General features: G+C 37.3%; 1 protein-coding gene and 1 pseudogene across 1 annotated transcript; one reads left to right on the top strand and one right to left on the bottom strand.

Moving 5' to 3' along the window:
* Window positions 1–3491: 3491 nt before the first annotated feature.
* Window positions 3492–4515, bottom strand: LOC109702894 (large ribosomal subunit protein uL1m-like; annotated as a pseudogene).
* A 47470-nt stretch (window positions 4516–51985) lies between these two features.
* On the top strand, window positions 51986–132482 carry Sdhaf3 (succinate dehydrogenase complex assembly factor 3). The gene is made up of 2 exons (XM_020169823.2): window positions 51986–52229; window positions 132250–132482. Exons 1-2 carry the CDS (start codon window positions 52056–52058, stop codon window positions 132451–132453), a joined length of 378 nt encoding a protein of 125 aa, XP_020025412.2. The 5' UTR covers window positions 51986–52055; the 3' UTR covers window positions 132454–132482.
* The last annotated feature ends 11697 nt before the right edge of the window (window positions 132483–144179 follow it).

The following is a 144179-nucleotide window of genomic DNA, read 5'->3' as shown; positions in this document are numbered from 1 at the left end:
TACCTTTTAATTATATTATTTCATAACTTTTCTTGCTGTAAAATCAGGTACTATTAGGTGTTATAGGTAATATTTAAACTAAAAGGACTTGAAAGCTATACTAAGAGTTCTTTGCTTACAAGCAACAAATAAAAATCAACTCAGGCTAATTTAAACAGAAAAGGCAATCCTCCAAGGATGTTTGCCAGAACCCAAAATTCCTGGTCCTGAAAATGATGAAAATTAGGATACTTTCAGGAGAGTTTCCAGATTAGTGAAAAGAGCCTTATGTAGGGGAAGGGTGGCACACCCCATCTCCACAGGGTCAGAGGCTCTTGTGTTTGAGATCCTTCCAAATTAACATTCTACACCTCTTCCTCTGGTTGTTCATCAGTATACTTTATAATAGCCTTTGTAATAAGCAAGTAAATGTGAGTAGAATGTCTCCCTAAATTCTGTGAGCTATTCTAGTAGATTATTGAACCCCAGGAGAGGGCTTCATGGGAACTATGATTGTGGCTGGTTGGTGAAAAGCACAGGTCACAGGCTGGGACTAGAAATTGGTCTCTGAAGTGGGGACAGTCTTATAGGACTAAGCCTTAACATGTAGGATCTGATATTATCTCCATGGTGTCAGAACTGAATGGAATTAGCGGACACCTAGTTGGTGTCTCCAGAAGAGTTGCTTGGTGTGTGTGAGTAAGCCTCCACCTGTCTGGTGACAGAAGTGTTTGTGCTATGAGAATGTTGAGATAGAGTGTGAGGGTATTCACCAGCCTCTGTTGCAGAGATTAGTGTTTTTCTTTTCTTTTCTCCTTCCTTCCTTCCTCTCTCCCTTCTTCCCTCCCTCTTGTCCCCCATGCCTCTCTCTCTCTCTCTCTCTTTCTCTCTCTCTCTCTCCCTCACCCCTTTGCTGTCCTTCCTTTCTTTTTCATGGAAAGTTCTTAGGACAGGTCTCACTATCTAGCCAGAACTGGCCTTGAATGTATGCTCCTCCTGTCTTTGCCTCCTGAAGGCTGGAATTACAGGCGTGCACCACCATGCCTGGCATGAGGGTAGCTTTTTTTTAGGAATAAAGAAGTGCTCATCCACTCATTGTTTGAACTTATTTGAAACCCCTCTAGAGCGTTGGTCTGACAGGTGAGCTTTAAAAGAATGGAAATCCCAGAGGCAGGATTTGGGGCTATTTCATTAGACCCAGAATCTGGAGCTGTGTCTGGCACAGAGTTGGTGCTCAGTAAATATTTATTGGATGAATGAAAGTTTCTCACGCCCTGTGTGTTCATCAAAGATGCCACAGTATTCAGGATCACTGCTTTGTTTTGGGGGCCGGGCATCTGATAATTCGCCTAGAAACAGAATCTTCAGGAAAGAGCTTGATCCCCATGCAGCACCAAACTGAAGAATCAGAACCCTGATTCTTCACTGAATCAGGCACTGTTGTGGATAATCTAATTGGATTTTAAGCATATAAGTAGAAAGAATGTTATTCTTACACTGCCAGAATACTGGAATATGATTCTAATATTATCACCTGAAACTATTGCATAACCCACAGGCATTGAGTTGTCCCCACTTCTGATGCTAACCATAAGTGGAGTGCCCAGGCCACCTCCACTTCTGACTGATTGGCTTCAGTGTCCTCAGATAAGTTGTTCAAAAGACTCACAGGGCATAGGAAAGTGCTATAGTATTTATGATTGCAGTTTTATCATAAAGGACACAAATCAGGACCAGTCAGGGGAAGGTAGCACAACAGAGCAAGGTTTGAGAGTTCTGAAGTCAGCTTATATGCCCCTCCCAGCACAAAGCCCCAGCTTTCTAATCAAATTGTTGGTCATTCTGGTGACTAATCCTCATCCCCAGTCAGCTCAGTGCTCTTTCTTCCTCTCTCACATCTCTCTCTCTTCATTTTTGTTAATATATATTAATTGTACAGGGGAGTTTCATTGTGGTATTTACATAAGTGTTTATAGTGTATCTTAATTAGATTCACTCTGTCATCCTTCCTCATCCCTCCCCCTCCTTCTTTGAATGATTTCAAAAGGTCACATTGTCTATTTTCATACAAATACAAAAGACAGCCATTATATTCACTCTCCTTCACCCTCTCCATTTACCCACCCCCACCACACACACATGGCACCTCTGGACAGGACCTGTTTTATCTTCTTATAGTAGTTTCACAACGTCATATCTTACCTTATTCTTTGATCTACTTATAATTGAGAGACTGAGATCTAGTTTGAGTCTTCTACAGGTAGATATCCACTTTTCCCAGCACCATTTGTTGAAGAGGTTATCTTTTCTCCAATGCATGCTTTGGGCTCCTTTGTCAAAAATCAAATGGCTGTATTTGCATGGGTTTGTATCTGGATCTTCTATTCCGCTCCATTGGTCTTCATGTCTGTTTTTTTGCTCCAGTATCATGTTGTTGTTTTTTTCTTTTTTTTTTTTATCACAAATAGCTCTGCATCATAGTTTGAAGTCAGGTATTGTGATACCTCCAGCATTGCTCTTTTTGCTCATGATTGCTTTGGCTATTCAAGGTCTTTTTTGCTTCTATTTGAACCTTAAGATTGATTTTTCTAACTCTTTGAAGAATGTCATTGGAATTTTGGCGGGGATTGCATTAAACATATAGACTGCCTTAAGTGGTATAGCCATTCTCACAATATCCCTGAGCATGGGTTGCCTGTCCATCTTCTAATGTCTTCTTCAATTTCTTTCTTTAGTGGTTTATAGTTTTCATTCTATAGGTCCTTCACTTCCTTCATTAAATTTCTTTCTAGGTATTTTAATTTTTTTGATGCTCTTGTGAATGGTGTTGTTTTCCTGATTTCTTTCTCAGAAAGAAATGGTATATAGAAATGCTAACTTTGTATTCTGTTACTTCGCTGACACTGTTTATAAGAGTTTCTTGGTGGAGTTCTTAGGGTCTTTTAGGTATAAGATCATCTTATCTTCTGCAAATAGGAACAATTTGACTTCTTCCTTCTCTGTTTGACTTCTTTTTATTTCTTTCCCCTGTCATATTGTTCTGGCTGGGAAATCCAGTACTATATTGAATAACCCAGTACTATACTGAACACCCTGGTCTCATTCCTGATTTTAGAGGAAATAGTTTCAGTTTTTCCTAATTTAATATGACGTTGGCTGTCAATTTGTCATATATAACCCGTATAATGTTGAGGTATGTTCCTTCTATTTCTAGTTTCTTTAGAGCTTTTATCATGAAAGGATGTTGAGATTTACCCAAGCCATTTTCTGCATCTATTGATATGATGATGTGGTTTTTGTCCTTGATTTTGTTATGTATTGTTTTATGTTCATTGATTTCCGTATGTTTTATCATCCTTGCATCATTGGAATGAAATCCCCTTGATGATGGTATATGATCTTATTAATGTGCTGGATTCTGTGAGCAAGTTTTTTCTTTTTTGGAATTATAGTTCTATATTTTTATCTGTTGCTTCTTAATCCACTGAAAATAATTTCAAAATTCAACACATTCAGGCAGCTTCTTTGTTATTTTGTTCAGTTTTAACTTCTTTAGGCAACAGTGCATCAGTCTTTAGAAGCAAAACTTCAAGTGTTGAACTATGAAGAAAAGCATATACCACAAAGGAACCCAAATTTAATGGTCTATGCCTACAGACTTCATTAATAACTGCTTGCAGAATGGAAGCTATCTGGTTACTTAGCATGTCAAATATTGCCATTTTGGTACTGAGAGAGCTCTTTCTTCATCTACCATAATTTCTTGTCCAGTTTTAAATTATTGAAGCATTTTGGGGATGTCACAGCCAGTGGAATTTCTATTTTCTTTTGGAAATCTCTTCCCCCCCCTGCCCGTTTTTTCTTTAATGTTAAGTTCAGGCCTTATTTCTAGAACAGCTACATAAAAGTCTACATAAAATCATCTAAAATCTTTTCAATCGGATTAGTTCCTCCTGAAAACAAGCTCCATTTTTTCTTCTATTATTTTAATCTTTGAAGCATTTCCTATAAACACAGCAACCTTATTGATCTCTAAAGCAAAAGGGTATGGAAAACAACACTGGCAAGTCGCTCCACCTTTTTCTTTTTTCCCAGTGCCATATCCAAGGTCAATTCAAGAGAAACACCTTGCTTTGGATTAGTAAAGTCTAGAATTTTAAATTTCTTAAGTAAGTGAACAGCTTTCTCCACTTCATATACCTGCCTTGGGTGTAAGAGTTTTAAATAGACATCATCCTCAGGCTTACCTACCATGGTGCAATATGACTATTTTTTTCTGTCTCATCTGTTTTTTCATCTGATGCTTTTTCTTTGACACCCTTTTTTGTTTTTTTTTTTTACCAGCCCAGGAAGTTAGGGAAGAATTCTGGAAGACATGACCCCATAGTCAATTTTGAAGGAAAAGGAAGTTAGCCTTGATATATGTTTGTAGCAGCAGCAGCAAAATGTCTGTTAGGCACCAGAATGCTTATTAGAAAAAGGATAAGTAGACATCTGATAAACCATCTTGGAATGACTATGACTTTGATGATACATCAAGACTAGAGCCCAGAAGGAGTTCGAGACATTTCTAACACCTAGAGCCAACTCCTGTTTAGGAGAGATTGGTATGTTCTCTGCCACAATAGTGCCAGAGCTATTCTTCCTGTGAGACAAAACTGGGTTAGCAAATATTTCATTGAGGATATTTGTGCTTATGTTTATTAGGGATATTGGCCTACAACTTTCTTTCTTTAATTTTTGATGTGTCATTACCTGGTTTTGGTATTATGGTACTACTGGGCTCACAGAATGAGTTTGGTGGTATCCCTTCCCTTTGTACTTTTTGGAAAACTTTGAGGAGTATTGGTTCCAGTTCTTTAAAGATCTGGTAGAATTCAGCAGTGAATCTATCAAATCTAGGCTTTTGTTGGGAGGGCTTTGTAACTGTCTCAGTGTCACTACTTGTTATAGATCTGTTTAAGTTGTTTATGTCCTCTGGTTCAATTTTGGTGGATTGTATGTGTCAAGAAATTTATCCTTTTTTTTCTTGATTTTTCCAGTTTGCTGGAGTATATACGTTTTCAAAATATTCATGTATGATCTGAATTTCATTGGTGTCTGTTGTATTATCACCTTTCTCATCTCTGATTTTATTAATCTGAATCTTCTTTTTTCTTTTGATTAATTTGGCTAAAGGTTTGTCAATCTTGTTTATGTTTTCAAAGAACCAACTTTTAGTTTCATTGGTTCATTTTACCTTTTTTTTGGTCTCCGTATCATTAATTTCTTCCCTAATTTCTATACTCTTTTTCCATCTACTACTTTTGAGATTGGTTTGTTCTTATTTTTCCAAGAGTTTGAGGCACATCACCAGATTGTTTATTTGAGATCTAATTTTCTGATCTAGTTAATCATGGCTACAAACTTGACTCTTTTTTGAAAACAATTTTTATTAGGATATATTCATTAAGGGGGGGAGATTCATAGTGAAAATTCTGATTGGACTTATATTGTACATTACTGACATTGCCGCCATTGTTTCTCCCCTTTAACCCCTTCCCACCCCACTTAAAGCAATTGGAAGAGGTTTCTTAGCTCTGTTTCATATAGGTATGTGAATCCATCTGCCATATACCATCACCTTAATCTACTTCCTTCACCTCTACCCTTCCCAATAGTACTGCCCACCCCACCCCCTGCAAGGTGAATGGATGTAATTGGAGGACATAATGTTAAATGAAGTTAGCCAGGATCAGAAACACAAAAGCCACATCTTTTCTCTCATATGTGCCAGAAAGATCCAAACTTTACTCTTAAGACTTCCTTTGCTGTGCTCCATAGCTTCTGGTAAGTTCTGTTCTCATTTTCATTTGAATTTAGGAGTTTCTTAATTTCTTCAGTAATCCATTGATCATTCAAAAGTGTGTTGTTCAATTTTCATGAGTTTGAATGGTTTTACAGTTATCCTTGTCATTGATTTATAACTTTATTCCATTATGTTCTGTTGGGATACAGGGGATTATTTTGATTATTTTTGTATTTGTTGAGATTTGCTTTATGACCTTGACCTAGAATGTGATCTATTTTGAAGAAAGTTCCATGGACTGCTGAGAGTAATGTATAATCTGCTGTAGGATGGAATATTTTATAAATGTCTATTAAGTCCATTTTGTCCATGGAATTTTTTAGTTCTAAGATATTTTTATTAATTTTCTGCCTGGATGTTCTGCTTACTGATGAGAGTGAGGTGTTGAGACATCTCACTATTATTGTATCTAGATTATCACTTCCCTTATGCTCAGAGTGCTTGTTTTATGAACTTGGGGTACCAATGTTTGGTGCATATACATTTGGAATTGTTCCATCGTCTTCATCTTCTGTTTCTTTTATTAGTATGTAGTGACTTTTTTTTATCTCTTCTGATTGATTTTTCTTAAAATCTGCTTTGTCTGACATGAGACTAGCTACTCCTACTTACTTTTGATTTCTAAATGCTTGGTCTGTCTTTTTCCAACTTTTTACTTTTAGTTTGTCTGTGTCTTCAAATGTGAGATGTGTTTCTTGTAGACAACAGATTGTTGGATCTTGCTTTTTGATCCAATCAGTCTGTGTCTTTGATTAGACTGTTAAGTACAATTACATTTAGGGTTATGCTTGAGAGGTATTTTCCAATTCCTGTTTTTTTAATTGCTTTTTATTCCATGTTGAGTCTCATGTTGATTGTTCTTTACTTTTGCCATTGTTAATCTTCAGGTTTTGCTGGTTTACTGAGTTGATCATGCTTGATACTTTTCTACCTCCTCTGGATTTATCAATTCCCCTTTTGAGTTTTAGTCTTTCCTGATTTCTCGTGTTTGTTATGGTTTCTCTTTCTCTTCTATATGAAATACCCCTTGAGCATCTTCTATAATGCAGGCTTGCTGGACATGAACCACTTTGACTTTCCTTGTCCTGGAATGTCCTTATTTATCCATGGAGATTGAAGGAAACTTTTTCTGGAAATATTTTTCTTGATTGGTAAGTTATTTTCGCTTAAAGCTTGAATTACATTGCTCCATGCTTTCCTGGCTTTTAGGTTTTAGGCTGAGTGGTCTGAGGTAATTCTTATGTGTTTACCTTTGTATCTAAGTTGCCATTTTTCTCTTGCAGCTTTTAGTATCCTTTCTTTGTTCTCTAGTTTTGGCATCTTAATTATGATATAATATGAGATTTTTTTTTCTGCTCATGTCTATTTGGACTTTGAAATGTCTCCTGTACATGGGCATCTATATCATTACATAGACTTAGGAAATTTTTTGATTTGACTTCATTGAATAGATTTCCTATGATTTTAGTTTATATCACTATGTGAATTTTAGGTTTGGTCTTTGGTCATGTCCCAGAGTTCTTGTATGTTATGATCATGAGTATTCATTATTTTTTTTTCTTTATGATTGTCTACAAGCAATATCTCATTGATCTTGTCCTCCATCTCTGATATTTTTTCTTCTGCTTGATCTTGTCTGCTGATGATACTATCCACTGTGGTTTTAATTTGATTTATTGAGGTTTTCATTTCTAACATTTCTACCTGTTTTTTTACCTTCAGAGTTTCCATTTACTTGCTGAATTTCTCTTCCATGTTGCTGACTTTCTTGTCTTGGTCTTCATTTATCTGTTTACTTGAATATTCTTTGAAATTATTGACCATTTTTAACAGTAGGCATCTGAATTCTCTATCAGACATTCCAGACAATTAATTATCTTTGGATTCAGTTGAGTTGTGGGGATTTGGAGGGGTGATATTGCCTTGGTTTTTAATATTTAAATTTCTACATTGTAATTTGTATATCTGTTGGACTAAGTTTTTCTTTTCTCTTCTTTGTATAAATGAGGAACCTACTTCCTTTATACAACTGTAGCAAGGTCAACAGTTCAGTGGAGGTGATATAAGCAATGTACGGTATAAGCCTATTTGGAATTGTCAATATGAATCTCCTCTGTATAACAAATATGTCCTAATAAAAAAATGTATAATAAAAAAATAAAGACTCACAGAATAATTCAATCTAAGGAAATGGCTTAGTTCCTATCCACCCCCATGTACTTAAGTCATGTGACAAGGAGACTTTGCAAAACTAAACTAACTAAAAATTCTACCAATTCTTTTTTTTTGTTGTTTTTCTGTTGGCAGGGCCTTTTATTTATTTATTTTTTATTCATATATGCATACTATGTTTGGGTCACTTCTCACCCCTCCCCCCACCCCTTCCCTTACCCCCCTCCCCCACCCCCTCGTTACCCAGCAGAGACTATTTTGCCCTTATCTCTAATTTTGTTGTAGAGAGAGTATAAGCAATAATAGGAAGGACCAAGGGTTTTTGCTAGTTAAGATAAAGATAGCTATACAGGGAGTTGACTCACATTGATTTCCTATGCATGTGTGTTACCTTCCAGGTTAATTCTTCTTGATCTAAGCTTTTCTCTAGTTCCTGGTCCCCTTCTCCTATTGGCCTCAGTTGCTTTAAAGTATCTGCTTTAGTTTCTCTGTGTTGAGAGCAACAAATGCTATCTAGTTTTTTAGGTGTTTTACCTATCCTAATACCTCCCTTGTGTGCTCTCGCTTTTCTCATGTGATCGAAGTCCAATCCCCTTGTTGTGTTTGCCCTTGATCTAATGTCTGCATATGAGGGAGAATATATGATTTTTGGTCTTTTGGGCCAGGCTAACCTCACTCAGAATGATGTTCTCCAATTCCATCCATTTACCAGCAAATGATAACATTTTGTTCTTCTTCATGGCTGCATAAAATTCCTTGTGTATAAATACCACATTTTCTTGATCCATTCATCAATAGTGGGGCATCTTGGCTGTTTCCATAACTTGGCTATTGTGAATAGTGCTGCAATAAACATGGGTGTGCAGGTGCCTCTGGAATAACCTGTGTCACATTCTTTTGGGTATATCCCAAAAGTGGTATTGGTGGATCATATGGTAGATCAATGTTTAGGTTTTTAAGTAGCCTCCAAATTTTTTTCCAGAGTGGTTGTACTAGTTTACATTCCCATCAGCAGTGTAAGAGGGTTCCTTTTTCCCCGCATCCTTGCCAACACCTGTTGTTAGTGATGTTGCTAATGATGGCTATTCTAACAGGGGTGAGGTGGAAAATCTTAATTTGCATTTCCTTTACTGCTACAGATGGTGAGCATTTTTTCATTGTTTTTTGGCCATTTGAATTTCTTCTTTTGAGAAAGTTCTGTTTAGTTCACTTGCCCATTTCCTTTTGGTTCATTAATTTTGGGAGAATTTAGTTTTTTAAGTTCCCTATATATTCTGGTTATCAGTCCTTTGTCTGATGTGTAGCTGGAAAATATTTTCTCCCACTCTGTGGGTGGTCTCTTCAGTTTAGAGACCATTTCTTTTGTTGAGCAGAAGCTTTTTAGTTTTATGAAGTCCCATATATCTATGCTATCTCTTAGTTGCTGAGCTGCTGGGGTTCCATTGAGAAAGTTCTTACCTATACTTACTAATTCCAGAGTATTTCCTACTCTTTCCTGTATCAACTTTAGAGTTTGTGGTTTGATATTAAGATCCTTGATCCATTTTGAGTTAATATTTGTATAGGGTGATATACATGGATCTAGTTTCAGTTTTTTGCAGACTGCTAACCAGTTTTCCCAGCAGTTTTTGTTGAAGAGGCTGTCTTTTCTCCACCATATATTTTTAGCGCCTTTGTCAAAGACAAGTTGGTTATAGTTGTGTGGCTTCATGTCTGGGTCCTCTATTCTGTTTCACTGGTCTTCATGTTTGTTTTTGAGCCAGTACCATGCTGTTTTTATTGTTATTTCTTTGTAATATAGATTGAAGTTGGGTATCGTGATACCTCCAGCATTGTTCTTTTGACAGAGCATTCTCTTGGCTATTTGTGGCCTCTTGTGTTTCCATATAAATTTAATGGTAGATTTTTTCAATCTCTTTAATGAATATCATTGGAATTTTGATGGGAATTGCATTAAACATGTAGATTACTTTTGGGAGTATTGACTTTTTTACTATGTTGATTGTACCAATCCATGAGCATGGGAGATCTCTCCACTTTCTATAGTCTTCCTCAATCTCTTTCTTCAGAAGTTTATAGTTTTCCTCATAGAGGTTGTTTTCATCCTTTGTTAGGTTAACACCAAGGTATTTGATTTTTTTTGAGGCTATTGTAAATGGAATTGTTTTCATATATTCTTTCTCAGTTTGTTCATTATTAGTGTCTAGAAATGCTAATGATTTTTCTATGTTGATTTTATATCCTGCTACCTTGCTATAGCTATTGATGGTGTCCAGGAGCTTTTCAGTAGAGTTTATTGGGTCTTTAAAGTATAGGGTCATGTCATCTGCAAATAGGGATATTTTGACAGTTTCTTTACCTATTTGTATTCCTTTTATTCCTTCTTCTTGCCAAATTTCTCTGGCTTGGAATTCCAGTTCTATGTTGAATAGGAGTGGAGATAGTGGGCATCCTTGTCTGGTTCCTGATTTTAGAGGGAATGGTTTCAGTTTTTCTCCATTAAGTATAATGCTGGCTGTAGGTTTGTCATATATAACTTTTATGATGTTGAGGTACTTTCCTTCTACTCCTAGTTTTCTTAGAGCTTTTGTCATGAAATGGTGTTGTATCTTATCAAGGGCTTTTTGTGCATCTATTGAGATGATCAAGTGGTTTTTGTCTTTGCTTCTGTTAATGTGGTTTATTATGTTTTTTGATTTTCGTATGTTGAAGCACCTCTGCATTCCTGGGATGAAGCCTACTTGGTTGTGGTGAATAATCTTTTTGATGTGTTATTGAATGTGGTTTGCCATTATTTTATTGAGGATTTTCACGTCAATGTTCATTAAGGAGATTGGCCTAGAGTTCTCCATTTTGGAGGTGTCTTTGCCTGGTTTTGGGATAAGTGTAATACTGGCTTAATAAAGTGTTAGACAGTTTTCCTTCCCTTTCTATTTTGTGGAACAGTTTAAGGAGGGTTGGTATCAGTTCTTCTTTAAAGGTCTGATGGAATTTAGCAGAGAATCCATCAGGTCCTGGACTTTTCTTTTTGGGGAGACTCTTGATTGCTGCTTCAATTTCATTTTGTGTCATAGATCTATTCAGGTGATTAATTTCCTCTTGGTTCAGTTTTGGATGCTCATATGTATCTAGAAATCTGTCCATCTCTTTAAGATTTTCAAATTTATTTGAATATAGGTTCTCAAAGTAGTCTCTGATGATTTCCTGGACTTCCATGGTGTTTGTTGTTATCTCCCCTTTTGCATTCCTAATTCTACTAATTTGGGTTTTTTCTCTCCTCATTTTAGTCAGGTTTGCCAGGGGTCTGTCCATCTTGTTTATTTTTTCTTAGAACCAACTTTTTGTTTCATTGATTCTTTGTATGGTTTTTTTGGTTTCTATTTCATTGATTTCAGCTCTTATTTTTTATTATTTCTCTCCTTCTATTTGTTTTGGGATTTACTTGTTCTTATTTTTCTAGGAGTTTGAGATGTATCATTAGGTCATTGATTTGGGATCTTTCAGTCTTTTTAATATATGCACTCATGGCTATAAACTTTCCTCTCAGGACTGTCTTTGCTGTGTTCCATAGGTTCCAGTAGGTTGTGTTTTCATTTTCATTGACTTCCAGGAACTTTTTAATTTCCTCTTTTATTTCATCAATGACCCATTGTTCATTAAGCAATGAGTTATTCAGTTTCCAGCTGTTTGCATGTTTTTTGTCTTTACTTTAGTTGTTGAGTTCTAGTTTTATTGCATTATGATCAGATAGCATGCATGGTATAATTTCTATTTTCTTATAATTGCTGAGGCTTGCTTTGTGCCCTAGGATATGATCTATTTTGGAGAAGGTTCCATGGGCTGCTGAGAAGAATGTATATTGTGTAGAAGTCGGATGGAATGTTCTGTAGACATCAACTAGGTCCATTTGATGTATGGCATATTTTAGATCTAGGATTTCTTTATTGATTTTTTGTTTGGATGACCTATCTATTGATGATAATGGGGTGTTAACGTCTCCCACAACCACTGTGTTGGAGTTAATATATGCTTTTAGGTCTTTCAGGGTGTGTTTGATGAAATTGAGTGCATTGACATTGGGTGCATATAGGTTGATAATTATTATTTCCTTTTGGTCTATTTCCCCTTCTATTAGTATGGAATGTCCTTCTTCATCTCATTTGATCAATGTGGGTTTGAAGTCTACTTTGTCAGAGATAAGTATTGCTACTCTTGCCTATTTGGGTGGGGGGGGCATTGGTTTGGTAAATCTTCTTCCAGCCTTTCATCCTAAGCCTATGCTTATTTCTGTCCACGAGATGGGTCTCCTGTAAGCAACAAATTGTTGGATCTTCCTTTTTAATCCATTTCATCAAATGGTGCCTTTTGATGGGGGAATTAAGTCCATTAACATTAAGTGTTAGTACTGATAGGTATGTGGTGATTCCTGTCATTTAGTTGTCTTAGTTGTTTGAAGGTTTGATTGTGTGTACCTAAGTTGAGGTTACTCTCTACTTTCTTGCTTTTTGTTTTCCTGTAGTTTGGTGGTGCCTGTCCTTTCATGGTTATGTTGGGTTTCACTTTCTGTCTGCAGAATCCCTTGAAGAATCTTTGTAGTAGTGGCTTTGTGGTCACATATTGTTTTAGTTATTATCATGGAAGACTTTTATTGCTCCATCTATTTTGAATGATAGTTTTGCTGGGTAGAGTATCCTGGGGTTGAAGTTATTTTCATTCAGTGCCCGGAAGATCTCACCCCACGCTCTTCTTGCTTTTAATGTTTCTGTTGAGAAGTCTGCTGTGATTTTGATGGGTTTACCTTTGTATGTTATTTGTTTTTTCTCTCTTACAGCCTTCAATATTCTTTCCCTAGTTTCTGAGCTTGTTGTTTTAATGATGATATGTCGAGGGGTAGTTCTATTTTGATCTGGTCTGTTTGGTGTTCTGGAGGCCTCTTGCATCTATATGGGACTATCTTTCTCTAGATTTGGGAAATTTTGTGAATTATTTTGTTGAATATATTATGCATTCCCTTTGCTTGCACCTCTTCTCTTTCTTTGATGCCCGTGATTCTCAGGTTTGGTCTTTTGATGGAGTCAGTGAGTTCTTGCATTTTCTTTTCATAGCTCTTGAGTTGTTTAACTAATAGTTCTTCAGTTTTTCCTTTAATTACCATTTCATCTTTGAGTTCTGAGATTCTGTCTTCTGTTTGTTCTATTCTGCTGGATTGGCCTTTCATTTTGTTTATTCAATTCTGTTTCATTCTTTTTCTGAGTTTTCCATATCCTGAATCCCTTCCTCTTTAATGTTGTCTATTTTTGTCCTGAGTTCATTTATCTCTTAATCGTGTTCTTTGTTTCACTTTGGTGTTTATACAGTGCTTCTTTGATTTCTTTTATTTCTTCTTGTGCTTTTTCAAATTCTCTATTTTTATTGTCTTGGAATTTCTTGAGTGTCTCCTGTACATTTTGTTTGAACCTATCCAGTATCATCTCTATAAAATTCTCATTGAGTACCTGTAGTATGTCTTCTTTTAAATTATTCTTGTGGGGTTCATTGGGTCCTTTGGCATAGTTTATCTTCATTTTGTTGGAGTCTGGATCTGAGTATCTGTTTTCTTCATTCCCCTCTGGTTCCTGTACTAATTTTTTGCTGTGGGGAAACTGGTTTTCCTGTTTATTCTGTCTTCCTGTCATTGCCCTTGGTGTTGCTATTGTCCCTCTACTGTGTGCAATTAAGTATTTTCTAGCTTGTAATAATAACAATGGTGATATTTAGAATGGAAGGGTGAGAGGAGATGGAAAGCAAAGAAGTTAAAAAAAAAAGGGAAAAACCAATAAACAAGTAGAAAAAACAAAACAAACAAACAAGAAAAAAGTTTCAAAGATATAAACAAGAAGAGATAGTGTACTAATCTCAGTAAGCTGAACAGGCATTAGAGAGGCAGAGAGAGGATTGAAAATAAAAACATAAAAAAAGATAAAAATAAAAAATAAATAAATGAAAAAAAATTTAAAAAAACATAAAAAATTCTCCAAGTTCAAATGCAATAAAGTTTCAGTCTTAATAATTTTGGTGTTCATCCCTCAGCCTCCAATCCTGGGGATTGTGTCTCAGAAGTAGTTCTATCACTGTCTCATCAAAGGGGAACAAAAGCTAAAAAAAAAAAATCAGCACAAAAGAAAAAAACCCCACAAAGTGTCCCAAGTTCAAATGCAATACAGTTTCAGTAAGTTTTTCAACATGCAGGTGTAGTTCGGTTGTTGTCTCATCAAAGGAAGAGAAGAAAAAAAAAGAGTCTGGAGACAATTCTGTGAATGTCTGTCTGAGGCTGTGGCTCACCTGCCTGCTGCTGTCAGCCTGCTGTTGCTGGAGGCGTCATTTATGCAGATCTCAGGAGTGAGCTTAGCACTCACCTGGCCCTGAAGGCTTTGTTTACTCAGAGTTCTGTGCACGACAGCCACTGCTACAAGCTTTCCCCTTTCCAAGCACACTGGGGGAGGTGACACTGCACCAGCTTTCTGAGGCCTACATGTTTATTTACAGCTCACGTGGGAAGTGGGTCTTCCCCTCTCTCCTGTGGAGTTTTCCTCCCACCACCACTTTTACAAGCTTTCCTGCTCCTAATTGCTGGGTATGTGCTGCCGCTCCTGCCTTCTCTGGCCAGCTTGTTTATTTACAGCTCACATGGGAGGTGAGTCTTCCCCCCTTCTCTTTGGAGTTTTCCTCCCACCACCACTTTTACAAGCTTTCCTGCTCCTGATTGCTGGCGGCATGTGCGACACTCCTGCCTTCTCCAGCTGGCTTGTGAGGGATTTCCCTCCCACCCCCCCCATTTGGCACTCAGGGAGCCCTGCCCTCTGTGCTACATGTCTTTTTTGTTATTATTGCTTATTATTCAGTTTCTCTTTTTTCCCTAGGTGGGGGTCAGTCTGTCCAGGGGTCTATGCTGATCTGGTCCAGGGTTGTCTGTGTGAGTACCGTGTAGTGCTTAGCTCACCTTGTGGTCCACATCTTCCCAAGCCGTCTGGGTGCTGCCATCTGGCGGTGACCTGGAGGCCTTCCTGGTTTCTCCGTTCAACATGAAGTGGAGATGCTGTGCACAGGCTGGAGGTGTGGAGGGGTCAAAGTTTTGCCTCTTTTGGGTGTTTTTTCCTGTAAGATGTATCTCCGGCATCTCTCCAAGATTTTACTTTAGGAGGCATGCTTTCTGCTTCCTCCCCCTAGCCGTCATCTTGGAATTCCTGGCCTCTACCAATTCTTTATTGAAATTATCTTCTTATTAAAATACTTGGGAAAAAGAAAGAAAAACAATTCAGCAATAAACCAAACATTTGAATATTTGACAAAAAAAAATTGGAACCTTTTTCTGTTTCCCCGCTAAGGTTGTGTAGGAGGAAAACTCTGACTTCTAGACAGATGATATGGGAGATTAACACTGGTTAGAAAGTATAAAGATTAGAAAGAATCTTTTTTTTTGGTGGTATTAGGGTTTGAACTCAAGGCCTCATGCTTACTAGGCAGGTGCTCTTATCACTTGAGCCACTCTGTCAGCCCTAGATATAAGGATTAGAAATTGAGTAATATAAGGAATAGATGTGGGGGAGGGATGGGAGAGGGAGATGGAAAGAATGTGTGGTAGCTATAGAAAGTAATAGTATGAGAGAGCACTTGGGGTGAGGGCTTCAGCTTCCCGCCCCTTACTCTGTTGCTTTTCTGTTTCACAGTGCGTTCAGCTTTCCTGTCCTTGTTTTATGGTTCTCAGTGCTCTTCCTCTCTTTTGCTCTTCTGTATGTATCTATTCTTTGTTATCCAAACTCTTATTCACATAATCTCATGGAGAAAACTTTCATTCCTCTGCCATCTTGCCCTCTCTCACCAAGTTAGCTCATCTCCTAACATACAGGTGTGAGCTCAGAAGCTCATTAATAGCAAAGATGCCTTTATTCCTTGGAAAATTTGAAGGATTTAGTCTCTGTTAAGAAAACCAAGGACAAAAGCCAGTTAGATTCTTTATTATGCAATGAGTCTGGTTTTAGAATAGTCTTAGTTAGAAGTCAAGCTGGGCATTCATGGCTCATGCCTGCAATCCTAGCTACTCAGGAAGATTGCAGTTCAAAGCCAGTCCAGGCAAATAGTTTGTGAACTTCTATCTAAAAAAAAACCATCACAAAAAAAGACTAGTGGAGTGGCTCAAGGTGTAGGCCCTGTGTTCAAATCCCAGTACTACAAAAAAAAGTGCTAGAGGTGGCAAAGATTCTTTGCTTGACCAAATTTTAGTCAGTTTTCGAACCCTCTGCTAGGTTCATCTGTGTCATTTCCTCATAAAATCCAGTTTTAGGAACAACCTGCTAAGTCAGGTTAGCAAGAACCCTCTACTCACTGAATCCAATCATCCTCTGCTTTTTGATTGGGTTTCTCATCTTCCACCATCTCACTGGTCAGCTCTGTTTACCTTGGCCTGTCTTCAGCACAAATCCTATTAGGACAGGTTAACCAGAATCCCCCTTATTCCTGATGCCTCCTCTTAGTGATTTTCTTTACTTTGCTCCTTGACTAAATTCACATTTGGGCTTACTATATTTAAAGTTAAACCCAATCTCTTTCTCTCACTGCAAAACCCTACTGCAGTGGGCCCTATTCCTATTGCAATTGTCCTGAATAAAGTCTGTCTTTATTGTGCCTTAACAAGTACCACTAAGTTTTCATGTTCTATTGTTCAGTAGAGTGACTAGAGTCAAAAACATTGAATATTATTGTATATTTCCAAATAGCTAGAGGAGACATTTGAATATTTTTACTATAAGAAATTATAAACATTTGAGGTCATGGATATGCCAGTTTTCATGATTGATCTTTACCTAATATATGCATATATTCATACATTATATTGTATGTCATATATATGTACAATTTTTATGTGTCAGTTAACAAAAATAAAATAAAACTTTAGAAAGTAAAATTTAAAAAGTTTTTCTTTAGCAGAAATACCTAGATAATTAAGTCTTTAGTTGACAAAAACTTAAATGCTTATTGACAAAGCCCAAAGTCATAGCTCTATGACATGGCAAGCCCGGTTTGTCAGTTTTTAACTCAATGATGAACTGATTTCAAATTTAATATAAAATACTGAAAATGAAAGTTTATTTGATTATAGTTTTAAAAAAGAGCAGTGTCAGGAATACAGGTAATATGAACCAATGGATAGTCTCTAAGTTCATTACAATTAGAATCAATAAACTTGATTTTTTTTAGTTCTTATTACTGGCTCCAGATTCAGATTCCAAAGAGAGTCTCTGATTGGTCTTTGCTGCTCACATTTCTTTGATTTAAGTCTTCTCACAGGTACATTCAATGGATGAAGCATGGCTCTCTGAAGAACAGTTACTGTATGCAAAAACAACAGATGTGTACTTCAAGAAATTTTCTTTTACAAAGAATTGAGTGCTACATAAACAGCATTCTTTTGTACTCTGTACAGTGACTCCTGAGCCTGGCATTTTGGTTAAGGTTCATGAACATGATGCTGTGACCTTCACAATTATTTTTTTCTATCAGAACTTAATTTTAAAATTAATTTTAAAATCATTAATGTGATCTAGAAATGCAGAGTGCCCAAAGAGGCACTTATGTATCAGATAATAGCATTTGTTATGATTTGAATATGCAGTGCTCCTCAGAGGCTCATATTATGACTGCTTGGTCCCCAAATGGTGGCAGTACTTTGGGAGGTTGTGAGACCTTAAGTAGGTAGGGCTTATCTGGAGGAAATAGGTCCCTAAGGGTCATGCCTTTGAAGGTTACACCTAGTCCGTGGTCTCTTCTCTCTTTGTGTTCTATCCTCCATAAGGTGAAGAAACTCTTCTGTCATATACTCCTGTTGCCATGATGTTCTGCCCAAATACATAAGGACAAGTGACTGTGGACTGACCCTCTGAAATGGTGAACCAAAGTAATTCCTTCCTCCATTAAATTGTTTCTATCAGGTATCTGATAACAATGATGATAATACTAATACAGTTTTGCATACATGGAACAAGTCACATTCTTATCTTAAAGTCAGCAAGAAGCCAACTGTCTTACAGAGGCACATGCTAAATCTTTTTAAAACAAGAAGCAGTTTTATTTGAATTATGTGTGAGGATGGGCATGAGAAGAATAATCTTTTCATGACTTTAGCATTAGCCCTGAACAAAAAGGGAGGCAGAGACCTGAGATGGTAGACTATTGCAGTAGTCTTGTTACCAGATCCTGTCATTTGAAATAAGGATAGTGACAATAGAAAGAAGATAAATTTGTAGGTTCAAGAGATATTTTGGAAATTGGGGTTATATAATTCTACATTGAGAGTAAATTTAGAGGTAAGAATTTGAAATGTCTATAACAACAGTATTGTTTTCTTTTAAAATTTTCTTACATGGTAACCATAAAAATCTGAGTATAAATAACATTATTATTATTACTTTAACTCTGCAAACACAAAAAGAACATGTGCATATATTTGTGATTTAGCCAGGATGAAAAACAAATTCTATTTCTATGCTGATTCTAAACTGCAGCACCTCATCTTTCTGCATTTTCTTAACTGTAAGTTCTTAAAGCATTTCCAGGTACCCTGCTATCTTAAAAATCAGGGAACATGTGTTTATCCATCTGCCTACACCCTTATCATGTTCATTTTGGAATGGGTGACAACTATAATGTGTTTTGAATGAGGATGTGGACAGCACATCACTGAAATCAGGACCTTTTCAAAAACCTACTTGGAAATTCTACTCCTTTTATATCTATTTTGTCATATTTTGTTTATTCTGACAGTAGTTGAGATGATGACAATTTTCATGAAGAATGTTTGTTAAGGAATAAACCAATCACAATTTCTTTCACCACACCTACTATGTAGAGGCTCTATAGTTGCAAAAAAGACAGATAAAAGAAACCATGCCTGCTCCACTGAAAACATGAGGTTTCCTAGCATTTATTTAATTAAATACGGCTGCTTCCACAGCTTCTGAACCAATGTTTTGAAGAAATAAACTCTTTTAAAAGAAAAACTTATTCATTTCACTTTATTTGCTCAGTCGATGCCAGGTTTTCCAACCAAACTCTCTTTCCAGAGCTAAAATAATATCCAAGAGAACTCAGGAAAATACGTGAAAAATGGATTGACTACAGAGTGTTTAGAGTTGGGATTTGGGTTCAGCTTTGGGTGCTCACTAGCTCATATTTAGCACTTATTGGTGGCATTTGCAGTTTGCCTGATTTCTTGCCATTGGAATGCACACCCAGAAAAATCCAACTGCTGAGGTTTATGATGCTTGTTGGAGAGATTTAGTGGATTAGACTAGAGGAAAAAGGATTTTGGTTTCTGGCTCTGTTGGTGACAGTCTGTGTGACTTCAGACAAGTTACTTGGCTTCTTTGTACAACATGCTCCCCCACCCCCAACATGTTTTTTCTCCCAGCAGTGAAAGGGGTAGTGAAAAATTGAGAGGAAGAATGTAATATTAATATAAATTTCAGGGCCAACAAATGCAACTAAATTTGTGGTTCATGATAGTTGATCTCTCTGTGATCAAAATATAAGTAGAAGAGAGGATAATTAAGAAGAACAAATAACTAAGTGGTAATTTTATATAACATGCTCCTTTTGTTTACACTTTCAGAGATATTTTTATTATATATTTCCATACATTGTTGAACCTCAAGGTTTCAAAATTCAGTCTGATCCATTTTTCATGGTTTACATTTCTCTGAATACTATCTGCTGAAATTATATCTCTTAAAGGAGATAATTTTCCATTATTATTTTTTACACAGATTTATACTGTTCTATTTCATTCCAGATAAATTTTACTCAGAGGAAAAGGTAATAATGGCTGACGTGTCAACATAAGGCTTGTTGGAATATGCACTAAGAATGCAACTTGATGTTTTCTTTTTTTTCATTTTTCTTTTATTATTCATATATGCATACAAGGCTTGGTTCATTTCTCCCCCCTGCCCCCACCCCCTCCCTTACCACCCACTCCACCCCCTCCCTCTCCCCCCCCTCAATACCCAGCAGAAACTATTTTGCCCTTATTTCTAATTTTGTTGTAGAGAGAGTATAGGCAATAATAGGAAGGAACAAGGGTTTTTGCTGGTTGAGATAAGGATAGCTATACAGGGCATTGACTCACATTGATTTCCTGTGCGTGGGTGTTACCTTCTAGGTTAATTCTTTTTGATCTAACCTTTTCTCTAGTACTTGTTCCCCTTTTCCTATTGGCCTCAGTTGCTTTAAGGTATCTGCTTTTAGTTTCTCTGCATTAAGGGCAACAAATGCTAGCTAGTTTTTTAGGTGTCTTACCTATCCTCACCCCTCCCTTGTGTGCTAAAGCTTTTATCATGTGCTCATAGTCCAATCCCCTTGTTATGTTTGCCCTTGACCTAATGACCACATATGAGGGAGAACATATGATTTTTGGTTTTTTGAGCCAGGCTAACCTCACTCAGAATGATGTTCTCCAATTCCATCCATTTACCAGCGAATGATAACATTTCGTTCTTCTTCATGGCTGCATAAAATTCCATTGTGTATAGATACCACATTTTCTTAATCCATTTGTCAGTGCTGGGGCATCTTGGCTGTTTCCATAACTTGGCTATTGTGAATAGTGCCGCAATAAACATGGATGTGCAGGTGCTTCTGGAGTAACAGTCTTTTGGGTATATCCCCAAGAGTGGTATTGCTGGATCAAATGGTAGATCAATGTCCAGCTTTTTAAGTAGCCTCCAAATTTTTTTCCAGAGTGGTTGTACTAGTCTACATTCCCACCAACAGTGTAAGAGGGTTCCTTTTTCCCCGCATCCTCGCCAACACCTGTTGTTGGTGGTGTTGCTGATGATGGCTATTCTAACAGGGGTGAGGTGGAATCTTAGCGTGGTTTTAATTTGCATTTCCTTTATTGCTAGAGATGGTGAGCATTTTTTCATGTGGTTTCTGGCCATTTGAATTTCTTCTTTTGAGAAAGTTCTGTTTAGTTCACGTGCCCATTTCTTTATTGGTTCATTAGTTTTGGGAGAATTTAGTTTTTTAAGTTCCCTGTATATTCTGGTTATCAGTCCTTTGTCTGATGTATAGTTGGCAAATATTTTCTCCCACTCTGTGGGTGTTCTCTTCAGTTTAGAGACCATTTCTTTTGATGAACAGAAGCTTTTTATTTTTATGAGGTCCCATTTATCTATGCTATCTCTTAGATGCTGTGCTGCTGGGGTTTCATTGAGAAAGTTCTTACCTATACCTACTAACTCCAGAGTATTTCCTACTCTTTCTTGTATCAACTTAAGAGTTTGGGGTCTGATATTAAGATCCTTGATCCATTTTGAGTTAATCTTGGTATAGGGTGATATACATGGATCTAGTTTCAGTTTTTTGCAGACTGCTAACCAGTTTTCCCAGCAGTTTTTGTTGAAGAGGCTGCTATTTCTCCATCGTATATTTTTAGCTCCTTTGCCAAAGAGAAGTTGCTTATAGTTGTGTGGCTTCATATCTGGATCCTCTATTCTGTTCCACTGGTCTTCATGTCTGTTTTTGTGCCAGTACCATGATGTTTTTATTATTATTGCTTTGTAATATACTTTGAAGTCAGGTATTGTGATACCTCCTGCATTGTTCTTTTGACTGAGTATTGCCTTGATGCAACTTGATGTTTTCATAAAACATAATGCACAACAGATCTCATATTTTGAGCAGATGCCTAGTTTTAAAGGGGAGCACTAGCCTTTGTATTAGAAAGTTCAATAGTTGGCAATCAATACTGTGTAAGTAAACTGTCTTGTGCAAATGGTCAATTTATGATTATTTAGTCAATTCCCTTTAGTCCAGGAGCATTTATACTCAACTGAAGGTGTGGAAATACACAGAACACTGTATGCTGTGATATCTAAACTTCCTTGCATCTGGTTTTCTCAGCTCAGCTGAGTTGATTTCATTCTCTGGTATCATGGATTGGCATCATGTGACTCAGGCTTTGAAAATTAAGATCCTATTTATTTCATCATCCAGTAATAGTTTAAGAAAAATAAATTCTTTTTGCTGGTATTGCTATGCTGTTAGAAATATGCCCAGGGTTAATATTATCCATGTTTGCTGTCATAGCTTATTCATTCTTATAAAGGGACATACATAAAAAAGACAGTCTTCTAAAGAGATATTAAAATGACTAATATATATCCATGCAGTTTTTTTGTGTTTGTGTTTTGAACCCAGAGTGTTGCACATGCTAGGCAAGTGCTCTACTATTGAGCTATATCCTCAGACCCTTTTTATTTTTATTTTCAGGCAGAGTCTCACTATATAGTTCAAATAGGCCTTGAACTTGACATCCTCCTGCTTCAGCCTCCTGAGTGCTGGGATTACAGATGTGTGCCACCATACCTTTCTTATATTTTGTTTTATTATTATTAACAAATGCATTTTAACATAATGAAGAAGTATGATTTACTTTTTGAATTGTAAAACAATCAATTATTTCATTAACTGATTGAATGGGCTGACAAATTTAAGTGTCAGAAAGGATGCTGTGATATGCTCAAGTTTGTAGGGGTAGGAATTTCTTTAACATTTTTGAAAATACATATATATTAATGTGTATAAGTATGTTATTGCAGTTTTAGGGAATGAACCCAGAGCCTCATACATGCTAGACAAGCACTCTACCACTGAATTACATCCCTAGTCCCTTGGTATTCTTTATCAATGTCATATTTTTTGTCCCAACAATTGGAAACATATTCTAAGGAAGAAACCCTAAATATAGAAGAGTTTGGGGCAAAGCTAGAAAGAAATAATATACAAGGTAAGAAAATATTAAGTGAATTATACTAGGTACATTTGAAGTGGGATTTTAAAATCAAGTACTAAGATCTGTAGTTGAAGAATGCAAAGTACAAAATTATAATCACATTGTCCCTTCATGCCAACTAGCATATAATTAATTTGTTATAATGTTTGTCTATATGGTATTTTCCTTTAAAGCATATTGAACCAAATCACTATTGCACACTTTCAATACATTCTCTCCATGCTCCAAGTTCTATTGGGCTTTCTCAGCCCACACGACCTACTGGGCTGTGTGAGGTCAAGGAGTGCTGGGCTCTGCTGTCTCAAATTGAGAGTAGTGTACTGCCGGTGCTGTTTATTCTTCTAGGGTCTCTCTTCCCACCATTTAGTTTGTATTCAGTGAGTAACTTTGATTCAAAATGGTTGACAAGATAGTGCAAGTGTTACTGGAACAAGTGTTTCCAAGAATCACATACTAAAACTCAGATTTTCTGGAAGCTTGAGGAGTCTTCAGGGAAATGGTGAGGGAATGAACTAAAGAGGAACAGATTAGGAACTGGTAGGAGTCCTACAACTTTTTGAAATCATATGAACATATCTGTAAGACAGGAAATCCCTTCCTTCCTTTCTTTCTTCCTTCCTTCCTTCCTTCATTCCTTCCTTCCTTCATTCCTTCTTCCTTCCTTCCTTCCTTCCTTCCTTCCTTCCTTCCTTCCTTCCTTCCTTCCTTCCTTCCTTCCCTCCTTCCTTCCTTCCCCCCTTCCTTCCCAAGGCCCTGCACATGCTAGGCAAACATTCTACCACTGAGCTACATCCCCAGGCCCAGGAAAAGATTTTAGGATAAAATTCTTCTTCTGTTTGTGGGGCTGACTACAGGATTTTTAAGGCCCAGAGCAAAATATAAATATGTTGTCCTTGTCTAAAATTAGGCAAAAACCTGCTATAAAAGGTACATATGAAATATTTTTGCTTTCTTTCATGGTGTGTGTGTGTGTCTCTCTCTCTCTCTTGACCTTGTCATGGTGTTTTTTTCTTATTCTTATTTGGTATTCAGTGTCATTCTAAGTAAGGAAAAATTTAGATATTAAATGTTTGGTGTGAATTTTCCTGTTTGTTTTTATATGTAGAGTGTCAGTTTTAAGTGCAAACATCAGAGTACAATATAAAAAGGAATGAGAACTGTCTTGCCTCCCATAGGCCAGAAGAGACAAATACAAATCTTACTAAGGAAGAGTGGAAAGAGAAAGAAAGAATCCTCTAGGCGTGGAGTAGGATGTATTCATGGGGTAAGTGCAGAGCCCTACAAGTGCGTAAGGGCCTGTGTGCTTGGGTTGGTCAGTTACCAGGTCTGCTCCTGCCAGTGACTAGAACTCAAGCAATTCAGTTGTGGGTGAGGTTAGGGAGATTGAGGGTGTCACCTCAAGCCATAGGAAAGAAGTGATCCCCTAGGATCTTTAAACGTCACAGCTGGAATGTGCTCTGGGTGAGGTTAGGGGAAAAGCATGTTCCAACCCAAATGCAGCCTCTGGCATTCTGCCCATGGCTGGAGCGTGCCGCATGCCCCATCCTGAGGTGTCACAGAGTACACATGGTTACCTCTCCATGTTGTACACAAGCTCTTGCTGGGAGTAGAGGTCAGCTGTGAAGCATGGGATGGCTACAGTGTGGATGGCAGGCAGTGGGGGCCACTGAGAACCAGGCTGATAGAGATGAAGAGAAGAAGAATGGTATGGGAGCTGAGGCACCAACATCCTGGCACATGTTCCTTTGTCCTACTGGACTTCATTTACAACACCAAAATTCAAAGAAACATTGTAAAGAATTTCAAGAGTGAAATCACAGAGCATCTACCCCCAATTGTAGGGCCCTATGTGACTGCACTGGTTCACCACCTGTCTATGTGAAGGAGGCACCTGGCCTAGTTCATCTTGTTTCAGTCTTCCAGTTTCAGGATATAAATGTGGGTCTCTCTCTTTGAAAGCATATGAAGTTTAAAGATTATATAACCTAATTTAGTATTCATTAAAACACATTATCCAAACATAAGCAACTGGACACCAATGAGACCTTTGGTATTGTTAATAATAATGGGAACATTACTTACCCTCTTATATGGGGATTCTGTCTGCCCAGATGGTTTGTTGAAGTCATAAATATGTACAATGATTACATGTCAGCTAAGAACAACAACAAAAAGATGGAAGGAAGGGAGAAAACAATAACCTTTTATCAGCAGAGACTTTGATTTCTCCTTCTTTTTATACCCCTTCGCTTCTTGATGCCGAAGACTTCTACTTAGGATGGCAGTAACGTGGTGTTATGGTTTGAATATCCCTTCCAAAACTCATGTTGAAATTTAATTGCCTTTGCAGTAGTAGAAGGAAATGGGGCCCGTAAATAGTTATCAGGTCCGCAAAGCTCCACCCTTATAAATGGATTAATACTATTATTGTGATTTGGGTTGGTTGTGGCAGGAATGGCTTTTGACAAAAGCAAACTCTCTCTCATCTTAGACAAGCTCACTTGTCCTTCTACTATGTTTTGATGTAGTACCTTACCAGGTACCACTGCCATGTGATTGTACTTCTCAGCCTTTAGAACTCAGAAATATTTCTTTTCTTCATAGTTTATCCCCTTTGTGGTATTTTGTTTTAGTCATGTGAAAATAGATTAAGATACAAGGCTCTCTCCCAATCAGATGGCTACCTTCTTTAGAAATAATAGACACCTAGGTAGTGTTCAATACGTATTTGTAACTTTAAGAAAGGACATTGATGCCAGGTGTGTTGATGGATGCCTGTAATCCCAGCTCTCGGCAGGGAGTCAGACAGATCTTAAGTTTGATGCCAGCCTGGGCTACATAGAAAGAATGAGTCTCAAAAAACAAAGCAAACAAAACCAGAAGGACATTGAGTCACATGATTTCAAAGCTGAAATGGAGGTGGGAAATCACTGGTGGCTTTGCACAATTGCTCCAAAACCAAACAGCTTATTATTGATGGTCCAGGACTAGACACCATGGTTTCTAATTGTCAGTTTGAATACCATTTGTAAAACACCATACTGCTCCTACTCAAATTTTAACTAGCAACCTGATTGAAATTTCATAAGCTCAGGGCTAGTTGTGCCATACATAATGGGGAAGTGGTTTAAATTATATCTGAGAGATATAAAGACCAGTGGAACAGAATAGAAGACCCAGATATGAATTCATGCAGCCACACCCACCTAATTTTTGACAAAGGGGACAAAAACATATGATGGAGAAAGACAGCATCTTCAACAAATGTTTCTGGTAAAACTGGGTATCTGCATGCAGAAAACTGAAACTAGATCTATGTCTTTCATCCTGTACAAATATGAACTTAAAGTGCATTAAGGACCATAATATAAGACCTGAAACTTTGAAGCTAGTGCAGGAAAGAGTAGGGAATACACTGGAATCATTAGGTATAAGCAATGAGTTCCTCAATAGAACTCAAATGACTCAAGGATTAAGAAAAAGGATTGCCAAATGGGACTACGTGAAATTAAAAAGCTTCTGCACAACAAAAGAAATGGTCTCTAAATTGAAGACACTGCCCATAGAATGGGAGAAAATCTTTGCCAGCTATGCATCTGACAAGGAATTTATAACCAGAACATACAGGGAGATCAAAAAACTCCCCCAAAATCAATGACCCACTGAAGAAATGGGCAAATAGACTGAGCAGAGCTTTTTCAAAGGGAGAAGTCCAAATCCCTAAAAAACACATGAAAAAATGCTCACTATCCCTGGCCATAAAGGAAATGCAAATGAAAACCACATTAAGATTCCACCTCAATTCTGTTAGAATAGCTACCATCAAGAACACAAACAACAACAAATGTGGAGAGGATGTGGAACCCTCCTACACTGCTGGTGGGAATATAAATTAGTTCACCCACTATGGAAAAAGTATGGAGGCTTCTCAAAAAACTAAAAATAGAACTAAAAATAGTGGTATTGCCATATGATCTAGCAATACCACTCCTAGGGACATATCCACAGGAATGTGAGTCAGTTTACAACAAAGGTACCTGCACATCCATGTTTACTGCAGATTATTCACAATAGCTAAGCTATAGAAATAGTCAAGGTGTACCACTATTAATGAATGGATTAAGAAAACATGGCATTTATATACAGTGGAATTTTATGCAGCCACAAAGAAGAATGAAATTTTGCATTTGCAGGTAAATGAATGGGCCTGGAGAACATCATCGTAAGTGAAGTTATCTAGGTTCAGAAGGCCAAAAGCTGCTTATTTTCTTTCATATGTGGAATATAGACTTAATACAAATGCAGCAATATTATGAAAACAGGTCACACTAAGGGAAGGTCACAAATGAGAGGGTAGGATAAAAGAAGGAAACTAAGAAGATGAATATAGTTTATGTACTTTCTATTTAAGAATGAATATAGACTTTTTAAGCCAGTTGAAGACACCATAAGAAAGGGACTAAGGGAGAAAGAAGAAAAATAGAAGAGATGAACCAATTGGGGTTATAATACAGACAGACAGACAGACACACACACACACACACACACACACACATGTATATATGTGGAGATGTCACAAGGAAACTCCCTATACAGTTACACTTACCTTAAACAAACAGAAATGTCATTTTTTTCTTTTTTCTTCTATAAGGAGGGTGGAACAGGTCCTGCTCGGGAGCAGGGGGAGCTGGTACCAGTGTGAGGGGGTTGGTGGTGGGGAAAGAGTGTAGTAGGGTGAATACAGTGCAAACACTGTGTACACATGTTTGTAAATGCAAAAATGATACCTGTTGAAACTATTCTAGGAATGAGGGGAGGGGAGTTAAAGAAGAATGGTGGAGGGGGTGGATTCAAATATGATATCTTTGATACATTTTAAGACCTTTTGTAAATGCTACAATGTACCCCCACCCAGCAGAATAAAAAAATCCAAAAGAACACCTGAAAAATTGTATCTGATAAAGAGCTAATGATAAGAAAGAGTTATACATGTTAGAATATGATTCATTAGAAACTTTAGAAGAAGAAGAAGAAGAAGCAATGGCTTATTCATATGATGTGAATAATACTGCTGTGTAACTTTTCTTGTTAAGTCTCTGTTGCCTCCATGTGGTTATTCTTTGTGGTATGAAGTAGAAAGTGTAAATTTCAAATCAACCTCCATTATCATTTTCTACCTGGTTGGCAGTCACCATCCATAATGCTAGTACCAACATAGGTCTGCTGTTTCTCAAGGATAAATAAGTTAATTTCCCTAATTATTTATTGCAATATACTCAACATATTTTTACCGAAAACCTCACTCTGTTTGTTAGGTGCTGCAGAGAGTATAAAAATAATTAAACAGCCAAAACAGAGCAACCCCATTTTCAAGGAACCAAGAATCAAAAAGGGGGGCAGAAGGTCTATTTGATTTTGGTTAGTCCAGACCGCTGCTACCTCTTATTATGACTAATTGGAAGCTGACATGTAATAGGAAAAAACTAAATACGCTGATGCGGAAGCAGGAGGCATGGAATCTAGTTCTTGTGAGCTTTTAATTAGCTGTATGACCTTGGGCAGGTCACTTAATCACACTGAATCCCCATTTTTTCATCTATAAAATAAGAGGTTTGGATGGGAAGTAATTTTAAAGCTCCCTTCGAAGTCTCAAATCCCAATTTATGATTACAATATATTTATGTGAACTAAGCAATCATCTAATTTATTCCAGATTATGGTAAAATTAACTTGTAATTAACTGATGTTCTCTCTTACATTAAATCAGAACACTGAATATAATTGAAATTACAAATTGGAACAAAGTTTTTAGTGTTGGTGATGTTGTCAATAAAGTTAGTAGTTAAGGTTCAAATGACTATTATATATTCTTTTTGTTTAACTTTTGCCTTATCCATCATTGTTGGATGGGGAAAACTCCACTGTCTCAGATCTTTTCTTTTCTTTTGGTGGGACTGGTGTTTGAAGTCAGGACTTCATGCTTGCAAAGCAGATGCTCTACTGTTTGAACCACAGTTCTAGTCCATTTTGTTCTGGTTATTTTGGAGATGATGTCTTGTAAGCTATTTTCCCAGACTGGCCTTGAACCATGATCCTCCTGATCTCAGCTTCCCAAGTAGCTAGAATTACAGGCATGGGTCAATTGGCGCCTGGCTGTCTCACATCTTTTCATTCTGATTTAAGGTACAAAGCTATGCACCACACACAAATCTTATTTAAGGATGGAAAAGAAGGTACAAGAAGGGTTTTTTTTTTTTTTAACCCAGAGCTCACAATTCATCTACTCTGCACCAAAAATGTTTCCTCCTCCAGGCTGTGGCTAGTCCTGATTTTTTTTTTTTGGTAGAACACTGGACAGCTGGTATATATGCACATACAACTTAGCTACAGACCATGTCCAGAACCAGAACTTGCAGCTAAAAACTGTGCATAGGTGGTCTTGACCCTTAGGATTCATTTTTGACAGGGTAAAGTTTAGAAGAACTCACATTCTTAGAAGTATCCTCAAGATTTTTTAAAAAAATATATTTCAGCATATCTTTGCTTTCCTTTGAGGTTTAAGGGTGGTCACTGGCAGAATTACACAAACAGAGCGTTCACAGCTCAGCACTCCTTGGATCCACATTTGGAGTTCTACGTGGGTGGCACAGGAACACATGCCAATAAGAAGCCAGGACAGATCTGTTAACAGAAATTAAATGAGTCAGGATAGAGCTCTGAAAGTTTCCATTAAAAGGTATGAAAGACTTAAAAAGTTGTAATAGTAGAAAAAAAAAGTTCATTTAAAAATTACTAATAGTTTATATTAATCTCTTCAAAAAACAGATCTTTTTATATGTTCCAAAATTAGTATTTTTTAATGCTTTAAAGTTAAGAGTCAAGGCAGCTTTTATTATGGAGTTTTCCCTCAGATTAGATTTCTAAAAATTGAAGGGAGACTACACAAACCAGAAACAAAATGTTTTTGTGTTCTTATTCTAATAAACACGGGATTGTGGTGACAAATTGGAAGATGAGGAAAATATTATCTAAAACACAGCCTATGAAATACAACTTTCTCTTCTAAAATTAACATCTTTTATGAGCTATCATCAATTATCTTGATGCAATCAAATTCAATTTCACTGAATTCAACATAGCTACGAAGTCAAATATCCAGAATCCTAATTAGTGAACTGTATGATCTGTGCCCATCCTTTTGTTTTCAAAAATATTGAGCTTTGTTAGCTTTACTGTTAATAAATATCCTGATCAAGATTTTCACTCAAAATTCACAATAATTAACAATTCATATTGCATGTATGTAAAAGTATATTCCTTTTTGAAAGAAAATAGTCTCCACGTTAGTCTTTAGGGTAGCAGATATTTTGGATTCTGCTTCTGCCTGGTTGGAGGCAGGATAAAAATGTGAATGGTCAATAAAATAAATAATTTTCAATATTTTCCTTTTCCTGTTGCACAGTAGGAGTAACCTAGGTTAAGAACTGTCCCCGTAGCTGCTTTCCACCTGGCCATCAGGCCACCCATGCTGAGCAGCCACAGAACCTGGTTTCTATACCAAGGCAATATTTTCCTTCAGGAGTCGCCATACTGTGCTAGAATTGGCATTAAATGGGACCTCAGACATGGCTTTCCTGGGACACAGTTATGTATTCTTCCCTGCCTTATTGCCAGGGTGATTATTTTCAGGAAAAAGCTATTTCCAAAGGGATTATAAGAGACTCACTGACTGCCAAAGGAGGGATTTTTGAAAAGGGCTGTGGTGCTGGAAGAAATGATCCTGACCACATATGTTCCCTGAGATCTCACAGAGAGCAAAGCTCATAAAAAGAGGCCTTTTGCAGAGAAGAATTTTTCTACTGTTTCTCCTATTGAAAAGCAATGGGGACTGGCCCTGTGGAGATGCAGAATAAAGGTTTAGGATGGGAATCAGTATTCTTTTCTACAAAGCTTGGCGAGGCCAGTACTTTTTAAAATAAGTCAGAAGGTAACGGAGACTTCTTAGAGTCTGTCTTGAGTGTGTTGGGGTTGTGCTAGAGGTAAACCAGTTAGTAAATTATTTCCTATTTCATGCAGCTTCAGTGCCTTACAAGCCTTTCATGAAGATGGGCAGGAATGAGGAAGTCAAGTCACAGGCTCCATTTACTGCACATCTTCCTTGGAAGGACTGTTCCCACTGTATCCTTTTGACCCTCAGAGCCTTCCTACAAACCATACGGGAAACAAGGACCATCTTGTTATCTTGTTAAACAAGGACTTATTTTTTCTTTGAGGATGCGGGATCTGAAAAAACTCAACTGAAGTGCTTAAAGTTTTTTAGAGGTCTGTAGGCTAAAATTCTCAGGCAATAGGCCTCTGAACAGAAATACTCCTTTTCACTTATGGCCCCAGGAAAAATTGGGTAGTGGGCTCTGTGCTTTTGGTGACCATTCCGTTTATCTATGCTGTGTAACAAAACCAAAACTTGATGGCTTAAAACAATAACAGATATTTTTTAAGGTTTTATGGACCATGAAATTTAAGAATAGGCAGTTCAGGCTCTGGCATTTCTCATCTGATTATAGTCACACAGTAGCTGGTGCTAGAATAGGAGGACAGGACAGTTGGGAGCCTGACCAGGAATTTCTCTCTTTATATAGGCATATGCCTTTCTCTGTGGACTCTCTGTGGGGCTTCATCTTGATTTTGACATAGCAAGTCAGCCTCAGGGTAGGAGGACTTCTTTACTTGCCATGCTAGGGTTCTGCAGAAATGTTTCAGCAAACCAGGTGGGAGTTGTATCTGGGCCTGGGACCTCAGAGATGTAGTTTTGGCTTCCCTGATTGGAATCATCTTAGTACCCAGTCAGTCTTCCCTCCCTCCAACTCTTTTCAACAGACTATTTTTTTAGAGCAGTTTTATGTTCACAGCAAAATGAAGCAGTAAGTTCAGAGACTTCCCATATATTCTCTACTCAAATACAGGCTCAGACTCCTCTACTATCAAAATACTACAGCAGACTGGCACACTTCTTGGAATCAGTGAACCTATACTGATACATCATTATCACTCAAAGTCCATAGTTTATGTTAGGGTTCACTCTTTGTATTGTACATTCTATGGGTTTTGGCAAATGTACAGTAACATGTACCCATCATGTATATAGTATCATACAGAGTAATTTCAATGTCCTAAAAACCCTCTGTGCTTTGTTTATGCCTCCTTTCTTCCCTTCTAACCCCTGGCAACCTTTGATTTTTTTCACCATACCCATAGTTTTGTCTTCTCCAGAATATCACATAGTTGGAATCATATGGTTCTAGGCATTTCCGATTTGTTTCTTTCACTTAGTAATACGCATTTAAATTTCTTCTACTTATTTTTATGGGTTGATCTCTCTCTCTCTTTTTTTGGAGGTAGTGGGGGTTGAACTCAGGGCCTTGCACTTGCTAGGCAGGTGATCTACCTCTTGAGTCACTTCGCTATCCCTTTCTTTTTTGGTTATTTTTGAGATAGGATCTTGCTTTATGCCTGGGCAGACCTGGACTGTGATCCTTCACTATGTGGGACTTCCCACCATGTCCAGCCATTGGTTAAAATGGGGTCTTGAGAACATTTTCCTTGGGCTGGTCTCAGACCACAGTCCCCCCAGTCTCTGCCTTCTGAGTAGTTAGATTACAGGATTATGCTACTGTACCCTGTTCATTTCTTTTTAGTGATAAATAATATTCCATTGTTTATATATACCATAGTTTATCCATCACCTACTTAAGGACATCTTTGCTGTTTCTAAGTTTTGGCAATTATGAATAAAGCTTCTAGAAACAAACGTGTGGATTTATATGTAGAAATAAGTGTTGAATTAATTTGGGTAACTACAAGGAGTACAATGATAAGATCATGTGATAAGAGTGTATTTAATTTTTAAGCCAGTGGTAGTGGCTCTCACCTGTAATCCTAGCTACTTGGAGATTGAAGACTTTGCCTTACACCTCTACCCACCAAGTTGTTGGGGTTTTTTTTGGCAGTACTGGGGTTTGAACTCAGGACTTCACCCTTGCTAGGCAAGCACTTTACCATTTGGGCTGTACCAGCCCAATTCTAGCTATTTGGAAGACTGAGATTTGGATGATCGTAGTTCGAGGTGAGCTTGGGCAAAAAGTTAGTTAGATTCCCATCTCAACTAATAGCTGGGCATGGTGGTACACACCTGCAATTTTAGGCTCTGCAGGAGACTGAGATCAGGAGAATAGTAGTTTCAGACCAGTCCAGGCAAAAATGTTTGTGAGAACCCCCATCTTAACAGTGGGAGTCGTGGTACATGCCTGTCATCCCAGTAACAGTGGGAAGTATAAAATAGGAGGACTATGGTCCAGACTGGCTTGGGCAAAAAGTGAGACCTTATCTCAAAAATAACTAGAGTATAAAGGGCTGGATGCTTGGCTCAAGCAGTAGAGCACATACCTAGTAAGTGCAAGGCCCTGATTTTAATCTCCAGTATTGCCCCTGCCAAATGAATATATTTAATTTTTAAGGAAACAGCCAAAATGTCTTCCAAAGTGGCTAGTGAGAGAGTTCCTATTGGTTCACATCTTTGTCAGCAGATGTTGTTGCCAATGTTCTGAATCTTTGGCCAATCTAAATGTGTGGCTAGTCACGTATCACCTATTGCTGTTTTATTTTGCATGTCCGTAATGACATGATGCAGAACATCTTTTTATATACTTATTTAATATCTTGATATCTTTGGCAATCTCTCTAGATCTTCTGACAATTTTTACATTTGTTTTCACTTTGTTGAGTTTTAAGAGTTCTCTGTATATTTTAGACAGCAGTCCTTTATCACATGTCTTATACTGATATTTTTTCCCATTCAGTGGCTTAGGGTGTTGTCATCTTTGAAATTGGCTCACTAGTTTTTGTCTTCTCATTGTCTTGACAGTGTCTTTTGGAGAGCAGAAGTTTTAAATTTAATGACGTCCATCCAGCTTATAATCTCTTTGAAGGATAATGCCTTTGGTGTTGTAGAACTCAGGTTTCAGACACAATATATTCCTGGAGAACCTGTCATATGGTAGACCTGTGTCAAAAATTGATGGTTTCAACTATTGGGACATTGGTGAAAAACATCATGAATGTATATTCATGTGGAAAAAAGTGACATTTAAGTCTCTGTTTGGCAAAAAAAAGACAAAATGAAAAAAGGCAAATTTTTGCAACATTTATCTCGAAGTGATTACACCTTATAACTCAAATAAGGTAATATCTGATAAAGGTGGTACACCATGTCCATGTTGCTAATATACCCATAAGTAGCTTATTTATTGAAAGAAATCCAAACAGAAGCCATATCCATTGTATAAGCTTGCTGAAACGTGAAGAATGTGGTATAATTAAGCATTGACTTGTGAATACCAAAAGATGAAAGAAGTATGAGATGCTCCTTGCCTCCAAAAAGCACAAAGCGAATTTGGGTAGACTCCATCATGAAAAGTTAAAGAGCAATTAAATTATAAAGTACTGATTTAGCATCTATCACCCATTCACTGTGTCTTGCAACACAAGAGGGCTTTATGCCCACTGAAGACCTAAGCAAGCTCTCTGTTTCTTGGACTGTCTCATGCAAAAGTCAGCAGAGTGAAAGCAACAGGACTGAGTGATAAGGAGTTATAAGCATATGTAAACTAGGGACTGATATTCCCACTTGACCCAAGCCATCTACCTCCTACACCTCTTCATGGCTCAGTGAATTCTGCAGAGAGAACAATGGAGTCCAAGGATGAAAGGCATGCAGGAGTTGGAGTCCTCTTAGGAAGCTTCTTGATGAAGTGGATGTCACCTATCACTGGAGGATGGATAAAGTAGATTAAAGAAAGGAGAGCTAAAGAGCAAACATAGGAAAATGAGAGGCTCTTTCTAGAACTAGCTAGTTATGTCCATTGTGGAAAGCAACAGAGTAGGCTTAGCTGCAGATGTTCTTAAATAACACACTACACCTAGACAGTGAAGGAACACTACTTAGCATTTGAATTTGAGTTGCTAATCATAGTGGTTTCTTCTGGAATGTGGCACTCACAAAGTTCCATTATTGAGATCTATATTTAACTAGCTGCACATCTTTTTCAGACTTTGGTCTTTGAGTGTTTGATTAGTCTTTGTTTATTCTGTCTGATGAGCCTAGTTTCTGAGAGCATTCTTTGGGACTTTCTGGCTACAAGTGCCTTCAGCAAAGAAGGAGCTGTGGCTCACCACCACCTCCCCAGGCCTGTCCCAGCCTTAGCAGAGTATGGGGGTTGCTCTATTACACCAGTTCTGGGCACAAAGCCCTAAAAAGTTGGACACAGGCTCATATATTTGTGTTTTCATAGCTGAAGGTAGTAACCCCTGCGTCATTAGGAAACATTTCCTTCATTGAAGATAGAAACAAACTCATTAAAAGGCTTGCTTAGCTAGAGTAATTCTTTCAGCTACATTAATAATAATAAGGAGTAATTTATTAGAGGAGCATGGGTATCTTTGAGTCTGCATTTCTAGCACATTTCCATAGGCCAATGGGGAGTATTTAATGAGATATTTCTTTGATAAAACATGTCATGTAAAGGCTGGGGATGTAACTCAGTTGTAAAGTGCTTGCCTAGCATGTGAAATGCTCTGGGTTCCATCCCCAGCTCTGTAAACAAATAAACAAACAAACAAACAACAAGCAACCATGTACTGTATGTACATTCCCAATGCCCAGCACAGTACCCAGTACATAGCAGATTAAATTGTGCTGAATGATTGAATTAAGTAATCTATGTAAAGTGGTTGTGAAACAAATGTCAAGGAGAAAAACCATTAATACATTTCTTTTTATAACATAGTCTTTTTAAATTAGTTTTAAAAGACTCAGAGATTTGTCTGGACATGGTGTTACACACCTGTAATTCCAGCTACTCAGGAGGAAGAGGTCTGAAACTCACAGCCTGAGGCTAGCCCGGGAGACCCCATCTGAAAAACAAACTAACAAGGAGGACTGGTGTTATGACTCAAGGGGTCATGACTCAAGTGGAAGAGTGCTTGCCTAGCAAGCATGAGGCCCTGAGTTCAATCTCCAGTACTGCAAAAGAAAAGAAACAAAACAAAACCTCAGAAAATTTAGAGGTCAGAAGGGAGGAGAGTGGAAAATCATGAGGAAAAAAATAAAGCTGGGTGCAGTGGCTCACACTTATAATCCCAACTGCTTCAGAAGTGGAGACAAGACCATAGTCCAAGGCCTGGCCAGGGTGAAAAAGCACAAAATCCTGTCTGAAAAACAACTAAAGCAGAAAGAGCTGGGAGTATGGCTTTAGTGCTTGCCAGGCAAGCACAAAGTTCTGAGTTCAAACCTCAGTACCAGGAAAACAGAAAAAGTCATCTTTAATTTTATTTTTCAGAGATAATTACTGTTAACGTTTATTCCAATATTTCCTCCAGTCTTTTTTCTATGTGTATATCATAGTTCATAATGAATTTTCATGTATTTAAACCAAGTTCATAACTTGGAGAACAGAAACATAAAGAATGTTACCTGGGCTTACTAAGTTTTCTTCCCTGTTATAGTCTTAAAAGAAAAAAAAAAAAGAAAAATCCAAATCTATCACTGTTAGCCTAATTATCCATGTTGGAAGTGGCTATACAAACATACACACTTCATATTGTGCATGTGCTCTTTGTTGCTTTCAATTTAGCAGCATACAATTAAGACCTAATTAATATTAAACTAAAACAAAACAAAATCCCAAAAGATAAATAAAAACTTCACGAAGTTTAAAAACCATTCTGCTTTCTAATTTACACAACCAGTCATCAGTCTGTGCTATTTGCCAACTCTTTTTTTTTTCCCCCTAGGCATTAACAAGAAAGAAGAGAGAAGTCAGAGGCTGGTATGTTGCTCCTTGTTGGTTATTTTGCTAGCACAGGACTGCAGCCACTGAAATTGACTCCCTCTAGAGGAGTCTCCAGTCCAGAGATCTATGGTGAAGATAGCACTTGAGCCAGCAAAATATTTTAATATGTTGGCACTGTATAATTGGACACTGACCTTGTTTTCTAAAACTCTTGGAAAGCTTTCCACATACTTGGAGTTGCTTTGAGGACCACCCCCCTCCACCCCTGCTATCAATATCTAAGATAAGTAAACGAATGAGATTTTCTTGAGCATGACTTGTATGAAGGGCATCAGTTGTGCAGATGGGATATTTTCCCCTTCTATTTAGGCTGCTCTCCTACCTAGCTGCACAGGAGGTACCATTAGGAGGGGAGAAGGAAGGTTAGTATGCTCTCTTTCAACCCTTCACCACAAACCCAACTGCCAAAGCTGAAGCAGCCACACAGAGAGCTAAGGAAACTTTAAAAACTTAATTAAGGGAAAGAAAGCAAACAAAATAATACTATAGTGGATTTACTTAGTGCTGTAACCTAGCCAGGGAAACCTCAGAGTATGCATTTATATGTTTCTTATATAAGACATATCTAATTAAAACAGGAGATGGGACAACAATCTTTCTTCTCAGTTCATTTAAATACATGTTTATGTCATGTTTAAATTCCCTGTGGGGCACTGTGATGATGATCCAAGGCATAAAAGCAATTTGATTAGGCAACTGTAGGTCTTTGTGAATACTTTTAGCTTTAAGTACTTAAGATTCAATCATCTTGCCATACCACACAAAAAAGCTATCCCCCTGGACCGGGCTATCCCCCAAACCTAACACCAACCTTCCAAGCTGGACAGATTGGCCTTCACCTTTATAGTGGCTTTCTCTTGCCTTAGTGCCTTAATTCAAAGAATGGTACAGAGAATGGTACTAAGTGCTGTTCACGTAGTTTGTCAGTGATACTCTTTCTCGGCTACAGAAGGAATAGTAATTTACATGTTTTCACAGAACAAATCCTAGACCAAAAAGTTCTACTTCCATCATTGAGGCTAAGAGTCTGTCAGATACCACAGGATTCATCTTGAATCAGTAAGCTCAGCTCAGGTTTATAAGAGATTATCATTTCAGAGCAACTCTTCTTATTCGAAGGAAAACCATCGTACTTTTATGTAATAGGGCACTTGGGTGTAATCTTTGGCTTAAGAAAGTAGGTATTCAAGTGACATCTGTATGATGGCAGAATAGGAGCCTTTTACACTTGTCTCCCTAGAGAAATATTGACATTTAACAGCTATGCATGAACCGGAATACCTTTGTGGAAGTCTGCAAGTTCTCTCTAATGGACTATTGGAGCAAAAAAAAAAAAAAAAAAAACAAGAGGAGAAATCAAGGGTAAGCAGAATAGTTTCACTTTACCTAGTTAACTCTTCCACCAAGGTGGCATGGCTTAGTGCCAAGAGACACTTGGCTCATCATGCCTCTCGCAAGAGAAAGGACGAGTGTAGTGGGTGAGCACCCAGCTACCCCATCCATGCGGGATGCTGCCCAAGGGCCCACTTCTTTCATACTGTACCCAAAATACTGAGATGATAAGCACAGGTAAGTGGCTACATGAAGCTAGGAAGGGAGACTATGGAGTCTATTAACCATGTTGTGGCCTCCTGTATGCTAGGTAAGTGCTCTACCCTGAATTACACTCTTGGCCCAGAAATTGTTTGTTTTAAAAATAAAATTTATGAACATTTAATTAGATTAACTAAGGAAAAAAGAGAGAAGACTGAAATTTAAAAAATGCAAATGAAAGAGGAGATATTATAACTTATACCACAAAAGTACAAAAGATTCTGAGACTACTATGAATAATGATATGCTCAAACTGGATAAACTAGAAGGGATAAGTTCCTAGAAACAGACAACCTACAAAGACTGAATTATGAAAAACTGGAAAATCTGATTAGACCAATAATGTAAGATTGATTCAGTAATCAAAAACTTCCCAACAACACCCCTCATCCCAGATCTGAGGATTTCTCTAGTGAATTATACCATTTAATGGACAAATAAAACAAATCCTTCTCAAGTACTTCCATAAAGTTAAAGAAGAAAGAACATTTTCAAGCTGGTTGCTGGTGGCTCATGCTTGTAATCCCAACTACTTGGGAGACTCAGACTGGGAGGATCACAGTTTAAGGCCAGTCCAGACAAAGACAAGACACCATCTCCAAAATAACCAGAGAGCAATAGACTGGAGGCATGGTTCAAGTGGTAGAACACCTACTTTGCAAGCATAAACCCTTAAGTTCAAACCCCAGTTCTATAAAAATAAAAGAGAATACCTTCAAATTCATTTTGATACTAAATTCATACAAGGATACCACTTGAAGAGAAAACAAACACTAATATCATTAATAATCATATATAGAAATAGCATCAACAAGATTCCAGCAAACTGAACTCAACAGCATGTTAAAAGAATCATATGCAATGGTCAAGTGAGTTCATCCCTTGGATGCAAGGATGACTCAACATTTGAATCTACAAATATGATTAACTACATTAATAGAATGAAGGATACAGACCATAAGATCATCTCAATAGATGCAAAAAGAATTTGACACAATTCAACATTCTTTTATGATAAAAGTTCTAAACAAACTGCATGTAGAAGGAATGCACCTCAACACAACAATGACTATAAATGTCAGGTCCATGTTGGTATCACACTGATTGGTGAAAAGTTGGACAATTTTCCTCTAAGATCAGAATCAAGACAAGGATGCCTACTCTTGCTACTGCTATTCAAAATAATACTAGAACTTCTAGCCAGAGCAATAAAATAAGAAAAAGAAACAAAAGGCATCCACATTGGAAAGGTAGAAGTAAAATTGTCTTTGTTTGAAGGTATTATAATCTAATATGTAGTAAACCCTAAAGACTTCAAAAAACAATTGTTAAAATTAATAAACAAATTTTAAAAAGTCAAAGGATACAAAAACCAGTTGTGTTTCTATATACAAACAACAAACTGTCCAAAAAAGGAAATTAAGAAAAACAATTCCACTTAGAATAGCATCAAAAAGTACTTAGGAATAAACTAAGTCAAGAGGAAACAGACTTATAAAAGATCTGTACACTGAAAACTATAAAACATTGATGAAAAGCACTGAAGAAGACAGATAAATGAAAATATATCCAGTATTCATGAATCAGACTGATCCATATCATCAAAATGTCCATACTACCCAAAGTAATCTATAGGATCAATGCAATTCCTATCAAAATTCCAATGACATTTTCCACAGATATAGAAAGAAATCCTAAAAATTTGTATGAAATCACAACAGACCTTAATAGACAAACCAATCTTGAGCAAAAACAGCCAAACTGGAGGTATCACAATTCTTAATTTAAACTATAGCTGGATGTGGTGGTGCATGCCTGTAATCCCAGCTACTTTGGGAGCCTGAGGCAGGAGAATGTCAATTTTTAGGCCAGTCTTGAGGACATAAGTGAGATGGTGTCTCAAAAAATATTACAGTACAATTTTATAATAATAAAAACACAGTACTGGTATAAAACAGATACACAGAATAAAGGAAAAGAATAGCAGTCCAGAAATAAAATCAAGCATACATGATCAACCGATTCTGGATACAGTGCCAAGAATATGCAATAGGGAAGGATAGTCTCTTCAGTAAATGAAGAGTGCTTGCTTGCTAACTTGATTAGATTGAGAAACACCTAGGAGGTTAGCAAAGCACACCTCTAGGTGTGTCTGTAAGGGTATCTACAGAATGATTAGATGCTTAGCTCTAGAGGGCTCTGACCTAATGAATGGTTTAATCCATCGACAGCCTCAAAATTTTCATTGACTATTAGGACATTAAGAGTGGTGGGCCTGTGGAAGGTGGGGCCTAGTTGGAGAAAGTAGGCCAATGGGGGCTTGTCCTTGAAGGCTACATCTTGTCCTGGCCCCTTCGTGCTACTGCTCCACTCTGCTTCCTGTCTGCCATGAGGTGAGTAGCCTCACCCTCTACATGCTCCAATTGCCATGATCTGACTTCCCACAGGCCCAGAACATGGAGCCGACTGATGATGGACTGAACGCTTTGAAACTGAACCAAAATAAATTCTTTCTTCTTTAAGTTGTTTTGCTGCTATTTGGTCACAGTGATGAGAAAAGTAACAAATACGAAGGCCAATAACATGCAGTGAGAAAAATCAGGTCAAATAGTGACTTAATAAGACTCAACACTGTAAAATTCTAGAAGTAAACAGAGGAAAAGCTTCATGGTTTTGGTCTGGTCAATGACTTTTTTAAATTAACATCAAAAGCAAAGATAACAAAACAAAAAATGAACAAGTGGGATTACATCAAACTAAAATAGTTCTGCTCCACAAAGGCAATAGTCAGCATGAAATGAAAAGGCAACCTACAGAATGGGAGGAAGTATTTGCAAACCTTGTAGCATATAAGGGATTAATTATGTTCAAAATACATAAAGAACTCATAATTCAATTGCAACAAAAATAATTAAAATAAGTAAATGATCTGAAAATATATTTTTCCAAAGAAGACACATAAATGGCTACAGATTTATAAAAAGCTGCTTACTATCAAAACCACAAGGAGATGTTACCTCACACCTGTTAGGATGGCTGTTATTAAAAGGATGAAAGATAACAAGTGTTGGCAAGGATATGGAGAAGAGGGAAGCCTTGTACACTGTGGTGGGAATGTCAATTCATATAGGTGTTATGGAAAACATTATGAAGTGTCCTCAAAAATTAAAAAAATGTAACTATCATATGAACCAGAAATTTTACTTATGGGTATGTATCCAAAGGATATAAAACCACTAACTTAAAGATACAGCTGCATTCCACATTCATTGCAGCATTGTTTACAATAGTAAAGACATAAAAATAACCTTTGACCTTCAACAAGTGAATAGGTAAGGAAAATGTTGTACATAATTGTATGCATCTATCTGGGACCAGAGGCATGACTCAAGTGGTAGAGCACCTGCTTTGCAAGCTCAAAGCCCTGAGTTCAAAACTCAGTCATATCAAAAAAAGTCTTAACACATCTATTTATCTATCTATCTATCTATCTATCTATCTATCTATCTATCTACCTACCTATCTACCTAATGGAATATTATTCAGCCTTAAAAAATTCTGGGCTGGGAGTGCTTGCCTAGCATGCACAAGGCCCTGGGTTTGATACCTAGCACCACAAAAAATAAGTCACAGAAAATCCTGCCCTTTGTGATAACATGAATGAATCTGGAAGAGCCTAAGTTAAGTAAAATAAACTAGACACAGAGGAAAAATCTCATATGTGGAATCAAAAGGGCAAACTCACAGAAATAGACAATAGAAGGATGGTTGCTAAAGGTCAAGGTGTAAGGGAAATGAAATGGGGAGATACTGGCCCAAGAGGACAAAATTTCAGTTATAATATGTCAGTTTTGGAGACCTAATGTACACTTGATAACTGCAGTTAATAATAATGCATTGTATACTTTTGAAATTTACTAAGAGAGTAGATACTAAGTATTCTAACCACATGCACACACACAATACAAACACACAAATAACTATGTAAAGTGATAGATAAATTAATTAGTTTGATTGTGGTAATAATTTTACAAAGTATACATATATCAAAACCTCATATTTTACAGCTCAAATATATATATAATTATAATGACTATTAAAAAAATTATACCTCAATAAAACTGGAAAAATAATCTTTAAAATAAAGTAAGAATTTAGGTAGTCACATTCTGATTCTACTACATATTATTTCAGTAATTTAAGTTCCATATGTCTAACTGTAACATGAGAATTAAGTTTTAACTTAAGTTTTCAAAAAAAAATTTTTTTTGTGGTACTGGGGCTTGAACTCAGGGCCTACACGGTGAACCACTCCACCAGCCCTTTTTTGTGATGGTCTCAAGATAGGGTCTCACAAACTATTTGCCTGGGCTGGCTTGGAACCTTGATCCTCCTGATTTCTGCCTCTTGTGTAGCTAGGATTACAGGCATGAGCCACCAGAACCCAGCTCTTATTTTTTTTAAAACAGATTGCAACTTTTATGATCAAGTTTCATTCTTCTGTCATCACTGTCATCATTATCAGTACAAACTGTAATCATCACTTCCTGCACTAAGCACTCACTAATCTAAAGGCTTTTTTCATATTAAATCATTAAATTGCACAAGAGGGTACATAATAACATTTTAAGAGGAGGAAACTGAGTTCCATAGAAGTTAAACAACTTGCCCAATGTTGCAGACTTAATAAGGGGCAGAGTTGGAATCTACTAAATATGACTTAGTTACTTTAAATTTGTGAGGCTGTAGAATATACACTGTGAATTTATTCTATTTTGGGAGAAGGGAGAGACAGGGGATAACTTCTGCTGTCAGACAACTTTTTTGTATTTGTTTATATATTTATTTACATTCTCTTTCTGCAAGGTAAAAGTATAATGGTACTATGAAGTTAAAATCTTTGTCTGAATTTAGAACTTTTCCTTTAAGTTTAAAAGTGCTGTGTTCGAGCTGGCAGAGTGACTCAAGTAGTAAGAGCACTTGCCCAGCAAGTGTGAAGACTGGAGTTCAAACTCCAGTGCTGCCAAAAAAAAAAAAAAAAAAGAAGTTCTGTGTTCAATGCAATGAAAAAGTGAGTTGAAAATAATGGTTCAGTTGCAAACCTTGCATTTGTTTACAATGTGACTTTCTACCCACTTTTATATATTAAGGGACACAGATTTTACCTTGAGGACAATGGGAAAGCTTTGGAAGTCTTTGAATTGTAGGGGATGCCTGAATGAGGCCATGTTTTAAAAGATGAATGTGACTATTTTAGGTTATTAATTAGAGGCTACAAAAAGATTCAGTTATAATAATATTGAAATCTTTGTGTGTTTGTGTGTAAGTCCTTGGGGTTGAATTTAGGGCCTTGAACTTGCTAGGCCTGCCTCTACTCTACCACTTGAGCCACACCTCCAGCCCTAAAATCTTTTAAGGAAGGGATGCAGAGTCTAGAAAGGTGGGGCAAAGACAAGGGAATCAAGTAACTGATTTACAAATGAAGAATTATTTACTTATTTATTTAATTGTGCTAGGTGGGGGTACATTGTAGCATTAACAAAAGTTCTTATAATGTATCAGCTATATGGTAGCTGAATTCACCCCTCCACCGCTCTTTTATCCTTCCCCTCCCCCATTCCTGGAACAGTTTCCACAGGCCTCATTTTTCCATTTTCATACATGCGTGCACAGTAGGACCCCTCAGTAACAAGATGTGTGAAGAAAAGGAGAGAGGCCACAGATGCCACCCAAGTTTTGAATCTCTGTAAGTTGAAGAACAGTGAAGAGAGAGAATGGACTTTGGTGAAGAATGATAAGCTTACTTTGGGACAGGAATTCTGAAGGGGTGACATGACGTCCAATTTAGAGTAATCTAGCGTTAGAGAGGAAGACTAAAACTGTAAAGACGTCAGAGGTGCCCGTGAACGGATTGAGAAAGGTTTTACTGGCAATTTTCCAAGTAAGGGTCCAGTGAGGGCGCCTGAAGTGATTAGAGTGGGTTTGGCCAGGTGAGGGCAGCAGAGCGTCACCGATTGCTGGAGACTGCTGGTCATGGAAGAGCACTGATGGGGAGCTGGTTGGCTTGAGCCTTCAGACTTTTACATTTGAGAGCTGGAAGAATTACAGCCAGCTAGGGAGACAGAGGTAGTGGAACTTAAAGGTGGGAATCACCTGACTTGAAGAAATGTATGAAAGTGAAGATTACAAAGGTTTCTAGAAAGTCAGGAGAGGGTAGATATGTGAACAAGTGACTAGTGACTTTGATGAAAGTGATTTTAGAATAGTGGGATCAACACCATACTAAAAAGGTTTAAATGGAAATGGATATAGAAATGGAAAGGGGAGAGAAATGGCCCCAACAATGTATGCAATATGAATAAATGTTTTAAAAAAAGAAATAGAAAAAGTGAGTCTGCCACTGCAAAGAAGCAGAATTAGGAAGATGGTAGTTTAAGGGGAAGGCAAAGTAGAAAGAAAATTTTTAACTGAAGTATTCTCATGAATCTTTATGAGATCAACAGAGTAATATAATGCAGATAATATGCAAAGATGACAGAGAGGGAAAGCTGTTTCTCAGAAGAGTTAGGATAATCAAGCTACTGATAGAAGGTCTGGGTTAGAGAAGAGAGTAGGAAGGAAGATGACACAGATGATAAGAGTCTTTAAAAAGTTTTTCTGAGTGCCTTGTGTAATTAAACTGTATTCTAAAGTTTATTAGTTATTTACAAAGATTAAATAATTTCTCTAGAGAAACATGTGCTATTGTACATGAGGCATATGGGAAGATTCTAGGGTGAGCTCTTCAGAGAGACCTTAAGTTTCAATCACCCCTGTGTTATAAATGTGGATATAATTCAAAGTCATAATTTTGCTGTTTTCACATTACATATTCTTCCTTAGATCCAAGTTTCACTTTTATGGTTTAAAATATTGTTAACTATGCAAAAATATTTGTTTCCTTTATTTCAAGGACTCTTTGAAAAGGCTAAACATTTAGTAACTAGTTTTTAGCAGTGTCAAAATATCTTGGATCTCATTTCCAGAGCCCAGTTGATTCCAAGATGGGAATTCAGAACATTGTTTTTCAATCCTGGCTGTACATGAGAATCACTTTGTGTGTGTGTTGGGGGGGGGGGGGCTTTCAAGCAATACCAGTGCCAGTTTCCCAAGTAATAATAATATATGCAAAAGTTGAGAACCACTGACTTAGACCATTAGTGAATAGTGCTGACACCATTAGGCCAGTTTTCAATGTATCACATAGGGTATTCTGCCTCTCAAACTCTTCATGACTAAAATGGAATGCATTTCCTCATGCAGGGTTTCTTCTTAACTGTTCTTTGTCAGTTTTATCTCCAAAAGGAAAATATGGAGACCTCTTTCATTGAGCCTCCTCCCCTTTCCCCCCATTTCCCCATATCTGGTTAGTCCTTAAATCCAATGTCCTTCATAGTCTCAAACCTATATTCCCAGAGCTCTGCCTGCCTCCAGGTCATCAGCCCTTGGCAATCCTTTTTAACTCACTTGCAGATAATTGAGTTAGTCCTATTCTTCAGTGCATGGAGTGTTGTCATCTAGGTTCATGGAAAGCCTTCTCTTTGTTTGAAGGTGCGTATTTATTCATTGCTTCAACAGTCTATTTTGCATACAACTACCAGATTATCCTTTTTAGAAGATTGCTCTCACCACCTCTTGACTTGAATTTGCTTGTATGTCCTTTAAGTTTCCCTATGAACTAAATTCTTCAGTTTTGAAGATTTTTAAAACTTTTCAGAACTAGTTTCATCATGCATGAAATATACACATATATATGTGTGTGTATGTATATATCTATTTGGATTATTATGGACCTAAATGGATTATTTTAGATCCATATTTAAAGCAATCCATGATTGCTTTAGATACAAACAATTGACTTTCTTTTTTTTTTTTACACAAGGTCTCCCTCTGTAGCCAAGGCTGGTATGGACTGGCAATCCTTCTGCTCCAAAACATTTCTATTTTTTAAAGGACTATTTTCTCCTACTGCCTGGAGTAGATTAATCCCTATTCTAATTGCTTCTTTTTTTTTTTTTCCTTCAGTGTTTGAAACACTGACACAAGTTCAATGTTGCTCCTCCTGTTGTTTTTCTTTTTGCTCTCAAGGCTTTCCATCTACTCATCTATAACATTTTCTTAGGTGAGCACCTACATATACATATTACACAATTTAAAATGAAACCCATGCTGCTTCCAGTCATTTAGCATTCTTTTTAATATTTTCTAAATACTCTGTTTTTATGTTCCTTTTTAAAAAAATTTACGATGTTTTAAAACTTCTGAATGGTCATACTTTCTAATGTAAATCTTTATTATGATTTTCTAATTTTGTTCTTTTTAGTAAAATACAGTTTTTGATAAGTAAAGATTATTATGGAAAGTTGAAAATAATATGAATTGTTTTCACCAGTTTTTCTTTTCTTTCTTTCTTTCTTTTTTTTTGAAACAGAGTTTCCCCTTTTATCCTAGGCTGGCCTCAAACTTCCTCCTGCCTCCACTCTCTAGTATTGGAATTATAGGTATGCACCAACATGCCCAGTTCAGTTTTCAACAGTTTTTAAACTACTGTGTTATTTACCTTTTTATTGCTGTGACAAAAAAAAAAATCCTACCTGAGGGAGGATTTAATTTAGTCTAGTTTCAGAGGCTTCAGTCCATGGATATTTGGCTTTGTTGCTTCTGAGCCCATGTGTGGTTTAGCTCATGGTGAATAAGGGTAGAGGGAGGAAGGGAGAGAGAGGGAGAGGGAGAGAAGGAGAGAGAGAGAGAGAGAGAGAGAGAGAGAGAGAGAGAGAGAGGGAGAAGGGAGAGGAAGCCTTCCAGGGCATGCCCCCAGTAATGTACCTCCTCAGACTTGGCTGAAGCTTCTTGTTTCTGCCACTTCCCAACAGAATTATGATTCCATAATGGATGAATCCACTGATGATACATCAGCTAGCAACTAAGCCTTTAATACATGAGCCTTCAGGAGACATTTCTGATTCAAACCTTAACAAACAGCAATGTGAAATGTCTTTTTATATATAAAGAAGATGTAACCACATTCAAAATTGGAAAGTATATTCATAATTCTGCCAGAAACAACAGTGCTGCAAATATTTTAGTGTATTTGCTTCTAGGCATTTAAAAAAAATCACACACATACACACACAAACATATACGTGTGCATGTGTGTATGTATCCTGCTTTTGGTGCCTAAGAATAACTAAGATACACTTTCTGTCATGAAAATATCATAACGAACACCATTCAAAATATATTAGAAACTCCATTGTATGGATATAACATAGCCTACATAAGTCCTTGGTTCTGGACATTTAGATTTGAGCCTGCTTTTTTCAATTGTAAATGTTAAGATAATAGACCAGAATCATATTTTAACCTTCAATTCCTGTAAATTCTTATAAATAAGATAAAGATATGTTTTTTAAAGTTGTATGTAGAATGGAAAATAAGAATAATTCATGGTGGTCCAGAAACTGTGAGTAATCCCCGAGAAGATGTGAGTAGATAGCATCTTCTTAAAAGGAAAATGTCAGCCCAAAAGGTTAGTTAAAAAAAAGGACCTCTAGTGACAGGTGAGGGTGATTCCCAGAATGTTCCTATGCCTGGAAAAGATAAATTCTATGAGTTGAGAGGATCTTGGAAACTAAAGGGTGATTAATTGGAGTGCTACCACAGGGGCAGCTAGGTGACTGTCTTCAGATGAGGGTAGTAGTAGATGTAGAAGCTTGGGTCAAAGAGATGGGGGAGTACCTGTAAGGGGCTGAAAAAGGCATAGGACATAGGGTATTTCACCAAGTGAAAGAATGCGCACTAAGATTCCTAGATAGGCATATATCCTCAGTATACATCTGTACTGTGCCTCTCCTCTTACTGAATGAATGGGCATATGATATTTAGTAGCCTGTCTTATAAGTACGTAATCAGAATTGTCTACATTTGAGGAAAACAACTATTAAGAAAGTTAACAAACTCACAAGCCTAGTATCTATACCTCAGGAAACAGTTAACAAAACAAACAGAAGGACTTTAAGATAAATATATGAATATTTATGAAGAGAGGATAATGAATGACTAAAAAAATTAATGTAATAGGCTGAATCACAGATTGAACACACCTGCAACATTAAAAAATTCTTTTGGAATGAGGTTCTGAGGGATATATTTATAGAAAGTAGGGAACTCAGTGGTTTATCTAAAGTCCCAGCATCCATCCAATATGAAGTCCAGAAGACAGAGGAGAACCTGTTTCACAAAGAAAACAAAAACAGCCAATCAACCAACCACCAGGGAAGGTGAAAGGAAAGAAAAAAGGGTAGAATGTCCCAGACCTGTGTATCCTGGCAGTTCCAGAAAACTGCCAATTCTTAACAGCAAAAGTGTCAAGTATCAGACATCATAGGCCTGAGAACTTTAACACTAGCTTCTCTCAAGGACTGAGAGCTGTAAATACTATTTGTTTTTACCCAAGGCCTGATTGACACCTACAACACCAGCAGGCATTGGCTGCTGCTGATTAAAACCCAGGGCAATAAATTTCCAACCTAAGCATTTAGAGCTTGCAGTAATAGGCCCCTAGCTCTCAGGAATTGGACCTATAAGCCTTTGGATCTGCTGACCCAGCCCCTAAGTCTTGGACACTCAAGAGCCCAGGACTGACAACACTGAAAAAGCTTCTCCTCAACTACTCACGATTTCTATCCAGGAAGAGCGTAGCACTCCATGCAGTTGATTGGTTGCAGGTCTTTCCTTTTCCTCCTTTCAGCTCATTTTTCCTTATTCATCATTTCTATCTCTTTTGATCTGAAAACCTTCTCTGTTTGTCAAACAACTTTCCTAGCCACTTCTTCCATCTCTTGGAGGCAGTCCACACAAGCACTTTCTGTTTAGTTTTGGTTTAGTTTTTCTCTTATGTTCAAAATAGCAATGAACTGAAAATAAGATCTGAATTAAATTCAGATCTTTAGTGGCTAAATTCCTAGCCACTAATCTAGAATAGTATACTTCATGCTGACTTTTCCTTCATTCTTCCTCTGTGTGCTTCTTTTTCTTGTGTGTTATCCAGTAGGTCATTGTGCAAATGGTGCAATTGCTGTGTTGGTATTTCCTGTGGGTATATGTGGCTATTATATTTTGTGTACCCCGAAGAGCTCAGGTGATATATTCCAATACAGTTTTAAGGTGTTTCCTCCTTTCTTCTTAAACAAAACCCTTTTCAAAGCAATTATTTTTGAGTGGAGGGAATATGGAAGAAGTCATTATTACAGGTTAATAAAGTTGGAAAAGAAAGGGAATTACCAAATACAGCTCATTATTAAATGTGAGAAAATCCAGGCACAGAGTGGTTAAGTGACAAAAAACATAGAGGAAGAATGCAGGAAAGGCTTGCATGAAGTGTACTAATCTGTATTAGTGGTGAGGTATTCAACTCAGATCTTTTCAGTTCATGATAATTTTGACCACAAGAGGAAAACTAAATTGGAGGGTCAGGAAAACAAAGTTTTGTCCTCAAAATATAATTCACTATCCAGCCCATCCTAAAAATAATCCTGTTCATGTGCCATTGACTTCACTGTTACTGCTTGATTTCTTTCTCAAGGTCTAACCACACCATCATGTCTGAGTTCTTCCTGGTCTATTAACTCCATTTCTGAGCATGGATTTCCCACTGCTTTGTGGACCTTTTCTGTTCGCTTTAGGCTGAATTAGTGATTTTGTTATTAGTTTTTTATTAATTCATTGGCAGATGTTTTTTCCACATTTTATAAGCACGTTAGTTATGAAAGTAGTATTTATTATACCTGTACTTTAACCCCAAAGGAAATCAGAAAAAAAGTAAATTGGGACAAGAAATTATTTTTCAATTTACAGGGATATTAACAGATGCAATATGGTTAGGAAAAATTTCCTGAAATAAAATAACCACATGGCCCTTCAATCTTTGCCATTAATGTGGTTTGTCACAATACCAAATTAAATCCGTTAAAAAAAGGTTCTCTGTTCTTTTAAACAAATATTTTCCTTGAATTTAGGTAAAAGAAAAAACTCCATTCACAGCAATAAATATTAGAGAGAGATCACTATTTGTAGGAGGACAATATGGTGGGTCCTGAAAAGGATACTAAATTGCCTGTTTTTATGGGTATGTATCAGTTTTGCATTTCAAAAGGTCTGTGAGTAACACAGAGGGAAAAAGAAGCATAGGAAGTTCTTGGCCTTGTCATGCTGCAGTTTCAAATAGGTTGATAGGGAGGGTAGTGAGCGGAGTAAAATGAAGATGTGAGGGGAGAAGATACACATGGCAGATGCTACACCCTCAGCTGGGAGTGTGCCTGGCCTTTTCAAAGATGAACTCAGAGCTGGAAGGTTAGTGTGACTGGAACTGGCTAACTAGGGAAAGAGTGAAGAGAAAATTTAAAACTTTAAGAGGTAAGGAGACTTTGGGTTTTACTCTGATGAAATAGCACTGGAGGATTTTGTTAAGCAGAAAGATGACGGTGATCTGATTTAGTTTTGGTGAGTCATGATGGAAGTTGGTCATAGTCAGAAGCAGGAACACAGATAAGGAAGCCATCATAATATCCAATAGAAATGACAATGGTAGAGTATGTGGTGAAAAAATGGTTCATTTTTGCACACATTTTGTTGATGGAACCGTCAGGATTTGCTGAAGTACTAAAACTGCAATGGGAGAGAAAGAATGAGTTCAAGGAGCTTTGGAAACCACTTAGACTTTCAGTACCTTTTGAAAAGGTGGAATTTTAGCCAGGGCTGGTGGAATGCCTGTAATCCCTCTACTCAGGATCTGCAGGCAGGAGAACTGCAAGTTTGAGGCCAGCCTCCAGGCAAAGGTAGGGACACACCCTGTTTCAAAAACGAAAGTGAAAGAGGGCTGGAGGTGAAGCTCCAGTGGTAGAGTCCTTGTCTAACATGCTCAAGGCCCTGGGTTCAATTCCCAGAGCTGCAAAAGGTGGAACTTTGTGAACGTCTAGATTCTTATTTTCATCCCACACTATCTAATCAGAATTTTCAGGGCTGTGGTCCTGGAAACAGTGTATTTTAAACTTCTCCCGGTGATTCTTCCATAGCTAACTTGCCTGCTGGTTCGGGGCTCACTAGTGCTGGCTACATGGAAGAGCCATGCCTTCAGGTTACACGCTAGAGGCAGAGCACTGAGAAGGGCATAGCTGCTGGGCTACCGAAGGGAGACATTAATACTACTCTGATAATTGGCACAAGAATGCAGGAATGCTCGAAAATGCCTTAAGTGGGTTGGGTTTGCCTTACTAGGCTTTTTGTAGGAGGTTGATTTTGACCAAGTCTCTCTCAAGCTTTTAATAAGAAGAACTGGGCAAGGACGAGTGGAAAAGATGATGGGATGGTAATGAGAGGTGACAATTGGCACCTTCAAGACCTCTGGTTCGTGCTCTCTTGATTAAACACAGCAGTAGATGAATCCCCCTGCGTCTTGCAGACTGGACTCCGCACAGGCCACGCCTCTACCAGAGAAGGACCGGCCTTTTTCTGTCCGCAGCAAAACTCGGATTTCCGGAAGGACGGGATTCTAGAAAGGACCAAACCGGATGAAGGTCTCAAGCCCTTTTCCGCCCGTTTTCCGGTTCACCCGGAAATAGCGGGGTCCTCTCAGTGGCGGGGACGCGCCTACCTTTTGCGCAGGCGCGGTTTACTGTCCGTGCTCGGCGCAATGCCTGGGCTGCACATTTCTCGTGTCCGGGCCTTATATAGGCGCATCTTGCAGCTACATCGGGTTCTGCCCCCGGACCTGAAAGCCTTGGGCGACCAGTACGTGAAGGACGAATTTAGGAGACACAAGACCGTTAGTTCTGACGAGGCCCAGCGTTTCTTGCAGGAATGGGAGGCAAGTGACGCCCCCTTTTCGTCGCTCCAGACCTTGGGCTCCTCAGTAGTATCCTTGTTTGTCCCTTTCAGAAACCGCCTATCGCACCTCGTTCCCATTACTCCGTGAGAGTCAGAGAGGCAGTTTGTGCCGTTGAATTAAATAGCGTAATTCAGGCTGTTCAGCTAATATTTCGCAAAGTGACATCTTGAGCTCTCCAGTTTCTCCCAGGGGTTCCTCGCTGGAGCATCAGTGTCTCCAGATCAGTTCAGCCCTGGAAGCTTCTGCGGACACCAGGCACTGGAGAGGGGAGGGCGGGAGGTCCCCGAATTAACTTAAGTCATGGCCAAGTAACCAAAGAGCTCGCCGGCTTCTGTGTGCTTATGCCTATGAATAAGTTAATGGTTCATTCAGAATTTAAGTTTCCAGACTTAGAAGCTTGTTTCCATGATTTATTATGTTTAAAACCCAGGGCCTTCGAAATTTTCTAATGACAGAAATCAGACAACATAAAATGACTGTGTTGGGGAGTACACGCGGTCAAGGAGAAAAATGCTGGTTAAATCAGGTGAAAGTTGTTTTCTTCTGAGGTCTAAGTCACGGTTACTTTATTACATCACCTGCACATTTGCACTAAGATTTAAACAGGTGTATTACGGATTAGCTAGCCACTTGACTCTTTTTGTTTTTACTTTTTTGAGTGCAGAATAAAACATATTCAGAGTATTTCGTGGGGTTGGAGCCCTGCATGATTTCCTTTCCTGATTTGTAAATGCCAAGAGATGAATGGAATTAGAGCATTTCTCAGGTATTTGAAAGCACGAAGCTGCGTTGGTAGACCAATAGAGGTGAGTGATTCCTCACCCTTTCAAAAGGTTGATGATGGCTGAATAAATGACTTCAGTCTTTTTTTTTTTAAAGATCATAAAGGTAATTTTAAGGCAAACACAAAACCTTTACGTTAAATTCCAGAATTCCTGATTGCAGAATCATTGGAGTTTTAAAGAAGGACAATTGAGACAATGATGAAATTTAGAACTTTCCTAAAAATCATGGTGTATGAGATGGCATTTGCTTGCATGGAGCCAGGGGAGTTTAAACTTTTAAGTGCAGACCACTTTCTTTTAATAAGGTAATTGGTCTTGGAGTCAGAACTGGATTCAAATTCAGGCTTTGACACTTTTCAGTTAATTTTATAATCTTATTTTCGTATCTGTAAAATAACAATATTTATATTATGCATCTCAAAATTAGTGTGTGTAAATGTATTTAAAAGCACTTTGTATATACTCTGGTTTCTCTTCCAGTCATATAAATCTTTTTTTGCCATATTGTTCATTGCAATGAATGGTGTTTGTTAAGTGATATCTTTTAAGTTTGGTCAGTTTGTGACCAGTCAGGATGGATACTCTGCCTCTTTATTGGGGAGGAACAATGCTACTTTGAGAAGTCCTAAAATATAAGAACTTGACAGCATTTTAGGAAAAATGTAGGAAAGAGTAGGAACTTAGGAGAGGGAACATATAAAGAACTGAGTAAATGTGTTGATCAATCTAGGAGGCTTGGTAACAGAAATTTATCTTAAGTCTTTTCAAATAAATTTAGACCTAAAGAATTACAAAGACAATATAGAGTTTCTATATACCTTCCACCCTACTTCTCTTGTAAACATATAATCAGAGCACATTTATCAAAACTACAAATTTAACATTGCTGTAATACTATTAACTATAGGATTTATTCACATTTTGCCAGTGCTTCTTTGAATGTCCTTACTCTATTTGCATCCTGGCTGACATATTCTTCCAGATTGTACATTGCATTTAGTCATCTTTTTTTCCCCTTAATCTCCTCCTGTCTGTGACAGTTCCTTATCTTTCTTGACCTTGACACTTTTTTGAAAAGTACTAGTCTGTTACTTTGTGCACTGTCTCTCATTTTGGGTTTATATGATGTTTACTCATGATTGGACTGATGCTACACATTATTGAAAAGAACACTATAGAAATAAAATGGCACCTGCCCCGCTGCTCAAGGCTGTGGGGGTTTTATGCCTCAGAATGTAGAAGCAAGCAAGCGGGAAGAACAAAAGCAGACGTGGCAGTTAGCCTCTTGCCTGGAGGTTACAACATATCATACTATCACAAGGATACAATTTATCACACTAGCACAAGGTTACAGCATACCACACTAACACATCTGTGAAACTGGTGCCCAGCCTGGGGAGGGAGCTTGCCTTCCTTCAGATCTTTCCCCTGGGTTTCTTTATCATTCCCTCCTCTTACTCTTCATAATCCCTTATGACCATTTCGTGGGAGTCATCTAGAGGCAGTCTTTGATATTGTCTCACTAATTGTAATCTAATGGTGTTCATCTGGTTGCAAATGAACCTGCTGAGGAGTTTATCACACAAGGCCCTAAGAGTAATAGCATAAGGAGCAAGTAAGTGGGCCCGCCATGGGGGCTACCCATGGGGCCCAGCTCTTCCATCCTGTATTCCAAAATGTTTCCTTGTTTCTTCCCCTTGCCTTGATCCACTCTAGTAATTACCGTGCATTTTCTCTCACTATCCCTGACTGGTTTGCATAGAAGCAACATTCTTCCCCTAAAAACACGGAAATTCCTCCTTTTTCTTCAGTAATGAGGTCTAAGTCTCTGCGGTTCTGTAAGACTACGGCTGCCAGTGAATCCAACTGATTCTGTAGGGTGATGATGCTCTGTTGTACTAATCCTAAATCCTTACGGATTTGTTCAGACAGCTGGCTGTGTTGGACTTGTTGGAGGCCAATAGCGGTAGCTCCCGTGGCCTTTGTTTCTGCCAGGGCACCTCCCAGAAGTATCGGGAGGAGGATGGGGTCCTGTCAGAAACGGGCCTGGCCAGCGGCTTGTTGGTTTAGGTATCGAGCAACTTCAGTCCTGGGAAGTATGTCCAGGTCTGGGACTAAGAAAACCAGGGCACATTCCCGCCCCCTGACAAAGTACGTCCCATTAGGTGCTTTGGCTTCTTTTACTAGATTGGCACAATTCTTTTTGTTACCAAAGCATTTAGTTTCTCCAGTTATTTGGATAGGTGGGCCTGTGAGACAGGTATTGTAGTTTTGGGTTGAATTGTCCAGGCCCAGCTCATGTATCTCGGATATGTTAGACCCACCCCGGCATATGACACTTGGCCGGCCCTCAGGCAAATTCCAATGGCCTCTGCCTAGTTCAGGGTCTGCTCGTTGTACTAGCTGGTGGCTGCTGTTTGCCAAAGCTATCATTTTAATGAGATGAGTGTCAGGGTGTAATAGGGGCCGATCAGTCCCATCCAAGAGGGGAGAGAGGATTTGCCCCTGTGCCCAGGGGTCCAAGGAGTTAAATTTACTAACCAGGAGAGAGACATTTGCTGCTTTAATCTTAAGCCTAAGGCTCTTTAAGACTGCAGGGTCTCCCCAATGATTTTAGAGGAATCCTGCCAGCCCAAAGACCCTAGTTCCCCATCGTTGTGATTCGTCAGGTGTTAATTGAAAGAGGTCTCCCTTTCCTGCTCCCTGTGCCTTAGACCACTCATTCATGTTGAAGAGATTTGAAGGTAGCCACTGAATACTGACACCCTGGCTTTTGGGGGGGACCCCTTTCCAAGCCCCCAGAGAGGCAAAATTGACACATTACCAGTATCGTAGAGAGGACCAGGAAGGCCCCCCTCACAGTCACCCCAGTTTTGCGGTACTTGGCCATGCACATTGGATAGGTGATCTCTGGATGGGCCAGAGCAAGTCAGGGTAGAGGGCACTAGTTGGGCCCATCTGCTTGCCTCCAGCATGGGCAATACCTAAAGGAGATAAGACAAGGGCCTAACAAAGCACAGATGGTGCAGTTAATTAATATAGTTCCCTTTTGTCCTTCCAAGAGTTTGACCCCCCCTCCCATATCAGTTTATGAGAGACCCCACCTGGGTCTGGAGGGTTTGTTTATGAGTCATTTATTATTATTACAGCTGTTAGTAGAATCAGTAGACCCATCTGGGGCCTCATCAGCACTCCCTCGGGGCAAAGTCAGTTTCAGTGGTTGGTGGGGTTGGCTTGGGATTTCCACACCTGGCCTGGATCCTCTGCTGGCTTGGTGTGCATGTGGTGAATCCGTGGTTTCAGTCCTGCAACCTTAAGGGCTGAAGGAGTGGTTAGAATAACTTGGTAAGGTCCCTCCCATTGGGGATCTAGACTCTCTCTAATTGGGGTTTTAACTTAAACCCAGTCCCCTGGGCTCCATGGGTGCAAAAGCTGGAGGGTCACAGGGGCCGGCTCCAGGTGTCCTAGGTGCTGGGCAATCTCCCTGGAAGCATGCACAAAGCCATTTAAGAACTTGTGGAGGCCAGTCTGTCCATACTCCCAAAGGTCTCCAGCCTGTCTAGGTATTAGTGGTGGCAGCTGTCCATACAGGACTTCAAAGGGAGAGAGACCACATTTTTTAGGTGTACACCTAATTTTGAACAGGGCCAAGGGTAATACATCTGGCCAGGGTAGCCCTGTCTCTTGACATTGTTTTACTAGTGCTGTCTTGATAGTCCTGTTCATCTTTTCCACTTGGCCTGATGATTGGGGGTGATACCGGGTCTGCAAATCCCAGGTCAGCCCAATTGCATGAGATATGCTTTTGACCACCTGGCTGATAAAGGCATGCCCTTTGTCTGACCCGATGCCGCTAGGTACCCCAAACCAAGGAATAATTTCCTTGGCTAGCACTCTTGACACCTCTGTGGCCTTTTCAGTGTAGGTGGGATATGCCTCTACCCAGCCTAGGAAAGTTCAGACCACCACCAGGAGGTACCAATAAGTTTTACTCAGTTGGGATCTCAGTGAAGTCTATCTCTAAGTGTTGGAATGGGTAGACCCCCTTCTTCTGAGAGAGCAGTGGGGGCTTGGGTCCCTGTCCTGGGTTATGTTGGGTGCAGCGCAGGCAAGCCTTGCTGGCTGACTGAGTTAAAGTTGCCAATTGGGGAATGACCAGGTATTTGTGTAATAGTCTTTGTAGGGAGGTTTTGCCCAAATGGGTGTTGTTGTGTGCCAGCCTTACCAGGCCTGGGGCTGTCTTTTCTAGTATTGGGATCCTTCCCTCTGGGGTTGTGAACCAGCCTTGTGAGTTCTCTTTAGCCCCTGTTTCATGGGCCTATTCTCTCTCTTGTGGGCTGTACTCCAGTCAGTCCAGGAGGACAGGGCGAGTGAAGCATACTTTGGCTGGAGTGGCGTCTTCCTTTTGTACTTTTGAGAGAACTGCTTTTTTTGCTATCCTGTCTGTCAGTCTGTTTCCTTGGCTGATCTTGTCTTGTTGGTTGGTATGAGCCAGACAGTGGTTTGGGGCTTCCAGACTGCCTCTAACAAATGTAAGATTTGTTGACTGTTTTTGATCTCTTTACCTCTCTCTTTGTAAATGGCTCCATGGATATGGAAGGTTGCAAAGGCATAACGTGAGTCAGTGTAAATGTTGGCTCTCTTTCCATCTGCTAGGATGAGGGCCCTGGTGAGGGTGTATAACTGCCCATTGGGCTGACCAATGGTCTGGCAGCTGTCCATGTTCCACTACTTGTGTGATGGTAGTCACTGCATACCCAGTCTGGTATCCTCCCTCTTGTAGGCTCCAGCTTCCATCAGTGAAGAGCTCCAGGTTGGCATTGGGAATGGCAGTGTCTGTGAGGTCGGGCTGGGAAGAAAAGACTTTGTCTAGAATCTCCTTGCAGGAGTTGAGAGGTTCTTCCTCCTCTTCTGGCAAATATGTGGCGAGATTGAGAGTCCTCACTGTTTAGATTTACAGCTGAGGGTTTTCACCCAATAAAGCCTGATATCTGGTCACTCATTCCCCGGTCATCCATAGACTGGCAGTGCTCTTGAGCAGAGAAGTTACTTGGTGGGGGTCCCAGAGAGTGATGCGTTGTCCCAGAGTCAGTTTATCTGCTTCTTGTATTAAGAGGACCACTGCTGCCAATGCCCAGAGGCATGAGGGCCAACCTGAGGCCATGGGGTCTAATTTCTTGGACAGGTAGGCTACTGGCCAGCTCCATGGCCCCAGTGGCTGAGTCAGGATGCCTAATCCTATACCTCCCTTCTCATGGGTGTAGAGGTGGAAAGGGTGAGTGATGTCTGGGAGAGCCAGGGCTGGCGCCTCACCCAGGTGTCATTTAAGTTTTTGGAATGCATCCTCTTGGTCAGGGCCCCAGTGCAAAGATCCTATGGGGTTCCCCTTTAGAGCCGCATAGAGTAGTCCAGCCTGGGATCCATAGGCGGCAGAAGCCCGCAGTGCCCAGGAACTCCTGGAGCTGTCTTTTGGACTCTGGGCATGGGTACCAGAGGATCACTTCTTTTCTCCCAGTTCTCAGCCTTCTCTTCCCTTGGCTCAGGTGACATCCCAAATATATGACCTCCTTTAGACAGATTTGTGCCTTCTTTTGTGAGACTTTGTATCCTGCTTCCTGTAGGAATTGGAGTAGTTCTTCTGTTCCAATTTTGCAGGCCTCCAGGGTCGGGACTGCTAAGAGTGTGTCATCTACATACTGGAGGATAGTGCAGTCTTTTGGTCGGCAGTCTTCAAGGTCTCTGGCTAAGGCCTCCCCAAAGATAGTGGGTTGATTTTTGAAGCCCTATGGAAGCCTACTCCAGGTTAATTGTCCTTTTGCTCCAGAGTCAGGGTCCTCCCATTCAAATGTGAACAGGGGCTGGCTATCTTCTGCGAGCCTCAGGCAGAAGAAGGTGTCCTTAAGGTCCAGACATGTGAACACCCTAGTGGTGGGAGGAATCAAATTCAGCAGAGTGCATGGGTTGGGGATGACAGGATGAATAGTTTCTGTTGCCTCGTTCACCCAGTGCACGTCTTGAACTGGTTGATAATCATTGGACCCCGGCTTTTTGACAGGGAATAAAGGGGCGTTCCAGGCTGATTGTACTCCCCTTAGGATTCCCTAGTCCCATAGGCGTTGAATGTGTGGTGTGATTCCCTTCCGGGCCTCTAGAGGTATTGGATATTGTCTTTGACGCACCGGGTTAGCTCCTGGTTTGACGGTGACCACTACTGGGGGATTGTCCTGTTGCCAGCTCGATTTGCCTGTCCTCGTCCCAAGTGCCTGGGAACTGCTTCATGAGGTAATCTAGGAATGGTTGAGGACCGATGGGTTTATTGTCCCTGGAGGTATGCACCACTCTTCTTCAAGACTGACCTCCAAGGCAAGGCACTCACGTCATGTGGTCCCAGATCCATAGATACTGTGGTGCCTAGTTTAGAAAGTAAGTCTCCTCCCAGAAGGGGGCCTGGAGCTTCTGGCACATACAGAAACCAGTGCCTGACCTGGTGTCTGCCAACTATGCATTCTTGGGGTTTGCAGAACCAGTACTTCTTGGTGTTTCTGGTGGCCCCTATAATGGTGATTGAGTCCTTGGGGAGCCAACCAGTTGGTGTGGTCACAGTAGATATGGCTGCCCCAGTGTCCAGAATGAAGTCTGTTTGGCAGCCCTCAATGTCAGTCTTGACCATGGGCTCCTGAGGGCCGATCAAAAGGGAGCCCGGTCGCCCTCAGTCAGACTCATCTCACCAGGCTGTGTTTGTCTCTAGGTTGCAGGCTTCCTTGGATTTGGCAGCAGCCACTGTCACTCTTTTTCCTTTTTTTTTTTCTTGTTAGGGCACTCATGTCTCTCCTCCTTACAGTAGGCACACTGGTTTTTTCCCAGAGAGTTTCTCTGTTCTCTCCTGTTGGATCCTCCCTTCTGGCCTCTGGTCTTCCCATCATCTCCCTCCTTGAGGGCGATAGTCAGGATCTTTGCCTTTTTTTCCAGATATTTTTCTTTCTCTCTTTTGGCCCTTTCCTGTTGGTTCACTACTACCTTGGCCGCTATACTAATGAGTTGGTCAATATTGGCACCTGGGAAGCCCTCCATCTTTTGTAGCTTTTGGCGAATATCAGAGGCAAACTGTTGGATAAAGGCGGTTGATCATAGACCTGTTCTCGGGGCTTCAGGTTCAAATGGAGTATACCAATGATAAGCATCACATAACCGGTCATAGAATTGGCTAGGCAGCTCATCAGCCTTCTGTGTGACTTCACTGACCCTGGTGAGGTTGGTTGCTCCTCATGCCCCTGATGGGCTCCCTCCAGGATGGCTTGTCTCATATGCTGGATGGATTGGAGCCCAGAGGGAGTATTTGGATCCCAGTCCAGTCTGGTGTCCAGGATCCTCTCATCTGCTCATCACCCTGGATTTGCAGTCTGTGGTGGAGCTTGGGTAACTAGCCATGCTCTGGCTGCTTGGTATACTCTCCGGTGCTAATCAGAAGTGAAGAGAGTAGACATGAGCTGACGGCGATCATCCCAGTTGCGTTGGTGGCTGTGCATGATGTTGGTCAAGAGCTCCATTACAGCCTGTGGTTCCTCTGAGTATGCGGGGGTGTGCTGCCACCAGTTCAGGAGGTGGGTGGTAGTGAGGGGCTGGTACACGTATTGCGTGGGTCCGGCCACGTATGACCCGTCTGCCTGGGGTAATGGCAGCCCCTGAGCCTGGTGCAGAGGGGATAGTGCTGCAGCTCGGGTTCTTGCCTCCTTGCTTGTTAGCCTCTCAGAGTTTGGTGACCTTCCTCAATGGCGTGTATATTTCTCCAGGGCCATCGAAGGCAAAGGGGGGTTTAACGAGGGAGCCATTCGATGACATGGGTGGCGGTTTGGCTCTGATGCCTCCTCCTTTCCGTTGGGGTCCTCTGAGTCAGACTCAGGTCTTGGAGAGGCTGCGGTGGCGAGGCACACCAGAGGAACATAGGGTGGTGGGTCTGGCGGCTCAGGTTCTGAGGCATGGTGGACCTCAAATTTCTTTTCTTTTACTTTTTTGTTAACCAGAATGGCTGTGTGTCTCCGGGGTGCATGAGAACATATCCAGTCAGGTGGGTGGGCGGCCAGGATGTACCAGGAATCAATGTAAGGAAACTGGTCTGGATGACCTGGATCCCCAATGACTATGTCTCTCACGTGAGCGATAGTAGCTAGGTCCACTGTGCCCTCTCCAGGCCATCCTACGTTGAAGATGGGCCATTCTACCTCACAAAATGTGTGGAGCTTTGCCAGCTTCATCCGGACTTCATAGTCACCCAAGAAGCTGTCCCTAAAGTCAGCAAGCATGGTCTGGAGCACCGTCAGGTGCTTTGACCCAGAAGAACCCATTTTATATGTGCCTGGTGATTATTGATATTGCAGGACAGACAAAGGGAAGGGGGTGCTTCTCAGTGAGAGGCCACACAGCTGCTCATCTGGCTGCAACCCCAGGCAATGGGGTTCGATGTGGCTTGGCCATAGTGGGTTCAGCCCAACAGGGTGACTTAGGATTAGACCCTAGTCTGATTCTACCATAGACCATATGCCAATCACTGTGAAGTCGCAGATTGAGCCCACTCAGACTCCGTAGTCTTTAGGGGACCTTAGAGGTACCCAGCTGTGGAGCCACAAATTCAAGCTTGAAACGCAAGTGAGTCAAGCTCACTCATAAATCATTCACTCAAGAGTTTAAAACAATCGGTTCCTATTCATTTTCCCCTAAAATCCTGGCCTGCTCTAGTCCCAGTTCACCAGAATCATATTGATCACAGAGGAAAGGAATGCATCACCCTGGATACTCTTTAGGGTTCGGCTGATCCCCTGTGGAGGATCAGTCCATGCCAGTTCCTTACACCAACTACCCTGGGGCTTCCTACCTGGTCCGGAAGTCCGGCATAGATCTCTGTTTCACTCCACCAGTCCGAGGGCCCTGTTGCTGGGTCCGCAGCCTCCTTCAGTCATCTGGAAGGAGACTCCAGAATCACATTGAGGGTGCATACTTCCTAGTTCCAGGGACCCCCGCAGGCTGCAGAGCCAGGGAGCAGGGACCCGTTACCCAAGAGGGCTTGGCCGTCTGATCTCACTGGATCCTCCACAAATGTTGCAGGAAGAATGTTGAACCAGCGAGAATAAGACTCAAACCCAGGTGGTTGGAGGAAAGGAAGATTTATTATGCTATCAGGCCAGCACCCTAGATCTCTCCAAAAATGGCACCTGTCCCGCTGCTCAAGGCTGTGGGGATTTTATGCCTCAGAATGCAGAAGCAAGCGAGTGGGAAAGACAAAAGCAGATGTGGCCTCTGGCTGGGATGTTACAACATATCATACTAGCACAAAGTTACAGTTTATCACACTAGCACAAGGTTACAGTATATCACATTAACACATCTGTGAAACTGGTGCCTGGCCTGGGGAGGAAGCTTCCCTTCAGATCTTTCCACTGGGTTTCTTTATCATTTGCAGTTACCCTTGGTACTTCCTGTGAGAGCAGGTTATTATAAAAAAGAAAGATCCTGGCTGGACGCTAGTGGCTCATTCCTGTTATCTATCTACTTGGCAGAGATCAAGAGGACCATGCTTTTTTTCCCCTGGGTAATAAGTTCACAAGAACCTATCTTAAAAATGCCCAACTCAAAACAGGGCTGGTGGAATGGTAGAGCGCTTGTCTAGCAAGTCTGAGGCCCTGAGTTCAAACCCTAGTGCTACAAAAAAATAAGTGAGTGTGGTCCCTGAATCACTCTTGCTACCTATTTTACCATGAGATCTCTCCGACTCACATGTGCTCACACTTTGATGGCCATGATAACCATCTGCCTTTGTGTGATGTAGTTAAAGACCCTCATAGTACCAAGCAGATGTCAACACCATGCTTGTAGACTTTCAAAACTGAGACAAATTCAATCTCTTTTATTTATATATTATACCCAAATCAGGTACTTTGTTACAGCAACCCAAAATGGACTAAGACAGTATTTTTCCCTTTGAATTAATATACATTTTGGGGCAGGTGCTCTGAGGCTATGTTTCTATTTAAAATTTGCCACTTAATTTTAGCATTCATTGATGGACTTTGCCATTATGTTCCAGTGGGATCTATTTCCCTCATTCCTTCTGAGTTTACTTGTTGGAATGCTTTTGTAGGGAAGAGTTACCCCATCTTCCCCACTATTTTTCTTTAGGATGGTTCTGGGGTTTGAACTTAGGGCCTCACACTTGCTTAGGCAGGTGCTCTACCACTTGAGCCATTCTGCCAGCCTTCTCTTCCCCACTATTGATAAAGTATTTTTAACTTTTTTTTTTTTTTTTTTTTTTGCAATGAAGAAAGAGTATCCATGGGATTGGAAGCCTGTAGTTGACGAATTGGTAGTGGGTAAAGAACTTTGAACCTATTGTTCATAGTATTTGGATAAAATAACACTCAAAGTTAAAAAGCAGCTCAACTAAACCAGGGAATTAGAAGGAGTGAAGGGGTACTACTAAGAAAGGTTGGTGATCTTTTCCAAGGAGCAGGGCTAGAGACAATGCCAATGACTCAGTGGGGAGAAAATCCTGGGTAGGATATTTTTGTCACTGGTGATACCCTGCAGCCTTCCAAGCTTTTTTCTACCCACATTTTCTTCAGAACATGTAATGTATGATTGTACTATATGGTTATACTATATGCTGCCAGAATATAGCTTTTGGTTAGTGGTGATTATTTTTTTGGTTAGTGGTGATTACAAAGGTAGCATATGTGAGCTTAATATTACTAGCTTAATGCTTATATTTATATGAAGAGTAACATTGTTATGAAGTTTTAGCTGTGCTATGTGATGTTTGGTCTCTGAGAAACTTTCACATCTAGAATTAATTATGTGCTTGAATGGACTTTGAATTTATTTTATATCAATGAGCAAAGTTGAGTATGGGTACCACTGATTAAAAGAAAAAGGGAAAGATCAAATGTGCTGGAGGCCTAGTATTAGGAAGAATTCTCTTCATTTGTGATTACAGAAAACACATATGTCTAGGAGGTAATTCAGCTGGAGAAGTTTCTGTTCAAGTACTAATTGGGGGAAGGTGGAAGTAATCTATTTCATTGCATCTTAAAGGTAAGATATAAATGTATAGTTACAGAGTAAATTCTGAATTCATACAATTTCTTCCTGTAAGAGAAAAAAAAAACATTCAGGAAGAGATGCTGTAATCTGTTAGAATGTTTGATAACTGATTTATAATATGTCCTTTATAATCTCACTCCCAGGTCTTTCAGGAGGGAGACAGCTATTGGAAGTCAAAGTAGGTTGGATAGATCAAGGTCTATGGCATTTTTCAAGTTCTAATTAAACTCATTTTTGAAAAATGGCTGATTTAGGCAATACTTTGCATTTTTCTCTCTGTACCTACCACTTATTTTCTAGGAAATAAGAATAAGTGTTAAAATTAAATAGCAAGTAAAACATGTTGGTGAGAAAATGTGACACAGAGCAAACAAACCTCTGCTTTCAGGAGCTATTTTGAGAAAGCCTCATGTTAATTTTCCTTTTCTGCCCCATTTATTTATGTTAGTTGCCTTCTTGCGTAGTTTTGATTGCTTCTCTTATATATTTGCCTTGCACTTTGTCTGTTAGGGGATGTTTATAAGTGAAAATTCTGCTTGAAAAAAAAACATAAAAGGGCTTAAACATTGTACAAATAGTATTGGTCATTTACTATTGCCAGGCGATGTGGTGTGCATTGTGGAACACAAAAATGAAAAATAAATATTTTAGTTTCATAGCATTCAAAGTATGGTAGAGTAGAATAGACAAAATATGAGTGATAAATGCTATAGAAGCAAGGAGGGATGGAGAAGTTGAAGACCACATCAAATGACTGAGCTGAGGTTGATCTGTTACCATATCAAGAAAATGACCTTCCAGAGAGAGGAGTAACTTAGACACAGGAATTGAGGTAAGAAACAGTATGGCATTATAAGAGCTACATTGATGTGTTGGAGTTTTGTGTCTTACATGGAATACGAAGAAGAGATAAAACTAAAGAGGTAGCAAGAGTAGGTTTTTATTTTGAATCATAGAATGATTTAAAGCCATAGTGGAAATGATTAAAGTCATATTCTAGAAATACCACGTTAGCAGCAGTATAGAGAAATGATTGAAGAACGAACCAGATTGAATATAGTGAAAACTATTAGGAAATTGCAGTAGTAGTCTCAAATATGTCTACACTTAAGTCAAGACAAAGACATTGAGAATGAAGAGTGCAGATTTATGAGTTATCCTTTGTAAGGTAGAATGGGGCTTGACTTTGTGACTGATGTAGTATTAGTAAGAGGGAAAAAATAGAATAGATAACTCTTAGGTTTTAGAATATGGTAACAATAACCAGAATAGGAGCATAGATGGAGAGGTGGAGGAATAAGGTCAGTTTGGCACATTTTGCGCTAAAAATTCCATTGGGACAGTTAAGTAGAGTTGTTACAAGACATGTAGTGGTCAGATACTCAGGAGACAGATTGTGGCTGGAGATAGAGATTTGCAATTCATTATCTGTAGCTGATGGTCCAAAGGTATGGATGCAGGTGCCTGGGTTGGGTGGTTAAAAGTAGAACACAAACATTTAGGGGAAGCAGTGATAGGCAGAAGACTGATTTATAGGGGAAGGTAATCAAAGAACATTAATATTTAGGAGTTAAGAGATTGAAGGTGATAGTATAATGGTGTAACTGTTCTCTTTTAAAATTGGATTTTGTTGTTCCTAGGCACTTTTGTGAAAGAACATACTTTTATCCTTTTTGATTATGTATAATTCTTTGAACTTGTGTGATAGTCTAGATGTCATAATATGACATTTACTTTTTTATTTCCAGACTTTGTTTTAGAGAGAGGAAGGAAGTGCTTCAGAATTCATGTAGCTATCCATTTCTAACTTATATGGAATTTTTTTTCTTATTTATGACTTTGGGATGATCAGATAAAAAATACATGAATAAGTTGTATGTCATGTATATTTAGAGTTTCTTTAATTTAGTATAATTAGACTTGGATAGGTATTTTGCTAGTTTTTATAATTGTACCCTTCTCTTACAATTTGAGGACCTCATTTTGTTGCTTTTGAATACCCTCACTTATAGTTGTATTTTAGCTTGTGGAAGAAAACAAATGAATTGCCTCTCTGTTTAGTAGGTGGACTGCCTGTGTTTGGGATATATCAACCAAGTATGTATGGGTCACATGGGTACCTTGAAGTTTTATTTTATTTTTATTTTTTAAAAATTTTTGTTTTTTATTATTCATATGTGCATACAGTGCTTGGGTCATTTCTCCCCCCTGCCCCCACCCCCTGCCTTACCACTCACTCTGCCCCCTATCTCTCTCCCCCACCCCCTCGATACCCGGCAGAAATTATTTTGCCCTTATCTCTAATTTTGTTGAAAAGAGAGTATAAGCAATAATAGGAAGGAACAAGGGATTTTGCTAGTTGAGATAAGGATAGCTATACAGGGAGTTGACTCACACTGATTTCCTGTGCATGTGTGTCACCTAGGTTAATTCTTTTTGATCTAAGCTTTTCTCTAGTTCCTGGTCCCCTTCTGTTGGCCTCAGTTGCTTTTAAGGTATCTGCTTTAGTTTCTCTGCATTGAGGGCAACAAATGATAGCTAATTTTTTAGGTGTCTTACCTATCCTCATATCTCCCTTGTGTGTACTTGCTTTTATCTTGTGATCAAAGTTCAATCCCCTTGTCATGTTTGCCCTTGATCTAATGTCTACATATGAGGGAGAACATATGATTTTTGGTCTTTTGTGCCAGGCTAACCTCACTCAGAATGATGTTCTCCAATTCCATCCATTTACCAGCGAATGATAACATTTTGTTCTTCTTCATGGCTGCATAAAATTCCATTGTGTATATATACCGCATTTTCTTGATCCATTTGTCAGTAGTGGGGCATCTTGGCTGTTTCCATAACTTGGCTATTGTGAATAGTGCTGCAGTAAACATGGGTATGCAGGTGCCTCTGGAGTAACCTGTGTCACAGTCTTTTGAGTATATCCCCAAGAGTGGTATTGCTGGATCATATGGTAGATCAATGTCTAGCTTTTTAAGTAGCCTCCAAATTTTTTTCCAGAGTGGTTGTACTAGTTTATATTCCCACCAACAGTGTAAGAGGGTTCCTTCCCCCCGCCCCCCCCCCCCCCCCCCCCCCCGCATCCTTGCCAACACCTGTTGGTGGTGTTGCTAATGATGGCTATTCTAATGGGTGAAGTGGAATCTTAGTGTGGTTTTAATTTGCATTTCCTTTATTGCTAGAGATGGTGAGCATTTTTTCATGTGTCTTTTGGCCATTTGAATTTCTTCTTTTGAGAAAGTTCTGTTTAGTTCACTTGCCTATTTCTTTATTGGTTCATTAGATTTGGGAGAATTTAGTTTTTTAAGTTCCCTATATATTCTGGTTATCAGTCCTTTGATGTGTAGCTGGCAAATATTTTCTCCCACTCTGGGTGTTCTCTTCAGTTTAGAGACCATTTCTTTTGATGAGTAGAAGCTTTTTAGTTTTATGAAGTCCCTTTTATCTGTGCTATCTCTTAGTTGTTGTGCTGCTGGGGTTCCGTTGAGAAAGTTCTTACCTATACCTATTAATTCCAGAGTATTTCCTACTCTTTCCTGTATCAACTTTAGAGTTTATGGTCTGATATTAAGATCCTTGATCCATTTTGAGTTAATACTGGTATAGGGTGATATACATGGATCTAGTTTCAGTTTTTTGCAGACTGCTAACCAGTTTTCCCAGCAGTTTTTGTTGACGAGGCTGCTTTTTCTCCATCATGTATTTTTAGTGCCTTTGTCAAAGACAAGTCGGTTACAATTGTGTGGCTTCATATCTGGGTCCTCCATTCTGTTCCACTGGTCTTCATGTCTGTTTTTGTGCCACTACCATGCTGTTTTTATTGTTATTGCTTTGTAATATAGTTTGAAGTCAGATATGTGATACCTCCAGCATTGTTCTTTTGACTGAGTATTGCCTTGGCTATTCGTGGCCTCTTGTGTTTCCATATAAATTTAACGGTAGATTTTTCAGTCTCTTTAATGAATGTCATTGGAATTTTGATGGGAATTGCATTAAACATAGAGATTACTTTTGGGAGTATTGACAGTTTTTCTATGTTGATTCTATCTATCCATGAGCATGGGAGATCTCTCCACTTTCTAGTCTTCGTCAATCTCTTTCTTCAGAAGTTTATAGTTTTCCTTGTAGAGGTCATTCCCATCTTTTGTTAGGTTTATACCTAGGTATTTGATTTTTTTTGAGGCTATTGTAAATGGAATTGTTTTCATATATTCTTTTTCAGTTTGTTCACTATTAGTGTCTAGAAATGCTAATGATTTTTCTATGTTGATTTTATATCCTGCTATCTGTTGCTATTGATGGTGTCTAGGAGCTTCTGACACAGTTTTTTGGGTCTTTAAGGTATAGGATCATGTTGTCTGCAAATAGGGATATTTTGACAGTTTCTTTACCTACTTGTATTCCTTTTATTCCTTCTTCTTGCCTAATTGCTCTGGCTAGGAAATCCAGTACTGTGTTGAATAGGAGTGGAGATAGTGGGCATCCTTTTCTGCTTCCTGATTTTAGAGGGAATGGTTTCAGTTTTTCTCCATTAAGTATAATGCTGGCTGTAGGTTTGTCATATATAGCTTTTATAATGTTGAGGTACTTTCCTTCTATTCCTAGTTTTCTTAGAGCTTTTATCATGAAATGGTGTTGGATCTTATCAAAGGCTTTTTGTGCATCTATTGAGATGATCAAGTGGTTTTTGTCCTTGCTTCTGTTAATGTGGTTTATTACATTTATTACATTTATTGATTTTCATATGTTGAACCACCCCTGCATTCCTACTAGGTTGTGGTGAATAATTTTTTTGATGTGTTGTTGAATTCGGTTTGCCATTATTTTGTTGAGGATTTTTGCATCAGTGTTCATTAAGGAGATTGGCCTATAGTTCTCCTTTTTGGAGATGTCTTTGCCTGGTTTTGGTATAAGTGTAATACTGGCTTCTTAAAATGTGTTAGGCAGTTTTCCTTCCCTTTCTATTTTGTGGAACAGTTTAAGGAGGGTTGGTATCAGTTCTTCTTTAAATGTCTGATAGAATTCAGCAGAGAATCCATCAGGTCCTGGACTTTTCTTTTTGGGGAGACTCTTGATTGCTGCTTCAATTTCATTTTGTGTCATAGATCTATTCAGGTGATTAATTTCCACTTGATTCAGTTTCAGATGATCATATGTATCTAGAAATCTGTCCATTTCTTTAAGATTTTCAAATTTATTTGAATAATGGTTCTCGAAGTAGTCTCTGATGATTTCCTGGACTTCCATGGTGTTTGTTGTTATCTCCCCTTTTGTATTCCTGATTCTACTAATTTGGGTTTTTTTCTCTCCTCATTTTAGTCAGGTTTGCCAGGGGTCTGTTGATCTTGTTTATTTTTTCTTAGAACCAACTTTTTGTTTCATTGATTCTTTGTATGGTTTTTTTGGTTTCTATTTCATTGATTTCAGCTCTTATTTTTTTTATTATTATTTCTCTCCTTCTGTTTGTTTTAGGATTTGCTTGTTCTTGTTTTTCTAGGGGTTTGAGATGTATCATTAGGTCATTGATTTGAGATCTTTCAGTCTTTTTAATATATGCACTCATGGCTATAAACTTTCCTCTCAGGACTGCCTTTGCTGTGTCCCATATGTTCCAGTAGGTTGTATTTTCATTTTCATTGACTTCCAGGAACTTTTTAATTTCCTCTTTTATTTTATCAATGACCCATTGTTCATTAAACAATGAGTTATTCAGTTTCCAGTTGTTTGCATGTTTTTGTCTTTATTTTTGTTGTTGAGTTCTAGATTTATTGCATTGTGATCAGATAGAATGCGTGGTATAATTTCTATTTTCTTACATTTGCTGAGGCTCTCTTTGTGCCCTAGGATATGATCTATTTTGGAGAAGGTTCCATGGGCTGCTGAGAAGAATGTATATTGTGTAGAAGTTGGATGGAATGTTCTGTAGACATCAACTAGGTCCATTTGATGTATGGTATATTTTAGATCTAGGATTTCTTTATTTTTTTTGTTTGGATGACCTATCTATTGATGATAATGGGGTGTTAACGTCTCCCACAACCACTGTGTTGGAGTTAATATATGCTTTTAGGTCCTTCAGAGTATGTTTGATGCAATTGGGTGCGTTGACATTGGGTACATATAGGTTGATAATTGTTATTTCCTTTTGGTCTATTTCCCCTTTTATTAGTATGGAATGTCCTTCTTTATCTCATTTGATCAATGTAGGTTTGAAGTCTACTTTGTTAGAGATAAGTATTGCTACTCCTGCCTATTTTCAGGGACCATTGTCTTCGTAAATCTTCTTGCAGCCTTTCATCCTAAGCCTATGTTTATTTCTGTCCATGAGATGGGTCTCCTGTTAGCAACAAATTGTTGGATCTTCCTTTTTAATCCATTTCGTCAATGGTGCCTTTTGATGGGTGAATTAAGTCCGTTAACATTAATTGTTAGTACTGATAGGTATGTGGTGATTCTTGTCATTTAGTTGTCTTCGTTGTTTGAAGGTTTGGTTGTGTGTACCTAAGTTGAGGTTACTCTCTACTTTCTTGCTTTTTGTTTTCCTGTAGTTTGGTGCTGCCTGTCCTTTCATGGTTATGTTGGGTTTCACTTTCTGTGTGCACAATCCCTTGCAGAATCTTTTGTAGTGGTGGCTTTGTGGTCACATATTGTTTTAGTTTCTGCTTATCATGGAAATCTTTTATTGCTCCATCTATTTTGAATGATAGTTTTGCTGGGTAGAGTATCCTGGGGTTGAAGTTATTTTCATTCAGTGCCTGGAAGATCTCACCCCACACTCTTCTTGCTTTTAATGTTTCTGTTGAGAAGTCTGCTGTTATTTAGGTGGGTTTACCTTTGTATATTATTTGTTTTTTCTCTCTAGTTTCTGAACTTGTTGTTTTAATGATGATATGTCGTGGGGTATTTCTATTTTGATGTGGTCTGTTTGTTGTTCTGGAGGCCTCTTACATCTGTATTGGACTGTCTCTAGATTTGGGAAATTTTCTGTTATTATTTCATTGAATATATTACGTCTTCCCTTTGCTTGCACCTCTTCTCCTTCTTCGATGCCCATGATTCTCTAGTTTGGTCCTTTGGTGGAGTCAGTGAGTTCTTGCATTTTCTTTTCACGTGTCTTGAGTTGTTTAATTAATAGTTCTTCAGTTTTTCCTTTAATTATCATTTCATCTTCGAGTTCTGAGATTCTGTCTTCTGTTTGTTCTATTCTGCTGGATTGCCTTCTGTTTTGTTTTGCAATTCTGTTTCATTCTTTTTTCTGAGGTTTTCCATATCCTGGGTGGTTTCCTCTTTAATGTTGTCTATTTTTGTCCTGAGTTCATATATCTCTTTATTAATCGTGTTCTCTGTTTCACTTTGGTGTTTATACAGTGCTTCTCTGGTTTCCTTTATTTCTTCTTTTGCTGTTTCAAATCTCTGTTTTTGTTGTCTTGGAATTTCTCGAGTGTCTCCTGTACATTTTGGTTGACCATATCCAGTGTCATCTCTATAAAATTCTCATTGAGTACCTGTAGTATGTCTTCTTTTAAGTTATTCTTGTGGGCTTCATTGGGTTCTTTGGCATAGTTTATTTTCATTTTGTTGGAGTCTGGATCTGAGTATCTGTTTTCTTCATTTCCCTCTGGTTCCTATACTAATTTTTTGCTGTGGGGAAACTGGTTTTCCTGTTTTTTCTGTCTTCCCATCATTGCCCTTGGTGTCGTTATTGTCCCTGTACTGTGTGCAATTAAGTATTTTTTGGCTCTAATAATAACACTAGTGATATTTAGTATGGAAGGGTGAGTGGGGTTGTAAAGCAAAGAAGTTAAAGGAAAAGGGAAAAACAAATATTCAAATAGAAAAAAAAACCAAAAAACAAAACAGGGAAACAAACAAAAAAATTTCCAAGATATAAACAGGGAGAGACAGTGTACTAATCAACAGTAAGCTGAAAAAGCATTAGAGCGTCAGAGGATTGAAAATAAAAAATAAAAAGGATAAAGATAAGAATAAAAATAAAAAATAAGTAAATGAAAGAAAAAAATGTATATATATATACATATCAAAAAAAAAAAACCTCCAAGTTCAAATGCAATGAAGTTTCAGTCTTAATAATTTTCGTGTTCATCCCTCAACCTTCAGTCCTGGAAATGGTGCCTCAGATGTTGTTCTGTAGTTGTCTCATCAAAGAGGTAACATAAGAAAAACAAAAAACCAAAAAATAACCCACAGAGTGTCCCAAATTCAAATGCAATACCGTTTCAGTAAGTTTTTCAGCATGCAGGTGTAGTTTGGTTGTTTTCTCATCAAAGGTAGGGAGAGAGAAAAAAAAAGAGTCTGGAGACAGTTCTGTGAATGGCTATCTGCGGCTGTGGCTTGCCTGCCCACTGCTGTCAGCCTGCTGTTGCTGGAGGCGTTATTTATGCAGATCTCATCAGTGAGCTTAACACTCACCTGTCCCTGCAGGCTTTGTTTATTCAGAGTTCTGTGCACCATACCACTGCTACAAGCTTTCCCCTTTCGAAGTGCACTGGGGGGAGGTGACACTGCACCCCAGTTCACTGGGAAGTGGGTCTTCCCCCCGTCCTGTGGAGTTTTCCTCCCACTGCTGCTTTTATAAGCTTTCCTGCTCCTGATTGCTGGGCTTGTGCTGTTGCTCCTGGCGGCTGGCATGTTTGTTTACAGCTCACATGGCGGGGGGTCTTCTCCCTCCACCACTCTCACAAGCTTTCCCGCTCCTGGTTGCTGGGTGTGCACCCCCTTTCCCGCCCTCTCCGGCCAGTTCTGGCTTGTTTATTTACAGTTCTGGGAGGGATTCCCCTGCCCCCCCCTTTGGCACTCAGTGCGCCCCACCCTCTTTGCTACGTGTCTTTATTGTTCTTATTGCTTATTATTCAGTTTCTCTTTTTTCCCCGGGTGGGGGTCGGTCTGTCCAGGGGGCTATGCTGATCTGGTCCAGGGATGTCTGTGGAAGTACCGCGCACCACTTAGGTCACCTTGTGGTCCATGTCTTCCCAAGCCATCTGGGCGCGGGTGACTGGCGGCGGCCCGGGGGCCCTCCTGGTTTCTCGAAGTTTTATTTTTTATTCTTCATGTTACTCATTGTTTTTGTGGTGATTTATTTAATGGTAGTGGTTTATAGAATGATGATGTGTTACACATGTGTTTTTCTACATCAAGATTTATCTTAAAAATGTTTAGGTATATCGTGGTCCTTAACTACTTGCCTATAAAGGGATAAAAGAGAAGATATTAAACAGTGCATTCTTGATGTATAAAATGTGTGTTAATCTGTTTTCATTGTTATAGCAAAATACCTGAGCTGTGTAAATTTATAAAGAGGTATATTTAGCTCAACCTTCTGGAGGCTCAGGGACATGGTGCTGGCATTGGTATGGCTCATGTGAGGACTAAACGGGGCATGGAAGTGATGGGGGCATGTTTGGGAGGGAGATCACATCTGGAGACAGGAAGCCAGAGAGTTTAGGAGTTGGGCTTGCTCTTTGATGGTGATCTTTTGCAAGAATTAACTCAACTTCCCACAAGAACTATCTTAATTCCTTCTAAGGGCAGTGCCCCCCAGAGTTAGGCCCTACTTCTTAAAGGTCCCACCACCTCTCAGATTGCTACATGCCTCAAACAGGTGAACCCTGTTGGAGGGCAGGAGGGGAGGAACATACATATGTGCATATGGACAAATGATAGCAAAATTTTTGCTTTTCTCCACCTAAAGAATTTGGATTCTTAGCAGAACCTTTTTTCCCACCCAGCACTGGGGTTTGAACTCTGGGCCTACACCTTAAGACACTCAGCCAGCCCTGTTTTGTGAAGGGTTTTTTCGAGAAAGGGTCTTGCTTGCAAACAGTTTACCTGGGCTGGCTTTGAACCATGATCCTCCTGATCTCTGCCTCCTCAGTAGCTAGGATTACAGATGTGAGTTTCAGTCTTAGCAGAAACTTTAAGATACTGTATGTAAGATGCTTCCTTTAAGATAGATGTCATCTTTGTAACACTTGGGTCCTGAGGAGTCATATGCCCAGGTGTTCTTTCCCAGGATAAGTGTCTTTTTTTAAGATGTCCTTGCTCAGGTCTCAGAGTGCACTAATTATTTTTGGGCAAGCGGGCAAGGTCAGAGGGAGAGAACTGCTCTCTTCCCACCTCCCACCGACTTTTTTTCCCTTTTTTCTAAACATTGCGATTTGTTGAGGAGTGTAAGGCTTAAAGCTAAGAAAGCAGTTATCTATGCTTTTAATTGAGCATAGTGTTTAGAAGGTTGCCTGGTAAACATGGAGTTAAAATGAGGAGGTGTGGGTGGGCATGAGGAGGCTTTCAGCAGGCCTCATTGTGCTGCAGCAAAGATACTGCTCCAGTGATTGTGTCCATGGGCCCTACCCTTCATTGCTCTTTGTCCCTGGTAGTGCTGAGGACATATCAGCAAATTGTCCCTTATATTTATGTTAGCCACCTTCTTTCTGTTGATGTTATTACTATACCTGTTCATAGAGCTATGTTAATTCAGTCTTCTGGGCCTAAGAGATTTCAGATTCTCTTCATTGTGTGTAGATTTAATGAGCTTAATTCCCAAGGAAGGATCATGTTTGCCTTATTTACAAGTTCCCGCTCTTCTTTGCTCTAATCGCTGTAACTTGAAGCATTTCTAAAGTAAAGCATGTTTTGTTTTCTAAACTGTAAAACACTGACATTTATGGTTCATTTGAATAGATATAAAATATGGCTTATTTTCCTCAAAAAATGGTCATCATTATAAATATACAAAACAAAAACCAACCAGAGTTTTGCACCTTATGCTTCAGTACCAAAGATTTCTGGACTTTGATGCAGTGTCTCTTCGTTGCTGAAGAACAAGTTTACAGTTTGTTTAAAAATGATCCTGCAAAATTAAAAAATTAAAAAATTCACACACTTCTTATTCTGCCCTTCCAGTGGCATGGATGGCATAGCAAACACACATATGCAAAAACAACTACCTAGTGAGATAGATACTTGCCATTTTCCCAGCACCTACCCTACCATAACTCTTCCAAAAGGCATCATGCTCACTGGCTGGCACTTCCAACCATGGTCCTGAGAGTTTGTCTATGTTACTTGCTCATTTTATAAGATATACATAGTTACAATTGGTAACTTTAGGATTTCTGGCTAATAACTACATTAGCACCATTTAAAAACAAAAACCTGTCAGCATCTTGAAATGCCTTTATAAGGCTAAAAGAAAGGTACAAAGAGTGAGAAGAAATTACTATTTTTAAAATGTTTGGAGGCCAGGCGTGGTGACACATGCCTATAATCCCAGCTACTTAGAAGGTAGAGATCAGTTGGATCACAGTTTGAGGCCATCTGAAGCAAAAAGTTACCGCGAGTTTGTCTTGGTAAATATGCTGGGCATGGTGATACACTCCTGTACCCCAGCTGTCTGGGAGGTACAGGTTGGGAGGATCAAGGTTTTAGGCTGGCTTCTGGAAAAAGTGAGACCCTATATAAAAAATAACTAAAGCGAAAAAGGGCTGGGAGGAGAGGTATCCCAAGTGGTAGAGTGCCTGCCTAACAAGAAGGAGGCCTTGATTTCAAATCCCCAATACCACACACAATTTCTTTTTGGAAATATATACAACTTTGATACAGTTTTGGGATGCTTGTAACATCCTGGTACATTTTATGCAAGTAACTGAAGTTTCTAGAGTACTTTTCAAAACTGCGATAGAATCATATTCTAATCTTAAAGAGATGTTTTCTCCGTGGCATTTACATGGAAATATACTCAGTTTTATTTCTTCATCAGTACCCCCTTTCTCCTACCTGTAATTCTCTTCATCTTCCTCCTTTGGTAACTGTAGCTATCCCTTTGCGTCTCAAACTTTCCCAAAGTGGCTATATCCTTGGCACATTTCTCTTTTGGCTTTACCACCTTATTATTGTTAGGCTGCTTTTTGCTGTCACTCATATTTCTGCACATCTCACCTAGCTTTTTGGTCTCCAGTTGGAGATGCCAGAGTTTGTGAATTTATTCTTAAAATGGATCTGAACAGAAAAGGAAGAAGCCAGCCTAGTAGCAGTTTGGGGGCATTAAGATTCTTCTTCCTACCTCTTAGCTGGCCCAAAATGCTGCTTTTCTGGATCATTAAATTTGGATTTCCTTTTGCAGGCAAAAGGAAATTTTCAAGGCTTTGCACTTGCAAAGCAGGTGCTCTACTGATTGAGCCACACCTCCAGTATATTTTGTTCTGGTTATTTTGGAGATGGGGGATCTCAAAAACCATTTGCCTGGGCTGGCCTTGAACCATGCTCCTTCTGATCTTAGCCTTCCAAGTAAGTAGAATTTCAGTTACAAGCCAGTGGCACCTGGCTTTTAGCTCTTTACAGTATAAATATGGTAGATTAAAATAAAATCTGATTGCCATTGTGAATATTTAACTGTACTGTTAGTTAAATCGAGGGTTTTTGTGTGTGTGTGTGGGGGGTAGGCTTGTCTGATAGCTTCTTATCTCCTATTATTACATCATTTCTTTGGTAGAGCATATAAAATTAACCTTTGCAAGATGGGGAGATGGTTAGGAGTGCTGACCCTCATGCAGTCAAAAATCTGCATATTATTTTTGGATCTCCAAAAGTGTAACTGCTAAGCCTTACAATAAGATGAAAGCTGATTAACGTGTATTTTTTGTTACATGTATTATGTATGTGAAAAATACGAGAGAACCATGATAGATCACTTTTTTTTTGGCAGTATCAGAGATTGAATGCAAGGCCTAGTGCTCGCTAGGCAGGGACTCTACCACTTGAGTCACTTCATTAGCCCTTTTTTGCTTCAGTTACTTTTCAGATAAGGTCCTGTGTCTTTGCCCATGGCTTGACCTTGGATGGTGATCTTTCTACCTCTCTCACACAGCTGGGATCACAGGCAGGCATGTATCACCATGTTTGGCTTATTGATTGAGATGGGGTAGTCTCACTAGCTTTTTGCTGCTGGCCTCAAACTTCAATCCCCCCCCAATCTCTACCTCCCAAGCAGTTGGGATTACAGATGAGAGGCACCACACCTGGCTGGGTTTTAAAGATCTTTTTATCTTTGACTTTCTCTTTAACTTTATTTACCCCTATGAGAGATTCCATTTTAAATTTGTCAGCTAACACCTTAATGATTAACTGAGATTGGGTAACATCTAGACACTTACTTTTGTGGCATTGGTTAATTTGATGATTAACCATACCAAACCTTAGTGGGCATAACAAACTATTTATCTGTAAGGAGAAGGCTTAAATAAGATAGTTTATGCATATTAGTTGCCCATTGCCTTGCACACAGTAAGTGCAGTGCTCAATAAGTGTTAGCTGTTTGTTTTAGGTCTAGTGTGGGATAGGAGCAAGGTTAATAGGAAGAGGGTGAGATTTCCAGGTAAGAGTTCTGAGGGCACTGAAAACAAGTTATATAATCTAATTATTCTTAATTCTTCCTTTTCCCTTATCTTCCATACTCAATTAGCTGCCAAGTCATGTTGATTATCTTTCTTTCCTTTTATAGCATCAGAACTCTGACCTATGGCTTCCATTCCAGTTGTCATTACCTCGGGATGTTTGTAGTAAGTTCATAAGCAATCTTGACTATATTCTCTTCTGTCACCTTGTAGAAAACAACTTTGATCATTTTATTACTCTTGTCAAAACGCATGTGTATTTTTCCATTGACCTCTGTTTCTTTTGGAGTTCAAAGGTACAAAATCTGACCCAAGTATACTTTTGTTAACTTACATTTCAGTTTTCTATATCATGAATTCTATCAGGGTCATTCAGTTCAATGTTGTGTCCTGAAAGTGACCCAAGTTGTTTGACTCTTACTATTCATTTGGTCTCTTCTCTTCATTTTTCTTTGTGGCCAACCCCTAAAATGTCCTTCAAAATAGTCTTAAGTCTTCCAATGAAAATTAAATAACTGTCCTCTAATATCCCAAAACTTTATTTTTGTTTTGCTACTTACTGCTTGTCCTTCAAAATAGTCTTAAGTCTTCTAATGAAAATTAAATACTGTCTTCTAATATCCCAAAACATTATTTTTGTTTTGCTACTTACTGCTTTTTACATTGTATTATGTTTGTTTATGGACTCCTTTTTGCCACTATTACCTTGAGGACAAAAACAATGTTTTACTTATATTCATGTACTGTAAAACTACTAGGGGAGTATTTTGTTTATAACAGATGCTCATTAAATCTCTTTTTCTCCAAAAGAAAACAGATAATCATTATGCTAATGTCCACAGCTTGAAAAAATATTAACAAGTCAAATGCAAACTGTAGTCTTTGTAAAGATTCATAGTTTAACCAGAGACTTAACTTCTTAAATTGTATTTCATAAAGATAAGAGAATTCAGTGTTGTATTTCACAGGGTACAAGGCTTATTCCAAGCACTTTAGTTCATGTCTCGATCAGTTTTTAATTAGTTTCTTGCTAGGTGGCAATTAAACTTTTGATCTTCATAAAACTAGCATCAAGTATCTGTGGTTCCTAGTTACTCAGAACAAGTACAAGTAGCTTAATATTCTTCTTTTTCCATCTAAAATAGTTTTCTAAGTACTTAAGATGGGAGAGAGATATGGAGACAGCATTTAAAGACTTTCAGATCATGAACTGGGAGATGTCTACAAGAGTTATAACTTCTAAGACTCTTAGAAACAAAAATGAAATTGTGTGTCTACCATACATTTTCCTTATGCTGCCCATAAACACCATGTTTCTTAGGATGAAGAGAGAAATGGAGTGTGTGCACAGATGTTTTCAGTAAATTCTAATATTTACTTTGAAGTACTTTACAACTGGGTTTACTTTTTGAAATATTGGAAATTGTTGAACAGTACTCTAGCCAGATGCAGTAATTTTTAAATGCTCTGTAATTTCAAAAACTTCCACATGATGGCAGAAGATCCTTATGTCTGGATAGACTATTGAAATTCAGGAAAAAACTTTGTTTCTGTTTTAATCAGAAATAATATGTCTTTCCACGTTTTAACTAACAGTTTTTAGGCTGTATCATCTAATACAGGTATGTTATTTAAAATATTTTAAATTTATTCACTGATTTTAAAATGAAATAAATATTTCACTATTTTTATATAAAATATGAATCAATTTTTGAAGATTTTGTGGGTGTCCCCTGAAATAACATTTTATTATATGATTATTTTGGTAAATATCTTTTTTCTAAACAACTTGAAATTGGCACTTATTTATCATAGGTAAATATATGATATCTAATCTGTGAAATTTGACTGTGTTATTGAAATTAAGGAATTGATTTATCACTTTTTTTTTTTTTATGTTAACTGACCTAGAATTCTGAATAGCCATCTGTGGCCTCCTTAGTATGTTGATTATTGGCTATTTTGTCTTTTACTGTTAAATCTTCTTTTCAGTTTTCCTAGTCTTAATTAAGAAATTCATTCATTCAGTAAATTTTTATGAAATGTCTATAATATTTTTCAGTATTGTCCTAGCCACTGATGATTTCTAGTGGTTAAAAAAAAAACCCCAACAGGTTGAGTTTGTTTTCTGGTGTTCCCAGTCTTGTGAGATACACAGCCACCAAATATATGATTGTGTTTTAGTTAATGTGTTTGTAGTTCTTTTAAAATGTTTTTCATAAAAATTTAAAGAGTATGTAGCTTTTAACATAGGTGTAACAGATGAGTTGTAAAAGTATAAATTATGAATTATATGAATGATGACCTGGAAAAGTTCAAAGTAGAGATTTGGAAATTCTGTGAAAAGTTAAATAGACTAGGTTTTTCTCTTCTTCTTTTGAACACTAGATGGTAGATAATACAGTTTAAAAAGATGAGAGAGATAAGGCATTTTTTTACTTTTTGTAAGTAATAATTTGGCCTTTTTCAATATGCCTTTTTTTATCATTAGTTTGTATAATTCATTGTAAAAACTGGGACACTAATGGGAATGAACACTGAAATAAATTATACACATACATGTTAGAACTATATATTGGCATATAAATTGGATTTATTATGTGGCTAGAATTATAATTCTTTATGATGACTTATCAAAAGTACATTTTCAAATATGAACATATATCTATGTAGTTTAAAACAAAAAAACTTAGTGTTAACATAAGCATTTTGCAGTATGCTTTTATTTAGAAACTTTTCTTAAAATTGCCTGCAGTCTTTTTGGAGTTATATTTTTTAATTAAGAGAAAACCATTTTTCTGTGTGTGCTGAGATAACAGAGAAACTCAGGGCAAATTCTGCCTTGTGGAGAGTATTTTTAAATCAGTTTTTTTTTTTTTTTGTATTTAACTTTGTAAACATTTAAGCCCCAATATTTTAACTGGTACAATCTTTTTGTCTCCATTTAGGTTAGCTTCTTTTGACAAAATAGTTTTGTAAGACAAAATTTGTCAGATCAGTTGTCTTCTATTTAGGATTATTTTGAATATCTTTCAAATTCAGGTGCTGTAAATCACATGCTTTTTTGTTTTCTACCAGTTTGAAATGAATGTAAATATATTTAGTTATAATTAGGAGTTCATTCAAAATATTATTTTCAGAAGTTGAGATAGATTAGCAGTTATAGATTGTGAAGTTAAGTCTTGTACACTGTTTTTGCTCTGATAATTTAACTTATTGTTTCTTTCTTGGTAGTGAATTTTGGTCTTCAGTTTACAAGATTTATCTTTAAAAAACATCATTTTTCATATACCTATATGAAAGAGAACTAGAAAACCTCTTAGAATTGCTTTAAGTGGGATGGGAAGTGGGCTGAGGGGAAGAGATGATGGGGACAATGTAATTAATATACAATATAAGTCTAATCAGAATTGTCAAATATGAAACCCCCTCTGTAACATGAATATATCACAATAAAAATTTATTTAAAACAACCCAAAACATCATTTGTTAAAAACTTAAGATTTCTTTCCTTTTTGTCCAAGACTTTTAGTAAAGAGTTACTACTAATTTGAACAAAATATGGCCCAAATTTTGGTAGGTTTTTAGTTTGCAAAAAAGTTCAATGTCATTGAAGGACACTTAGGTTGATTTACAAATTAGTTCTGAAGAAGCTCCAATATTTCTAAAAATCTGTAGCTGATAAGCAGACAAAAGCTCATACTGCCATGCTGAAGAGCTTGTACTCAGTAGTCAGTCATCTTGGTATAAAATTTTTAGATTACTGTCACTGCATAATCTTTAAAACGTCAATTTGACAACAACTTGTTTTATTAGAATATCAAAACAGGATTTTTGGAGCACTGTCTGTTATGTGCATACCACTAATTTCAAGTACATTACTTCTCTTAAGGGCTTCTACATTTATAAGAACATTGTGTCTTAGTTTAGCATTCTGCTTCACTAAAATTTTTATTCTATTCTCACTGCAAAAACAATTTTGTCTTTACTACTGAACTTTTGAAAACAACTTACAATCTCATTTATAGTAATGTCAGATGTTTATTTTTTTTTGAAGTTTTAGCAAAGATTTATCTTGGTATAAGGTAAATAAAGTAGGGAGAAATGAAAAAAAAAAAAAAAAAAAAAGGGAAGAAGGGAAGAAACATTTTCTGTTCCCCATGCAGGAAATGGGAGTAAAGACTCCGGAAGTTTCATCTTTTAACAAGTGAATTTCCAGTAGCTTTACTTTGATTCCATGAAATTGATCAAGAAATTACAATGTTACTAGATTAATTTAACTTTTTAAGTTTAAAGCTTTTGGTATCAGTGATATAAAGCAGACATCATTTAACTTTTTGTAAGTAGTTTCTTTGCTAACAATGTAATAACTTACAGTTTATTTTTATATATGAACCAAAAATAAGAATAAGTGTACTATCTGTAGCTCTATTTTGTTTTTCCCATGTTTACTCTTAAAATTCAAAATATCATAAATGCTGATCTTAGTACATTTATATATTTCAGTTTTCATGTGGGTTGATATTGCAACATACAATAAATTATCATCAGATTTTTCATAATAGAGATCCCATGCTTTTTTTGTTCCAAATATACCATTTTTGTTAGCTTACTGGCTGCAAAAGAATTAATTATAAAATAAAAGTATTAACAAAGTTATAGATTTATATCAAATATTAAATGACAAAATCCAGCATAGTAGGAAAATACTGTATATTTTATTTTCTCTTTGTATACTCCATTTTCCCTACATGTTTCACATGTACCTAACCTTTGATTTCCATGTGCCTACTCAGCTCACTTACTGGAAACTGTGTATTTTAGAGGCTAACACAGATACAACTGCCAGATAGATTAAGTAGCTGGTAGGGGCAGTAGAGTCAATTAGTTATTTGGCTATTCTATTTTAGACCAGAAGGGGTTTTATACCTGGGGCTGATTGTGTCTGAGTATATGTACTTCATCAGCCAGGGTTTGTATGCTGTTCATAAAAGGAAGCTTTCAGTTACACAGAGACAAGAAAGGGTTGGAAAAGAGAGATGGGTTGTCAGTGGCCATCTTCTAGGTTTAACCCTTTGTGTGTTTTGCATCTCATATACTACTAGTTAAAACTGGTAGAAGCTGGAAATACAATATGGTGGTATGGTATAGTACCATATTAGCTTCGTAACGAAACTCTTAATACCTTACCGAAATGAAATAATTCAGAGGACTAGAGGTGTGGCTCAGTGGTGGATTTCTCACCTAGCATGCAAGTGGTCTTGGGTCCAATCTCCAGCATTGCAAAAACCATGAAACAAAAAACCCAAAACAGAAAAAAATTCAGTGCACATTTTAAACTGGGTGAGATGTCAAGACAACAGTTTTAAGCCAAAATATTTCTGTATAAACCAGAATGCATGATTCTTACATAACTCTTTCTTTATCTAATTAACAGTTTTAGTAGGGAGGTAGAGTGCTAAAGCTTTATGAATAAAATATTGGATTTGTCAAATGTTGTTGTTCTCTTCTGCTTACTGTGGGGATTGAACCCAGGGCCTCTTGCATGCTTGGCAAGTACTGTACACTGAGCCACATTCCCAGCCCATAGTCAAGAGATTTTAGTTTTTGATTCTAAGACTATCCATTGATTTACTGTTTCACTTTTGTCATGTTTTATAGTTTATTCCTTAATTTCTTCATCTTTTAAATAAAAAGAACATTTACTTCGGACACACTTGACCAAAAATATTATATGAACAAATTTGACTTGGTAAGACATTTGGATGCTTATAGAAATCTAAACCTAAATGAATTATTGGCTGTATGAGATGAAAAGTTAATTAGGGCTACCAATATAGCATTCCTAATAAACCCCAATGTAAATGTTTTGCTGAGCTCAAGAGCAAAAATTGGCTTTCTGAATAACTGTTCACCCTGAAGTGGTCAACTTATATCTGTAGGTAATCAGGTCTGTGTCAGAGTACAGACTTATGGTAGACACTATATCTGTAGCCTATAATATTTTTTTTGTTGCAGTAGACTGGGTAGTCTTGAAGCATCTAGAAGAATTCCAGAAAATCAGTCTCTTCTCCCTTTTTATTTTTAAATGTTCAAGGAGGTTTAGTTTGGCATTTAGCGAAGATTTTCTTCTTTATCAAACTTTAGTCAGGCTTTGCACAGCAAAGGAAATGATTACCAGAATGAAGAGATAATCCACAGGATGAGAGAAAAATCTTTGTAAGCTATTCATCAAGTAAAGGATTAATATCCAGACTATGCATTAAACACAAAAGAACATATAATCTGATCAATAAATGGGCAAAGGAGTAGGACAGTTCTAAAAGAAGTACTAATGGCTGATAAATACATGAAATAATGTTCAGCATCTTTAGCCATCAAGGAAATGCAAATCAAAACTACACTGAGATTCCATCTCACCCCAGTCAGAATGGCTATCATCAAGGAAACAACAACAACAAATGGTGGTGAGGATGCAGAGAAAAAGGAACCCTTATACATTCCTTATATATGGCAATGTAAGTTAGTGTAGCCACTCTCGACATCAGTATAGAGTTTCCTAAATAAACTAAAACTGGAAGTATTGTATGATCCTGCTACACCACTACTGGGCAAATCCCCAAAGTAATCAAAAATAGCATATAATAGAGATACCTGCAAATATGTTTACAGTGTATTACAGTACAATTCACAATAGCCAACTTATAGAATCAGCCTAAGTGTTAAACAATGGGTGAATGCATAAAGAAATCATAAATGGATAAAGAAAATAGATGAAGCTGGAAATCATTACGTTAAATGAAATAACCAGACTCAGAAAGACAAATAGCACGTTTTCCTTCATATGTGGAATCTGGACCTAAAGCCAAACAAAAAGACGTGAACATATAATTGAGATTATTGAGGCAAGGGAAGGTAACTAACAAGGTCATGGGGTAAATATGTTCAAAGTACATTGTGTATACATGTATGAAAATATCATAATTCTTTACATAGACATGTTAGTCATTGACTATTGGTGATACCTACCTATCTCATCCCCCTTCAAGGCTGAAAGCACAAAGATAGACTGGCATTCCAGTATTTTCTTTCAGTGAATTCCCTTGCTGTGTATAATCCTGTATCCCCGAGATTCATCTGACTGTGGAGACTAAAAGTCTAATAGAGAACTGAAAGAATTTCAAAGGTCATTTTACTGGATTCCTAAATCAATCCTTTCCCTCAAATTGTTTGTTCCTTTGTATATGGTACCCTTATTATGTCAGTTCCTTTCTATTTCCTGATAAACACATTCAGATGTGTACTATTTCTTACACTCCAGTTATATAACCTTACAGAAATCCAGCCATTGATAGATTACCTGTCTTAAATTTTTTTTTTGTGGGTAGGTGAATTGAGAGAGTATTTCTTGGAGGCTGATGTTCATATTCTCCAGGAATACGGAATTTAAATGCTTTTACTCTTTGGCTTGTTCTTTAAAAGTCTCCATTTCTTTTCAACTTACAAACACTTTGTTAGTTTCTCCCATGTTTATGAGTAATTGTTATGAGAAAGAAGCTGTGTCATTGGAAAAAATAAATACAAAAGAATATAGTCTAGGATCACTTTAAGGAAACCCAGCATGCAGAATATGAACTTACACTGTGATCAGTTAGGTTTAATTGTTTTATTTCCAATGAAAATTTTAACTTTAACAAATGTTTAAGAATAAAACATTTTCTTCTGCAGTTTTACTTCAATTTATAGAAGTTTACTTTGCAGAATTTTCTCATGATTATTGTAAAGTGAGGCATTTTTGATAGTCTTAATGTTATTTGAGTACAAGTAATAGATTTGCTATAAAGCAACACTTGAACAATCTATGCTTTCATACGATATTTTACATCAGATGTGTATGGTTGATGATAAAAATTTAGTTCTAGTTTTTGTTGCTGATTTGTGATTATCTTTTTGTTTTTTGAGGTTCTGGAGTTTGAACTCAGGGCCCTGCATATGCTAAGCAGCCTCTCTACAACTTGATCATGCTCTCCCCTCAGCCCCTTATTTTAAAACTTTTTTCCCCCCCAGATAGGGTCTTGCCTTTTTGCCCAGGGCTGGCTTCAGATTATAATTCTCCTATGTATGCCTTGTATACCTGGGACCACAGATGTGTACCAGTATGCCTGGTTTGTTAGTTGAGATTGGGATCTTGCTAACTTTTTACCTCTGCTGACTTTGAACCTTGATCTTCCCAGTCTTTGTCTCCCAAGTAGCTGGGATTACAGTTGTGTACCACCATGCCTGGTCAAATCTTTTAAAGAAGAATATGAATTGTATATATTTAGGCTATGATATATTCTATTTTAGTGCTTCCTTTTTTCAGTTTTTATTTTAGAATGTAGGCTAATGGGTTCAAGGTCACTGCTTATCTAGGGAGCCTAGGGAAGGATCAGAGTGAGTTAAGACACCACAAAACTCACTTATCAAGATTTAGTTCTCTTCACTAAATGTTAGCCTGATTTTAGCAAGCTTTGCATTAGTTTCTAGAGTTCTGATAAAGTACATTTTTTTTTAACCAGTTCATTTGTTGCTTTGTGGGGGTTAGTCCTTTGGAGTTCTCTACTCTGCCATTTTTGCTGGCATCTGATGCAAAGATTTTTGTTTGGGAATGTTCTATTCTGTTGATACTGGGAAAGGAAAGATGATAATGAGAAAAAATAGGCTAATGGAAAAGTATATGGATATGCTTTGTAGGCAATTGTAAGTATAGAATTGTAGTGAAAGAGGTGTCCAGTTTGAAATTAAGTTTTGAATTTGTAGTGCTGAATTCTGGAGCTTGGAAGTGACTTTGTCAAAGGAATAGCAAAGGGATGGTAAGGCCTGAGTTTTGGAGATCAATTTCAGAAATATGAGTAAAGAAACTTGTGAAACAGAACTTTTCTTTTTCTTTCTTAAGCAGAAAACTATATTTGAAGTGTAGTGTAAACTAACACGTTAATTTCTACTTGTTTCAGTTTCTTTATAATGTATGTGTGTGTGTGGTTCCTGGAGATGCAACCCAGGGCCTTGTTCATGCTAGGAAAGCACTTTTACCACTGATCTGCACACAACCCTGAATTTCTTTGTCATTTCTTAAAAAAAAAATTAGTGTATAGTCTGAGTGGCTATACTTCACAATTTACTGATGATTGGTTGGGGTTAGAAGAAGGAATAATTAAAATGGTAATGTTTGCTTAGATTTTATCAGAGAATCATTAATTTTTACTAAAAGAAACAAGAACTGAGTATAGTTATGCACTGTATAACAACATTTTGGCCAACGAAGGACCACAGTTATAATAGTGGTCCAATAAGATTATGTCACCTGGTGATGTTGTGACCATTTTAGTTTCTGTGAGTTCATCTGTGATTTTCCTACAACAATAAAGTCACCTAATGATACATTTCTCAGAATGTATCTTTAGTCACTAAGAGTGCATGACTATACTCAGTGTTGCCTTTATTTTCTGTTAGTTGGCCAAATTCTCCTCTATAAACTTAGGCAACTTATTTTCTAGTAACCATAAGATCAGAGATTTTTTGAATCTCTGCTGAATCAACTTGAACAAGCACATCAATAAATATTGACTTTCTGTTATTTAATTCTTAAGTTATTCAGACTGATATTATCCCATTCTCCATTTCTTCTTGTTCTCCTGGTCCTTTCAGACTTGACTTCTCTCATATTTATCACTGTTTGTACAGGCCTGCAGGCAGTATAAGAAAAGGCAACATGAAAATCATCAAAAATTTCAATGTACCTTGCCAATCACTTCTAGTTTCAGAAGTGTATTTTAAAATACAGACATTGCCTTTTGTGAATTCTAGTAAACTTTTTCTCTGGTGATCTTTTTAGTCTCTTAAAAATCTGCCCATAATTAGACTGGAAAAGGAAGGATATGATCGTGGTAGTTTTAATTGCTCCCTAAGTGTATTTTACCAAAGTAATAACATGTTTTAATTGGAACAGGAGGATACTATATTATAGACTATATTATTGAAAGTAAAAACACCAAAAGCATTTCTCCTAGCATGTTGGTTTCGATAATGGTAGCAATTTGTATAGTTATTAATACAGTATAGAGAATTTAAGGACATTTAGAGTTAAATATTCAGCTTTTTGAATATGAATTTTGAAAATGTTCTTGCTGTATTGTATGAATGTTAGTGTAAAGCTTGTATTATCTGTGTATACTGTAGATTACTCATCCCCCTTGGAAATCAGGAGAAACATATTAAGGGACATAGGACCATGACATAGGACTATGGACTATAGAATCTCTGTTTTCTTGTTTTTACATGACTTCACAAAACTATGAAATGAGAAAGGTGATTGTTAGGAAATCCAGGTAGAGTTCCCTTTAGCTTAATATGCAGCCCATTCTCAACAGTCATTGTCTTATTCGTCTAGGAACTTATGTGAATAAGACTTTAGTATCAGCAGTGGTTCTGATTTCAATTTATTTAAAAATCTAGTCTACCTTGACAAAATAAGGTCATATGTGAAACAGGTAACAATGAAATCACTGGTAAAAACCTGAGTGTTTCCTCTAAGATCAGGATGTCCCTCATATGTAGAAGTCTTAATGAGCAGTTATGCAAGAAAAAGAAATAAAAGACATCCAAATCAGAGTGGAAGAGATAAAGTGATTTCTATTTGTTGATGATGTACATGATCTTACATGTAGAAAGTCCTTAAGATAAGCAAACTCAGTAAGATTGTGGGATACAAAGTCACCATGCAAATTTAGTTGTTTCTGTGCACTAGTAGCAACCTATCTGAAAAGAATATTGAGAAAACAGTCCCATTCACAGTGGCAGCAAAGGAATAAAATACTTGAGGATCAGCCAAAAAGGCAAAAGATTTATATATTGAAAAACAGCAATGGCTGAAAGAAATTGAAGACAAAAATAAATGCAAAAGACCCCAGCTTCATGGATTAGAGAAACTAATATAGTCAAAATGCCCATAACACCCCAAACATATACAGATCCCTATCAAAATTCCAATGATGTATTTTCAGATATAAAAAACCAATCCTAATTTCATATGGAATCACTAAGGACCCTAAATAACCAAAACAGTCTTGAGAAAGAACAAAGCTAGAAACATCACACTTCAAATTCAAAATGTAACACAAAGCTACAGTAATTAAAATGATATGTTTTGACCAGAATGAGAGGCCAGTAGAAAAAAAGATAGTTTAGAAATCCACACATACACAATTATTTTATCTTTGTCAAGGTACAAGAACATGCAAGGAAAGAATAGTTTGTTCAATAAATGATATCAGGAAACTGGGTATCTGCATACAAAAGAATGAGATTGAATACTTACAACATAAAAAATTCAAGTCAAATGGTTTAAAAGCTTAAACATATGACCTGACACTATAAAACTAGAAGAAAACACATGGATAAACTTGGATACTAGTCTTGGCAATGATATTTTTAATTTATCACCAAAAGCATAGACAACAAAACTGAGAGTAGACAGTTAAAAAGCTGCTGTAGAGTAAAGGAAACAGTCACAGAAATGATGAGACCACCTAAAGAATGGGAGAAAAAATATGAAAACCATACCTCTTACAATCAATTAACATCTAAAACATAGGAGGAACTCCTGTAATTCAATGGCAGAAATACTCCCAAATTACCTGATTTTTTATAAAAGGGTGAAAGACTTAAATAGACACTCTTCCAAAGAAAATATAACAAATAGGCATATGAAAAGATGCTCAACTTCAGTGATTATCAAAGAACTGTGAATTAAACCACAATGAGATATCATCACATACCTATTAGGATGGCTATTTTTAGAAAACAAAAGATAACAAATGTTGGTGAGGATGTGAAGAAAATAGAACTCTTGCACACTGTTGGAGAGGCAAAAAGTTTTTGAAAAAGTACCATATGATTGATCTATCTCGTGGATATTTATTTAAAAGAATTGAAATCTGGATTTTTTTTTTTTAAACAACAAACATTTATCATAGTTCTAGAGGCTAGGGAATATAAGACAAGGTGCTGGCAGATTCAGTGTCAGGTGACAGCCTGTTTCCTGGTTCATAGATGAATTTTGAGGAGCTTCAAACATTCAACTCAATGTCACAGCACCCTCTTTCTGTGTTCTCATGTGGAGTTGGCTAGAGAGCTTTTTGGTGTCCCATTTGTTATGGTATTCTCATTCATGAGGGCTTTACTGTTGTGGCTTACTTACAGTAGGTATCTCTTAACAATGGAGAGTGCAATCTGAGAAATGCAAGGTTTGGTAATTTCATCTTCGTATGAATATAGAGTGTACATACCTAGATGATACAGGCCGATCATCTGGCTTGGCTCTGGATGTAATTAAGAGACATGGTAAACAGGAGATGTACAATGGTTCTGTCTGCATAGCATGGCATAATGTTTTATAGTAAACTTTTTTTATAAGTAGGAATGCATTTAAAACTATAAAACAATAGTACATATATAAACCAGTAACAGTGTTTACTGTCATAATCATCTATTGTACATGCATATATGTTATAGCTGCTGTTTTTATACCAGTGTCACAACGAACACATGAGTAATGCATTGCACTATGATACTATGACATTACAAGGTGTAGGAATATCTCAGCTCCATTATAATCTTATGGGACCACTGTCGGAGCCAGCAGTGGGACCTTGCTTGTGTGAGTCGGCATCTGGCCTTGTGAGAAAACTCCAAGGAACTGGGGCAAAAGTCTCAGACCAGACTGTGCCTGTGTGAGTTGGTATCTGGCTTTGTGAGAAAGCCAGACGTCCAGAAAAACAGTATTCAGGGTTCCCAGATGGCTTCGTGTCCTTCAGTTGTAAATAAGAAAGTTGTGTTGACCATGTGCTTCTCCGCTTTTCTGTTCCAGTTTTAAAGGAGACATAACAAAGAGTTAATTTTAACTGCTTCCCTGTGCTAATGTAATACTTGGCATGCTTTTTCTGACCAAATGCTCTCTGTGTAAAAGGAGTTTATAAAAAGCAATGTATACTTCATTAAAGTGGCTATTGAGCAGGACTCAGTAGTCCCCCCATCTTTTTATGGCTTTGGTCAACCAGGTAAATGGCATTACAGACCACCATGGTATATGTGGTCTGTCATTGACTGAAACATCATTATGTGGTCCATGACTGTACCTCCCAAAGGCCTTACCTTCTTTTTTTTTTTAAACATTTTATTTTATCATTTTAAAATATGCTTACATGTGTATACATTATTTGGGCCACCTCACCCCCCCCCCACATACTGCCTTCAGGCAGAACATGTTACACACTCTTGTTCTCTGGTTTTATTAAAGAAACAACATAAAAGATAATAAGAAACGCAGCATTTTTGCTAGTTTGAAATAAAGATAGCTATATAGGGAGATTCCTTATGTTGTTTCCATGCATATGTGTATTACAACACAAATTGGTTCATCTGTACCAGACCTCTTCACTACTTCCTAGTCCCCTTCCCAAAGTGGCCTCTGCTAGTTTAAGATTACTGTATTTGCTCCTATACAGTGAGCGTATCAGCCACATTCAAGTTTTTGGATTCCTTTGCTTTCCCTATCCTTCCCGTGGGCATTCTCCCCTTAGTGTGTGACCCATATCCAATAACATTGCTTCATTTGTTTTAGGTCTATAATCCACATATGAAGGAGAACATGTGATTTTTGGCCTTCTGAGTCTGACTAAACCCCATTTAAGATGATATACTCCAGTTTCATCCATTTATCTGCAAATGACAAAATTTCATTCTTCTTTGTGGCTGAATAAAATTCCATTGTGAATAAATATCACATTTTCTTAATCCATTCATCAGTAGTGTGGCATCTTGGCTGTTTCTGTAGCTTGACTGTTATGAATAGTGTTGCAATAAGCATGGGTGTGCAGGTGCCTTTGTAGTAACCTGAGTCACATTCCTTCAGTTATATCCCTAGGAGTGGTATTGCTGGATCGTATGGCAGATCTATGTTTAGTTTTTTAAAAAGCCTCTTGTTTTCCATAGTGGTTATACTAGCTTACATTCCCACCAGCAGTGTATGAGGGTTCCTTTTTCCCACATCCTTGCCAGCATTTGTTGTTGATGTTCTTGATGGTAGCAATTCCAGCAGTAGTGAGGTGGAATCTTAGTGTGGTTTTGATTTGCATTTTGTTTATGGCCAGGGATGGTGAGCATTTTTTTAATGTGTTTTTTGGCCATTTGGACTTATTCCTTTGAAAAAGTTCTGTTCAATTCCGTTTTCTGTTTCTTTATTAGGTCATTGGTTTGTTGGGAGTTTAGTTTTTTGAGCTCTCTGTATATTCTGGTTATCAGTCCTTTGTCTAATGTATAGCTAGCAAAGATTTTCTCCTATTCTGTGGGTGGTCTTTTCAATTTAGAGACCATTTCTTTTGTTATGCAGAAGCTTTTTAATTTCATGTAGTCCCATTTGTCAGTCCTTTCTCTTAGGTGCTGACCCCCTTGACTTCTACTGAGGAAGTCCTTGCCTATACTTATTGATTCAAGTGTATTTCCCACTCTTGCCTATACTAACTTCAAGGTTTGGGGGTCTGAAATTAAGGTCCTTAATCCACTTTGAGTTGATACTTGTACAGGGTGACAAGCATGCATCTAGTTTCAGTTTTCTGTAGGCAAATAACCACTTTGCCCAGCAACATTTGTTGGAAGAGATTGTCTTTTCTCTATCATATGTTTTTGGCACCTTTGTCAAAAATTATGTGGGCATAGTTGCATGGATTCATATCTGGGTCCTCCGTTGCACTGGTCTTCAGATCTGTTTTTGTGCCAGTATCATGGTGTTTTTACTGCTATGGCTTTGCAGTTTAGTTTAAAGTCGGGTATTGCAATACCTCCAGTATTGCTCTTTTGGTCAGTATTGCCTTGGCTATTTGTCTTTTGTGTTTCCAAATGAACTTTAGAGTAGATTCAATCCATGAGCACCTTCTGTAGTCTTCTTCGATCATGATCAGTTTCTTCAGTAGTTTTTAGTTCTCCAGGTAGAGTTCATTTTTTTGTTAAGTTTATTCCTAGGTATTTGATTTTTTTTTTTTGAGGCTAATGTAAATGGAATCGTTGTCCTATATTCATTCTCAATTTGTTCATTGTTGGTGTATAGAAAGGCTACTGATTTTTGTAAGTTGATTTTGTATCCTGCTACATTACTGAAGCTATTTATGATGTCTAGGAATTTTTCAGGTCTTTAAGGTATAAGATCATGTAATCTGCAAATAGGGATAGTTTAATTATTTCTTTACCTGTTTGTATTCCTCTTATTTCATCTTCTTGCCTTATTGCTCTGACTTGGAATTCCAAGACTATGTTGAATAGGAGTGGGGAGAGTGGGCACACTTGTTCTTGACTTTAGGGGAAATGGTTTCAGTTTTTCCCCATTATTCTTTTTTTATTTTTTATTTTATTCATATATGCATACAATGTTTCGGTCATTTCTCCTCCTTTTCCCTGCCCCCTCCCATGCCTCCCAGCCCCTCCTTCTCTCCCCCACCCCCTCACTACCAGGCTGAAACAATTTTGCCCTTATCTCTAATTTTGTTGAAGAGAAAATATAAGCAATAGTAGGAAGGACCAAGGGTTTTTGCTAGTTGACATAAGGATAGCTATACAGGGAGTTGACTTGCATTGATTTCCTGTACATGTGAGTTACCTTCTAAATTAATTCTTTTCAAACTATCCTTTCCTCTAGTTCCTGGTCCCCTTCTCCTATCGGCTTCTATTGCTTTAAATATCTGCATTAGTTTCTCTGCATTGACGGCAACAAATGCTATCTAGTTTTTTGGGTGTCTTGCATATCCTCATACCTCCCTTGTGTGCTCTCCCTTTATCATGTGATCAAAGTCCAATCCCCTTGTTGTGTGTACCCTTTCTTAGAGCTTTTATTATGAAAGGGTGTTGACTCTTATCAGAGGCTTTTTCTGAATCTATTGAGATGATCAAGTCGTTTTTGTCTTTGCTGCTATTAATGTGCTGTATTACATTTAATGATTTGTGTATGTTGAATCACCCCTTTGTCCCTGGGATGAAGCTGACTTGTCATGGTTAATGATCTTTCTGATATGTTGCTGGATGCTGTTTGAATTATTTTATTAAAGTTTTTGCATCAATGTTCATTAAGGATATTGGTCTGCAGTTTTCCTTTTTGGATGTGTCCTTTTCTGGTTTTGGGATGAGTGTAATACTGGCTTCATAAAAGGAGTTACACGTAGTTCCCTCCCTTTCTATTTTGTGGAAAAGTTTAAAGAGTGTTTTTATAAGTTCTTCTTTAAAGTTTAGGTAGAATTCAGAGGAGAATCTGTCAGGTCCTGGACTTATATTTTTTGGGAGATTCTTTATTGATGCTTCAATGTCATTATGTGATAAATCTGTCTAGGTGTTTACTATCCTCTTGGTTCAGTTTTGGATGGTGATAAGTATTTAGAAATTTGTCCATTTCTTCAAGATTTTCCAGTTTATTTGAATATAGGTTCTCAAAGTAGTCCCTGATGATTCCCTAGATTTCCTTGGTGTTTGTTGTTATTTCCCCTTTTTTGTTTCTGATTTTACTAATTTGAGTCTTTTCCCTCCTCATTTTAGTCATTGTTGTCAGGGGCTTGTCACTGTTACTCATTTTTTCAAAGAACTAGCTTTTTGCTTCATGATTCTTTGTATTTTTTTATCTCCATTTAATTAATTTTGGCCCTTATTTTTATTATTTCTCCCCATCTGCTTGTTTTGAATTTTGTATATTCAATTTTATACGCTCATGGGTTATAAACTTTCCTCTTAGGATGGCCTTTGCTGTGTCCCATAGGTTCTGATAGGTTGTATTTTCAGTTTAATTAAATTCCAGGAACTTTTTGATTTCTTCCCTTATTTCTTCTCTGACCCACTTATGGTTGGGCAATGTGTTGTTCAGCTTCCAATTGTATGTGTATTTTCTGCTACTGCTTTTTTTGTTGAGTTCTAACTTTATTGTGTTGTGATCAGATAGAATGCAGGGGGTTATTTCACTTTTCTTATATTTGTTAAGGCTTTCTTTGTGCCCTAATGTATGGTCTATTTTGGAGAAAGTTCCATGGGATGCTGAGAAGAATGTATATTGTGCTGATGTTGAATGAAATATTCTGTATACATCAGTTAGGTGCATTTGATCTATGGTGTCATTTAGCTCGAGGATTTCTTTGTTGATTCTTGTCTGGATGTCTTATCTATTGGTGATAGAGGGGTATTAAAGTCTCCCACTACCACTATGTTGGAGTGTGTATGTGCTTTTAAGTCCTTTAGTGTATGTTTGATGAAGTTGAATGCACTTACATGGGGTGCACATAGGTTGATAATTGTTATTTCCTTTTGATGTATTGCCCCTTTTATTAGTATGACATTACCTTCTTTGTCTAGTTTGACCAATGTAAATTTGAAGTTGACTTTGTCTGATATAACTATTGCCACTCCTGTCTGGTTTTGGGGGCCGTTAGCTTGGTAAATGTTCTTCCAGCCTTTCACCCTAAGCCAGTGTTTATTTCTGTCAAAAAGGTGGGTCTCTTCTAAACAAAAGATTGTTGAATATTCCAGTTTGTGAAACGGTGTCTTTTGATGGGGGAGTTGAGTCCACTGACATTCAAAAGTAACATTGATAGGTATGAGGTGATTCCTGCCATTTAGTTGTTTGGCTGTGTATGGATTTGAGTGTGTGCAACTGAGTCAGTGCTACTCTCTGATCAATTGTCTTTTCTTCTCCTGTAGCTTAATACTTCCTCTCCTCTTGTGGTTTTGTTTGCTTTCATCTTCTGTGTGCAGGATTCCTTATAGAATCTTCTGTATTGGTGGCTTAGTGGTCATGTTTTGTTTTAGTTTTGTTTATCTTTGAAGACTTTTATTCCTCCATCAATTTTGAATAACTGTTTTGCTGGGTAGAGTATCCTAAGACTGAAATTATTTTCATTCAGTTTGTGAAATACCTCACTCCATGCCCTTCTTCTTTTAAGGTTTGTGTTGTTTTGATAGGTTTACCTTTGAATATTATTTGTTTTTTCTCTCTTATAGCCTTCAGTGTTCTTTCTCTGTTCTCTGTGCTAGTTGTTTTAATGATAATATGCTGTGGAGAACTTTTATTTAGGTCAGATCTGTTTGGTGTCCTGGCAGTTACCTGTACCTGAATGGTTAAATCTTTTTCAAGATTTGGGAAATTTTCTGTTAATATTTTATTGAATATATTACATATCTCTTTAACTTGTACTTCTTCTCCTTCTTCAATGCCCATGATTCTCAGGTTTGGTCTTTTGATGGAATCACTGAGTTCTTGCATATTCCTTTCACAGCTCTTGAGTTGTTTGAATAAGAGTTCTTTTTTTTTTTTTTCTTTAATTTCTATGTTATCTTCAGGCTCTGAGATTCTGTCTTCCACTTGTTCTAGTCTGGAGTGGCCTTCCTCTGTGTTTTTTGTTTGAATAAAAATACTGGATCTTGAAGAGATATTAGCTAGCACTCCTGTGTTCATTGCACAGAATAGCCAAGGTCAGGAAACAACCTAACTGTCCATTGTCAGATGCCTGGATAAAGAAAATGTGATGTGTGCATAAGACTGAATACTACTTAACCTTCTATTCCACCTTTAAAAAGATGGAAATTCTGCCACATTTGACAGCTCAGATGAATCTGGAGGATATAATGCTAGGCAAAATAAACCAGTCACAGAATGACAAGTACTTCATGATTCCAGTTATATAAGGTGTCTAAAATAGTCATACTCATACAGGTAGAAAGTGGAATGATGGTTGTCTGGGGATGGGGAAAGGTGAAATCAAGAATTAAAGTTCCAAGGATATCAAGTTTCCGTTATACAGGATGGGTAAGTGCTAGAGATGTGCTGTACAACTTTGTGCCTGTGGTTAATGAACCTGTATTGAACACCGAAAATTTTCAAATGTCATGTTTTGTGTTCTTTATCCCTCCACCCCCCAAAAATAACAAAAACAAAACCCCCATAGTCTATCAGATCAAATTGCCTTTGGAAATTGATCCTAAAGTCTAGTTCAGCATAGTGAGTGTATGATCTTTAATCATATGTTTCTTCATTATAATAACCGAGTATGGTTTGTTAAATTTAATAATGTTTACATTCAGTTCAAGGGATTTTAAATTGTTTTAGAGCCTTTTAAAGATAGTTCTTCTGTTTGAAAAGGTAATATATTTTAAATGAATGCATAAGAGATGTATATGAGATGACAGATTTGTTTTGTAAAAGGAAGTAATTTTCCCTGGGCTGATTCTACTCAGAGTGGTGTTATCCTTAGGAGAAATAATTTAAAAGTTATAGCTAGGCTTAAAAATGTCCATATAGGCAGGTGCATTATAAATGATGAGAAATTATGTTTTCATCTTCAGTTTTATGGATTGGCTATCATGTAAATGTGCCAAGTTTTCTTTACTGTGCTTAAAATCTATAATTTTTACTTATAATAGTGAAATTATTTGTAATAACATAATATGTAACACTTTCTATAAACCTAGTCTAACACATTTATGTCTGAATTTCTCAGAAACTTTACTAGGAAATATACAGTTATATGTAAATATAAATGTAGATACATAGTATTACAGAACATTTTTCTTTAATTGATAATAAATTGTAGTTTTATTATTTTCATTTTGAGCTCATATTGAATTTCCATTTTAATGTAATGAATTCTTTGAGAGCAATCTACCTTCTGAGGCCTTTATACATCTAAATACATTACATCCTTAAAAAACATTTTGAAGTTTAATTTATATCACTAGAATAAAATTACATAAATTTTGCTAAGTAAACTCTGAACTTTATAGTTACTTTAATTCTTACTGATAATTTTTTTAACCTAAAACTACCCAGAAGTGTGATTGCCTCTATTGAAATTTACTTTGGTGCAAAGCAAAATTTCATTAAACTTTATCATTCTTTTCCTGCAGACATTCAGTTGATTTTCAGTAGTGTTCCAGGGTTCATGCTAGCTTTTTATTTTCAAAATAGGAACTGATTTTTCCAAATATTTGCTGATGTGAAATATTTAACACATATTGTGATGTGACATTTTAAATATTAGGATTTTGATTTAAGTCCTATATTTATTTCTGGGCTATTAAAAAGCTGTCTAAAACTTGAAATTAAAATAGTCCTTAGATACCTTGTATTAGTTCATTAGTATCATTTGTGGACATGTGTCTCAGAACACCTTCTGTGGTTTTCTTTGATTGTAAGCATTAAGAGACCATGAGTCCAAGTGACCATTGGTGATATTATTAAGTACACTTAGTGTTTTAGTGTTATTGTAGTGTTGTTTAGCATTGTCTTTGTGTAATTTGCAGACAAGAGATAATTTTACTTTGTGATATGATCCCTAGGCCTCTGCTCCATACTTTTTCTTAAAATGTTTCAAATTCATTATTGAACACCTAGAAGTTCACGGGCAATAGAGAACAAAGTACAGAGCAGTGTTTATCATGTTAGAATGTTTTCTCCCAGTACTTTATTTGTGTTAAGTAGAATGTAGTTTCTGCATGCTGTGCACTTACATGCAGTTGGGCCTTCATATCTTTGGATTCTCTATCCACAGATTCAAAGGCGGATCCAACATATTTGAAAACAACTTACATTTGTACTGAACATGTATGGAATTTTTCTTGTCATTCTCTAAACAATACAGTACAACAGCTATTTACATTATAGTAGGTATTGTAAGTAATCTAGAGATGTTTTAAAGTACAGGTTCAGGTCAGCCTGGGCAAAGTAATAGTGACATCCTGTCTCAAAAACCTCAAAAACAAACAAACAAAACCCCCCAAAACCTCCAAAAGGCTTGTGAGTGTTGCTCAAGTGGTAGAACATTTGACTAGCAGGTGCACGGCCTTGGATTCAATCCCTAGCACCACAAAAGAAAAAAATTAAAAAGAATATAGGAAAATATCCACAGACTACATGCAAATTTCATGCCATTTAATACAAGAGAGTTGAGCATCCACATAGCTTGGTATCTGCAGGGGGGACCTAGAACCAATTTCTCATGGCTACTAAGAAATAACTGTAGGTGTTTATGTGAAATGTGTCAGAATGTAGTTGGTGGGGGAAAGAGGAGTCAGGAAAAGGACAATGTTAAACCATTAGTAGTCTCCCTTTATCTGTAAGGAGTATGTTCCAAGACCCCCAGTAGATGCCTGAAACTGTGGATAGTACAGAATCCTATACATTTGTACTATGCTTTTTAACTGTGTGTTGCACATATGAACACATTTTCTGTTCATTTCTTTTGCCTGCAAATTCAATGCCTTTTCCATCTCAACAAAGCACTTGCCATGCACTCTGTCTATAACTTTTGCACTTTGAATTACAACTACAAAACTAATAAGAATTTCTTTTTCCTTCTTTACAATTTCATGAGTAGATTTGTTCCTGTTGTCTGTCTTAGCAAGCTCAGCATATAATTTTTAAACGTTTTTATTAGTATATATTAGTTGTACAGAAGGATTTCGTTATGACATTTCCATATATGCTTATAACATACCTTGGTTAGATTCACCCCCACCATCATTCTCCTTCATCCCCTTTACCCTACTTAAAATAATTTCAACAGGTTTCATTGTTCTATTTTCATACAAGCATATAAAATACACTGACCACGTTCATCCTCCTTCACCATCTCCATTCCCCCTCCCCTTCCCACTAGTACCCACACCCTAATAGGACCTGTTTTACATTCCTGTCCTTCATTTTTTAAAGTGTATATTCATTCTGCAAAGGGGGTTTCACCATGGTGTTTTGCCTATGAGTATATTGTATTTTAATTAGATTAATCTGTATTACTCTCCCTTCCCCTTCCCCCCCATAGCCTCTATTATTCACCTGCTTTCAGTGTGTTTTGTTATGCCATCTTCCTACACAGATGCAATGCATTCAGTATTTTATTTAGTCTCTATCATTCTGTTTTCATCTCTCTCCTGTCCCTACTTCCCTCAAATAGTCTACCACCAACATGTTTTTTATATGTATGTAGATATGATTATGCTTATATTTGTGTATATTTTATCTTTTGTGTCAGTTTGTCTTCTACATACAAGAGAAAACATGCAAACTTCTTGTCTTTCTGAACCTGGCAACTTCACTTAACATCAGCATATGATTTTTTAAAATTTGGAGTTGAAAATCTTGACCTTTTCACTTACAGGAAACACTTCTTGGCTTTTCTTTGGGTTATCCAAATTGCCAGCATTACTTCTTGTGCTTTGGGGCTATAATTAAGTAAAATAAGGGTTACTTGAGCATAAGCACTCAGATACCATGTAGTTTATTTAATTATCAAGATTACTATGAAGTGGTTAATGGTAAGTAATGTATATAGTATGGATACTCAGGACAAAGGAATGGTTCATGTCCTAGGTAAGGTGGAGCAGGATGGTGCAAGATTATATCATGCTACTCATAATGGCATATAATTTAAACTTTATGATTTTTTTTTGCAGTACTGGGATTTTGAACTCAGGACCTCATGCTTGTTAGGGAGGTGCTGTGCCATCTGAACTATGCTCACAGTCCTTTCTGCTTTATTTTTTTTAGGTAGAGTCTTTTTTTTTTGCCTGGTGCTAATTCTCTTACTTAAGGTTCCAACATAGCTGGGATGACATGTGCAAGCCACTACATCCAGCTTTTTTTTTTTTTTTCAAATTGAGGTGGGGTCTCCCTAATTTTCTGCCTGAACTGGCCTCCAGCTGCAATCTTCCCAAATTCCATCTCTTGTGTAGCTGGGATTGCAGGTATAAGCTACCACACCTTGCATAAAACTTAAGAATTTTTTTTATCTCTAAAGTTTTCCATTTAATATTTGGGACAATGGTAATTGAAAGTTCAGAAAGTAGAACTGTGTAAAAAGGAGACTACTGTATAGCAATAGTTTTCAAACTTTAGGGTTTCTCAGAATGATTTGGAAGAGTTATCAAAACAAATTCTTGAGCCCTTCTTACAGTTTCTGATTCTGCAAATCTGAGATGGAGTCTGAGAATGTGCATTTCTAATACATTCCCAGGTGATGTTGATGCTGACTCCTTTCTGCCTTAATGGCATACAAAAAGGCAAGAATGAAACAAGAAAACCAGAAGGAAGACTTCACTTTATGAGATAAAAGTTGGTTAGAAGCAGTTAGGAAATAGAACCTTGTATAAATTGGGTCTAATTTAGGAGCTCCTATTCTGCCTGCCAAAGATACATAATCATTGCACATTATTTTAAAAAATTTTTCAAAGTTTTAGGTTTACACAGTTTCAATAGTCAAGCAGTACCAAAGCATTGCTGTGTACTAGCCCTCCCCACTATTAGTCTATTTGTTGATGTCTTGGAATTGAATTTTTATTATGCCAGATGTTTTAACCCAAATGCAGCTGGAGGTCTTAGGTATTGTACACAATACTCCCCTTTCTTCAGTCACCAAGTAGTCCAGGGAAATCCTGTTATTTATGCAAAATATTTTTAGTAAGGTAGTTAGGGAGCCTTTGCAGTGGAGTCAGCTATAGTAGCTAATGTTTGACATAGATTTGTAATCATGATCTCATTTACATTTGTGCCAAGCCAGGATTTTACCCAAAGATGCTCATTTCAAAGGATTTATACCTGCTAGGAATTTCCTCTTTATTTTGTAGACCAGAATTAGGAGATGTAAACCAACTTCAGGTTCCATTTGGTTATGAAGTACCAGTGGTACTGTTGGAATTCTTAGTCCACATAGAGCACTTATTTTTTTCTTATTGAGGCAAAGATTTTTTTTTTATTGTGATTGGTTGGGGTACATTGTATCATTTACAAAAAAGTTCTTACAATATAACAAATATATTCATACTTGAATTCACCCACTCCACCATTCTCCTTTATCCCCTTTCCCCATTTCTGGAGTAGCTTCAAAAGGTATCATTCCATTTACATACATGTGTATACAGTATTTGCACTATATTCACCCTCCCACACCCTTTTCCTACCCCTCCCCCTTCCCACTAATACTCCCCGCCCCCCCCCCCCCCCCCCGCAGGACCTAGTTAGCCCTACTGTTCTTTGATTTTGTAAATAATAGTAATAAAAAGACATTTGAGATAGCTACACAGGGAGTTTCCTTGTGACATTTTCATGTGTATATGTACTATAACCTGAATTGGTTCATTTCCTCTGTTTTTCTTCTTTCTACCTTAGTCTCCTTCTTATGATGGTTTCAACCAGTTTAAAAATTCTATATTCATTCTTGTATAAGAATACATCAACCATATTCACCTTATCTTCCTTCTTTTACCCTCCCCCTCTCGTATGACTTCCACTTAGCGTAACCTGTTTTTCATAATATTGCTGTATTTGTATTAGGTCTATCTTCCACATATGAGAGAAAACATGTAGCTTTGGGCCTTCTGAACATGGCTAGCTTCACTTAAGATGATGTTCTCCAGTTCCATCCATTTACCTGCAAATGACAAGATTTCATTCTTTGTGGCTGCATGAAATTCCATTATATATTCATACCACATTTCTTAATCCATTCATCAGTAGTGGGACATCTTGGCTGTCTCCATAGCTTAGCTATTGTGAATAGTGCTACAATAAACATGGGTGTGCAGGTGCCCTTATATAACCTGACTTACATTCCTTTGGGTATATCCATAGGAGTGGTATTGCTGGATCATATGGCAGTTCTATTTTTAGTTTTTTAAGATGATATACTTTAGGTTTGTAGTTACTTCTAATAGCTGTTTATTACAGTAGAACAATTAGTTATCCATAATGAGAAGACTTAAATGGTTAAAGATGTGAGGAGAGTTACTTATAACAGAGTTGATAAGGAATTTTTTTCTTCTGTGACATATATTTTTAAGCTAGTAACCAGAACTATGATTGATAGCATTATACCAGGACTATCAGATATCTAGGAATTTTATCCAACTTCTGAAACACATATTAATAACATATACAATATGACTTGAAGGTTCAGCATCATTTACTATTTGAAAATGCTTCCTATGCAATTTATAATGTCAAATAATCCAAATTAGCTTAACATTTCTCTTTCTATAAAGAATGAGGGCAAATTCTTTTGCAATATTCCTAGGACCCATCTGAAAATTCCCAAAGTTAGGTTGAGGTCAAAGGATTTACTTTAAAATTAGATTTTGTCAAAAACTCCTAGACACCATCAACTGCTACAGCAAGGTGGTAGGATATAAAATCAACATAAAAAATCATTAGCTTTTCTATACACTAATAATGAACAAACTGAGAAAGAATATATGAAAACAATTCCATTTACAATAGCCTCAAAAAAAAAAAAATCAAATACCTAGGAGTAAACTTAACAAAGGATGTGAATGACCTCTACAAGGAGAACTACAAACCCCTAAAGAAAGAGATTGAGGAAGGCTACAGAAGGTGGAGCGATCTCCCATGCTCATGGATTGGTGGAATCAACATAGTAAAAATGGCTATACTACCAAAAGCAATTTACATGTTTAATGCAATTGCCATCAAAATCCCAATGACATTCATCAAAGAGATTGAAAAATGTACCCTAAAGTTCATTTGGAAATACAAGAGACCACGAATAGCCAAAGCAATACTCAGCAAAAAGAACAATGCTGGAGATATCACAATACCAGACTTCAAAGTATATTACAAACCAATAGCAATAAAAATAGCATGGTACTGGCACAAAAACAGACAAAGACCAGTGGAACAGAATAGAGGTCCCTGATATGAATCCACACAACTATACCCACCTTATTTTTGACAAAGGCGCTAAAAATATATGATGGAGAAAAGACAGCCTCTTCAACAGAAGTTGTTGGGAAAAGTGGTTACCCATCTGCAAAAAACTGAAACTCGATCCATGTTTATCACCGTGTACTAGTATCAACTCAAAATGGGTCAAGGACCTTAATATTAGACTTCAAACTCTAAAGTTGGTACAGGAAAGAGTAGGAAACACTTTGGAAATAATAGGTATAGACAAGGACTCCCCCAGTAGAATCCCAGCAGCTCAGCAACTAAGAGAAAGTATAGACAAATTGGACTTCATAAATCTAAAAAGCTTCTGCACAACAAAAGAAATGGTCTGTGAACTGAAGAGACCACCCACAGAGTGGGAGAAAATATTTGCCAGCTACACATCAGACAAAGGACTGATAACCAGAATATATATGGAACTCAAAAAATTAAACTCTCCTCAAATTAATGAACCAATAAAGAAATGGGCAAGAGAACTAAATAGAACTTTCTCAAAAGAAAAAATTCATATGGCCAAAAAACACATGAAAAAATGCCCACCATCTCTAGCCATAAAGGAAATGCAAAAAAAAAAAAAAAACAAAAAACACACACACTAAGATTCCACCTCACCACTGTTAGAATAGCCATCATTAGCAACACCACCAACAACAAGTGTTGGTGAGGATGTAGGGAAAAAAGGAAGCCTCAAACACTGCTGGTGGGAATGCAAGCTAGTATAACCACTCTGGAAAAAATTTGGAGACTTCTTAAAAATCTGATGCACACCCATGTTTATTGCAGTGCTAGTCACAATAGCCAAGTTATGGAAACAGCCAGGATGCCCCACTACTGATGAATGGATTAAGAAAATGTATTTATACACAATGGAATTCTACTCAGCCATGAAGAAGAATGAAATCTTATCACTCTCAAGTAAATGGATGGTACTGGAGAACATCATCCTGAGTGAGGTTAGCCTGGCTTAGAAGACCAATAATCATATGTTCTTCCTCATATGTGGACTTTAGATCAAGGGCATATACAGCAAGGTGATTGGACTTTGGTCACGTGATAAGGCGAGAGCACACAAGGGAGGTATGAAGATAGGTAAGAAACCCAAAAAACATGATAGTATTTGATGTCCTCAATGCAGAGGAACTAATGCAGAAACTTTAAAGCCACAGAGGTCCATAGGAGAAGGGGACCAGGAAGTAGAGAAAAGGTCAGTTCGAGAAGAATCAACTTAGAATGTAACACATCTGTACATGGAAGCAATGCTAAGAATCTCCCTGTATAGCTATCCTTATCTCAACTAGCAAAAATGCTTTTTCCTTATTATTATTGTTTATACTCTGTCTTCAACAAAATTAGAGATAAGGGCAGAACAGTTTCTGGCTGAAAGTGAGGAGGTTGGGGGAAAGAGGGAGGGGGTGGGGGGGGAAGGGAGGGATTGGTGGGTAGGAAGGAGAAATGACCCAAACATTGTATGCACATATGAATAAACAAAAAAAATTTAAAAAATTAGATTTTGAGAAGTTCTTAAAAGGCTTAAAACCCTTATTTAAGTAAGATCACAAATTACTGTGAAAAGTATTTATTCATTTAGTAAGAGTACAATGAAAAGACTTCAAACAGAAAGTTATATAGCAGAAGAAATACTCCTGAGGAAATCTTAATGTTTTAGCAGAGAACCAAATTCTAGTTTTGCATCAGTGTACTTTTTTATCAGTTTTTAAAGACTTATATTTACCTTCAAATCTTAGCCAGCTTGGTTCCACATAACATTTCTTTCTTATGATTATTCTTCTATAACTTTTTTACAACTTTTCTTATATCCATTTAGTTTTTGTCTTACACTTTTCCTCTTTCTCATTGGCCCTGGGTCCAATCCCTAGCACCACCTCTTCCTTCCAAAAAGCAGTTAAGTGATAAAAATAATTTTCTCAGTTGCATGAGGTGGTGCACACTTGTAATTCCAACACTCAGAAAGCTGGAGTGGAAAATGGCAAGTTGAAGCTGAGGGAAATCTCAGGACCAGACACCCCTGTCAGGAAAAAATATCTGAGGGGATGGTGATAAAATTTTGCCTCCTCTTCTTATTACCAAGATTAAAGCTTTCATTTCATTTTTTTAGCAGTCACATTAAAAAGTATTTTAGTTGTACATATTTATGGGGTACAGTGTGATAATTTGATCCATGGATATAATGTGTAATGATGAAATTAGGATAGTTCCTTAACTGTCATTAAAACATTAACATTAAAAATTGCTTAACATGTAATAATTCCATGTTTATTAGTGTAGTATTTCAATTCATGAATACAGTATATGAGGATCAAATTAGGGTAATTAATATTTCCATCTTATTACTTTTTGTTTGCGTGGATCAAATCTTGGTTAAAAAAAATGCTTCCATCTCCTTATTATTATTTTTTGTTTGGAACCTTTGAAGTTCTTTCTCTGATTCATTAAATATATAGTAGGTTATTGTGAAGTAGAGACACCTTACTGTGCTGTAGAAATGAGAACTTATTGCTTTTCTCTGTGTTTTGGTACCCGTTATCCATCCTCCTTTCATCACCCTCCTTCTGCTCCCAGACTCTTAAGTAATCATTATTCTACATTCAGATTGACTTTTCTTAGCAGCCACATGTGAGAGAGAACATGGAGTATTTTTGTGTCTGACTTATTAATTCTTCTACTTTGCTGTGAGTAGTAATATACCATTCTTTTGTATGGTTGACTTTTCCCCTGTATTTATATTACACATTTGTTTTATCCATTCATCTGTTGATGTCATCTGGGTTGGTCCTGTGTCTTAACTGTTGCGGATAATGCAGCAATAAACATGTGTGCAAGAATCTCTTTGATATGTTGATATCATTTCCTTTGGATATATACCCAGAGTGGGATAGATGGGTTGTATGGTAGATCTGTTTTTAGTGTTTTATTATTTTTATATTGCTGGGTATCTAATCCAGAGCCTTGAGCATGTTAGGCAACTGTTCTACCACTGAGCCATACTCTAACCCTTTGGTTTTAGTTTCATGAGGAAACTCTTTAGTGATTGTGCTATTTTACATTCCACCAGCAATTTATATCCTCACCTGTATTTATTGTTTTTTTGATAACAATTATTTTAGTTCAGGTGAGATTATATCTTAGTGTGGTTTTGATTTGCACTTTCCTGACAGCTAGTGATATTGAACATTTTTTCACAAATGCGTCAGTCAGTTGAAGTATCTCTTCGTATCTTTTCCATTTTTAGTTGAAGTTTTTGTTACTGATTTAAGTTCTGTATACTAGATATTAATCCTTTGTCAGATGAATCACTTGCACATTTTTTTCCTATACTATAGATTGTCTTTTACGTTTTGGTTGTTTCTTTTGCTGTGCAGAAGCTTCTTAGTTTGATATAATCAAACTAAGCTTTTTGGGTCTTATCAAAAAATAAAAATATTAGTACCTATACCAGTGTCTTAAAGTATTTATCTTATGTTTGCTTCTAGTAGTTTCATAGTTTTAGGTCTTACATTTAGATCTTTGATCCATTTTGAGTTGATTTTTTATATGGGGGTAAGAGACGGGGATCAAGTTTTAGTCTTTTCGCACATGAATATTCAGTTTTCCCAGCACCACTATTGAAGAAACTGTCCTTTCTCCAATGTATGCTTTTTGAATTTTTGTCAAGAATTAGTTAACTGTGAATGTTTGGGGTTATTTCTGGGTACTCTATTTTGTTCCATTGGTCTGTGTGTCTGTATTTATGCTAATATTATATTGTTTTGATTACTGTAGCCTTGTAGTATATTTTGAAGTCAGGAAGTATGAGGCCATCAATATAGCTTTCATTTAAAAATTTTAATCATGTGCTAGGTGCAGTAAATCAAAAGCTCACTAACTTATTAAAGTATGTTTGGGTTTGAATTGGGTTTTTTTGTTGTTTTTCTGGCTGTGGAACATAATTATTTGCCCAGATGAATAAAATTTTTTTACTAATATTTTCAAAAGAGTCTTTAAAGATTTATTATCTGCTAATTTTAAATTATAAATTGACTTTTAGAATCAATTTGAGTGCCATATTTTTAGAAGTCAGTGGCCTGGCTGGTTTCATTTTAAAACTAATAGATGCATCATGATATTGGTATTTTAGTGTTAATGTTTGGCTCTGAGTAGAATAGTGGCATGACAGCACTTTATCTGTGTGACAGTATTGTGTGTCATAGTTGAGTAGTATGTGGCAAATTAGGCAAATAGTGAGAGTTTTACTTTGGCACAAATAAAAACTATATGTCTATATGCAAATGTTCTATGTCTACCAGTATAATTGCATTGCTAATTTGGCACTTTATTGTATAGAATTTTTTATTATAAGTCCTACAGTATATTACATTTTTAAAAATGCCTAGTACAACAAAAACAAATTTTAAGTAAAATCAAACAAACAAACAAAAACAGTAGCAACAGAGACTACCGGTCTGAGTACCTACATTTTCTTAGGGTAATGTGTCTCCTCAGCTAAATAGCCCATAAACCTGTACAGAATTTTATAGTGAAAGAACTTTAATGTTCTAAATAAATCTCATTTAGAGAGAGAGAGAGCTTTTGATTCATTTAGTCATTTAGAAGACTCTGCATGACAATCACAAATATATTATTGTTTTTGAGGTGTTTGTTTCCTTTCTTTTCTAAATGCATATCACAATTTAAAACTTCCAGTTGTGGGCACTGTAATTCTAAGTTGTCCTTAATATGTTTTAAGCTATTTTCCCAAAAATACATAGGTTTGGGGCTTATATTTATTGTACATAAAACAATTCAGTGTTCAGAGTACCTCAGATTTGGAGGATCCCATTTTCAAAAGGTATCTATCTAAAGACTAACTGGACCCAGATTGAATCTGATTCTTCATCCTGTCTTATAAAAGAATTCCTGAAATAAATTCAGAGTTCAAAACTCAAATTCATGGATATTCAATCAGAGAGGGAACTCATCCTGTTGTGGCAAGAATGTAATAGGCACAATGGACCTGGCCAGTACCTTGTGGCTGGCTGATACCAAACTCTTAATTTGTCTGAAGTTTTCTTGTAAGAGAACTTATTTGAGTGAAGAATGACTCATGAATCAGGCAGCACTCAGCACCAAAGGAAGTTCTGAGAGCTCCACCTAATAGGGCAAATAGCATGCTTTTATAGGTTTGCTGAAGCAAAGAAGAGAAATCATGTTTGGCTACAGATAAGCACCTACCTTATGTATCTTATGTAAGCATGGTGAGATGAGGCATCTGTCTTGTTTGGATATAATGTGATGTAATGAGTTTGGTGTCTGTGATTGGCTATTTGTTACCAAAAAAAAAAAAAAGGGGGGGGGGTAGGTTAAGTTTTCGGTTATGTACAAAATTAAGTTACACTTTGTTAAGGAGGTACTATTAGTAAGGAGATAGTCATGCAGACGTGAATAGCCTCTAGCTTATTTAGTTTAACAGAATGTATAGTGGCAAGGTAAATTATTATCTCCACAGTAAAGAAGTGTTGATTCATGGTACTGTCTTTTATATAGTTTTGATATTTATACCGACAGTCATTTCGATGAATTGTTTGAGTTGCTTACAGTGACTTGGGGTAAAAATTTGGAGTGAAATCATTCCACAATTCAGGTATAGAAGTAAGATAGACATATATACTTTGTTATGATTTGTTACATACTGAAATGACATATTATCATATAAACAAGATTATATAGTGTACTTAAACTTTAGGAAAGATGTATAAATATATTTGGGAACAAATAAATGTATTTTGAAACAGTGTGTCATGCTAATAGAAGACTAACGGAAACCAGTATTTTGGAGTGCTTTGATCATAACTCACTTTTTAAAAGCTTAAATTGTAGCTGGCTAAAAAAGCAAAAATGGTGTCTCCATGAGAATCAGCCTCTGTTTTTGTTAAGCAGTCTTCAGGTTTATTATCATTTGAGAAAAATTTCACATATATAAAATAGCTGCATTTTATTCTTTCAATAAAAATAAAAGCAAAAGGAAATTGATGTTGTTTCCTACAGAGACAATTAATTTTAGTGATAACAGGGTTTACATATATATATAGGGAGGCTATGGACATCCTCCGAACTCTATTCAGATTGAATTTTAAGAGACCAGAATTCACTTGTGTACTGGCAAAATAAATTTCATTTAAATTTTTGCTACTTTTTTTGTCTATTGTTTCCACTGTGGGTGTTAGCAGTCCATTAGAATTTTTTTTTTTTTTTAGAAAACAGGTATTTGAAAATAAACATTTGACTTTAAAAATGGTAATAAAGAAACTTTGTTGACCTCTTATGGTCTTTTTTCTGGTTAAAAATTAGAATGACTTTGGGAAGATTTTGTAAAAACAGTATAAAGGAGAAATAAAAGTCACATCCAAATAATCATGTTTATACTAATCCTCACTTAATAACCTTGTTTTATTGGGATAAATCAGGGTTTGAATTCTGATTTTTAGATTTGCAAGCTCATTTATTCATTGTTCAAGTTCTGTGTGTTTTTGTAAGATTGAAAAGACTAATATATAGTTTATAATCCTAGTTTGGCAGGAAGCAAAATTTGTCAGGTGAACTGAAGACTTGGGTTTTGGTTGGCTAACACATTTTACACTTCAAAACTTTAGCACTCTTTCTCTTCAATAAATATATGTTAATGTCCGTTATTGCCTGTCACTGACGGCATGTGACTGTCTAGGCATGATCCTTTGCTTTCTGGACTTTGTTTTCAGAATCTAATGTAAACAATACCAACAGTAAGAAGTGTGCTATAAAGAATATATGTACAGAGTACCAGGGGAGCATGGACACAAACTCAGGGTGAGAATACAGGTATAATGGAGAAAGTGACATTTGAGATGAATCTTAAAATCTTACGCAGTGAAGTAAATAAGGACATTACAGTTAGAAGGGATGTATGTCTGCTGAGAATGGACAAGCATGGATGAACTACTGGTAATTTGTAACAAGACTAGTAAAATCAGGAGTCAGACGATGAAGGATCTTAAAGAATAGTAGAAATAATAAGTCAGCCTCATTTCAATTTGAAGAATCACATACTTACCAGAAAGTTATTTGTTAAGAATAACCAGAATGATGTATAAGGGATTATAGGACTTAATTGTTAGTGATGTACCTTTCTCCAATATAGTATCTTTTTTTAGTATATATTAATTATACAAAGTTAGGCATTTCATTGTGTTGTTTCCATACATTCATATTATTTTCTTATTTCTTATTCCCCCATCCCTACCCCTTTAAACATTTTTACAAATTTTTATCTTGGTTTCATTATGACATTTTCATACATATGTAATGTACTGCGGTCACGTTCTCTCTCCACCTTCTCTTTCCCCCCTTCCATAACCATCTCCAACAGGCTCCCTCCCCACAAAATTGTGCCCTATTTATTTTCGTGTCCTCCCTCTTCCTTTCTTTTTTCTTTGTTTTAGATCTAGATTTCCCATATGAGAGAAAATGTGTTTATCTTCTGAGTCTGGTTTATTTTGCATAGCATGGTGATCATTAGTTTAGTTTTCTGCAGATGTCATTAAGTCATTCTTTATGGCTAAATAATACTACATTGTGGATATATACAACATTTTCTTTATCCATTCATCTGTTGATTGGCACCAAAGCTGATTTCATAACTTGTCTATTGTGAGTAATGCTGCAATAAACATGAGTGTGCAGGTATCTCTAATACATGTTGTCTTACTCCTTTACTTCAGGAATTTGCCCAGGAGTGGTATAGTGGAACATAGAATAGTTCTATTTTTAGTTTTTGAGGAGCCTTCATACTGATTTCTAGAGTAGCTGCACCTGTTTACATTTCCACCAAAGTTATATAAGGTTTCCTTTCCTCCCCACAACCTTGCTAGCATTTGTTGTTTTCTTGATGATCAACATTTTGACTGGGTCAGGTGGAACCTCAGAGGTGTTTTGATTTGCATTTCCTTTAGGGTTAAGGATGTTGAACACATCTTCATATATTTATTGGTGATTTGTACTTCTTTTGAGTACTGTCCAATTCATTTGCCCATTTATCTGTTGGATCATTTGTTCTTTTACTGTTTAATTTTTTGATTCCTTTGTATATTCTGGGTGTTAATCCTTTATCCAATGAATAGTTTGCAAAGAGTTTCTCCCATTCCTTGGTGGTGTCTTTATTATGATAATTGTTTCTCTTGATGTGCAGAAGCACTTATAACTATAAAATTGCCTTTTAGAACTACCTTTGCTATATCTCACAGGTTCTTGTATATTTTATTTTCATTTGATTCTAGGAATGTAAAATTTTTCTCTGATTTCTTCAATGACCAATGGATCACTCAAAACTACATTGTTCAATTTCCATGTGTTTGTATAGTTTCACTTTTTTTTGTAGCACTACCACTGAGGTTTGAACTGAGGGCCTCATGCTTGATAGGCAGGCACTCTTAATGGGCAGGTATCAGCCCTTTTTTGTGTTGAGTTTTTAGAAATGTAGTCTTATCTGCTATTTGCCCAGGGCTGGCTTCAAACTGCAATCCTGATCGCTGCTTCCTGTGTAGTTAGCATTAAAGGTGTGAGCTACTGGTTCCTGATCTTTCTCTTGCTATTGATGTCTAATTTATTCCATTGTTATTTGATAAGATAGAGGGACTTATCCCAGTTTTCTTGTACTTGTTAAGACTTGCTTTATCACTTAATGCGTGATTTATTTTGGAGAATAGATGCTGAGAAGGGGTGCTTGAGACTGTGTCCTCACAGCTGTTGAATGGAATTTTATGTAGATGTAAATTAATTTGCTCTATGGTACAGTTTGACTCTGAAGGTTTTTTGTTGACTTTTTCCCTAGATGATCCATCTGTTTCTGAGAGTGGGGTATTAAAGGTTACCACTATTATTGTATCTGGATCTATCTAACTCTTTATGTGCAGTAGTGTTTATTTTATGAAATTGGATGCACCAAAGTTTGATGTGAATAAATTTACAATGATTGTAACTTCTTGATGGATTGTTCTCTTTATTAATATGTTGTGCCCTTCTTTATCTCTTTTGACTAATTTTAGCTTGAAGCTAAAATTTTAGCTTATCAGATATGAGTATAATGAGTATTGCCACTATACCTGCTTGCTTTTTGTTTCCACTGAATTGGTGTGTGAATTTTTCAATCTTTTCACTTTCACTCTGTGTGTATCTTTTCCAGTGAGGTGTGTCTCTTGGTGACAACAAATAGTTGGATCTTGTTTTTTGATCTAATCAGTCTTATCTGTTTTGATTAGAGAGTTCAGACCATTTACTGTAAGGGTTATTATTGAGAAATGTTTCCTATATTTCTGAGGGGTTTTTTCCAGGTTGATTTGATATTGTTTGTTCTCTTCTTTCATCCTTATTCATCTTAGAATTTTGCTGGATGATAAGTTGAACATGTTTGATTCTTCCCTAATTTTCATGTGTTCATCTATTCCTTTCCTGAGCTCTTGTGTTGGTGACTATCATTCTTCCTCACTCTGCCTAATATTCCTTTAAGTGCCTTCTGCACTGCAGGTGTGGTGAACATGAATTACTGTAGCTTATGCTCATCTTAGAAGGTTTTTTTATTCATTTATTTGAAGTATGCTGAGTATAGTAATCTTGGTTGGCAGTTATGGTGTTTTAGAGCTTAAGATATATTGTTCACACTTTCCTGGCTTTTAGGATTTTTGTTGAGAGGTCTGATGTAATGCTGATGTGTTTAACTTTGTAAGTAAGTTGGTGTTTTTCACTTGCAGCTTTCAGTATTCTTTGTTCTTTAGTCTTGGCATTTTAATTATAATATTTCCCTGATCTTGTCTTCAGTGTTTATTCTAGTCTACTGATGATCTGATGATGTTCTCTTCAGATGTTCTGCCACTTTAGCTGTGCCTCCAGCTTTTCTTGCTTTTTTTTTCTTTTAAGGTGGGGTTTTGCATTTTTGCCCTGGCTGGCCTGGACCTCCATCCTTCTAACGAGGCCTCCTGCATAGCTGGGGCCAGAGGCGTACAACACTACATTTGGCTTATTGAGATGCGGTCACAGCAGATTTTTGCTTAGGCTGGCCTTGAACCATGATCCTCCCAATTTCTATCTCCTGAGGTGCTGGAATTATAGGTATGAGCCACCATGCCTGACTTTACTGTGTTTTTTATTTGATTTTATAGTGATTTATTTATTTTTCATATTCAAAATTTCAGTTGTTTTATTTTCCAGAATATCTGTTCCTTGCTGAATTTCTCATCCATTGCTGACATTTCTTGTCTAGGTCTTGGATTGATTTCTTTACTTCATTTAGCTGTTTGAATCATCTTTGAGGCCATTGATTATTTTTAAAAGTAAAGTTTTGAATTCTTTGTCTAGCATTTAAGCCCTTTCATTATCTTTGGATTTGGTTATTGAGGTGTTAAGAACTTTTGGAGAAGTCATATTGATTTGCCTTTTTATATTACTTGCATTTCTGCATTGCGATTTGCACATCTGTTAGTTTGAATATCTCTTTCACTATCACTCAGAGGAAAGAAAATGCAACAATTCAAAACCAAACTAGATATTTAAATGTAGTAAAAAACAAAAACAATTGGAAACATAAACTGCATCCCTAATATGGTTATAGAAGAAAGGAACTAGGCTTCTTGTAGGATAACGTAGGAGTTTTAAAATAACTACAAGTGTATAAATTAAAAATTAAGAAGTAAAAAGAGATGTGAAGGAAGGAGGAAAGATGGAAGACAGGGAAAGGGGAAGAAGCATATGGAATGAAGGTATGGAAATAATAAATGTGGACAAACAAAATATATTTACTGCAGAGAAGATGCAGCTATGGGAAAATGAGGGGGAAACGAGTAGAAAAAAATATGCCAGTACTTCCTCTTTACTGAAGAAGAGGATGTATAGCAGCTGGGCTCTATCAGGGCAGCAGGTATTTTCCTCCAATATCTGACCTCAGAGATCTGTCTGTGGCTCTCTCAGTGTGTTTACTCTTGGCTCCCCTCTGAGCACAGTGTAACCCATGATTTCTCTGTGTGTAGCCTGGTTATGTTAGTGGTCAGTGATCAGCTAAGGCTGTGGACCTGAGGTGGTGGCTGGGGATGGGCACTCAAGGTCCTGTGGTGCAAGCAGAGGCCTTGAGGTGGTGGCAAGGATGGTGGGGAGTGGCTTTCATGCTCTACCTAAGAATGTGTGTTAGCATCTGTTGGTGTAAGGTGGGTTGGACATGCCCTCCCTTGAAGTTTACATGGCCCACAGAATTACCCCATACAAGAGGCTTAGGGCATGGGACAGCTGTGGCTTATCTTGTTGGGAGCTTATAATCTCCACCTAAGTCCCCTGGGGCTGGTACTTACATTGCAAAGTGGTGCCCACTGTGGGTCTACCTCCCTCTACCCACATATGTAGGGTCAGAGGATGCCCCACAAAGTTTTCCCTCTGTACTCTGACATATTAGGCAGGGTTCCTATGGCCCTGGAGCAGCTCCAGGCTGGTCCTGTAACAAGGTTTTCCCTTTGTTTCATTTGTAGATCTAGAGTTCAGTATTTCTGGGTTTTCTCTAGTCTCTGTCTACTCTACTGGTGTCCACCTACCTTTCTTGTACCTGAGGTTCTGTTTCAGATTCATGCAGACACAGAAATGTGGTGGGTATTTTTAATCTACCATTTTGTCTTTCTCTGTATCACTATGGTACCTTGCTTAAGGGGATCTAAGTACTTACTCATTTACCTCATTTAGGCATTCTCACTTAGAGATACTTGGTAACAACATTTAGTGTCTTTTTTCTCTTTTGGTATTGGGGTTTGGACTTTGGGTCCTATGCTTTCTAGGCAAGTGGTTTACTACTTGAGCTGTGCCTCCAGCCCATTTTTGCTTTCATTATTTTTCAGATATGGTTTTGTGATTTTTGTCTGGGTCATGCTTGGATCATGAGCTATGATCCTCATACCTATTTCTCCTGTGTAGCTTGGATTACAGGCATGCACCATTGTGCTCGGCTTGTCCCCCTCCCCCTTTTCTGGCTTCTTTTTTGAGATAGGGTCTGCTAACTATTTTATCCAAACTAGTCTCAAACCATAATCCTCCTGTCTTCACCTCCCAAGCAGCTGGAACTACAGGCATGAACCACCATGCCCAGGTCTCACTGTGCTTTTTCTTAACAAGGTGATTAAAAAGGGGTTTGTTCAGAATTTACACTTTGGCTTCATGCTTTCCGTTTTTATGTTACTGTGTCCCATTGTTTCCTGTTATTTCTGTTTTAAACTTATGAATAAGTATGTGAAGTTTATTTTTATATGCTTAATTATATAGTCTCCTTTAGTGAGTTTTTTTGTTTGTAGCTTGAGTATACATATGTAATTTCTGGATGATATGAAATATGATTGTGATAATGCTAATTGTCTCATTTCATTCATTAGGATAATAATTAAATGTAGACAATAACTCTTAGGACATGATATATTTTAATTTTTTGTTGACATTTGTTTTTCAGAAGCAAAATATTAATGTAATAATAACCTACTTTGGGTCATGTCATATAATCCCAATTTGAGATGTTGCATCAATTTCATATGTGATTTTTGAAAGATATTTTATTTGATGTAGTAACTCATTGTTCTTTTAATAGATTGCTCTGGAGAATGTCTGAGAATTATGGGAGAATGTCTGTTTTCTTTTTTAAAATTTGGAATTATTCTGCATTATAGATGAACATGTTCTTCTGTGATTTTAGCTTTTGTATTTTTAAGTCAACATTTGTAATCTTTGTGTTTGGAATGTTTACCTTTTGTTATTTATAACACCTATATTTTGCAGTGTGTATTTCTTTTATTTTTCCTTCTAGAATTGATATTTTTTCTCATCAGATGTGTAGAGAATCTGTCTATACTCTTTCTTTAAAAGTCTGCTTTCACACCCTTGCTAAATGATAAGTAGGCACATTATTTTCTCCCTGATCAAGGATAATTGAGTGTGGGGTAGACACCTGGAATAGGCTCCAACAGCACTGTCTTTGTGGGAATTTAGAATTGGGGGTAGAGAACCTGGTTTGTAAGCTCTGGCTCTTTGATTTGTTAGGTGTTGTGAACATAGGGTAGAAACTAATATTTTGGGTGGGCGTTTGGAGACATGTAAGCACATGAGCAAACAGAACTTCTCTAATAGTGAAGCACAATAACGGAGCTTCAAATATTTTACCTTCTTTATTGTCTTATAATACTTTGCTTTATTTTAGACTTTATAATACACATTTTTATCATAGTCTACTTTCTTTTACTCCTTTTCCACACCAAGGCATGATCCTTATGCCACAGAGATAAAATGGAAAGCAACTAATTTAGCTTGCAAGTCAAGTACCTTCATTTAGTTTTCATTCTGATTGGGTTGAAAGCCTTATTGAGACTTTAACATCTTTACATATTTATTGTTTCCAGTAACTTCTTGATATTATTGAGCAGGTTATAAAATTTGTCGAGTTATCCAAAAATCACTGGATATTTTAACTTTTTCTTGTAAGTGTAGAGCTATTAATTTTGGCATTTCACTGAGTTTTCTTATTCTAACACTTTTGTGAATTGTTTTTAGGCTTACTTGATGATTAGTCTTAGTACATTATATCCTATTTTGTCTCTTTTCTAATTGTTTAATCTCATTTGTTTCATATTTATTGAATTGGCAATACATTTCTCTTCATATTCTTATTTTTCTCCTCAGAGGAACTCTTGTAAATCCTTTATTTTTATTTTTGTTAAATCCTTATAGAAGTTAGATAATTGACAACTAGAGTAAGCATTTAATGAAAGAAAAATGCAAAGTCAGAAGAGTGGGCTCTTCCGAAGGCAAATTGAAATTCTCTCTTTTGCTTTTGTGGCCTGAGGGTTTTAATTCAGGGCTTTGTTCTTGCAAGGCAGGTGTTTTCCTACTTAAACCATGCCTCCAGCCCCAGATCCTTTTTTAAGATGAAATTTTCTGGTTATAGGGGTTGTATTAATCACTGCTGTGCACCTAAATTTGTTTTAAAAGGCCAATATTGTTCAAAAGCATTCCTAGTGAAACTGTAAATAGTTTTATTACGTGAGTGCATATCTTTTATAAACTCTGTGAGAAGTAGGAAGTACTCATACAGCACTTCTGTTTCTTACCAAAATATGACAGTTGTCTTAAGTAAATGCATTTGTGCAAATACTTGCCTTGCAAGCTAAATCAGTCACTCTTTTCATTTTATACTTTTTTTACCTGAGAAAATTGAACAAATAATTGTTATTCAGACATTTTCTATAGAATTAATGGAGCGAGTCTGTCATTTTGAATAAAATAACTATTTATTGCTAAGCATAAAATTTTTACTTAAAAGCTCAAATTGGAATTTTGGAAAATTCGTATCGTCCACTGTAAGCTTTACAAATATGATGTAATCTTAAATTGATGATTCTTAAAAAGTCTAGAAGATTGAGTATTTAACATTATCTACTTCTTGGGAATGGTTTCTGGTCAATGTTTGGATACCATTCATTAATCATTAAAGTGAACATTACTAAGCACTGTCTTTGTTCCAACTAGTATGCTAGATGGAGATTCACTAATTAAAAAAGCAGAAGTATCCCTACTTTTCATGTACTTTTTTAATGGGGGAAACAAAATGTCAAATTAGGATAAGTGCTAAGCAGGAAATGTAGGGTACTGAGTAAGAGGGCTGAATAAGTGAGTTGGGAAGGCCTCTTCATGAAGAAACATTTAAGCTGAGACCTGAAGGATAAGAAGAAACCAGCCATGAGAATAGCATTCCAGGCAAGGGGAAGAACACTCATAAAGATGCACAATACCAAGAGAATTAGAATTCTACTGTAAGTTATAGCCTAGATGCAAATACCTTTAAAAATATTAGCCATTTGTCATTTCAGTTCTTGCCACAATCCTGTGAAGTAGGTGGTACAGATACCATTACTGTGCTGTAAACATTTGGTAGTTCTAATGAAGATGTGCAGATAACTAGAATGCTGGATAACACAGTTAATCCTTTTTCAGTACCTTGTGTTAATGGATCATGGTATTATAGACTTTATCTGTAACATGATGAAGTATTATAAACCTTATTGACATAAATTGCATAAGTAAAGAAAAATTAAAGTTTTTCTATAAAACATAAAGTGTACAAACAGCCTATGTAGTTCAGTGATTTTTTTTTAAATGATCAGAAACTAATCTTCAAAGCTCATTTTTAAAATTGGTTTTCTGAATATATTTTTAGGTGATGCTAATATTTACCTAAGTATAGTCCTATTATTAAGTTTCCAAGAATGTTTGGATGAATTTTGTAAGCAAGAATGCACTTATTTGCACTGACATCTCAATTTTGACATCATGGCATATTTCATTTACGTATGTCTAATATCAAGAGCATACAGAATTCATAGTAGAAAGGTAACAAACATTTGTGAACCAGATCTTCTCTAACATTTCCTTACTACTGTTAGGAAAACGCTGCACATCGCACACAAAGGAGGCTCACCAGAGGTTTCTCATGTCCAGAAGTTTAATAAGCAGGCTGGCTGGCCAAGAGAAAATGGCGCAGCTGCTTCTCTTGGTGGGTCTGGCCTTAAGTAGCATTTGGGAGAAAGCAAGGGCAAGGGACGGACAAAGAGAGGTGTTGGGAGATAAGAGACAGTGGTCTTTGATCTGCAAAGGATGAGACCAGCTGTGGGAGCAAAGTCTAGGGGCAGGCAAAGGGAGGTGGCAGGAGATAAGGGACAGTGGTCTTTGATCTGCAAGGGATGAGACCAGCTGGTGAAGCAAGCTCTAGGGGCGGGCAAAGGAAGGTGGTAGGAGATAAGGAACAGTGGGCTTTGTTCTGCAAGGGGTGAAACCAGCTGCAGCTTAGGCTGCAGAAGGGGCAGTTCTTATCATTTCCCCATTTTTTGTTTAATTATGATGAGGGTAGGGGCTGAGGATCAGGAATTGGGGTGAAGCATTGGTCTCTTTAGCTGCTTCCTGCTGGCAGGGGGCATTGTATGGGGCAGGATCCTCAGGCTCCTGTGGCGTCCTGGATGGGGCCTTCACAGTAGTTTTTTGGGCGGTTTTGGAGAGGTTGCTATCCCTGGAGGTACAAATGGTTAAAGTTTTGATTAGCAATAGCAGACATGTAGTGTGATACAAGGGAGGAAGCTTAAGAATAGGAGAGCAAGAAACATAGGCATTAGGATGGGCATTGGCCAGGAGAACCACTGTGAAATGTTGTTCCGTAGAGGATTCTAAGTGTCCATTCCTTAAGAGGTGCTGCCACTGGGGGATCCCATTGAACCTGACAGCAGTGGGTGTCGTGAGAATGACCAGATGAGGGCTGGTCCATAGAAATCCCAATGGAGACAGTAGAAGATCCATTAAGAGAACAAGATCCCCTGGTTTAATACAAGTTGTTATAGAGTGGGGCAGGATCTGGTCTGTATGTTTTTTGAGAAGTTCCTTGAGAAGGTTAAGATAGGTAGTAGTCAGCCAGAGGAGCAGAGTCTGTTGGAGGCAGGTTTTCTAAGAGAAATGGGTGGCCATACATTATTTAAGACCCAAATAGGAATATTAGGAGGAACATAAAAGGTGTCTGCTAAGGGACTGCATACCTAGAGATCTAAATTCTGCAAAATCCTGTAACTCCCAACCTTGCTGTAAGCTGTCTTACGGTATGGGGGAAGGGAAATGGAAGATTGGGTTAATTTACTCATGACTCAGGGAGTGAGTCTGTCCCTTTAAGAACACACCTAGGTAGGTGACCTGAGGGAGACATAATTGAGCCTTCTCCTTAGAGACTTTGTATTCCTGGAGGACAGAAAGTTCTAACAGGGACTCAGTTGCATTGCAGATAAGGGGCTCTGTGGCTCTGCATTGAAGAAGGCTGGTCTCTGGGTAGTGCCAATCTAATAAGTCTCTGCTTAGGGCTGTCCACAAAGATGAGGGCTGTCTTTAAATTCTTGTGGCAAAACTGACTAGGTTAGTTGTTATGAAGCATTTGTGGGACCTTTAAAGGCAAATAGAGGCTGACTGTCAGGATGCAGGTTAAATGTAACACTTTTGGATAAAAAAGAGGTTTAGATCATCATTTTACATAAATTGACACTTTTAACTCTGTAAATGTTTGTACCATATTTAGATAAAGTCTAGACATTGAACTCAGTTATAAGGTGGTCATTTAACAGACCATTGCATGGGGAAATACATAAATGAACTCTGATGTAGTAGTACTTAAAGTTTGACAAATAATTTTTTTGATAAAGTCTTTTTTGTAACGGTTTTTTGTAGATGTTACTCAGAGCAGAACAATATTAAGATAACCTTGTTGTTATTTTATAGACATAGAGAATTTGATTTTTGGCATGACCCTAAAAATCTTTTAGGCAACTCTTAGATTATATTTAATTTTAACTTTATTACATATTGAAGCTTATTATTATACATTTTAAAAACTTACTTAGATCTTTATATAACATACTAAACCCTTTGATGGCTTGTCTTTATCCCTCCTACTTGAAACAATATTTAAGACAAACCCTTCTTTATAAAATCCTTTTTTAATCTAAAAACATTTTTTTAACTTTTTTAAAAAATACATTTATTGCCTATTTATATCTCTTTTAGTTATTTACTTTGTAACTTGTTTTTGAAAATTAACTTTTATAAGAATTTTAAATTTATTATATGGGCTGTAGCAACTAATTAGTAGCCCTTATTTTTTAAGGAATTTATGATAGACATAAGGCCTCATCATCCCTCAGGCTTGAAGGGATATTGTTGTTGGTGTGGAAACTGTGAGGGATTTTTGAGTTTTTTTTGAATAGGGAGGGCCGTCCAGGCTTGCCCTACACTCATTTCATCAGTTTACATTGTGGGATCTATTTGTTTCTGAAGGAGGGGGCAGCAGAGATAGCTGCCTGGGGGAGGAGAATTTGAGTTTTTAGTTGTGATAGTAAATCTTTTCCCAGCAGGGACTTTGGAGTTTTAGATACTATGAGGAAAGAGTTACAGAAGAGGAGGTCTCTCAAAGGGTAGGTCAGAGCCCAGGTAAAATAGTGCTCTAGGGGCTTGCCAGATTTGCCCTGAATGATAACTTTTGTCATTGAACTGGGGACCAAGAGAGAAAGGTAAGACAGAGAAATGGGCTCCACTGTCTAGGAGGGAAATGACCTTTAGCTTTTTTACCATTATGTCTACCCCAAGACTCCAAGAAGTAGAGCATGGACAGGAGGCTGGGACCCATCAATGCATAGGAGGTGGCACCTTGCCTTCCATCTGGAGATGGGGGGCACTTAGACCTCCAGTGGTTACCTTTGCAGAGAGGGCAGGGTCCTGGTTGGGGGTGGGGCTGTCTCCCAGGCTGTTCCCCCTGAAGCATTCTTTGTAGAAGTGCCCCTCCTGTCCACCATGGTAGCAAACTCAAGATGTAGGCCCCAGTTGGGTGGGGGCAGCAATGAGGTCATGTCTCTTATCTTTCTCTCTGTTAGTAATGTCCCAGTTATAATATACAGATATGGCTAGTTGTATTAGTTGATCCAGTGACTTTTTTCCTTCAGCCATAGACTGAGATTTTTTTACAAATATTAGGGGCTGACTGTTAGAAATTTATCCTTGAGGAGAACCTCTCCTCACCTGTGACTCTGGGTCCATCATGGTATGTTTTCTGATAGCCTCCTTAAGATGTTGTAGAAAGGTAAAGGGTTTTTTTTTTTTTTTTTAGGGCATTGCTGTAAAGCAAAGTTGTTATTTTACATTGGTACCTGACACTCTGGAGAGCAGGTCTCTGAACTGTTCTGGGCCTCAGTTTCCTCATTTCTAGGGGTCATTAGTATTGGAGCTTATTGTAAATGGTAATCATTTTTAACCTGATTGACTTAGGCCAGAACCCATTGCATTTTTAATGAGACAGAGTCTGGTCTAGTAGAAGCATAATATCTTTTTATGTCTATTGAAAAGTTTTCATCACAGAGGTAAAGGCTTGAATGAATTTGTTTGGGAATCAGTGTAGCTGTTTAGATATTAAAAAAAATTTTTGTTTAGATCTGATAGCTGGAAGGGGACATAGACTTGCCCTCTTCCTACCATTACCTGTTGAAGGGGGAAGCACCCATTAGGATGTTTTGGATATTGGGGTGACTTAGAAGGTAGGGCAGAGGGTGGTGCAGTAGGGGTGGGCCTTGTCATTGATAAGGGGCTTTTTTGGTCCTCCTTCCCATGTTTATCCTGTGGCTTACAAAGAATGGCCAGCATTTGAGTATCTAAGTAGCAATTGTGGAGCCAATCTGAGATGAAAGAAAATTTGTATGGGGACTTCAGTTTACTTTTTTCTTTTATAGAAAAGGTCTAATTGGAGTATGGTATTGTAATTTAAGAAACCCTGTGAAGGCTGTTTCTCTTGGTCACCCAAGGCATATTGAGACCAGGCCTCAGTACAAAGCTTTTAACATCTACAAGCCAGAAGACTGGAAGATGCAGATCCCATCTAGAAAGAACAAAACATTAGGATCCTGTCTTTTAGCTAGCAGCAGGCAGCCTCTTCAATAAAGGCTACTTTTTAATAAAGCAATAAATCATGTGTAAAGTTAGAGAAGGGCATTCAGAGGGCATTTTGGGCCAATAATAGTACCATATGGGACAACTAGTGTTAATATTTAGAGGAAAAAAATTTATGTTGAAGCTGAAAGTATAGAAAATTTTAAATGAGAAGTTTAGAGGCCACAGTAATGTGTTATTTTTGGAACTATAACCTTGAGTTAACAATTGGCTTACAAGGGCTGGGTTTGGTGCCAGGTGTGAGGTGGGACTAGGAGCAGGGCTTGTGCAAGGTATCACTCCCTCCAGGACAAGCGAGCCTGTCTGCCTTGGCCTGATCCTGCGGCTTGTCGCCCTTCCCTCCTTCCTGTGTACTCTGTGAACGTTTATTCTAGGGGAAGTGGTGGCGGGCCGCAGCCATCGCCACTTGTGGCTGGTGGCCCAGGATGTACTGGGTCCTCTCTGTGGATTTTTTTTGCTATGGCAGGCATTTTCGCTGTGCCCGGGAGCCGGCATCCTGTGCACAGGTACGCCTGTTTGTTTTCCCTCCTCCCCTTATGGGGGTGGAGTTAGGGCATGAGCATGGCAGCCACAGTTTTGTAAGTGCTTTTGTAAAGCAGCTGATTTAAAGTTACTTTAGACTGAGAGGCCTGGCAAACTAGTTGGAATAGCTTAAGTCATAAGGTACCATGCTACAGGTTTTTCATGGGAGGCAGGGTCCCAGTAAGCCCAGGGAGGGGAAGGCAGACAGAGACAAAGGACACGTGGTGAGACCATGGAGGAGGCAGAAAAGGTGTGCTGACATCTTAGGTAAGGGAGGGGAAGGCAGAGCCTGGAGGCATGACACACGCCTATGGGATTAGCCATCACCTGTGTCTCTAGGTCGCTCCCATTGACTGGTACTGGAACACTTTCAGCAAAATGAAACCTCCATTCTCCGGTCGCTGTCTCAGGAAAAAGGGACATTAGACAGGAGCGGGGAGAGAGAAGCAGTCATCAGATGCCATAATTAAACAGGATTCTGCCAATGTAGCATGAGGTGTACTGAATAAACTTGGGGCTTGGTCTCAGCCCACAGGGAGGGAGCATGAGCTCCCCAGAACTGGAATTGGCAAGGAGTGGCTTGTTTAACTCCATGATGGGAAAGTTTTTCAGGAAGACAGGAAGAGACAAGCAGCATGAGCAGCACAAGAAGTCTGCTTACATGGGGAAGGAGGAGGTTAGGGAAAGGATTTGGTTTGTTGGCAGGGTCGAAGGAAGGGAAGGTTTTAGAGTCAGGGATATTAATTGGGGTTTTTGTGGCCGGAAGGACTTGGGCAGGGGAGCAAGAGGTGCAGAGAGAAGGCTTAGAGCGGAGATAAGAGAAGGCTTGGACATAGGGAATTTCCTTTTATTCTCCAGTGGGTTCACAGAAGGTGTAGAGAACCCTGAGAACGTTAGGGTCGAGTGTGCCATCTAGTGGCCATTTAGAGTTATTGTCCAATTGGTATTGTGGCCAAGCCTAATTGGAAAGAAAAATGAGTTTTTTTGTCTTTAGATTAGGCAAGAGCCATAAGGGCTTGAGGTTGGCCAACAGACAGCCCAAAGGGGTGTCTGAGGGAATTTTGGAAGGTCCAATGCCCATGGTGAGACCTGGTCCGAGGAAGAATATAGCAGGTGTCCCAGAGATGATGAAACAGAGGAGTGGAGGACCTCAAGGGAATGTCTTCACTGAGAGGATCATTCACGCCCAGGTTCCTGAGGCGAGTGAGCTGGGACCTAGTATTAGGATTTTTGACCAACCAAGATAGAGAGAGAGAAAGAGAGAGAACTACGACTCATGGTGTGACAGCGTGAAGGAACTCACCAAGGGAGGACCGAGGAAATTAACCAGTGGTGGGTGAGTAATGGGAGTGCACTGGCCTTAAGGAGGTTCCCTGTAAGCAAGCGTGGTGATGCTGGCACTAGTCTGGGGTCAGGGGTCCTGGAAAAGCAGCTCAGATCCCAGAAAGTTTATCCAGGCTTAAGGAAGGCAGCTCCCACCTATGAGGGCCTGAATTTACTGATTGGGAGAGCAAGTTCGATGCCAGAGGCTCACGTGATCCGAGTCATCGCACCAAAATGTTAGGAAAATGCCACGCATCGCACGCAAAGGAGGCTCACCAGAGGTTTCTCATGTCCAGAAGTTTAATAAGCAGGCTGACTGGCCAAGAGAAAATGGCTCAGTCACTTCTCTTGGTGGGTCTGGCCTTAAGTAGCATTTGGGAGAAAGCAAGGGCAGGGGATGGACAAAGAGAGGTGGTGGGAGATAAGGGACAGTGGTCTTTGATCTGCAAAGGATGAGACCAGCTGTGGGAGCAAGGTCTAGGGGCAGGCAAAGGAAGGTGGTGGGAGATAAGGAACAGTGGGCTTTGTTCTGCAAGGGGTGAAACCAGCTGCAGCTTAGGCTGCAGAAGGGGCAGTTCTTATCAATACTCCCTTAGCTAAAAAATGTTCCATAAGTAGCAACTAACACCATTTCTGTTCAATCCTGAAGTCATAGGAGAATTTTGCATTTGGTTTTTTGCACTGGGCAGAAGAACCTGGGGAACATGATGCCAGAGAGGTCCAACCTGGTGGCCTCCTGAGAAACACACTTATTGGTGACACTAGTATCACTTTCTGTTTTTGCTTGTTTGTATTGTGACTCAATGTGATTTAAGCAGGGGTTAAAAAATAGTGTAAGTTATCATTTGATAGCTTATGTTATAAAAGTGGATTACTCTACCAATGCTGTCTTAAGCCATAAAATCTGGTGAAAAGAACCAAGTTTATTATCAGAGATTCCTTTTTTTGTATAATGATTTGGGCAGATATGCTTCAAATCCCTAACATGACTTTAATTTAGTTATTGTAATTCAGGTGGCTTTCAGAAAGGTTTTTTATGGAGGGGGTGATATTGTTGTTTTTGTTTCTTGAGATATGGCATGCTTAATCTGTTCTCTAGGGAAAGCTAGACTAATGCTGCAAACTGAAATTTGCTGGATCAATGTTGTTAAATAGGATTTAAAAATAACTGGATGAATTTGGGGAGAAAGGCCATTTTTTTCTTCAATAGTTTCCCTTTTGTTTTGGAATTTACATTGAAGAAGTACAAATAATTAAAACTGTACAAAATTAGTTATTTTAGCTGTCTACTAAATTATGAGAATGGCAACCTAATATATACCTTACTCTATTTCTTTTAAGGAACTTTGCAATGTGATTACATAATTTAAAAGAAAGACTTCTTCATACTAATTATGATTATAGTCTGTGGAAAGTTAGGTAGTGTTTTTACTATGGAACCTGAAATCCTTTTTACTCTACCAAGGAAAGTGTTTATAAAATACGAGACTGATGTTATATATTGAGCTCTTTTAAAATGCTGTGTTCAAAAAATATTTTAAGCCATTTGGTTTCACCATTAAAGGAGGCATATGACAAATATTTTTCTAAATAGTAATATTTTCTTTTGAAGCAAGTAATTATCCTTTCATTTACAGTTTAACAGTTCAAATTTTTATATATTATTTTGAAATTGGACTGTTTAAAAAAACAAAAGCGAATACTAAATATGATTAAAAATGAGAACTTTGACTTTTGTTAATTACTGTGGTCAAATTAATTAACACAGAAAAATTAATTTGGTCTCTGCTGTTAAGACAAATTACGAGAAGCCAGAACTTCAGCTTACTCATTCTAAACTTTCTCCTGTAGCTTCTCTTCTCCCTGCTTTCTTTCCTTTCCATTTAAGTACTTAAACATTAGATAATTGTTTGTTGTTTAAAAAAAATCAGAACATCACAAAGGGGAAGTGTTCAGAGAAAGACTGCCTCCAAAATGTTGTGACTATCATTCCAGCCTTTCTATTTTCATATATAAACATTCTGTTATGTATATGAATCATATCATTTTCATAATATTCTCCAGTTAAATTTTAAATTTCTCTTGGAGAGCTTTTGTCAGTATATTCTTGAATCTATTTTTAACTATTGCTTACCATTCCATAGTAGCTCAGTTCTCTCTATTCTTGTGAATATTTCTTTAAGATATTAATGGGTCCAGTGCTTTTTCTGCCTTGATATCTCCGTTACTTATAATTAGGCTCAGCTTCCTGAAACTCATGGATTTATTTTCTGTGTCTTTGTCACCACTCAACTATTCAAATCTTACTCTTTTTTTTTTTTTTTTTTTGCCAACTCTCTTCCTTATTGGCATCTTAAAAAATTGTGGCCCAGATATGTTCTTCAGAACGAGTCAGTCTCAATTATTGTGTGCTAGTTGTATAAGAAATTTTGTGCCATTTTGATTCTAGTGATTCACATTATGGATACAAGTGTTAATTTAGTGGTATATGAAGTGAAGCAACCAAGGTTTGGTAGTTATGTGCTGAACATGACAGTTCTGAAATCTTTTACTGAGAAAATTCTTGTAAAACATGACGTCAGTATATCTTATTTAAAGATGTGTATGGTAAACAAACTATAATGCTAAGGTGTTTAAGAAGAAAAATGCAGGTTAATATAGGCTTTCTTCATTAAAAAATGTTGGTGTGTTCTCTAGTGCATACTTACTACAGAGGTGGGAGAAACTGAAATGGTTAATTGACAGCAGCAGAGTGTGAAGAGGAAGCAAGATTAATTAACAGTAATAGCTATAAGGGACACAACTGTTGCCCAGGTAATCATTAAAAGTTTCAAGATTGAGAAAAGATACTCTCAGATAACTAATTTTCTTCTTTGAACCCTGATGTAGCTGTAAGGAAATAATTTGAGGGGTATTTTAGCAGTTGAGATAACAAAAAAATGGACAATATTTGAACGCAAGGAAAACAACCTGATTTTTTTTTCTTTGGTGATTTACAAATTTACCTTTGAAGACACTTTGTATCCCTCATTCATTATTGATACTTTGTATCCCTCAAAATTATTGACAGCTATGATTTAATGTTGATAGTTACAAACCTGTGGTTAGACTAGGTAGGTCAGGATTAGCTTTTCAGCACTTGGGAAGCTTTGTAGACAATAAAATTTCAAACCTGCAGTTGAAATTTAGAAACGACTGAATGGTCTGCATACCTAAGTAATTTTGTTGATTTAAATTTGTTCCTCATTTTTAGTTATAATGCTCATGTGTATGTGTGTATACACACATATTTACAAACCTACAGTTGAAATTTAGAAATGACTGAATGGTCTGCATACTTAAGTAATTTTCTTGGTTGAAATTTGTTTCTCATTTTAAGTTATAATGCTCATGTGTTTGTGTGTATACACACATCTTTAAATTAATGGGAAGATTTGAAACACATAAATGTTCAGAAGTCATAATGAACAACATTGTACCTATCATTTGACTTCAACATTTATCACCTCATGGCCTGCCCCACTATCTTTTCCTCTTTTCTCCAGATCCTTTAAAGCAAATCAGAAATAATTTACAATTACAAATACTTCATTCAGTATCTACCACTCAAAGAAGCATAGGACTACTATTGTAGGATGAATAGCTCTTATCCGAAGTATTTCAGATTCCAAAGACTTTCTGATTTTGGAATGCATACACTTTACTGGTTGAGCAGCTCTGATTTTTAGATCAAAGATACCCAATATATATACACTTTCAAAGCTATCATTATTTTCTGTTTCTGTTTTTGTTTTGGTTTTTTTGAGACAGAGTGGCCTAGAACTTGTGATCCTCCTGCCACAGCCTCCTGAGTGCTGGGATTATAGGCAAGTGCCACCATTTCTGGTACATAGCTAGTAATTGTTAATTTGTCAGTTTTTAAAGTTTCCTGTTGGATAAGAATTACACATGTAAAAAACATACATCTGTATTTGTCACTGAAAATTGTACTCAGGGCCTGTTGCTTGTTAGGCCCCCAGGCTTTTTAATAAGAATCAAGTCATTGTAATTAGCTGATGTCTCTTAAATCTCTTTAAATTTTTCCTTTTTTTGTAGGATTGGTGTTTGAACCCAGGGCTGCTTTGCAAGCACTCCACCATTTGATTCAAACCTCTAGTCCATTTTGCTCTGGTTAATTTTGGAGATGGGGGGGGTGGTCTCAGCAAACTATTTGCCACAGTTCTCTCTATCTCAGCCTCCCAAGTAGCTGGGATTACAGGTATCAGCCACTGGTACCTGGCTAATTTTTCATTTTTCAAAACTTTTTATTTTGAGTTAATAGAAGGCAGTCGCAAAAGAAGTATAGAGTTCCTATAACTTTCTGAGGAAGAACTGAGCATTCTTTTTAGTTCAAGACATTATTCACAAGAGTCACAAGTTAGCTTTTTCTTGGAGGCAGCATAATCAGAGCTTGATACCAAAAGATGCTATAGCTTATGTGCATCATTTTTCTGTCTCCTTTGTGTCAAAGTAGATTTCCTTAGCAGGGTAGCCTATTTAGAAAACTCATATTTTATTGTTGTTTCTTCTTATATCTGGACACTTCCAAGTTGCTGTCCCATACTGCGTCACACCAGAACAAATGTTGCAAGTACATAGGGCCAAAGATTAGTGGGCAAGGGTTGGGGGAAATGTTTTGTTTTCCCCTGTTTGTGACAGTCTTTCCATTTAAGATGTTCATTGATAACTACTCATGTGTGAAATATATTTCTAGTTTCCTCAGGAACCATAAATTGTAAGGTAAGTATTAGATTGGTGCCTTACTGTAAATTATACGCCAAGTAAAATAGTCTCTGGAATCATATTTAAACTATGAAAGGATTTCAACACATGTATGTAAATGGAAAAATACCTGTTAAAACTATTCCAGAAATAGAAGGAGCAGGGGATAAAGGAGAACATTGGAGGGGGTGAATCAAGTATGATGTATTTGATATTTTGTAAGAACTTTTGTAAAAGCCACAATGTATCCCCACCCAGCACAACAATAATAAAAAGATAGAAAGAAGTGATGTTCACCGAAGTATCCACCACTTAGATTTAACAAATGTTGACATTTTACAGTAGTTGCTTTAGATTACTCTTTTAAAAAGTAAAACAGTAAAGGAGTACCTAAAATTCTACTCCAATCTTCCCCCTGATTACTCCTGAGAGGTAATTGCTATCCTGGTGTTGGTATCTGTTGTTCCCATGCTTGTTTTTATGTTTTGTACATATACATTTATAAACAATTGATATTTTCTACTTTTAAACTTTAATACTTTTGCTTTATTCTCCAGCAGTTTCTATGGCGTTCATAAGCATAGCTTTTTTTTTTTTTTTTTTAACTTGATCCTACTTAGAACTTGGTAAACTTGAAATTCTAAATTTATTTTTTGGAAGAATCAGTTTTCAATTTTTTTTCTGCCTCATTCTTTTGTGGGCTTCAATTAAATATATGGCAAATCTTTTGGTATTGTCCCACAGGTCATTTATTAATTTTCTAATAGTTTTTCCTTTCTTTTTGTAACTGAATAATTTCTATTGGTATGTTTTCAAGTTTGTGAATTTTTATTCTTCATCTTCACACTATTAAGGGATTTTTAAAGATTCCTACAGCATTTGGTTCGGACTGTTTCTCATTCTCTGCTAAGATCTCTCATATATTTATTATGACCATATTTTCCTTTGTGTACTTGAACATATTTGAAATAGGTGCTTTAAGGTCTTTTCTTGCTAATTCTATTGTCTGATTTTCTCTTCATGTTTCTAGTAATTTTGGATTCCCCAAACACTGCAAATGATATATTTTAGAAATATTGTTCCTTTTCTAACTCTATTTTAGCAAACAGTTAACTTGGCAGAACTCAAGCTCCAAACTCTGTGTCCACTTTGATAAAAAGCAGTGGAAATATCTACTCTGTTCTTTCTTTCTTTCTTTTTTTATAACCAAAGCTAGGCATCTTGACTCCATCCTGAGCATGCATAGTTAAGCGGTTAACTAGAGATTTTTGGAGTTTATTTGCAGCATTTGGGGTCCCCCTTCAGTAGTTCTTTTTTCTCCTTCTCATTTTCCCATTGCTGTGGATATCACACTATCAGCACCAAATGGGATCTTGCTTTAGACAAAAACTCTAAAATAAAAATCTAACCTTACAATCTCTGCTAAAGTCCATTGAGTAGATCTGACACTGTTTTTAAGAGGTTAGTGAGCTAACTATGTTGTTTTGATTACTGTAGTTTTGTATAACTTTTGAAATTCACATCAGTCTTCCCATTTTGTTCCTATTCAAGATAGTTGTAGTTATTCAAGGCCCCTTTACATTTATATTAATTTGAGATCTGTTTTTCCATTTCTGCAAATGAATTTAACTTCTTTAAACCTGCTTTTTATATTCTTTTTAAAAAAAACTTATTAATGTTGGTCCCTGACATTTAGTTAATTTACTGTTAACTCTTTATATTCCATTGTTTGTTTAAAACTTTGAAATTTACTCAATGTCCCAATGAACATTTTTATGCATGCTACCTTTTCACAGTCAGGGGTGGTTTTGCCTGCCAGGGAACATGGGAGGTGTTTTCCATTATCAGGAGGGAGGGCTGCTGCTGGCATCTGGTGGTTAGAGACCAGAGATACTGTGAAACACCCACCCCACAACAAAGACTTATCTTAAATATCATAGACACATTCTTAGAAGTGGAATTAATAAAGCTTAAGATATGTGCAAATGTTGTTTTGTAATTTTATGACATGAATTTTTGTAGCATGAAAAAAATATTTATTTCCAATCCAAGTGAAAGTTTGGAATGCTTGGGTAAAAACAAAAGCTGCTTCAATGATGCTGGAAATCTAGCAATTAGAAGAAATTGAAGAATCTCAGGCCAGTTTGAGCAGCAGCATCTTTAAGAGTTCCACTTCATTCACTTATCAGTGTGTAAACAGTCTTTAACTTCAGCAGCTGAAGTACATTGCTACTTCCTGCCCCATTAAAGAGTCTGTGTCACTGAAGATCGTTGGAAGTTTAGGCTGAAGATGATGACTAAGAACAAATCACCACATGAAGAATACAGATTATTTTCTTGACAAAGATGACTGTTAATTATTAAAGAGTTTAAAAATTTTCTTAGTGTTTTAAATTTTTAGTTGAAAACAGGAAAGACAGTGAATTTTGGGACCCACTTTTAGTCATGAAGACCCTCTGATGAAAGCTATGGTCCCAGAAGAATTTGTATACTGTTTTGGCTAGTACATGCATGTTTCCGAAACCATCAGTCTCCTCCATCACTTATTTACAGGTTAAGAACTTTGCTAAAATTATCACTGAATGGTAAAGATCTGATTATATTGTTTCTTCCTAACCAAATATGAAAAATTTAATGATGGAGAAAAATAGGTGACTTGGAATTAGAATCCTTCAATCTACATAGTTCACTATGTGAACATAGGTCTCATTTTCAACCTACAACCTTGATTTCTTTCTTTTTACTAGGTGTATGCAGCAGTATTATGGCAACAAGCTAAAGACAACAGAAAAAATTCATCTGAGAAAACATGCTTTGGCATCTCTCTCCCAGAAGAAAAACTCGATGACTTTCGGGATGAGCAGATTGGACAGTTGCATGAGCTGATGAACGAAGCTACTAAACCCGGTCGGCAATTTAGTCTTACTGAGTCTACAGAACCAAAACTTTAGTAAATACAATAAAGCATAATGAAACAAAATTCAGAACTTCTTATTTCAACTATTGTTCGTTTTTAAAATATTTTATTTTGGTTTGAGAATGCCCAAAATTTATTATTTCAGTTTTGGTGAAGTATTATTTTTAGATGGTATGGATGCAATATATGGATCTTTGCCAGTTCTTCAAATCTAGACTGGACTTGTGACTTGGTTTGCTCAAAAGAATAGGGTAGGGACATTATGCAGATTTAGGGTCTAGTCCTCAAGGCCTGGCACGCCTCCACCTGTGCTACTGGAAACCTGCCATACTGCCATGGAAACGAGTCTGGGCTGGCCCACCAGAGGGTCAAAGCATGTGAAGCAGAGTGAACCACCCTAGACAGTGAGTTCCTTTAGGTTTACAAAGAATTTTCAGTGACATGGGAAATTCTGTAAAAAGTGAGAAAAGATGCTATGAAATACATAGAATTTTCAAAATGTATTAGACTTCCTTTTCAGTAATGTGGCAGACTGTCCTCATCTGGGCAGTTCCTACTGAAAACTAAAACTTAGGTAGAATAGGAAAAAGCATTTTAGACATCTAGGAGCTAGCAATGTCATAAGAGATTAAGTAATTATAAGGCCAGTCTTGCTAAGATAGACTGCTGCTGCCTCTTCTGCCCTTAGGGAGAATTTCAGGTTTGGTTTTTCTTGTCTTTAGGAATACTGTGGGCAGAAGACTAAGATTAGCGCCTACCCGAAGTAGAAGAAAATCATAAACACTTTTTCCTTAGAGTCAAGGCCCTAAGGACTGTACTCTAAGAGTGACAGTGCTTGTGAAAAGTTGTATACCATCACAAATTCAAGTCATTTGAGCACTAATACAAAATTTAAACTAAAAGTTATGTAAAAATGGACCCAGAGAAATGCCTGGTGATATTTTTGGAGAATACCAGGGTCACACATAATTTGCCTGGGAATGTGAGTGTCTCAAGTTTAAATAAATAACCTCCACATAATAAGCTAGCACCACAACTAAGACAGTGGAGACAGACCACCAGAAAACTCACATATTGGAATTAGCATGTGTATAATACAAACCATATGTTTAAGCATAAAAGTTGCTTAAAATGTCTATAGGAAACAAGGCCTTATACATTATGACTAGTAATGACTTGGTTCTTTCAAAAAGAACCAAGTAGAACTTCTAAAACTGAAAAAGTAGAATAAAAATTAAACCTCAGTGTACAGGTTCAACAGAAGATGAGCTGGACATGAGATTAGAGTTCGTGACTGCAATACAGGACAGAGGAAATTATCCAGCATGCTGTGCAGAGAAGTAGCTTGAGAACAGAAGTGCTGAAAGAAACAAAATGGGACAGAAGGAATATTTGAGAATTTTCCAAATCAAAAATACCAGTGCACAAACTTAACCTAAACAGGAAGATCTGAAATCCTCGGTCGCAGGGTAGTGAAACAGTAGAATGCCAAAGACAAAAGTTTGTTCAAGCTGCCAAGCAAAAGTTCCAGTTAACCTTCAAAAGAACATCGGCAAGTGCAGGGCAAGTCCCTGTATGGTGGGTGACTCAACTCTTTCTCTCTTTCCCAATTGTAGTTCATAGGAAAAAGGTGCTGGTAATGCAAAATCCGGAGTTAAGCCCAGTGCCAGTGGCTCACGCCTGTAATCCTAGCCATGTAGGAGGCAGAGGTCAGGAACATCACAGTTCAAAGCCAGCCTGTGCAGTTAGTTCATGAAACCCTATCTTGAAAATACGTAACACAAAAAGGGCTGGTGGAGTGGCTCAAGGTGTAGGCCCTGAGTTCAAGCCCTGGTTCTGCAAAAAAAAAAAAAGTGGAGATAAGGAGGGGCTATACAACATAGCCTAGCCTCTGTTCCTTCTACACAGTAGCTCAGCATATCAGGTCACCTCTAAGATATAAAAATCCAGGATGTACTGCCTTCCAGGAACTTACAATGCAAGTGGGGTGAGTACAGATGAGACTCCTGCCCTGAGCAGTTTTCCTGAACCTTGTGGGGCTGGGTAGTCATGAATGCTAGGCTACCATTGACCCTTGCTGCCTATTGATAGGTAATCATTGCATTTCATGTAACATAGTGAATGCTGTATCTCAGTAGACCCTTGTAAGCAGCAGAAATTGCAGTGCAAGATGCAGGGGGCTGAAGTGGTAACTTGAATCTTCCAGGTAGACCTTCAGCTGACTTCTCAAAAGAAAACAAACCAGAAACCAGTTGAGTTACTATTTAATGTGTTAAGAACAAAATATGTGCAAGTAAATATATATTAAGAATGATGGTGGAATATGGTTTCAGACAACAAAATAAGAGTAAGGTTGTCACCTGCAGATTTAGACTTTCTAAAGGAAAGCCTAAAGCATGTGCTCTATGTAGTAGGAAAGTGAATAAAGAAAGAATAAAATACCAGTGTAAATATGTATGAATCTAAAGGTGTATTTGCCAAATGGAGCAATAGTGTTTCTTCATGCAGTTGAAAAATGAGAGATTTAAAATACACATGAATTATACATAAGGTTGATAGGGTAGTGGTTGAAGTAAGTGCTATAAATGAATGGTCTGAGAAGAGAATGAAGGTACTGACTGACATAATTTTAAATGTAAACATGATTTCCAGTGCAACCACTTCAAATGATTGTTAAAAGGAAATTAGTATATATATTTAAAGCTAGTATAAGGGAAAATGGAATGAAAATCATAAACATAAATGAAGCAGGATAAAAAGATAATAGATGCTATGGTTTGATAATGGTTTGACTCCTCTGAAATTTATGTTGGAGTTTAGTCCCCATTGTGAAGTATTAAGAGAGTAGAAACTTAATCTGATTGTTTAGAGGCGAGGCCTTTGGGAGAGGACTAGTATTAGATAAGGTGATCAGGGAGGTTCCCCCATGATTGGATATTGGTGACTTTATAAGAAGTGGGAAAGAGATTGGGACACACACATGAGCTCCCTGTCTCTCCATGTTATGCCCTCAGCTGCCTTGGACCTCCTGTAGCAAGAAGACCAGCCATCACCAGATGTATCTCTCAACCTTGGACCAGAACTGTGGAGCAAAATAAACTTGTATAACTTATCCAGACTGTAATATTGTGCTGTTAACAGAAAACAGACTAATATAATAGATGTGACACAAATATGTAAGTAATTGCATTACATATAAATGGACTGTTATGCAAGTAAAGAAAAATGAAGCAAATTGCATGCTGTTACAATTGCATAAAATATTGAAAGTTTGAACATAAGTTATATGCACAAACAGAAAATTGATGTAGCTATATCTGAAAAAATGTTAAGGCAGAAATTGCTAGGGATAAAGAGTCACTTAATAAAATGAAAGGCTCGATTCACTAGGAAGATAGTTTTGAACTGGCATTTACCTAGTAAGCAAATGATTTCATCAGCCCCCATATTTTGGAAAATTAACACAATTCTAAATAGCCCTTGAGTCAGAGAAGAACCCAAGTGGAAACTGGAATGTAAGTGCAACTGGGGAATAGTGAAAATGCTTAATAAAATTTATGCATTACAACTAACACACCATGTGGAGGAAATTGATGGACCTATGTGTGTCTATAGAAACAAAGAAAAGCTGAATATTACTAAGAGAAGAATCTGAGTAAGTTAGAAAAACAACACAAATTCAAAGAAAATAAAAAGAGGTTTAAAAATCAAAAGTATACTCTGTTTTTATGAAGCTTACCACAACAGTGATAGACTCCTGGAAAATTTAATCATGATAAAGACAGCAGGCACACACAACCTACACAGGAACCAAAGAGGACACCACTATTTCTGTCGTGGTATTTATTTATATTATGAACAATATAAAGCCAATAAATTTGTAACATGCAGAAGGAATGAACAAACTTTTTGAAAAACAACTTACCAAAGTAGTTTAAAGGATGATTCTATAGCCATGGAAGTAATTGACTCAGTAGTTTAAAATATTTCTAGAAAGAAAATTCCAAACCTAAATGACTTCTTTGGTGAGTACTGTTAAATATTCAGGAAATAAATAATTCCAAACTTAAACCCTTCCAGAGAATAGAAAAAGAGGGAGACTCCCTAATTCATTTTATCACATCCTCAAATATCTGATACCAAATGAAGTATGAGAAAGGAAAGTTACTGCCCAATTTCACTTAGGACCATAGACACAAAATCCCAAACTATTCACAAGATAGATCTGTGATGAGACACCATGATCTTGGCAGGTTGGTGCCAAGAACCCAAAGAGTTTTTATTTTATTTTTCATGAGAAAATTAATTACTATTACCTACCAGACAATGAAACTAAAGAGATTTGATCATGATCATCTCAAGAGGTGGAGAAAAAGCATTTGCTAAACATTTAACATTTATTCCTGATATACATGTTCTTTTTTTTTTTTTTTCATTTTTCTTTTATTATTCATATGTGCATACAAGGCTTGGTTCATTTCTCCCCCGATATACATGTTCTTAAACTAGGCATGGAGGGCACTTCAATTAGAGGGTTTCTACCTCACATCTGCAGTGACTGTGATGAATTCTCAAAGGTTTCTTTTTGAGACTGGGAAAAGGCAAGGATTTCTGTCATCAGTCCTTCTTTCAACTCAAAACTGACAGTTTCAGATAATATGTTTTTCTGTAGAAAATTTTAAAAATCTACAAAGTATTATAATAAGATTTTAATATGCATCTATACAAATATTATACAAAAATCAATTGTATTTCTACCCTATGGCAATAAACAGCATGCAAATTTATAAGAGTATTTCACTAACAAATATGAAATACTTAGAAACCAATAACCAAAGATGTTCAAAATTCTCTGGAGGAAATGGTAAAATTTTTCTTAAAGATGCTTGAGACTTAGAGGTACCCCATGCTGAAGGATTGAAAGTTTAAATATTATTAATATATTAATTTATCCTTTGAAGTTCTATAGTTTTAACACAATTGTTATCAAAAGTCCAAATATTTTTATTCTTAATTGACAAACTTTAAAAATTACACAGAATTGCAAAGGGTCAGGAATAAACCAAGGCAAGCTTAAGAATAGCAATGCTCCCATTTCCTGCTTGGAGAACAGGAAATTTCTCCCTATTTTTCTCCACTTTTCCCTACTTTATTCTGTTATACTAAAATAAATCCTTGCTAAAACTTAAAGAACATTGCATTAGGACTGACACCCTACTAGGTGTCAGTATAAGAGAAGGTTTAGTTAATAGTGGGGATATAACTCAGGGGGATGTATTTTATTGATTGGCAGTGACACATTGCACTACAATGGAGAAAGGACTATTTGTCCATAAGTAGTTCTGGGACTTAGTATTTGCAGTGCTGGAATGGAACCCATAGACTTGCACATGCTAGGTGAAGGCTTTAGCAGTGAACCACACTCCCCCCAGCCCCAAGTGGGGTATTTTTCTGAGAAAACAATCTTTAGAATTGGTTGTAGATTTCCAAAGATCATAATGTGAAAGTTACATCAACACTTGAAGAAAATAAGAGAATATCTTCAAAATACCACAATAGGAAAGGACTTCTAAAACAAGCTCTGACTGTAAAGGAAGAATGAATGCATATAAATACAGAAACATGCTACTTCTTCATATTTGAAATAGGCATAATGAAATATAAATCATAATGAAATTGCAATCCCATCATGTAATCTGATCCAGATTGAAAAGTCTGACAATAACAAATGAAGGCAAAGATGGGAAGAAATGGAAACTCTTCTGCTGGTAGAAGTGTCAATTAGTATAACTTTTCTTGAAAAGTCTGACATTCTTTAGAAAATTTAAAGATGCTTGTACATACTCCAATGAGTTACAATGTTAATGTACCAGTGGGCGTTTGAAGACAGACACTGCTGCCAACCACATGGCTTTGAATTCCATCTCCCCAGCTCTATGATCTTAATCACGAAAACTTCATACATGAAAAGAGTAAGGAATTGTCTCCATCTCTCTCCCATGAACCAGTTTTTACTCTCATGATAATGTTGTAAGGATTATGAGTTAACCCATATGAAATGTTCAGAATAGTAGCTGGAATATAATAAACACTCTGAAGTGATCACTATCATTATTACTGTTACTAATATTACTTTACAACTCACAAACCAGTCCTAGACAATCTTGTGCAAGTGTGGAGTAATACTATACAAAATGATGATATAAAAGTTATTGTAGCAACCAAAACAATTCTAATACCACAACAGTAGAATGGGCAGTTATGGTTATATAGCAATGAACCTTACTGAACTATTGCTTTCATAAATTCATTATTGACCAAAAGAAGTCAAATGCAAATGTGTATGTATGAATACATTTTTTTAAAAGTTGGAAAACAGACTCAAAAGATACAATATTGTGAGTGATATAGACATTAGTGATAAAAATATAAAGAGAACCAAGTAAATGATAGTTAAAAAATTAGAATAATGGTTAACTCAATGGGGGTGAACAACACTGTGCTTGAAATAAGTACATGGGGACTTCTGAGATCCTGGGTGGAAATGTTTTATATTCTAAACAGGATTGCATCTATATGAGTATAATTATTCTTCAAGTTATACATATACTTCATTCGCTTCCATTTTTAAACCAGTTAAAATTTCTGAGTGAGACAGACAATTGGTCAGAGTAGGAGAATGGAGGAATGAAATGTACTCTCTAAATGGATGTTCTGAAAGACTTGGGAAGAAAGAATGGGTGTAATATGGAGCTCTTCCTCCCACCAACACAAAGAATACTGAACCTTAAAGGAGAGTGTTCACCATTAAGTATGTTAGATTTTTAAAAAGCACAAATTAGCAGGGACTTATCCTGAAGATTCCATGTGGAATAGGACCTGGGCATTTGTATTTTAAGAAAACTCTCTGGGAAATTCTGATGAGTTACTGGTATTAATTTCCACTACTGTATAAAAAACAGACTCGAACAAACCTCGAATGAATAAAACCAATAAAGTAGAAATTATTTTATTTCAATTAAGGAGCAACCACAAGTTTTTTCACTTAGTATGATTAGTTTTTTTTTCTTTTAACATAAACTTCCAATTTTGAATTACTCATGTCATTTCATAAACTTGTTCAACATGCAGTGTAAGAACACACCTGCTTAAGATGGAATGTAACCACAATGGTTACTTTTGTATTTGTGCTTGTTGCTTTTATTTAATAAAGCTCCTTATTTTGTATCCTTTGACACCTTTTATATTGATGTTTCTCAAAAAGTTGATTTTTCAGTGAATAATCTTTGAGGGTTTTTAATTTTCCCTTTGGTCACTAATTAATTCTTTTGATGGGAGACCTGTATAAGGCCTTGGTGATATAATTAGATTCATATAAAATTATTTAATTTGAAGAATTTGAACAGGATGGTAAGTTTATCAGGACTAACCACATTTTTTACCCTTTCATTTTCAGAATTTATCTAATGTGTTTTTTACCCTTTCATCTTCAGAATTTATTTAGTCAATAAATATACCTTTACTATTATGATTAGTGAATCTGAAAATGCTAATTTATTCCAACTAGTTTTTTGTTTGAATATCTCTGAAACTGACCTATAGAAACAGGCAAAAAGGCTGAGACAAACTGACAATTATGAAGGGCTTTAAGAAATTATTTTTGTACAGATTATAAGATTAATTCATGATATTTTAGCAAAGAAATAACAGGTTTCAATGCTAGAGACCTGTTTTCAGTGTTTCAAATTATTTTAATGCTAAAGATGAAAGGAGGTGAATATTGAATAATTGTTGCTGAGCAACTTTAAGAAAATAACTATGTGCATAGTAACAGTGTATCCAGTGAAGACTGCTGCTCACATTAGACAACTGAAAGAGGAATTAAGCACCAGGCTATAAGAATAGTAAAATTTTACATGTAAAATGCATATCGTAATGAACTTGTAAGACAAAGTCACTCAAAAACCATTTGATTTTAAAATATGACTAAAAAGATTATGGGAAAATATTTGAACTGGATTTGTATTAATTGATATTTTAAGCCAACTTTTTCCTTTTTTGGCAGTAGTGGGGTTTGAACACAGAGTGTGCTTATCGGAAGGCATTCTACCACTTGAGCTATGCCCCCTTTTAGCTTTGGTTATCTTGAGATTGGCATAGACAGAGATCCTCCCAGTTGTGCTTCCTATCATGGCTGGGATGACAGATGAATGCTACCACCCAAAACCATTGGTGAGATGGGATCTCACAAATATTTTTCCCTGGCTGGTTTTGAACAGAATTCCTACTGATATCCACTTCCTGAGTATCTATGCTTACAGACTTGAGCCACAGCACCTGGCCTAAACCAACTTTTCTAAAGTAGGGAAAAGATGTCAGTTTGGTCGTGAAGCTTTGACTTCTGAAATATGAGAAGGCACCTTCTGACTTCTGAGCCAAAGAGACACCTCTTAAGGATTAACAGTTTCCCAATCTCAGTTTTCCTAATGCACATTCCATAGGGCAAGAATTTTGTTTTGTTCACAGATGTTAGGTCATTAATAAAGGAGTGCCACCTAGGAAAGCAAGAACAAGCAAAACCCAAAACAAGCAGAGGAGAGAAATAATAAAAATAAGGGCTGAAATTAATGAAATAGAGACTAAAAAAATACAAAGAATCAACAAAGCAAAAAGCTGGTTCTTTGAAAAAAAATAAACAAGATTGGCAAACTGATGCCAAATCTTACTAAAATGAGGAAGTAAAAGACTCAAATTAGTAAAATCAGAAATGAAAAAGGGGCGATAACAAACATCAAGGAAATCCAGGAAATCATCAGGGACTACTTTGAGAACCTATATTCAAATAAATTGGAAAATCTTGAGGAAATAGACAAATTTCTAGATACTTATGACCATCCAAAACTGAACCAAGAGGATATTAATCACCTAAACAATGCTATAACATGCAATGAAACTGAAGCAGCAATAGAGTCTCCCAAAAATGAAAAGTCCAGGACCTGACAGATTCTCTGCTGAATTCTACCAGACCTTTAAAGAACTAATACAACACTCCTTAAACTTTTCCACAAAATAGAAAGGGAGGGAACACTGCATAACTCACTTTATGAAGCCAGTATTACACTCATCCCAAAACTGGACAAGGACACATTCAAAAAGGAAAACTGCAGGCCAATCTCCTTTACATCTTCTAATATAAAAATCTTCAATGAAATATTGGCAAACAAAATCCAACACCATATCAGAAAAAACATACACAATAACCAAGTCAACTTCATCCCAGTGCTCATGGATTGGTAGAATCAACATAGTAAAAATGGCTATACTACCAAAAGCAGTCTATATGTTCAACACAATTCCCATCAAAATCCCGGTGATATTCATCACAGAGATTGAAAAAATCTACCGTAAAGTTCATTTGGAAAATAAAAGACTACCAATAGCCAAGGCAATACTGAGCAAAAGAGCAAAAATGGAAGTATCACAATACCCAACTTCAAACTATGCTACAGAGGCATAGCAGTAAATACACCATTGTGCTGACACAAGGATATGGAGACCAATGGAACAGAATAGAGGACTCAGATATGAATCCACTCAGCTACGCCCACCTAATTTTTGAAAAAGTTGCCAAAAACATACAATTGAGAAAAGACAGCCTCTTCAAGAAATGTTGCTGGGAAAACTGGATATCTGCCTACAGAAAACTGAAACTAGATCCATGCTTGTCACCATATACAAGCATCAAGGCAAAGTGAATTAAGGATGTTAATATCAGACCTGAAACCTTGAAGTTAGTACAGGGAAGATCAGGGAACACACTGGAAGTGATCAGTATCGCAAGGACTCCCTCAGTAGACGTCAAGCAACTCAGCAACTAAAAGAAAGGATGGGAAAATGGGACTACATGAAATTTAAAAACTTCTGCACAACAAAAGAAATGGTCTCTAAAGAGGCCACCCACAGAATGGGAGAAAATCTTTGCTAGCTATACATCAGACAAGGCACTAACAACCAGAATATACAAGGAGCTCAAAAAACTAAAGTCCCAAAAAACCAATGACCTAATAAAGAAACAGGCAACTGAACAAAACAGAACTTTTTCAAAGGAAGAAGTCCAAATGGCTGAAAAAATATTTACCATCCCTGGCCAGAAAGTAAACGCAAATCAAAACCACACTAAAATTTTACCTCACTCCTGTTAGAATAGCTCCCATCAAGAATGCAAACAACAAATGTTGATGAGGATGCAGGGAAAAAGGAATCTTCATACACTGCTGGTGGGAATGTAAGCTAGTACAACCACTATGGAAAAAATATGGAGGCTACTTAAAAAACTAAAAACAGATCTGCCATATGATCCAGCAATACCACTCCTAGGGATATACTGGAAGGAATGTGAGTCAGGTTACAACAAGAACACCTGCACACCCATGTTTATTGCAGCACTATTCACAATAGCCAAGCCCTGGAAACAGCCAAGATGCCTCATAACTAATGAATAAATCAAGAAAATATGGTATTTATACATAATGGAATTCTACTCAGCCACAAAGAAGAATGAAATTTTGTCATTCGTGTGTAAATGGATGGAACTGGAGAGCATCATCATAAGTGAAGTTAGCCAGGCTCAGAAGACCAAAAGCCACATGTTGCCCTCATATGCGGATTATAGATCCAAAACAAATGCAGTAATGTTTTTGGGCATGGGTCATACTAAGGGCAGGCCTCACACTGGAGGGATAGGGCAAGGGAAGGAAACTAGAAACTTGAATGTGGTTGATGTGCACACTGTACAGGAATGAATATAGAAATTTTGAACCGGCCAAGACTACCATGGGAAGGGGACTAGTGAGGAGTGCAGAGGACCGGTAGAGATGAAACAATTGGGGTTGTAATACATATATGCATCGAAACAACACAATCTCCTTGTATAGCTATCTTTACCACAAACTAGCAAAGACGCCATGTTTCTTTATTAACTTTTATATTTTTTCATGTACAAAATCACAGAACAGGAGGGCAGAACAGGTTCTGCCCCAGGGTGTGTGGGCACCAGTAGGAGGGGGAGGTAATGGGAAAAGGGGTAGGAGGATGAATCTCCTACCTGTTAAAACTGTTCCAGGAATCAGTGGACAGGGGATGAAAGAGAGCAGTGGAGGGGGTGAATTTAAGTATAACATATTTGATACATTGTTAGAACCTTTGTAAATGCTACAATGTACCCCCACCCAGCACAAAAGTAATAAATAAAATATAAAAGAGTGCCAGCCACCAAAGTAAAGTGTACTCACAGTAGGGATACATTGAGAAACTCCTTTGAGCATTGATTTTATAAGTAATAATGAAAAATAGAACTAAAATATTTCAGTGTGGCAGGGGTGCCTGGGGGAGGGGAAGAGGGAGGGGAATGAAGGAGATGAAGGTGAGGAAATATGTTAATGGACTTCATATACACATACAAAATAAAACAATGAAACCTCTTACAATTGCTTTAAGTGGGCAGGGAGGAGTTAGAGGGGGAGATGGTGGGAGTGATCTAACTAATCTACAATATAAGCCTATTTGAAATTATCACAATGAATCCCTCTTGTACAACAAATATGTCCTAATAAAAATGTAAAAAGTAGTGTGCCAGTCACATTGTAAGGACTCAATAAGTACTTAATGAATAATTTCTAAAAATATTATATTGGTCAGGATTCATCCTAGAGACAAATACTATCATTAATTTAAATATATAAATTTTAATATAAAAAGCAC

This window comes from Castor canadensis, chromosome 2 (genome assembly GCF_047511655.1).
Source record: "Castor canadensis chromosome 2, mCasCan1.hap1v2, whole genome shotgun sequence".
Classification (NCBI taxonomy): Eukaryota; Metazoa; Chordata; class Mammalia; order Rodentia; family Castoridae; genus Castor; species Castor canadensis.
This window is presented reverse-complemented; position numbering and strand designations above follow the sequence as displayed.

Bases quoted from the DNA above. Each gene is read 5' to 3' on its own strand.
- Sdhaf3 (XM_020169823.2), top strand. From the start codon at position 52,056: ATGCCTGGGCTGCACATTTCTCGTGTCCGGGCCTTATATAGGCGCATC. The intron at 52,230-132,249 runs GCAAGTGACGCC...TCTTTTTACTAG, and splicing joins GTTTCTTGCAGGAATGGGAG to GTGTATGCAGCAGTATTATG.